The following is a 144179-nucleotide window of genomic DNA, read 5'->3' as shown; positions in this document are numbered from 1 at the left end:
TATAGAGACCTGTATAATCGGTTTGCTCGGGCACCACCAGATGAGCTATGGAAACATGGAGCTCCACTCAAGCAGGTTTACCTTATCAAGGGCTTCTCTAACTGGGAGATTTTCGGTGGTTGAGCTGTACTTAGGACACCCCATGATCTCTCACTCGTTTACTGTGCCATGAACCACACCTTTTTCTTCATGCTTATAAAAGTGGTGGTATTATCCCATTATAAAATGGGATTATCCTGTGAGCTCAGAGTTTGCAGAACCTCTAAGTCCATCTGCTGGTTTGGTGCCACTGTGTGTATCTCTGTGGACCTTTGTGTGAGCGGTATTCCAGGCACAGCTGGCTGAAACACTGCTGTATAATCTGTTTTGGAAGGAAAATTGGGTTTTCAGCTAAACATTTATTTTTTTTTCATGGATTGCTCGCTTTCCATGCTAAATTCCAGCTTCTGGCTGAAAACCCAAAACATTTGTAATAAAATGCCCCGTGCATTTTTATGAGATGATGCATGGCACGGGAAGGTAGGCGAGCGTTTTCTGACAAGTACTGCTGATATAAACTCATTTATGTTGATGCTTTTTCATGCAGTAAGTTGTTAGTGGAGCCACTGGAAATTACAGACAGATGGAAGATACAGGTTGTTGCATGAAGCTTGTTCCGCATGCTGAACAACACCACAAATATGTTTTTATATGCACTCTTCTTTGAAGTGTGATGGATGTAGCATGTGTGAGTTGCTGTCTCATTTTTCTATTGAATTATAAAAAAAAGCTACTCACAGATCTAGCTGGGTGGTAGCTCCATTTTTCCCAGTAGCTTCTGACAGTAGTTACATTTCATTTAAAACATACGCTCACTTTTCCTGCATTCCCCAATGTAAACATGTAAGAGATGCTGGAATTTACTGAAGAAAAAGAACTTTGCAGTCCTGTACTGCAGAGGGTGGCACAGGAGGGCCAGAGAAAACACATCTGTGGGTGAAAGCATCACACTCTGCCTTTCACAGCCAGAAAGCTATAGGTTTTGCCTCAGCTGCCCATGGAAGCATTGAGCTCAGCGTTTGCTTTCTCCGAAGGGAATGGGGCTGTGCCTAGTCCCCGTGTATGACTTGTAGGGGTGTGTGGGGAATGGAGCTGTGCCCTGCTTGGAGGGCTAAGAGGTGAAGGCAGTTCCACTGGCCCTGACTTGCTCCTCTCCCTTGGTTAGCCCATTATCCAGGACCAGCTGTAATTATGCCTCTACATTCCCTCCTGTGCGTACACCGCACTTGGACATACTTTTAGCTTTTAAGGATATACAAACAGACCACTCAGTGATTTTCTCACTAAAAAATACATTCAACAGCCAACACCTGAATGTTTTCAGCATCTTCTGCTACCAGAGAAAATTAAGGTTTTATTTTAAAAAAAAAATTGTGAGCTCTGTGTCTCTGGGTTAATTTGTTCTGGCTGCAGTTTGAAAGAATGCCATTTGCAGAAACCACAAGAGGTTTAAAGAGTGGAGGAATTACTGCATCCACATTCTTGGAAAAGTCTGATAACAGCAGAGACCATTCCTACAGCTCAGTGGCAGGCCTGAGTATGCTGTGAGAGAGTAGAGCGTGAAAATGACTCATGGGCCAGCGCGGCGTCCTCAGTGCTTGCACATTGACATCAAAGCCTAGGAACTCAAGGCCTCCTTTGAATGAGCCTGCGTTTAAGGAGATTCTGGTAATCAGTCTAAAAAAGTACATTAAACATGTATAGGGAAGCAAAGTGCACAATTCCTTTGTTATCTCTGGCATCAGTGGAACTTTAGAGAAGAGGTGTATTTTCCCAGGGTGTCCATCACCAGGGTGTCCATCAGAGAAGAGCCCTGCAGGGTTTTTCAGATGCCCACCAATGAAATTAGCATATATCAGGGAAAGGTACACACTGTGATCCTATTTGAAAGCAGAATATCTTGTATGATTTTTAAATGGTGAATTAGGTTCTTACAAGGTGTTGGCTTTGTCAGATCCCAAAAGTTTGCCAAACAGATTATTTGTTTTGTGATACTGACATCTTCATATGCGTAGAATTGATCCTTACCATTTTGTTTATTCCGTAAACATTTACTGATTATCACCACACTTTTCATCTACTTGTAACAAAACTAAAGTTAACTTCCTCCAGCAACAATAATAATTTGCTCTGGACAGCTCTGATGGCACTGTGTTGAGCCCTTTTGTTTTCAAAGTCCTACACACCATTATCCTCTCATTTCTAGCCCAGTAATTTTAAAACTAAGCAAATTTAATTTTATTTTCCAGTGAAAGATAATGATCTTATTTTCTTATCACATCTGCATTTAACTTCTCAGTAATTAACCTTAGATACTAGCAGTTCCAATTCAGTTTCGCAGTGGGTAGCTGTATGACAAAAGTTCATTAACTGGTAGTGGTGCATAGAAGATTCTCTGTAGGTTTCTTAAAGGTCTTGGAGCTCAGGCAAAATATATTCAATCCTGTCTCTGCCCCAGACTACCTTCATGTACATGGGTAACCTTCTCTTCTCAATGCCTAGAGTAGGTCAGATTTCTCTTAGGTGGGACAGCTCTCCCAGAGCTACCTTTTTCCATACTTATAAGAACAATAGTGTTTCCAGGTTTCCACATAGCAGTGATTTGCAGTTGGGTCTTAATTTCTGACAGCAGGTATTAGCCAGTGTTAACACAGCGGTACTCTAATCCTGGATGAGATCTCTTTGTAACGACCATTAGTGATTCTGTAAATAGACACGAACAACAAAGAACAAAAGCACTACAGGTTCACTCTCTAAAAAACATTACATCTTAGAGACAAAAGACCTTGTAACACCATCTGCTAAGAAACCTCTGCTGAGAACATTGTTCAGGTTATTCTTTCTTTAAATTGGCCAAATTCTTCAAGTTTAAATGGACTCTGACTTTTTTAAGAGTGTGGGGTGAGCAAAAAGAAAGTGGCTCAATAGCATATTGACAATACAATGGAGTCATTATAAAATGCACAGGAGAACAAGTAGGAGGAATAGTGACAAGAACAGGCAGGAGGAAAAGTGGATTTGAAAAGAAAGGAATTTCTTGTAAACATTTCACAAAACAGCAGAATGATAATTTTTTGAGTGATGAAATCCATTGTTTTATTGCTAAATTTATGATGAACACCTGCTGTGGCATACGGCAAGTACTGTCATGATATTGTGGCTAGCAGCAGCATAATTCTTCACACTATACAGGCTTATAGTCCTGCTTTATTATTCCCTTGCAATACTGGGGACATTCCCACAAGTTTCAGATAAGCCCACATAAGTACTCATTTTAGAAAAGAATAGTAGAACTGATTCAGGCTAAGTAGAGGAAATCTCATTTCTTCAGAATGGGACAATTAGTGAAACAACAGATGTGAGTAACATTGGTGCATCTTTCAATAGCAGCTCTTTGGCACATATATGCATTTGTTTGAAGAATACCAAATGTCCATTTGTAACTAGACTAAAAAATCCCATCTGTGTTTTACTCTTTTCTAGCTGGTGACCTGTAAATTTCCACCTCTAAGGGAATGCCACTTTACCTAAGCCGTATATTTTTTTAAATGGTCAAAGTTCTCATTGAATCATATTTTATATTCTTCTTCCTATTGCAGCAGTTGTCAATTCAGGGTTTGTTTTTTGGGGGTGAGGGTGTGTTTATTCAGGGGGCAGAGGAGGAAGAGCAGGCAAGGGTGCCATTAATAATTCAGGGCCCTTCCTCAAATAAATTTCAGGCTATGAGTTTAAAAATGTTTCTGAAATCTTTAGCATCTTAAAAACAAGAATCTAGGCAAAGCTGTGGAAATGTCTCCTCTCATCCCACCATTCACTCATCCACCATCTATGTTAAAGCATAAGCTCTATCTGCTTTCACACAAATTGAGGGAAGGATCGAGGAGAAATAATTTCCCTTTTCAGATATCATTTCCTTAACTTACAGTGACCAGCTCTCACAGAAAAGTCAGAAACTGAAAAATCAGTTACTCCTTTTGTAATTCTTTTAGGACCAGGCACGAGTTCAACCCTAGCAAGACCTTTTGGCCCTCCCAGGAAGGGAAAGAGACAGAGGAAAAACAAACGTGGAGAAAAACATCAGACTGTGGAGCACAACAAATACAAAAGACAAGGGCTGTGGGGAGTTACAGGATCAGAAATGGATGAATATGGAAGCAGAGGAGGGACATGGAGAAGATCACCCATGTCAGTGCCCTGTGCTTCCAGGAGGGACACAAGGATCTGGTGGCGGCTGCCTGGGGGGTGCTCTGCCCTGGGGACTGGGGCAGCAGGGGAGTGGGGACAGGACCACTGGCTGCAGGGCTCTCCCCACCCACTTTTACTTCTTCTTCTTCTTCCTCCTGGTGATGGGAATGGTCAGTTCAGCTGGAGTCAGAAGAAAGCTAATGGAGAGGTTCTGGTAACTTGCAGGGCTTTATTCTGAAAGGTTAGACACACCGCCATAGTCTGGTTATCAAAGGGAGTGCTCCAAACCGGACTGGGAGAGTAGCTTAGAAATAGCTTGAACTGTAGTGTCAGACTAGCTTGTAACACCACCAGCAGAATAGTGAGAGACTTTCACCATGAGAAAACAAACAAACAAACAAAAAGTCAGAGAAAAGAAGCTGGTTTACGTATTTTGCTTGGAGGCAACAGACGTTTATCATACCTCTTTTGGCAGGACTAACTCTTGGCTCAGAGCAAAGCAAAACTTTCCATGGAGAGTGAATGGTGCTACTGACCCAGACACAGAGGTGTGGGAATATACGGGCTAATCCAAGCTGTCTCCAGTAAGGATGCTTTACTAAGGAGGCAGCTGCTACTTTGTAAGGTCTTTGTAGCAAGAGGATTTTTTTTTTTTTTAATTTCTTGTACAGAGGGGTTTTCCTCCATGCCTGGGTCTCAAAGGCATAGCCGCCACACGATTTATAAATGACAACACTGATAGCTCTTGAAAGCAGAGCCACAGCCTGGCCGTAGAGCCTCTGCCAGCACTCTGAGCCATGGAAGGCCAAAGGATAATGTTGGCTGAGTCAAATGGCTCTTGTGGGATTTGCAGAGTGCATTATACTTGAAAAGGGAATCCTCTTTTATGTCTATTCTTGGGAAATAAATGCTAGGCACTGTTCAAGGTTGTTCTGAGTTGGACAAGTTCTCTGAAACTGAAAGCAGAATCAAATTCTTACCATTCCCTCAAAGTACTCCAGCAAAGTCCCAAACACCTGACAGAAGTGAAATAAACCCTGTCTGTTTATCTAGTGTAATGGCACAGAATGGAACCAAGTCTGAGTTAAATGGAGAATATTCTGTTCTTGCCCACACTCATTTTACTACATTACTTGCTGCTGAAGTAACTGCCTGGCTTTCAGCAGCATATCTATGTTTGTCCTGTCATTGTTTTCTACTTTATCCTTCTCTTAAAGGGAAGAGATATGTAGAGTAATAGTTTTGACAGAAGTTTAGTTTGAGGACAGCAAGGAGGAGGCAGGGGAAAAAGGGTTCAATTTGCTTTTTTAATATACTTTCTTCCCTGTGTTTGTTTCAGACAATAAAAGGGCAAAATCCCCCTATTTTGTATTTAATACAAAGCATACACACAGATTTATTTTATCTGAAGAGTACAGCAGAAGAAATAATTGACAATGGCCTGTGTGTTTAAGAGGTCTTTTAGATACCTGGATCCTAGATATATGAACATCATCAATAAAATTATGTATTTGGATGCCACAGAACAGTGACATAACTGAAAAACACCTAAAATGAAGTGAAGTGAGCTGCTGATTCTGAAATATTAAAAATTTTCATTAGTACTCACTAAAAATAATTTTCTGTTTTAAGCCCATCACTTTCTCTTTTTCTTTTATCTAAGTTTACACGATAGTTTAAAAAAATCTTCAAAGTTTATTATGGATTTTAAGAAATGTTTCTATAAAAGTCATGTTCAAATCTTTAAATTGCTTCAGGTTTTCTGTTTTCCTATGTTGCTGCTTTATACACTTTTGGCAACCTTGAATAAAGTTTTCATAATCTCTGCTTCCAGGAAATTCTGCATCCTTTCAAGTCAATGAAATCCAATGATAGAAAACTTAACCAGTCCTGACATAGCTGGTTTGCCTGCCTACCAATAGTCACTTGAATATGTCAGGACTAAGCTCAAGAATCATGTACTTCATCCAGTTTTGGTGATTTATTTGGCATTTTTGCTCTTACATGACACCTAACTATATGACTTTAACTGTATAAAGGGTCTGCCAAAGACATTAGAGATACTCCTGAAGTTAAGATCACACCTGTGTGCAAATATCCTTCGGATACAGTGTGCAAGTGACTGCTCAGTTGCATGAAGAAAGTCTGTGCATCTGAGAATAAACCTTTTAAGCCACAATCACGTTTTGTTCCCACACTGCTATACTACCACCCCTACAGAGGTTGTTATTTTATGTTAAATATTTATGTTGTAGCGTCACACACTTAGGGTGTAACTCTGATACCTAATATGCAAGCACTCCCTGAAAAACTCTATATCCTGTACAATATTAAACGTCTGTATTTTGTTTGGTTCAGGTTCTCACACAAGTGTGAAAAGGAATTTGAAGCTATAAATCACTGTCGGTCAGTCTTTACCTTAAGTGCTAACCACATCCCTGAATCAACAATATGTTTTCCTTCCTTTCCACAGATGGGTTGACCCTGTGGGTTCACCATGCGTTATTACACCTAGAAATTCCAGCCACTCTCTCTGATTGCATCACTAACCACTATTCATTGCTGAGCTGAGGAACATCTTCTCAGATGATTTGCAATCACACAGCTGAGAGCTTTTACTCTCCTAGCAGAGCTTGCTTTCAAACAGAAAACCCCAACCCTGTTAATATAATCCTAATAGTTAAGGTAAAATATTAAAACACTTTCTAATTACTTCCTTCCCATTTCCTATGGCTTTTCTTTTAATAACATGGATTTTTATTATTATTGCTTGGTTTCAGACCCATTTATTTTCTGTAATAGGTCTGCTCCATTTCCTTGAACTTTGAGCATGAGAGACCTGCACATGCAGCTCAGCTGATGACTTGAGACAATAAGAAAATGAGATGACAGACAAAAATCTTGAAAATGTCACTTGCTTGTGCAATGTTGCTACATGGGTTCCCAGGATAGCCTGTTCTCCCTTACAGAGCAACTAGCCTCCAAATAATTTTAAATTGCAGTTAAAATCACTGCAGTAAGTTTGTGCTTCAGAGGGAATATTGACTCAGCTGATGGTTTCATGCAACATACAGATATCCCTCAGAGGCATCCCAAATTAGTACTGGTTCTCGGCAATACAGTCTCCTCAAGAAAAGCTCAGTTTAGAGGGGCAGGTTGAACAGGATGATGGTAAAACATACAGAAACAAGAATATCTCAGGAAAATTACTTTCCATGGGAATAATACTGGTTTGCAAGCCACTCAAAAGTCTCAGGATTCCCCTTCCTAAGCAGAGCAGAAACAGCCACCAGAGACTTTATCTGAGGACAAACAGGCAGGCAGACAATAAGCAACTTTTCTCCCACCATCCTAACAGAGGTGAGTCAGTTGTTTCCTTCCTTAGAGCTTTTGTGGACAATTAGTATGAAACATAAGTTCCTTTTATCACTGTTTTATGCTCTTCCTCTGTAGATGATTGGATAAACCCTATATTTAGCTGGTGAAATTCTGTCTCATTGATTTCAGCTGAGCTGAGCATCTGATCTTTGAATCGGTGAAGTTTCTTTTCTTTTATGGCTATGCTTGATTTAGTTATTTAACTCTTGCATCGTAATTTTAAGTTTATACGTGTAGTTTTGGAGTTCTTTACAAGAAGGTATTTTATGTTTCTGATTATTCAGGCTCTCCCTTTCTTAACATCCATCACTTTCATTAAGCCACTTGGTAGCTCCTTTCACTAAGACTCTCTAGCCCTAACTTTTCCTTGCATTCTTCGTACCTGCTCTCGTCATCCCCCTGTTCCTTGGCAGAAGTATCTTTCCTACAATACAATCACCAACAATCTGTACAGGCTCTTGCAAACGGCTAACACAGAAAACACACTGCCTGTCTTTACCCCCCTATCCTTTTTTTTTTTTTTTTTTTTTTTTTTTTTTTTTTTTTTTTTTTTGTCATCATCTTCTTAGCACATCTGTGCAGCTGGCTGCTGGCTTCAATTATTTTTCCACAATAACTCCCAGGTCTTTTTCCAGAGAACGGTGCTGGATGACTGTTTAATTCAGCACATACAATAGTTCTTGCATCAGTTTCTTGCTTGCAGACAAATTACTTGATGTGTGCTAATATTGAACTACATTTACCACCTGCTGGCTCAGATCATCACAAATGATCCAAAGACTCTTGACTTCAGTTCCATTGTTCCTTCTATTCTGTCCCCTTCTAATGCTAGTATTATATTCCACTCCAAAGGTTTATTTTTAGGACACCTCTGCCAAATTGTTTACACGTGTTAGTTTCCTTAACATTTCCTCATTTCCAACAGCTTTTGACCCTGAGGACAAACTGAAGGCCTCTGTATGTTAATTCAGAATGGTATATAACTATGACAAGGTAAAACTTTGAATATGGAATAGGCCATACACTGGTTCTCCCCTTTGAAAAATTAAAAATGGAGAGGGCACGATTTTCAAAAGGGCTTAAAGCCAGATAAGATGAGTTAGAGCAACTGTGAAGAACTGCTGAGAGCATGATGCTTAGCAGCCTCAATGGGAATCCACTTTGTCTAAGTCATTAGGACTAAATGATTCTGGAAGTGTTGGTACATAAAGACAATTCACTTCTAATGTGTAAATCTACTTTGGAATTATATCAGTCTCTTTAAGTACTCTGAGAACTGTAACATCACTTAAATGTTTTTGCATGCCAGTCAAATGTTTTTGAGGTGCCTACCACTTCTTGCAACTGTTTACAGTGAAATCAGATCTTATCAGGTTGGGTCTGTGAAGAAAATGACAGTGGGTCAAAACAGAAGTCCTCTCAGATAAAACAGTAGTGATCCTTATTCCCTAAGGCACTTTGAAGTGAGGCAGATGATTTCAGGACTACATGTACAATCCCTTTGCATGGGATTTGGCCCTTGATCAAAACCTAATAGCCTTTTTTTTTTTTAAAAAAAAAAAAAAAAAACACAAAAGAAAACAACCCAGCATAAGGTTATCAAAAAGTCTGAAGTGTGAGGGAAGAATCATAAAGACTGGAGATATGAAACTTTCAGTTAGAAGCAGAGGTTTTTTTCTAGAGCTACCTGGCTATCTGAAAATAAAGCCATCATTTCAGTCAAGAGACAGTGTTTTAAAGGGTTATGAAGAAATAGCAATCTGTGACTTTAATATCCCAGTCCATATTAGACCTTTTCTGGCAGTGCAGCAAAAACATTTCCTACATACTTTCAGCCTTATCATGGAAAGTCAGACAGCTCAGGATCACATGGGTTGATAAATTTTCAACCAAATAAGAGTCAGAAATGTAAAAGAAAAATACCCTGGGAAAGTTTCCTTCGGCTCATATGTATGAGAGAATATAGTACATTCCCCTGTCCAGCCTATAATTAAGATGAAAGGCATATTTCCATATAATTTGCCATTCAGTGGCATGGTTTGCATTCCATGTGGACTTCATCATCTTGATCCTTATAATGCAATGAAACAAAACAAAAAATGAAATCAGACTTAGTAGTTGAATAGGATGTGTTATAACAGTTCAGACTATTTTTAACTCTCAAGAAACAAAGCCATTTTAACTGCTAGCTTTCATAAGAGTTGGAATGTACAGGTTCTGCAAAAGTGTGATTTATTTTTACAAAACCAAAAACCCTGCAAACCCTACAAAAACAAAACCCTGGCTTGAAAAATTAGCCTATATCACATTCTTTCCCTACTACCAGATGGCCAGAGGAAGACAGAAAGAAAAGCAGTAAAAATATCCTTAACCTACTTTGTCTTCAGCTACGTTTTTAGCCCTCCATGGCTGTCTGTGGGTCATCACATAGATCTGTGGGATTGTCTTGCTGAGCTCTAAAGCACCTTTACATTCATACACACAAACACACACGTTCAACCTTTAGCTCTCTGCAGGTCTGACTTACCATGCCTAGTTTCATCAAAGTGATTAGAGTCTTTTTTTCTGAGGTCAGAAATATGTTATAAGTCATAAACACTTTGTAGCCCTGACCAACTGGAAAAGGTTTAAAAATTGGTTCTGCTTCTGCTGCAGTTCCTGTGATTTTGCTAGAGTTCAGGAAAACCTGAACACTTAAATAAATCTTAAGTAATTTAGGAACTCTTGAGAAGTTCTTCCCTTGTGAGATCGCTAGTACTTCCTAATTCCATCTGTTCTAGAAATGGCATAAGAACAGTCTTTCTCATGGTAAATCAGTATATCCGTATTTTGTCTAAACTGGGATGAATTACAGCAAAAGACACACACATGTAAACAGCTTAAAGGAGAAAATAAGTTGAGAACTTTTTTTTCACCCAAACACTGTTCAGATCAAGTTTTATGCTAGGGCCTGTGCTGATTCTTCTCTTATATAAACCTGCTTGTCCATCATGATTAGAGTCTGAATCCCAAGGAGTTATATGCTTAAAGTCAGATGTCTGGCCATAGATTTATGGGAAATACAAATGTCAAGACATATCTGGAGAAACCACAGAGCCCTTCGAATATGGATTCTTCTGTCCAGATCTACCATTTATACCAGGGTCCCAGTGAAGCCACTGGAAAATTGCCAGTGCAGTGAGGACCAGGCCCCTGACGATGAGGCTTTGCCCCAGTGTCCTTAGCTGGGCTTAAAGCAGAGTTGAGAGTGGTAAGAAAGGAGAGGACCTCTCTCCAGGCTCCCTCTTGCACAAACAGAGCAAGAGCTCAGTGTGCTTTTCCTTGCCTGCACAGCAGCTGTTCTGGAGTTTTAACACTCCATTTTGGCTTGGCAGCATCCCCAGCCGAAGAGATTCTCATAGTTTAGCTCTTTACTTGATAGTTATATGTAATTTCCAGAATTTCCTTATGTAGCCCCCCATTATTCCTTCTCCTAGAGCTTCTGCATCAGTGGTAGGCTATCATGACCAGAAGAAAATATCCACTCAGTATACAGAAAAACAAGAGTGTTTATTAATAAATAATGCATCACTTTCTGTTGGGTGTATACTGAGTGGACATTTTATTTTGGTGGTGATATCCCACCAGTGGCACTGAAGCACTAGGAAAAGAGGCATTGGGGGTATGCACAATGCTCTGAAAATTAGGTATAACTGACACATCACCACCTGTTGGGTCCCAGATAAGGGTCAACATCTGTCTGCACAGCTGCAAGACCAGGCCAAAGAATTAAAAAGTGTATCAACCTCCTCTCCTCTGTCTTCCTGCTGAGAAAGACCAAATTATTGCACTTCTCCCCTCTTGACAGCTATTGTCGGCAGCAAGGGTACTCTCATTCCTCACATCTTTCCTCTCCTGCCCTTCTCACATTTGGCAGGACCAGAGGGGTTCAGGCAAATGGTTCCTGCATGTGGTGGACTTGGGAAGGAGAGAGCAGACAGGGATATGGAAAACTGGTTTCCCATGTGAGACCATAAAGGGCACTGATAATGCAAGCCGGGGAGCCTGAGTCTTACTAGACACCCTCTGTATATTAGAACAACACCTCTTGTCTCATAGGACTTACTTCTGATGAAGAATGGTGTAAAGGAAGAATAAATGCACAAGTAGAGGGCAGGAGGAGCAACACTTCCATGCCAGTTGGCACATTGGTTTGTTTTGGTCAGATTTTACACCATGTCATTGTCTGTGACAGATAAACCTGAGAGATTTCGGAGTTCAGATTTGGCTTGTGTAAGTAGTCAAAAGTTTAGATGTTTATCTGAACCGCATCTGAACTATGCAAAGTAACTTCTTAAGACTGCTTTGTTGGGCTGGAAATCTTGTAAGAACAGGCTTTCTTGTGACATTTCCAACACTCCTGCTTCCTGTCATGGCAGTGAAAACAGCCGTCCTCATGGTATTTCAACAATCCTTCTTCTAAATGGAAACCAGAAGTGGAGGGGGGCTGGAAATATATGAGACGTCTCCAGACTTTGGAAATCTGCTGCTTGAGTTTCATTCTAAAAAATTTAGGGTGCAGAAGCTTTCAGATTTTTTTCCAAACCTGTTCTACAGAAGAGAGAACACAGAAGAGGAACTGAAAGAGTTACTGGCATAAAGGGGTGAATCAAGCCATGCCCCTTTTGTATTTAAAAAACCCCAGAGATGTTTGATAGAGCTGAAAGATAACATAATTAAAACAAATGAAAGTAAACATTTTTACACATAGCTTATACTGAACTTCTGTAGCACATGGCCACAGGATATCACTGAGGCCAAAAGCTTAACAGGATTTAAGAAGTGATGGGTCATTTATATGGATAATAAAAATATTCACTGTCACTTTGGATACAGTTATATTAAAATATTTGCAAGGGATATAAACTCATCTGCCTCATGGTATAAGCCAGATCCTAAAGTGAATGGCATTAGGGAAAAATTTGTGTTCTTACATGCCTTTTAATTATTGTTCTTTTATTGCACATTAATGTGACATGTCTAGTATTAGAGAAGAGAGGATATTGGAATAAAAGAAACAATTGTATGATTTTCTATTGCTTACCATAACATTCCTCTAAAAGTGTTGCATTAGAGGACCAAGGTATGGAAACTGCATGTGCTGATACGGGACTCATTTCCTCTAGCAGACATGGGGTAAGACATAAGCCCTTGTTTACGATCAGTATAATACTTATCACAACAACTTAGTAAGAACTGTGAATTCTTACATCTTTAACACAGATTTTTTTATAAAACACATGTATTTTAGTTCAACCTAACTCAGTGTTTTATAGGAGATCAGTTAAAATTATCATAGATATCTTTTCGAGCCTATGATACTTCACTCCTTCAAGGGTCACTGCAAAAGGTAGCATTTTAACCTTCACAATAGCCAGTGAGTAAAAATATATTATCCCAGCTACGCTTGAGGGAAATGAAACAGAAAGATTAGTAGGTTTGTAGAGAACTGTGTGACAAATGAATAGGAAAGCAGAATTACAACTGTGGTATTCAGGATTTCTATACCTATTAGTAATACATTGAATCATAGTATGTCTTTTCTGTATATGTAGATGCATATAGGTGTGAACAATTGTAACAATGATTCTCAAAGGGCTAATATATTTGACAACAAGAACTGGTCAGAAAAACAGAATTTCTATCCCCAGTGGAAATTTCAGTATTTAAAAACTGGTTTTCATTTAAATCAGAAACAAGCCCAAAAATATTCATGTTTCCCCATGAACAAAAGTTTGCTTCAAAATCACTGAAGTGTTTCATTTTGATAACATCAACTTCAAGTGACATTAATTCCCTTGTTAATATATTTTAAATTGACCATGTTGAAACACTATAGTATATTACATTTTAATAACTCGTGTATTGTAAGTTATAGTATATAATTCACTGAACACATTCTGTATCTTTAATATTAAAGTTACAATCCTAATACAATTTGAAAGTCAGAACATAATCAAAGTATTTTTCCTTATCTAAATGAAACATTTCAATATGATGTTCAAAATGATACATTATCAGACTCCTCAACAACATTGCTAATACTTCATGTTTCCTTAAAAAAAATCCAGTTAAAAAACACCCAACTTGTATTTTTCCATCAGAAAGCATTTCTACTGAAAAATTTTCATCCCGCCTTCTGAAAATTCTAAGCCACGTTCCTTATGCAATCACAACTGATATAATTCAGTGGTGAGGAAAGCTACTACTCTTGTAGTAGAAGCAGTAATGGAGAAGCATTGTTAAAGCAAAAGAAAAATGGAAATGATGATTGCAGATACCCTCAGGTTACTGTCTGGTACAATAACACAGTTCCTCTTTGCGCAGTAATGAGCAAACCAGATGTATCCTGTAATGAGGGGAGTAGGAATACAGTTAGCTTCGTAAGGTATAAAGCTGTATTTCAGTTATCTAGAAAGATCCTGAACAAAAATATCTTTTCTCTAGATTTAGCTGACTGAAGAAACCTCTCTAGATTACATATTAACATTTGCAGCAATAGTAAAAATCTAATAACAATTTGGGGTGGAATCATGCTCTCATGCCTCCCAACTGCTATCTCACTCACAGCTAGACCTGTCTGGGGGCTGAAAAAGCTGTAGCTGGTGCAAATCTTTAACTTTTCTCCTCTCTTTTCTGTATCTATATATCTCTATCTATATCCCTATCTACATCTATCTATCTGTATCTATGTATGTCTGTGTTTTTACCTCCATCTGTGGTAAATCTGTGTGGGCAAGAGGCATTTGTACCAATCTCCTATTTCCTGTGAAAGGATGCTTGGCAGAGACAGACTGGGAAAGCAGCAAATCATTTTGAAGACTACTTCCTAAAACCTGGTTGCTGAGAGGTCCTCCTGAGGCAAGGCACACTTGATTTTGGTCCTGAGCAGCGGGCAGCAAAGGTGCTATCCTCATGGCTAACTGTGAAGCAGCTGCTGATGCTCTGTGACTCTTCAGTCCTTTCGGAGTAGCATGAAGGTCCTCTCTGCAGGGAGTGCTGCAGAAGCCCACCCATCCCTGCAGACCCTGAGGTAGTGTGGGTGGTCTGAACAGAGAGAATCTGAGCTCGAACTAAGAGAGGAAGGAGGTGGGGGCTATCAGCAGAATGATATCTATCAACCCCTGCTGTCCTTCACATTCATTTTTTCATTTGATTTCTACTGGTGGTCCATCTAAAAGAAGTTGTTATACACTCTCCTGCATCTACATTTAAACATTTTGCCTTCTCTTAAACAACTGTGTTCTCATGATGACATTTAAAGAGATAGATGATGTGCAAAAGTAAATGCCACTATATGTTTCTGTATCTTGTATTGCACAGTAAGACTAATGTGTATCTGAAAACAGCAAAATCCAAATTGGATGAGGGAAGTGACATATATGAATGCATATACATACAGATGTGTTTCTTTGCATATAAACTGAGTTTTGAAAGTAGTCTGATGGAATTAAGTGCAATAATGTCAATACACACAAGGAAAAAAATCTACAACTCTTTAAATCTTCTGTAGTTTAGCAATACTAAGGAGAAAACAATTTATGGAAATCAAGGTAGTTATAGCAGGAATGGTCTTGTCTTTTGTGGCAATGATATTCTTTGTTTAAACATTTCAGTGTGATCACTCCATAAATTAAAAGACAAAGTAGTTGCACCAATTTTCAAGTCTTCAAGGAGTGAGAGCAGTTCAAGGCTGATCTTTGTTATGGCACTGAATAGAACCTTCACAGTTAAGGTTGAACTAAGATTTGCAGTCATAGCAGGAACTAAATCTTCCCAAGGAGCATAAAAGCACAAAATTGATTGAATGTGTTCCCTGAGAATTTTCTGTCATATCTGTTCATTTTTCATTAGTTAGAAATATTTTTAAGATTTTCCATGAAAAGTATGTTAGTTCTTCTAATAGCTTCTCAAAAAAAAAGTTATGCATCTTTAAAAATAAAACAGCTTCTAAAATGGAACAAAATCTAGAGCACAGCTTATCTTTTCGTTTACTCAAGCAGACAAGACAATCCATGTTCTCGAGAAGAACTAGATTTTATTCTTGGCTCATTGGAGACCAGCATCCCAATGCGTAAACCAGACGGATTGATCCATCCTTTCTCTCTTGAAGTGCTAAGAATACATACAGTTTTCAAATGTAGTTACTGGAACAGGGGTTTCCTATTCACCCAACCTATTTTTTTTCCATTTGTAGATATGCTACTTGTCTAAATCTGTAGCCATCACTTATGAGATATGTGAGGCACCAGTGGCATCTCTTGCATGCCCACAGATAAACCTTTCAGTTTAGTTCATCCAACCACTGTTTCGAAGTACATCTTTTATGCTATGCATCTGAACCCTGCTCAGCCTCTCTGGATACCTTAATTGCTTGACAGCCCATTCATTCTGTCTGGCTCATTCAGATGCATCCCAACCAGGAAACCAAGACCAGCACTGAGCCTTCCCCACAATGCTAAAACCGAAGTCAGCACTAGAGTTTAGTCCTTACTTGGTGTAGTTCTCTTTTTGGAGGCAGGTAGTAAATGGCCTCTTTTCCAAAACTGGATCAGGATCAACAGGATATGTGTGCTATTCCTGAAATAATGTTGGGTATGAAATAGGATAATGAATTATCCTATGATCCTATGGTAGTACAACAAAGCCTTTTCTATTTCAGAACCATTTCTTCTGTTCTTTGAGAAAATAAATTTTGTAAACCCAATTTAATATAAATCTCTTTGGATGATAAGAGACACAGGAAAATATTAATTTTGCCAAAATAATATTGCCTGATAATGGACTACACTTAGGCACAATGGGGGGAAGTTGTTTTGGATCCTTTGCAAGGGCTGTTACCTTGCCACCTAGAAACTTGCAGTACAGCTCATCTAGTTGATTGACTATGCAACAAAACAAGATGGCAGAATGTATAATGTATATATAGCAACATACAGCTGAAAGGCAGTGTACAACTGTGCCATATCATGCTTCAGTGTGTGTTGTCAAATGGCCACATGACTGTATAAGACCAACAAAGTCAATCTCCTTTAAGTGTCCTTTTCCTTCCTCTTTTAGCTGCTCTGTATTATTTTCATCTAACAGACTTCCCTGCACCTTCAGCTTAGTAAGATTATACTGGTTTTAAGGAACAGTAGGCTTAGTTTCATGCATGCTATTTGGCAGCTAGTCTCAAGGATGTCACACTAGGCAAAACCAAAATACACTATTGTTCACTCAAAACACAAATCCTGGATCTGAAAACCTCTTAGAAAGGAAATTTTTGTAATTTTTGTGCTATTTTGACTCTGTTCGTAACTTTTTCTAAGCATTCATTTATCTAAAAGCCAAAAAAGTGTTGAAACTCCTCGAAGAAAAGTATATCTTTTACTCTTGGTATGTTGTACTCATATTTCATTTTAGATTAATATTTTTCCCCTAAACCAGGTAGCTTCCCTGCTTTCAGATTCCTTTCATGGATTCACATAGAGGTTGTGCACGCATTTTATACAGGCTTATGCAAAAAAAGGAATTGCATAAAAAAGATGAAGTCATGTTCTGGTTTTGTAGCCATTTTCTTTAAATTCTAGCAAGATCGCCTAATCTTTGTCTGGAACATCAACCTGAGAAGTCCTAAAGCAGAGCTTTACAGGAAAATAGAATACTCTGATGGAGAGAAGATGGACACAGAAAAAAAAAGAACGTGCAAACCAAACTGTAGGGTTTTTGAGCTTGCAGAGAACAGAGGAGCATTCAGAAATCACAATTTGTTTTCAGTCACTAATATCTTGCAAAACTCACAAGGTGTGCTATCTACAAGCACATGAAGATAATGGTTTTCTAGTGGCCCTTCTCAGCAATGGAATATTGCAAAAACTAAAATAAGAAATAATGGAGCATGTTACAAGGAGAAGAATAGAGTATTGAAATTTATTCATTCTAGCTGATAGCTTTCCTCTCTATGATCAAGAAAAATTTATTTCTTAGGACTTTCCCTAGAGTGCTGCTGTAGGCATCCTTTCAGCTAAAATAACCTAAATCTCCAAAAGTCATTTAGAGCATAATTTGCACAGACTGCTTTGTAATGTTGTAGTTTATTTATTTAACTCTAATTTAATGAGAATTTATTAGGAAAAAAAAATGCTTTATTGTCATTTTTCAACTGGGAAAAAATGAGGTCCAATTCATCCTAGATTTTTGGTGTGGCCTTGTGAAACTACACAGATGTCTTAAAGGTGACCTACCGAATACTGCAGTAAGTGAGAATTTTTCCATTAGGAATGACAGACATTTGATGCCTTCTCCATACATGCAACACCAGGATGAAGAGAAGCTCTCCAGGTTCTTAAAAAAGTATTGCAGCACTCTTTTTCTATGCTTTATAGTTCAGAGAGGGAGTATATCCCACAGAAATACCATCCATCATCCCTAAGTTCCTGGGGAGCTGTGCTACCCTACCATATACTCAGAGTTGTGGTTATAAGAAACAGTGGAGGCTAAGAAATTTAAAGCCTGACCTTCACCTGGTATAAATTGACAGATTCTATTGAAATCAGTGCCAATTTCTTGCTTATGATTTATTTTTTTGATGCAGAATGTTTAAGTTTAAATGGGGCATTTGAAATTCAGTGTTAAGTTTCAGGGGCACCTACCCATATGAAAATGTTTGTGTAAATTAGAAATAAAAACTATGCAAACTTGCGTATGTTCTCATCTGTTTGCCTTTCCATCTGTACATTTTCAAATAAACTCTTTGGGATTTGAGGATTCATTACCAGCTGAGAAAAACTGACACCCTGAAGACTGACCTATTTAATCCAAAATCCATTATCCCAAGGAGATTTTTTTCTTTGCTTGCATCTCTGCTAAAAAATTGAGTCTACATGTCAGAATAGGTACAAAGATTTTGTTGGTGCTGATTAGAGGGTTTCAGTTTACAGAGGGATTTTCTAGGGAAATACTGCCCTGTATGCTCACCAACAGTCTCATTTGGCTCATCTAGCAGCAATTCATTTAGTTTATATGTACAAGATTACAGCAGGGGGTAGCAGCAGAATTTAGAGAAGCACGGGAAAGGAGAAGCCGCAGCAGAAACGACTTGGTACCCTAAGCAACACAAACAACAACAACCGAAGAAGCAGAGCCAGGCAGGAATTGGATTGTCCAGGATACTGTCCTGATGCTGCGCATAGCGATCTTGAGCACTCAGGCAGCACAACGGTCCTCGTGCAACCAGGGGAAAAAAAATAACAACCACTTCTGGAAACTGCAGGGATGTGGAGAACTCTCTTTCCCAGGGTGAGGGCTTCTGCCTACCACACCCAGCATCAAGTGTTTTGAAACCAACAACAAAGCACTGCACAACAAAAGAAGAACAGTAATAACACTAATAATGCTAAAATAAGAAGAGTTTGGCACCTTCCACTGAGAATCTATACAACATGCATCGATGCCAAGCAACCAGTCATCTTGGCCAAGATAATTGATGGCAAGAGCTGAGTGAATCATTTCACAGCAGAACACCTTCTGCTTACATTGAGCTCTTTTCTTTGTATGCCAGTGGGACATCCAACAACACATCACAGGTTTCTCAAACACTTTTGCTGCTTGAATGTATTTTTTTTACTCTTTCTATATTAATCAGTTTTACTTGAAATTAGAGCTCTGATGCTATTAGGCTACTGGGAGACACTGCATTTTTCAGTTCCCAAAGTGTGCTGCATAAACGTATTCACCATTATTAACATATTAAAAAAACTAGCAGATGCAAATATCCACTTGTATAACTTTGGAAGCATTTTTAGTCAGCTTGCATGGCTAGAGATTCATTTGTGTGCATGTGCATTGCAAGCAAGCCCAGAGAGAGATGTTACTGAGGTTCAAGTGGATTAATTAATAATTCAGATGAATATGTCTAGCACAGCAAAACACATATATTGTTATTTAAGTTTAATCAAGTGCTTAAATTCTTTGTAGAATTGGGGTGGAATTGTACTTAAAACTAAGCCTATAATTATTTTATTGAATCAAGGCCCATTTGCAGGAGCATTTGGGGGGGGGCCTTTTTGCTTTTTAGCCAACTCTACTTCTAAATTTCAGTTTCTGCATGGCCATATTTTTGTTTTCTTTATTTTGGGTTCATTTTACAATGACAGGCCATAAAAAATTCCATTTTTTTTTCAGAAAACTCTAAACCCAGCAGCTCTCAGGAGCTGTTGATTTATGGTGTCCTGCCTTCATGATCTTGCAATAAGCATTTGTTCTGATGATGTGATGTTTGTGATTTCATATCCTGCTGTGGAGCTTCAGTGTGAGAAGGCGTATTTTGGAACTAAGATGAACTGGAATGTTGCCTCACCTACTCATGCAGTTTCAGGTCCAATGAATTGATTTAATCTCTCACTCTTAATAAAAAACAGTTGTTATTTTTCTTACTCTCCACTGGATTCCTAGACCACATCTACAGTGGTGTCAAGAAAACAAATATGAAAATCAATGTTTAAGTGTAGATTTAAGTTCTTTGTGGCCAAACTGACTTTCAACAATGTTTAAATATCAGAATATAAAATAATTTTAAGATCTAGTCATATCTATTTATTGATGAACTACACCAAGTGTTATTGTAACTATCAATGACTACTACAGCTATCTGGTCAGAAGTTCCATTGTTGCAGTTTGTGACCATCGTCTCTCAAGATGTTACTATGATCCTCTCAGAAGAGTTGACTTCCACTTTGTCTATATCCTCCCATTTCGTAGTTGAAGAGCACAGTAAGATATTCAAACACTGTCTTCCTAATAAGACTGAATGAACGCAGTTCTCAACCTCTTCTCATATATCATGTGTTCCAGACCCCTTGTCATCTTGATAGCCCTCCCTTTGATAGTACATCCTCATCTTGTAGGATAGCAACAGAGATTATATTTGACAATGTCACTGAAAAGTGGAAAATTCAAATGAAACAAACTGGGCAATTTGAAGAATTTGGTAGGTTTGATTAAAGAGTACTGGCTCTGGAAGCTTCTTGCATCTTGTCCACCCCTCTTTGTATCACAGTTTATTTGCTTAAAATAACACAGTTGTAAATTATCCTCCTCTTTACTCACCACCATTAAAACAAACCAGTCAAGAAAGAATAAAACTAGTAGATAGCAGTGCTGTGTGGAGACCTTCTTGAATGGGTGATTCAAGAATGGTCAGCCTCTAATCTCAGATAAACTCATCAAATGAGAAGTAACGCTTCTACTGTCCCTGTATTTGCCTTGTTCAACACCTGTACATATGACACCGTAAATCATTGCCTGACCCCTGACAGTCTGGTTTCAGGGATGTGTTGCCAAATAAATTATGGTGCCAGAGGTACAAGTCAGGAAACAAGAAGATGAGTCTGGTGATCCACCAGGGATCGGGCAGACTAAAACCCCTGCATACAGGTGAATACAGCTGGGTCTGACTCTGAGTGAACAACGGGAGGGAAAGGAGCATCCTACTGAGTCAAGAACTGCAGAAAGTTCATCTGAGGAGCAGCAAAGGATGGAGACAAAGCACCTGGAGGCAGGTTTTCGAAGTCAGCTCAGAGTTTTTCTGAGTCACGTCTTGCTGAGCCACCACTGTAGATTGTAGTACAATTCCTTACTCTTGCAGTGGAATACTATTCACTTACTGCAGATTCTCCTGCATCAGATATTATCTTTAGTGCATCCGTCTCACCCTCTTTGGTATGTTTAGAAGAGAAATAATAGAAATTCTGCAGGTGCAGGATCTGGCACCAGTAAGGGACGAAGATGCTGTTCTGAATACCATCGTACTCACAGACATGCTGATGGCTGATGGAAACAGCTATGAAATCAGGTACTATGCAGTGGGATAAGAAAAATCTAACAAAAATAATATCTACACCTTGACACTTTCTGAGGCTATTTAAGACAGAACTGAATTCAGAATAGGCCAGTGTCAACCATCCAGTAACTGATACTTTCCCACTCTGGAATCTGCCAGTCCTTCTCTCACTCTCTGATTCACACCCAATGTATCACACTTTGCCTTCTCTTCATTCACACTTTTTCCAAAAATGCACTTGGCTGCATCTGGCCATCAAAACTTTGGCTTTCCTCACATACTAAATGACATTTAGAGTACAGAAAAAAGCAACATCTGATTGAAAATGGTAAGTGGTGGAATAAGTTCACTGCAAATGCATGCCTTACTTGCAGCATGGCTCCTTTTGTTACAGGCAGGACCAGTGCTACTATACAGATTGCAGCAGGGACTGCTTAGTGCAGGGGCTGGCAAAGGACAGAAAGTGTGTCCATTAGTAGTTCGTGCCTGTTGCACAAATTTGTAGCAGGTTTTTTTGTTCTCTCAGGCCTCTGTTCTGGGAGTATGACCCTCTGACAGAACACAGGGTATGTCTCCAGACTGCAGAGAGTAGCCAGAGTTCAAACACTGTGCCGCTCTGTCACAATTCTTTCTTCTCTGCACTTTGCTGTGGGGACATTTGGTGAAGGGTGGGCACCCCTGCGGAGATAAACTTGTGTCATCTCGACTGGTGTGGAATCACAAAAGAACATGTCAGGGACACACATTGCCCTCAGTCATGGCTCAGTCATGATTTACTTTCAAAGTACTTTTGTATTCCTAGCATTCTAGAAATAATAAAGTTATTGTTCCCGTTGTTACTGTAATGTTATTATTGCTGTAAAGGAGAATCCTGAATGGGTATAGTGTGTGACCTGAGAGAGTTTTCTGTTAACAGCATCTATGGATTCCTTACCGTGCTGAAATACTTCTACTTGACCTATCTGTGTAGAAAGTAGCCAGAAATCTCTCCTGCTTTTCAAGTATCACAGGTTTTATCCCTCAGGTTTTCTATCCATATTCTCTACTGTTGAAATCATTAGTTTGTGTAGGATTACGTCTGTACAGAATCAGGAGCAGAAACTGCATTTGCATATCAGAAAGCCATAATGCTCTAATGTATCCTGCAAGAGGACCTGATGAAGACTGCAAAGAAAAAAAAGCAGCATGCAATGTGCTTCATTAATCACAGGACTGTACATTTATATTCAATTTGATGTTAAGCTTAAAAACAGTTGTTGGTGTACCTTATTATTTAAACTCTGTGTAGGCAATGTGAGCTAAAACCAATGATGGAGACTTGGCACCAAATAAACTTTACCAGCAAATAAAGCATTAATCATAAGCTATAAATATCAAATAGTTTCCATAGCATACTGCAAACTTTTTAGGAATAATCAGAGCACAGCCTATAGGAGGGAAACTGCAAACAAGAAGTTGCAGTAACATTCACTATGTACTTTTCTCAACACTTAAGGAGACTATACAAGGCCTTTCTAATACCATCTTTAGAACATTTGTTTTAAATGTTTTTTAGGCCAATTTTTAATGTTGTGAATTTAGTATACATGAATATTGAGGTAAAGAATGACTTTTTAAAAGATTTTAGATTTGTAAACAACTGTAGGTTTAAGGCACATTTATACCTGTGTTTATTGCATTGCTTATCCCTTTGGATGAGTTAAACACTGCTTTGTTTTATTCTTGTGTAGAGTATAAAGAATAAAGAAAATAGAACAGTTATATCTTCCTAGCCTCCTCTTCCAACTATGCAATCATTGCTCTTTTCTTCTTATAGTCCTCTGTCACATTGAAAGTCTCCTTAAGACCTTGTTTGCTCCATCAGAGAACTGATAAGAAAAACAAATGTTTACATTGTAATTGGATGCTGGGAAAGCAGAACTGCAGAAAGCACAGGGAAGATAATGGCATCCTTTCTTTGAGCAAGTCCTACCTTATCATTGGAGAAATACCTTTGATTTCAATGGGAGAAGCAGCTGCTGATTTCATTTATATTAGATACGATATAATACTTTTAAATACGGCTGCCAATAGAGAAGATTTTCATTATAGTTTGAGCTTACAGCTTGATACACTGCCCAGTTTTTAATTTGTCATGAAACACAATGAAATTGCAATTAATGCTCTCTTTATTTTAGCCACAAGGTCAGTTTGACACCATGAATAGTTAAATCATCCTTGGCAAGAGTCTTATTCTGGCATAAATTCTATAATGAGAAATCCAGATTACTAGCATCATTTGAAATATGAGTGCCCAGCACTTAATCTAGTACCATTTGTTTTTACACTGAAAGGCAATGCCTTTAACACAGTCATTAGGGATGCCTATAAGTTTAATTCGCTTGACATTAGATATCTTCCTTTTAATTGTGCCTTTTGATATCTTTCTTTCCAATAAACAATTACAAAGTCTTTCCAATTGCAAAGTCTTCCCAGCTCTACTTCTTCAGCTTCTTCAGCTCTACTGCTACACAGGTGGGAGGGATTCAGTTCAGTTGGCTTTGCACACCAATCAATAAAAATGCATGAATTGTCCCTAAAGGCCTTAAACCACATTTCATTGAAGAAAACAGAAACACAAGATCTGGTCCTATCCCCCTTAACAGTCCTTGAATTTTCAGTGATTGCCTAATTTAAGTCTTCAACACTAAGATCGTACTCTGATACTCTGACTTAATAAAACCTTCCTCTGAGAATCAAAATAGAAGTGTCACAAGGGACAGCTTATGAAGCAGAATGCTACTGACTGTGAGTAAGGGTATTGGTATCTGGCATTATGCTGTTTGGGCCACTTTCTCATCTGTGACTTGTACTGCTCTCTTCCTATACCTGCAGTGTTCACCTCAGTCATGGCTGTTACAGTGCTAGGGAAAGTGAGTTTCTCTACTTCCTCTGGAGCATCCTTAAAGACAGAAGCATCCTCGAGTCAGTTACGGTACACCCAGCATGCTAGGAAAGAGGTTTACTGGGCCAAGAATAGCCCCATCTCGGCATACGCTTGCCCCAAGTGACCGCTGCTGCCACAGTGCAACTGGTTTCTTGATCTTCCCTGTCCCTTCTGCCCACCTGCCGCAGGGAGGAGGTGAGACAGCTCTGCAGAAGCTGTGTTACACTTGCATAGGGGAAGATGGTACTGAGAAACCAAAGGCCAGATGTTTCCCCTTATAACGCAACAGCTTTGTGTGGTCTGGCTTCATTGCCATATGTGCTAAACATTAAGAATATGTGGCTGGTATACTTAAAGCATTTAGTCTGAATAAAAAATAGGGTCCTCCAAAGCCTTTTTAGCTGTACTAGTTCCTTTATAAAATGTCGACATGCTTTAAAGTTTTGTCAAGGAGACAGTGAAAGAATCAGAAGGGTTTATGTCCAGAAAGCAACTTTAACTTAGCTGTTATCTGCATCGCACACATGTAATATCTTGAAATAATTTGTGCTACTTACTTCATTCTGTATTTCAAAACAATTCTGTGCATATTGTTTGGGTTAAGGAAGAAAATAATTAAATGTATTTAGACACTAATAAAAGATTCGCATTTTTAATTTGACTCTCACAAAACAGATGTGATTCTTTTCCATTCCCATGAACCATCAGTGTCTAGCCAATGAATTCATTCCATAGTAATATGTTTTTAAGTATACATCTAAAAGTGTTTGCAAAGTGAAGGTAACTGCTGTCTAGGTCAGTCCAATATTAAAATGGTTATGTTTCCCAAAGGTATGGGATTATACTATCTTTCAAAAGGTATTGACATTAGGAATATGAGTGTCTTATCTAGCAATGCCCTGCTTGTGGTAACTGTTACTATTGCCATTAAAAATAATGATATTTTGTCAACTCTAGAGGCCCCTGAAGAGGCTAGAAATTGTAGGGTGCAAGAGAATTCAGCAAAAATGGATGTGAATAGAAACAGCAATGACATTTTTTTGGAAAGCTGAAAATGACATTTATGGGTTTTTTCAGTGGAAGTTTTCAATTTTTCATTCATCTGGAAGATGGTGAGGATACCCTCACCTGGCACCTGCCATAAGCTAATCTTCTCAAGGCAATTGCAGCTGTTTGGCTGCTGTCAGTGGAAGATCAGGGGTAACAGTGTGACATGGATCTGGCTCTTCTCCTTACCTGCCCTCCAATTCAATGCAGTAAATACCCTCTGACAGAATCTGGGGACAGGGGAAGGAAGAACAGCTGGAACAGCACCCAGAAACCATTGGAAGTTTATTTTACCCCAGACTATTGTGATTTCAGAGGGAATTATTTTTTGTTACTAGCTTGGTCCTTAACAAGCTGTGATATAAACCTATGGGAAAGGCAATGTGGTTTTCAAAGTGACTATGCCATACACCAAATGTTCTTGATGAGACAGATGGTCTTGGGATAGATAGTCCAAAAGTGTTGGAAGCATGTAAAAGGTCTGTACATGTGTTTTATGGACCCTGAGCACACATACAACGAAATGTAAAGAGATGGTGTCAGTGAGTTATTGACCTCTGTGGAGCAGCTCGGAGTAATCACACAGCAAAAGCAGATGTTCCATGCCTGTAAGTTCTTAGGCTGAACTATGACATTTCTCAAATTCTCTGATTTGTCTTGTGCAGGTTTTTTACTGTTTCTGTAACAGTATCTTATGGAAAATTTTCTGCTTGACATCTAAATAAATGTCTTTGTTTTTCTGCTTTTTGTTGTTACTAAAATTGTGAGCTAAAAAGCTCTTGATTTCAAAACTCTTCATGCTCATGGGTGTATGTGTAGCAAAGCTGAAAGACTGTGGTAGTACAGTGAATCTTATGAAGATCCCCCATTAAATGTGTCTCCTATTTCTGTTGACTTTTACATATTTTAACATGTTATCATTAAATAAGTTATTTTGCTCAAAACATCTGACAGTGAATCAAGCAGTAAAATTTAAATGAGGGGATGTTTAAAGTATAAATGGATGGTGTCTGGGGTTTTAGCATCTTGGCCTTACAAATGCTAGTGATCCCTAGATTAAAAGACAGGAAGGAAAAGATTAAAAGACAAGATTTTCTTGAAAAACAACTTTGGAAATTTTGCTTGGGATAAAAAAATCTCTGTATCTCCTTTTGTGAAGATCAAGATTTTCTCACAATTCTCTTCATGGTCACGTCACAATAGAAAAAAATGGTGGAAGAGGTCAGTGATCGGTAATAAAAACAACCACCCTTTGGCCAGCACACAGAGAAGTGCAGAGAGAGAGTCTCTAGGACTAAAGTACACACTGCAGCAGGTGCTAAAGAGCTCTGTTTTTTAAGGATCAGCAGGTCATTCACATCCCTCTGTGGGTATCAGCACAGCCGGGGAGGTCTCCAAAATATACTCAGCTGTATAATGAAAGAGAAATGTCTTGACACATTTCCTGGTAGGCACTGGTAAATGGAGCTTACAGTTCCAGCCCAGTCCTGCCCTGCTCCTCAGCTGGGGACGGTGGCACAGCCCTGGCTGTAAGACTCTGCCCTTTGGGAAGACCCCTCAGTCCTCATGCCCTGGCCCCAGGGAGCCACCGGCCCACACTGTGCCCTGACATCTTTAATCATACATGATGCTTTTTTAATTCAATCTTATCTAAACCAGGATGTCTCCACCCTTTCAGGGACCACACATGCAGAGTGATCTGCCTTTGCCTCCTCTTTTCCCATCCCCAGAGAGTTCCTCCACCTCCCCATCAGCTGCTCACTCTGAAATGTCCATGTGGAAAATGTATGGAAAAGGCAATACTGAAAGTACCTGTGTTAATTTAACCCATCACGTATTGTGATTTCACAGGTGGAAGTCAGCATTCCGCAATCAAATATCTTCAGGCACTTTTTAAGCTGTAGGTGCTTGTCAATCATTTAGGGAACAATTGCTGTCAAGCAGCGGGAGGCAAGTTTGGGTTTACTAAGCGGTGCAATGTGTGTTCCTTGTTGGACGATCTCACAGCACGACAGCAAAAATATGAATATGTTTTAAGTATGATCATGTAATTGATGCTACACATATATTATGTATGACAGCCGTGGTGTATAATGCTACTTAAGATCCATCCTAAGGTGGATTTTGAAGCCATCTCAAAGTATTTGAAGGTCATAAACACCACGCAGGGAGACAAATTACATAGGTTAATGTAATACACTTACAACAAGTAGAACTAGGATGCAATGGAACAAAGTAAAATTCAGACTGCATATCAGGAAAATTTTCCTAACAGTAAAGTCTATTAGCCTGTGGAATAGCCTCCCCGTGGAAGCCCCACAGCCTGAGTCATTTAAAGCTAGACTAGAAAACATTCGAGAATAATCCTGAATTGGCAGAGACTAATCCTACATTGGCAGGGAGGTGGAAAAGATGACCTAATAGGTCTTTTCCATCTCTAGCTTCTATGATTCAACCAAGGTATGTTGCTGTGTGTTATGTATCAGGGCATGCCCAGCCCATTAACTCCAAATTCCACTTCAAAGTGGAAATCTTGAAATTTTACTTTGGCTGCAACTAACTTTGCCATTTCAGCAGACAGTGAGACCTTTGTGTTCCTAAAGCATTTGTTCATTTTTAATGCCTGTATGGAGAATGAGAATATTAACAATAAATTTAGAACAAGTTGTGCTTTCTTTTAAATGAGAAGGATATTTTCTGTTTCTTGATTATTTTTTTTTCTCTTTTCCGGCATTGCATTGTGAGAGGCAGACCTCTGACCAGGTTCCAGTTCTATCTGTATATTTCCACATCTGTTCCCATCATTATCGTGTTCGAGTATCTGATGCATATAGTGTTGCGGGGAGCAGCACTTGGTTCACAAGCAGGCCTGAATCTTGCAAATGGATGAGCATTTACAGGCATATGAGTCCACATATAACATTGCTGTTCCCACAGCTGTGCCAGTTAAATATATTGACTCACTGGACCGGACTCTCAAATTGGTGTAAATCACTGCAGCTTTACCCACTGAGGAGCCAACTGGCATGTTTTTATTGTAACAGTGTGACTTTTGATGTGCTGCTGCTAAAATGTACTGGAACAGATCCTCTAACTGGCCAGGTTTACCTTGCATCACTCGCACAGCAAAATGCTAATGTGATCTGCCCGGAAATGGCTCGTAGGACATGACCCCTGCCAGGAAAGCTCTGCACTTCCAGAAAACTGGCAGATGCATCAGAGCTGCTTCCCGAGCCCTTTCCAGAGTCGAGGAAGGACCAGGGCCAGGGCTGGCATCAGCAAGCAGAACTTCTCTTTGGTAACACTCATGCAGTGGCAAGGCTCTCCATTGCAGAGCAGTGGGGTAGGGAGGGGGCAGAGCACCTGGCCCATGAAGCCCTGTAGTTGAATGTACTCTGATATTGTAAGAAGTAACCCCTTTAACATCTCTTCCTAAGGAGATGCATCCAATGTTAAACCCTGATTTCAGCTACCTTTCACTACTGGAAGGTGACAGGAGAGATCCAGTGCCCGATAGACCTGACTGTATCAAAGTCTTCTGCCTGGCGAAGAAAGAAGAGTAAACTATGATACAAATGTTCTGTGCTGGCCTTATTTGTCTCAATATAGGGCACTCATTTTTCTTGGTGAGGCAGATTTACCATGGGAAACACTTATCCAAGTGCTGTGGGTATTACTAAAATTTCCTGACATCAAAACTGCACAGCTTCCTAGTTCAAAACAGTTACCTCAAAAGTGTGTCTGCAAGGCTGCCTTATGCTCTCACCCCTGTGGAATCCATGAGCTGTGTGAGTGTGAGGACACTTAGCAATTATTTACAAGACTGAGTGTGTCGTGCTGGAGGAGTGAATATGCTGATACTTCTCTAAGCATCCAGATCTTCATTTCACTCTTCTCAACCCATATGCTTAACAAGTGACATCTGGCTTTTCTTGAATTTATAGCACACATTTCTCTCCATCCTTTTCCAAGGAGGCCCTTAATTTTTGGAATAGCTTTACTGAAATCGCAGCATTTATAGAACCAGAAAGTTCTGATATCACATGAGAGAAAAAAAAAAAAAAAGGATGAAAGGGAGGATAGGGAGGATAGACTAAAATCTCAGGAAAAATATGTATCAGTTCAGAGGTGTACTTAGCCAAATTACAGTATGAACTTCCTCTTTGCTCTTTCCCTGCTTCTTTCTTCTGTCACCATCCCTTCTACTTGCCTGTCAGCTTATACCAAATTCAGACTGCATTTCTTTTTGTGGTGGAGGCCTTCCTTGTTTATAGGATGACTGATAAAGTGCCAGATACTCTGTATCTAGAGGAGAAAGAGGGAAATAACAGGCATCCCAGGAGTCTTCAGTTGAAAATGTGTATTTTGCACCTGCTATTGTGAGCTGATTTCGACAGGGAGCCAGGTGAGGAGTCCAAGCTCATAAATAAAATTTTAAAAGTCAGTGCATTTTCCAGGTAGCGGCATAAACATTACATCTGGCTCCCTGTTTCTTCACCAGATATTTCAATGGCTAGTAAGGGTGGGATTTTTTTCAACCTATTCTAGTTTTGGCAGCGACTTCAGTGCGAGAGGGGTTATTCGCCCATTTGGAAAATCTCACCTTAAATAATCAAATATAAATTAGATATCCAGGATATTATCTGCCACATTCAACATCAGCTGCAAGTGGATCAAATTTAAGTCCAAAATAGGAAATAGTAATCTGGAACACTGCTTACTCTCAAAGCAAGCTTCAGTGCCAGGCCTTGCCTCAACTCTAATTGCCAGGTCAGGAGTGGTAACACAATATCATTTAGGTCTCTGTGCTACAGAATAAAAGCTTCTCCATGTGTTAAACTTTTACTGTTTAACCTACTGATGCTGAAAATGAGCACTTGTTAATGTTAGAACGACAACTTGCAGTTTTTGCATGCAAGAAAATTTAACAACACTGGCATTTAAACTTTAAACCATTTCTATGAACCAATGATACTTTTGGGTGTGAAAGAACTGCTTAAGTTAATGCAATAACATATACTTTCAATGTGTGTAAGGGAAAATTCTACATAGGGCAAGCATCTTCCCTGAGCTGGGATTAGTTGCAATTACAGTGTTATGGCACCAGATCAGACTGATCACTCACACATAGGCTAACATCAATTACTCTTAAAAAACTCTTAAGAAACAAAATCAGAACGAGTGTCATACATTCCTGCTGAAATTGTTATCTGACAAGAGAACTTAAAGAAGGGTGTAGAGTCTCCTCATTTTTAATTGCAATTCTTACTGCTAATTAAAAACTGTGAATGGTGGTTTCCATAATACTAACTTATGATAGCAAGCCTTTATTAACATAAATATTTCATTGTTCAATGAGGCCATAAAAAAATAAATTGACATTTTGGCAGTCATTCAATGTTTTTGGGATCTATTTTATAAGATATTTTACTGATGAAAATGTGACTTAAAGCCTTAGCAATATGTTTGGCTTTGGTCTTTGGCAGCAGAAAAGCAAGAATCTGAAAGCCAGAAATGTCCCCAGAGCATGCATCTATATTCCTGCTGTAGGTCTTTAGAGTTCTCCTTTTACAGACAATTGGAAAAATATTTCAGTGGCTGTTTTCTGATACATTTTCATTTGTATATGAGCAAATCTCACGTTTCTACTGTCAAACATTCCCATGTTTTATCACATTTTTCTTAAATGATTTTCAAGAAATTGCATTAACTCTTCAAGTTGACAGGAGTAAATATTGGCACGATAAAAGTTTAACACTGATTTCACAGATATTACTATCTATTAGCTTCCTGGGGAATTTTGTGTTGAGTAATGAAAAAACAGAAGAGGAGAATCACTTATACCCAAAGTACATTTTACTCTGAAGTGATGTTTATGGCAGACATCATGTACACTTGCAGAGAATATTTGAAGATATGTGTACATACTAAACTTTCTTGAAACTTTCTCCATCTGAATATACCTAAAATTAAGAACACATTAGATAGTATCCTGATTAAGCACATTATGAGTAGATCTTAGTGTTTTCTTAAAAGTTTAATATAATACAGTGCTAACACTGAATAACAAAAGATTAATTCTGTGCACTGAATGTATATCAGAAATTTTCTTCTCTGAAACACTTTTCCAGTACCTACTTAGAAGAAAAGCTTTGTGTACTGCTGGTAAAAACTTGTCCAAAAGTTGAAGTACATTTACCATAGTATAAAAATCAAGAAAGGGAACTAGTACTCAAGAGTCATCAAAGCAAGTGTAGAAAGGGCAATGAGTCAAAAGTCAGGAGAGTTCATCGTGAGTTTAACTCTGCATTGATGTAGATATTTGGATTCTCCATCACCCATATTAAAACTTGGTAGGCAGGTCCACAAACATGAGGTATTTCTGTTCCCAGTCTGGTAAGGCCTGCTATATTTTCCTGAACTATTCTTTTTGTTTGCTTATTAGTTTAATTGATATATTTTGTGACAGAAACTCTCTTCCACCATAACATTCATTTCTAACATCTAATTGCCTAATATACTTAGGCACTGTTATTCAAAATTCTAAAACATTTTTTTCATAATTCATTTTTTCCTTTTTTTTTTTTTTTTTTTTTTTTTTTTTTTTTTTTTTTTTTTTTTTTTCCTAAATAAAAATCTAACTAGCTAATGGTTTGAATGAAATTGTCTGGCTTTCTGATTCCTGCTCTCTGACTTCTGCTCTTTTAGGGACAGTAGTGCTGCAAGACCACCTTTCCAATCTTTTTTCCATACAGTCACCCAGAACCTTAAAGCTTGTTCTACAACAGGAAAGGAGATTAGTGACATCTCTTTAATTAACAGCCATCAATATTCTAACTAATAAAGCATGTGTTTACTCTTGCCACTCTGTTTCCATGTTACACTCTTTCCTCTCACAGTTCTGTTTGTTTCTTGGTCAGTATACTCTCTGCAGCACTGTCTCTTCTTGTGTTTTGAGAGCATCTATGCCATTTTTTTTCCCACTCCTCTAATGTAAAGAATTAATACTTCCTTTTCAGAAGTAAGTAAAAAGAAGAGTGTTGAGAAGACAGGGATGTGGAAGGCTATTTCTGTGTGCTGGGGTGGCTTGCAGCCTGTAACAGATGTTCTTGCAGCAGCTGAGAAGAAACTAATAGCTAAACAAAGAGGTATTTAACTTCACACTACATATGCTTGGACAATAGGGCCTTAGGCTTCAAGTCTCCAGAGACTTACATGCATTTAAGCAAAACATTCCAAAGGGTGCATTACATATAATTTGAATGCCAGGCAGAATGATATACAACCTCAGGCTCTCCTTTTCTAAAAGCTAAAGTATTAATACTCAGGTGTTCATGCCAACAGTGCAAAGGTGAGAAATAGCAGGTGACTGGATAGGCTGCCTAGCAAAATAAAGCCCATTCTGAGGAGGAAAAAATATGCCCCCTGGAAAACACAAACTGGCTAAAATCTGCTCAGCCAGCCTATCTATTGTTTGTTATAGTGAGTAGCTCATGCAGGACATTAAGATTTTCTTTCTGTTCTGGTGGTAGCTTGGGACAGGAGAGATTGAGCAGCATTCAAGTGGGCACAATCTATCCTCTACTTTTTCTAAACAGGTTGCAAAACTCTTGATGGAGACCTCCCTATACAATAGGCAAGTATGAAACTTCTCCTCAACTCCAAAGCAGACAGTGCCTGGGGTCCATGATGTCTGTTTTAGTAGGTGTCTGCACCAAATCTCACTCAAAAGTACTTTGTTCCCTGATAACATAGTCAAGCTGGTCTTTCAGAGTTGATGTTTATCAGGTATTGGATCTCCTTGGCTCAGAAAAGGTTGTCTTATCTAAGAACTGTGCTGATTCTGAATCAGGCAACACATTTTTACAACAAGCTGAAAAGATGAGGAGACTAAGTCTGAGAACTGCAAGAAACATTGCTTACACTATTCTGTGGTGTTAAGCACATTGTTAAGACAGTTTCTGTTTTACACAGTCATGGAGCAGAAACGAGGGTGAAAATGAAGGAGCAGAGTTGTGAGCCAAAAAAACCTTTAATACTCTTCAAACATGTATGATCTGAAATATGACATCATCATCTGTGTCATTAAGTGCTTGTGGGTGATTGCAGATCTTCAGGCGAGTGCTAAATGCTGTTTTCTATTTTCCTCTAAGTCTGTTATAAGAATTCTCTGAATTGTGGAAAATCTAAATCTCATTTACATGTGGTAGGAGAATTTGTATTGGCTTTTGTTTCAGAGAACGACAGAATTGCTGAGGCTGAGAGGAACCTCCTAGATCATCTAACTCAGCCCCAGTTCCAGCAGGGTCAGCTGGAGCAGGTGGCCCAGGAGCACGTCCACTCAGGTTTTGAATATCTCCATGGAGATACTCACTTAAATAGGCTCAGCCATAAAATAAAACAAGCTTAAACCTGTGGAAAGCGAGACACCTGGCAGGAAGTATGGTGAACTAACAAAAAGAGGGTAAACTACTGTGTGCAGAAAAAAAAATACATATCCTATTGTCATCTGTAAGGACAAGGGCAGGCAAGTGCCTGAGAACCACATCTATTTTTGTACAGAAAATCTGCCAGAGAGATAGCCCTCATCTCTTATGTGCTCTTGAGATCCTGGTGGAATGAGGTATGGCATTCGAATGTAAGTCCCCTGATGCAAAGCCTGGAAAGGCCTGAGATCATGGTGGAGGTAGGAATATGCTCAGTGGTGTTCCTCATTAGGTTGGCACGATGGTCCCAAGAGAGCTTGCGTTGTGTCCACCCTCTCCCAGAAAATGCTCTCTTTCGATTGTCTTTTATCAGCAGTGTGGGCTTTTCACAAACACAGAGCGTGGTTGTGGGCAGAGGAATGGACTGCAGCTGTGCAGAAGATAGGGTGGTGTTGACAAATTCTGCAAGGTCTGTGCCACGGCACAGGGCTGTGACATTGTCCAACCATCCCTGCATGAGGATTTGGCTGTGTAGGAGACTAGCGGTGGAAATGTGCATGTGTGCAATGCCCCTTGTAAGCAGCAATCACAGAAATCACACTGTACCCTGAACAGGCTTTTCAAACAGCAGTGATCATGTGTTTGGGTGTTGTGGGTTTTTTCTTACTCTGAATATAAAACCCTTTTAGAAGCAATACCTTGTGAAGGGCATTTTCTTGGGAGAAAAGCCTTCTTGTATTTTACTCTAATAGAAAACATACAAAAGTACATGATTTCACATTTCTGCAGAAAGTACAATATAATGTTACAAATAACATTATGGAATCAATGTGTCTGAGAGCAAAGTTTGCATGAGGGCACACAAAGGGTTACAAGCACAGGTCACTGAATACCTTGCAACATTTGACTGCAAAAATGTGAGCTGACTAAATACCTAGATAACTTTACTGACTGAAGTAAATAAAATTATTAACTTTCAAAGTGTACAGGCTGGAAGATGACATCTAAAGAGAACCTCATTATGTCTGAAAAATATCTTCCAGCTGAAGTGAGTGATGGCATCCATGACATGATGCTTTCTATCTGAAAGCAAATAAAGAACTAAGAAATGGGAAATAAGAAGGTCCTCTCTGTCAAAGCATGAAAGAAGGGTAGTGTTACAGTGGAAAATAATATCAAAATGGTTAAAAAAGCACTAAATTTTTTCCATCACACAGATTTCAGTAATCATGAATCATACTGTTGTGCAAACATACATCTGGCATTATTTCCTTCAGTACTGAATGCCCACATATGTCTGAGTATATGACACTCCGTGCTTGTCAAAGGTCCTCAGATTTCTTCTAACGCGTCAGTTCAGTGACAGCACAATTGGCTAAAGAATAAGCATAATTAACAATGGCATGTTTAATATTGTTTTATGATTGCCTTCTATTAAAATAGGATCTTAAGAAAGCATGACAACACTAACAATCGTAATTACCAGCTTAGCTGGACATACTACAAATGTTGGACCAGAAAGATCACTTCCAGGTGCAATGGGGGATTGCATTTCTTATTGATTCTGGGTGAAGAAATCTGAGGTTGCATGCATTTCAGAGAAGCTGCATACAAAACTACAGTGAATTTTCTGAAATAATGCTGAAACCAAACGTCTTTGCGAGTCTATGTATTTAACGAGTCGGGAAAGACAGCAATGGTAATTTCTGTAAGCATATTGGGTTACTTATTCTTGACAAAACGACACAATAGAAAGTTGAACAGCTTCAGCTTTAGTGGAGGTAATCTGCAATATTTCACTCGACTTGTTCCCTGGAAGTATTCCGGAAACTTCTTAACTCTGGACAGTGGCAAGGGTAAATAAAGGACTCACATACAGACCATTTAAAAGATAATACCCAATTCCTATATGCTAACATCTAGTACAAGAATTCTGGCGATGAGGGACTATGGAGAAAATGTAAACCTCATGGCCACGTGTCATAGCATATAAAAGTGGCGCAGAGGTGAAGGAGCAGGATGGAAATGCTAAAGTCCTATTCATTATATTTTTTATTTATGTATGTTTATCAAATACAAATTATGAAACCAGTAAGGATGTCTGGAGGTTTCTCAGTTGCATGGAAGCGTTCAGGTTTCTGTTGGTGGCCCAAGGAGTAGATGGGTGGGAATGAGGACACTGAGGAGACAGCTGAGGTCCACAAAGGCATGTGGGGAAGTGGGTAGTGGGAGAGTTCTTTTTCCATGGATTTCCTCTTTTTTCTCCTTGAATCTGCAGCACAGGCCCTTCAATCTCAGCCTCCCTCTGTGCATGGCCTCTACCTTATCTGTTGGCCTACCACCATCCCTGCCATACTGTCCCTTCGTATGTATTACCTTCTTGCTTGGGCTTCCAATCCAGACCACAGGGCAAAGACGGAAGGGGGAGAGGAAAGGGAAGAGAAATGGTGTCATACTGCCATGATGCCTGAACACTGTTTGGATGGAGAAGAGGTGGAAGAAGTGTGGGTACAGAGAAAAAATGGGGGGGAAGAGGAAGCAGCAGTCCTGTGGGAGTTCAGCCACAGGAGGTAGAAGCAGTGAGTGCCAAGCCACATTCCCTACCCTCTTGCAGCAGCCCCTGCTGCCCCCTGTCTGTGTCACTGTTCCTCCTCGTCTGCAGAAGCAGCAGAGTTTGAGGGAAACACACACACAGATGCACTCGGTTCAGCATAACCCTGTCTTCTGGGCAGGCTACGTCAAGGCTACATCAAGGAAGGCAACATCAAGGTGCCACTCTTGGCAGCTACCTCCAGTGGTATGCAACACCGCCTAGTGAAGTTTCCTGCTCTCTGAAAGCCTTTCGGGAGTATTGCACCACCCTGTAGCCAAGGAACAGCAATCCAAAGACCAGGTCCCTGTACCTGTGGAGGAGACTGGATATGAGCTGTGGCTTGTCTGCTGGGCAAGTCCCTTCAGTCTTCTGTTTCCTGCCTTAGATTTCATCTGCCAAGTCTGTTCAGACTGCTGTGCTTCTGAGTCAGGGACTGCAAGCTAGCACAGTCATCTTGGTTCAGGCTGGGTTAGCATGAAAAAAAAAAAAAAAGGCATTATCCAGCCTGAATAAAATACATACGTAACAAGTAGATGTGGTGACCCCCACCTTGCCACCACTCAGAACTGGGGTCCATCAGAAGGAGTCCTTACCAAGTTTAGCAGATGTAGGTATTAGTCACAGAGATAACAGGGATTAGCCCATGCAGAGCTTTGTAGGAGCAGAAAAAGACCCTCGAAGTGGACCCTGATTGCCATGGCAGGCAACATGGCATGGCGAGAACACTTGTGTGATGATTTCCCATCAGGTGCTCTGCTTTGTCCCTCACAGCTGCACTTACAAGGCAAGATTGATTGGGGGGTGGGGGGGTTGGGGGTGTATTTTATACATTAATACAATGCAAGAACAGCCTGTGTCTTGTTCCAATACCTCAGGAGATAAAAGATTACTGCTGCCAGATAATCAGATAAACCAGGATGCCGTAGGTAACAAAAGACAATTTTGTTAGGCAGTAAATCATACATAGACAAATCAGGTAAAATTAGATTCCCATTAACAAGTGTATTTGGCATCAATTAGCCTATTTCACTTTTAAGATATATTTTATCTTAGATATATATTATCTTTAATTTACAGCCATAAAGTGTTATTTTCTTATCCACTGTTTGTATGCTCTCTGAAGTTTACTGACTGTTGACCAAGGAGATGAATACAAAAACTCGTGCATGTTAGGCTACAGGATTTGTTCTGTGCATTGTCCCAAGAATGTTTTAATCCCTTTTCTGTTCCTTTTTCTTTAAAAAGCTGTCACAAATTGCCAAAACTCTGTTCATTGCTGGAAATTTCTCACTTGGAAAACTTTCAAAAGTACACCCACTCCCACTGAAAATTCTTCTGGGCTGAAGAGGATGGATTTCCCCAGACGTAATCAATGCTGAGTCAAAGCGTAATTATACCAAAGACAGGTTGCATTAACATAACTCTTTCAGAAATTTTAAATTAAGAAATGTACCTGATGTGTTTATGTTGAGAAATTTGTGGTTTTGTGTTTTTTTTGTTTTTTTTTTTTTTAAAAGATTGAATTTGAAAATTTTTAAAACCCTATAAAAAGAAATTTCCAAAGAGCAAATTATAGTGTTGCAGGAAGGAGTATATCTGTACATCAGCTCCATTCCGCAGGACACAGCCAGGAAAACTCCACAGAGTGTGGTGAGGTCCATATTATCAGCAGTTCCTGAAGGTTCCCAGTTAGTTAAAGCCCATCATTTTTGGGGCATAAGAATTCCAATTCTGTTGCACATACTACAGTGAAATTTCTCGTGTACAGTGCAGTAATCATAGTTCCTGCAGCGCCACAGCTTTATTAATGGGCTGCAGACTTAGATTTTACTTGAAGAGTTTTGTAAATGTTTTTAATAAGCCTTAATGTCTGATTCTCATTGCTGTAACAGCTCCAGAATTAAGCAGACACAAGGCATGTCTGCGTACCTTCTACAGAGCCAGGAGCAATGACCCTGGTAATCAAGCTCTGAGTTCTGACCATGCTAGTGTATCAGTGCATATATCTATACACATACATCTACATTTATTTCTACCTCTACCTCTATCAGCTACATATCTACCTTTATCTGTGTCTGTCCCTATATCTATCTGTATCATCTGTATCTATATTTAACCTACACATACATATGAGTACATCCCCACTACAAGGTTTGCAAAAGTAAGTGTGGCTGTATAACTACTGAGTGCTGAGCTCGGGCTCATTATGTCTTTGGAAAGGTCTAGACAAAGAGGATGAGCAAAAATGTGTAATTCCACTGACTTCTTAGATGCCTCTATCCCTGAACCATTAATGTTGTTTCACAGCCCAAAGCAGTGGTCTCTGGTTTTGGACAAGGAGAAGTATTGTGCCTGCAGGCTAATTTTAGTTAGACAAACGTAAATACATGAAATGTAGCACAGCCAGGACACTAGGGCTACTGGCCTTATTTTTCTGAAAAAGGCAAGGGGCACATATTAATGGTTAATGGTCAGGACCAAGTTTTCCATGCATAATGTCCCTAGCCCTGTGCTGTATGCCCCAGTACGGCTCTGGCACTCAGTGTCTGCGGAAGGTGAATGCTGCTTCATGAATCACCGTCAGACACGGCTTCCTGCAGCACCTTCCTCACAGCCTCCCAACCAAGCCCCGACCCAGCCACTCTGCCCCGGCTCACCAGCTGGCCTGGCTGCTGGCCACCCCGCTCCCTACAAAATGCAGTTTTGTTTTATGGGAGGTAGACAACTGTCAGTCACTTCCTGACTTTGAATAGCCTCTTTAATACCTAAAATCGTCTGATAATGTGCAAAATAAATCGAGGACATCAATCTTTATGACAAGAAACACTTACATTACCATTTAGAGAAAACTATGAATTAACTTACCTAGTTGAAACAACAAAGAAAGGGTTAATAGAACAAGCTAATAATTTACTAAATGTTATTTGCAAATTTTTTTCTATGACTTTAGTAAGAATTCCAATTCTTCAGTTGCCTGGCAGAGACCAGAGTTCCTTGTGTATATTGTTTTGTACTCTGAATATATTACAAATTAACTGTTAGGTGCTTAGAACTTGCAAAAGAATCTATTTGAAAGAAAGCCTGGCAACATGATATTAGATGGGGGGAAGGGAGGGAGGGGGGGGAGTTCTTAATATTGTATTTTTAAACTGGAATCTTGTTGGCTTTCCTTTAAAGTCAGATAGTCATAAATGACTTGACTGAAAGGATAAATAATGTTTGTGCTGCATGTTTGGATACAGAATGCCACCCACAGATCAAAGATTACACTCACACAGATTTGCAAGCCTAAATATGAAGTTATATTATGGACCAAGAAGCCAATCTACTCACACGTGTGCAATCCATATTTTGTAGATATCTAACATTAGTTAGATGAGAAAAAAATTTGGATGAAACCTTAATAAAACAGCTAAAAGTCTTTGACTGCCATGAGTACTGATGCTGAGTTCTGGCTATTGTTCAGAGACAAGACATTACAAGACCTTAAACTTACAGGACAAAAGAGTCCCTGTGCTGGGAGACATTTAGCCTCTGGCAAACTTTGTGTGTATGAGCAGATCGTGCTGTCCACCACTGGGATGCAACTGAGCTGGAAATAAAGATGGGATGACGACTTGCTGTCGGAGGGTCTATAATCGGAGGGTCTAAAACTTAGCCGTACGTATTATTCACAAATTAGTTAAATGCATTTGTACTGGATGTTGAATTCTCACCACATATTCTTCCAATGTGGAAACATAATATAAGTGCCAATGAATGATGAAACCTAGAGATACACAAATACAAAAAGTAAGAGGAGATGATGTCCCAAAGACTAGACAGTGATGACTGGGGAAAAAGAAAAAAAAAAAAAAAATTAAAAGCAAGGGTATGGGATTCCCTTTCACATACAATATGGATTCTTGAAATACTCCCAAGCTGCCCAACTGGCTGAAGATTAAAGAAGACTGGATGGAAGCTCAGGCTCTGAAGAGTTTGCCTTGGGTATTGTTTACTTCTATCTGTGGGAGCTAAAGCCACAGCAGACACAGACACAACAGTGTCCAGTTCACTGGCGCCCATTAAATGGAATGTAATATGAAGGTGAATACTGCTGCTTGTCAGTTTTAGATTTGGATAAACCACATGATATGTGATGGCAGCAGGGAGTCTGTGTGTATTTAACACACACACACACACACACACACATATATATATATATCTTTAGAGCATTACTACCAGAACCAAAGCTCCTTTTGGAATTGGCAGGAGAACAGTGTAAAATGATTCACCTAAAACCCAAAATTCATTGAATCTTTTTTTTTTTTTTTTCCTCTTTTTCTTTGGCAACACTTCTCAAAACTAGAGGAAAAATTTTTCCAGTCATTTGAAAGCTGGGGGTATTTTAAGTAAAAACCTTCAAAATTCTCAACATGGATAAAACTCCAACATTCCTTGGACTTGCAAAACTAAGGTGGAATTTTCTTAAGAAGTGTAAAAAAAAATATTTCCAGGCTAGCTTTTCTTTTGAAATTTCAGTAATTCTGTTCAATACGACTGTTAACTTTAGCTAGAAACAGATTACAGAGTTAGATGATTCAGAACAGAATGACAAATAATTTCAGGGAAAAGTATTCAAGCATGCTTTGAATTTCTTGGAGGATAAAGGTGTGACATATTAATTAAGGACAGGAATGATCTACATAGCCTTCCATAATATCTATGCATTAAAAATCAATGCAAGACTCTGCTGAGGACCACCACATAGCCAACATTATTTCTGCATCTCTGCACAGAAAAATCTACACAAAAGTCTAAGTTCCTTTCATGTAAAAATTGAAGTATGTGTATACTTAGTGCACAGTGGATAAATTACTATGGATAATATTTACTACTTATTTGAGGTCCTGGTATACTTTTATTTATCAAATATAAAAATACTATTCTCCAGTCTTTTTTTTTAGTGAACAATTTCCTGATTATCTATTACCTTTGCAAAGGTTTGCACCATAATCAAGTCACCGTACCTAACAGCTGTTGTTCTGCATTTTTTTCATCTTGTCTTTTGGCTCTTGGGCAGAAAGAGTGGTCCAGCAACAAGCCATTCAAATAATGACTTTAGTTTATTTTGAACATAGCTAGCTGCTTCCCCAGGTAGATCTTAGGTTTCTTCACTGGAACTAAAGAGCCCAAACAAGTCTCATTGTTTCATGTTGATGAGAGTTGCAACATATGAGGCGTGATGGCAAAAGAAAAATAGCTTTCCTTTTGGAGATACTACAAGGTCCAAATAGCAGCACAAAATAGCAGACCAGGGACTTTTCTATCACATTAGTTCAGTTCCACAGACCTAAACCCATTTCATTTCTTTTGGTGCATAGCCTCTCCAAATGCTACCCCAGAGCAAGGACAAGCCAGCATGGAACTACTTATGAGTTACTTAACTAGATCATTGCAGAGTGCTTTTGTTCTTGAGTACTTATTTCTTAATTACTGGATCCAGAGCAGCCTGGGACAAAAGCCACTAATACATGAAGTACCATGGAATTCTATTTCCCTTGGGTCTGATTTTAACTCTCTCTTTTAAATATGCAATGGATAGTAAACAACTAGGAGCAATATGTTTTACTTAGGTGAACAATGAGTGTAATAAAGGCTTTCAGGGGGCGCAAAGGCCTTGGTCTTCAGATACACACTTCAGTAACTGCAGATATGTAGCCTAGCATATGGATTACCTGTTGCGAGACAGGAATGGAGATGTTTGCCCATGTATGAAAGAAAACACACTTGCGTGTTCATGGCCACTGCAAACACTGAGATGTTCATGCGCATACACACACATATATGGCACTGATATTGAGTTCAAAACTTTACTTAAACATTACCAAAATGTAATACTTTAATGAACCGTGAAGTACAACATTACATCAATATGGGGATATTAAAAATAAGTAGTGAATGAAGATGATGATGGTTTACGTGCACAGTAAATTCCAGAGTTTTACATATACATTGTAAGAGCTCTGGAAAAGTGGAGCCCTAAACATTTTCCTTGTTGTTGCTAAGAAAGGGATAGAAATTATGCTGCGCACAACCAAATAAATATGTAAGTCTATAGCTTTTCACTGTGGTTCCTGACAAAATTAATTGCTACTCCTATTTGCTCTGACAATCTGGTGTAGTGCCTCTAATGAGTCATTGGTATTAGCTCCACATTTAGAGAGTATCCATGCTGTCTACACCAGGGGACCGATCCTGCAATAGCACTGCACATCTGTGAGACGTAACATGCCTTCCATTATCATGGTTTTAATTGGCAGTTGAACGTACACAGTTCCTCACAGAACCAGACCCGAACAAGTGTTTATAATATAGAACATGGGAAAGCAATTTGCCTCCAAAACATTAGTATGAATTGCTAAGTAATCTATTGCAGAAAAAAACACAGAACATTAACGCATGTTGGAGAAACAAGTCAGCTACACAATACCTTTTAAATCAAAGCAATAGTTTCCCAAGGAATGGTGTACACATGCAACAAGACTCATCACTTAAACCTGTCATCTCCCCAGACATATGACTATCTAAGGATTACGTGGTTCAGGCTGTATCTTGTTAGATAGTAGTACTTTGTGTGACTTTTTTTTTTTTTTTTTTTTTTTTTTTTTTAATTTTTTTTAGGATACTGGACATACTAAGCCACTGGGGTCAAGCTGTAATACAATAAGGGGTAAAAAAGTTCAGGAAAAGTATGGTGCTCATAAGCTGCTGACAGACAGTATGGATAGAAGAGTCCAACTTTTTGTTGTTGTTATTGCCTCTTCTAACCATTGGCTAGGAATAAAGTGTTGCTCTATCAGTAGGCATATGTCCAGAACTTGCTTGGTAGACTAGTATAATTTCTCCACCCCTGATCCAATTGTGACCCTGAAGAAGAGATGCTCAAATGTAAGGGCTGTGAAAAGTGTTAATCAAGTTGGTAATAAAGGGTAGAGAGAGGAATTCATACTCTCACTACCTCCTCTTTCCCTCTCTCTTTTCTGTTCTATGTTTGAAAACTTGTATTGTAATCAGCATATTGGATTTGTTCTTGTACAAGCACCCAGAGGAATAACCCAGGAGAGAAAATGTCTGAGTACATAGTGAAAGAATATATACTGTCAACTTTAAAAAACCTGAAAATTATGAGTTGATCCCAAAAAGTCATGAGATCAGTGTGGAAATTACATGGGCTTTTTTGTCTGTATGTTAATGATATGTTTGGGTTCATTGCATTTGATGCCTCGGGTTTGAGATTTTAAAATTACTTTTTCAGACAAATCCTCTCCCCATGCTTCCCAAAAATACTCAGCTCAATGTGTTTTTCTGCATATAATGTAATATGCATGAAGCAGAGCTCAAGATAAAAAGGAAGCTGGTAAGGGACCAAGGCTATTGTTACAGCAAATCTTCACCCAAGCAGACTGCTCAGACATGCATTTCATCACAGCAGCCTCTACTTTCCATCCATGTTTCCTGCAGCACCATCACTGGAGAGCAGACACCCCTTCCACGCTCTTCTCCTTAGCAGGTACTGAGTTTGCCAGGATGCTGGGAAGTGGGATTTCAAAGCATAGATGAGAAGGCAGATTCCTGTCTGCTTCAGCAGCTGGGCGTGTGTGTGTAGAAGGGCTCCCAAAGAAGATGAGAGAAACTGAGGCTCATTCCAGAAGTTGTAGTTCTAACAGTCTCTCCTTAAGGTACTTCATGTTTGTGATGCACACTCTTATGCAGTGGCACAGTGTTTTTGTATAGCCTGTGGGTTAGGCAAATGGACATAGTACTGTCCTTGAATGAAAGCAAAGGTTTTCGTGCAACAGCATGACTCCAGCACCTGCAAGAGTCAATACCATGAGACTCCAGATAAAACTGAGAGTAGGAAGCAAAGGAATACAGGTGGGGGTTGCTCTTCATCAATATTCTGCCAGGGACAGAACAAATTCTTTAGGTCTGCATTGTGACAGCTAGGACTGCCTCAATAGTGTAGGTGAACTGCAGTCCTAGGCTTATATGCAAAGAGGATATTTCTCTGAGGTGGCTCTGGCATGCGCTGTTCTTTTCCTCCTCTCTAAGGGTGACCCTTTAAAATCAACATATACTGGTAGTTCTTGACCTTTCTAGGATCAGCCACTATGGCCAGAGGTTTGGAGGGAGCCAAACCTACACTCACTCCCTGACCTTCTTGCACAGCTGCTGTGAGAAGTCCGCTCCCAGCAATCAGGGTCCAAGGCCTGTTGAACACACACAGTATAATAAGGAGATTTACTATTTTTTTTTTAATCCTGCAGTTTTTTAGTCTAAGTCACAACCAAGTCCCAAGAGTTGTTATAGAAAGCTGAACTTATTACTGACATTCCTTTAACTTTAAAATTTTAATTCAAATAATTCTCTGCTAACCACAAGTTTTCTCCCTTTAGTGTAAAAGTGATACAATGTGCTGCAGAACAAAAGTAATTTTATAAAATTAAACATAAGCAAAGACACATGCATGTGACTTCTGCATAATCCAGCACATCAGCATGTCCAGATAAGCAGAGCTGCAATCTGCAATCTCAGATTTTAGACCCATTCATTTTAAAGACTAAGCATTTGATTTTTCTCGCTGAGCTCTGTGAGGAGATAACTGACAGCAGTTTTCTCTGTGTCTTTGCAGTTGCTGTAACCTCATTATTCTTTGAATTATCTTGGCAGTTAGTCATTTTGTAGGTTTAGTTGGTGCCATCTTGTCTGTAGAGCTCCATGGTTGAAAGTAAAACACAAAGAAAGGTCACAGCACAAATGCAAGTCAGCCTCCATCTTTTAGCACTTGTAGGGCTCCTTTTATTTCGTAATTGTTCATTTTCTACTACTTGCTTTTGTTTCTTGGGGATTGCATGATTTCATCCTGCCCATGGAACTCATGTGAATGTCCCGTGAATGCTAGAACAGTTCCCTTTCTTCCTTCATGGTGCCTGTTTTTACCATTTCTACTGGAGCTCTGTAATTGGGGTGAGGTAACACACCCTCATGACTCAAAACAGCTAATCTCCAAAAGCACAACAACCAAGAAGCCTAGCATACATTGGCGTGTCCCTAGAAGTTGATCTTCAGCAATGAACTATGAGAGGATTTAAGTAAAAGATTTTGCCCTCCTCCCCCCCATCCCTGTCTCTCTTTAGAAAATAAATGTCTGATTCATGCAAAAATAATGTATGAACCATTTGCACTGTATTAAAAAAATCTGCTTGTTATTCTGAGACAATTCTGCCTTCTTCTGCCTGGAATCACACTGCTTTTCTTCAGATAACTTAGGGGTGAGCCAAAAATATAAGGCGGTATTTGCCAAAATATAGAAGCTAAAATTACACAAATGTCGGGATAAAAATGGGAAAATGCAGTTTCTAATAGGCTTTAGAGCAACTGTGAGAGCAGGAGCAACATTCCTACAACAACTGCTTCCCAGTGGCAAGAATCATTTCTATACATGCAGTAATTGCCATTAAATGTTATGCTATCACTTGCCAACAGCGTCTACGAAGCAGTATCAGCGTGACCGCAGCATTCCACTGCACTTAAAATAGAAATTAGCAGCAGTAGGTTCATTCTTATGGTCTAAGGGTAGGTAACAATTACTGGCCATTGCAAGGTCATTTGATGTGAGATGGCTTCTTTGTTCCATGTCATCTGTAACAGGGAGGAGATAGCTGCACTTACATGCTATCTCAGAAATTTGCACCCCTGCTTTGCCCTTTGTAATTCTGCTGGCTGTCAGATGGAAACTGTAATTATCAGAGGCTGGTTAGTCATCAGTATTTGTAAGCACTTTTTTTCTCATGCTGCACAAGAAACTCAAGGCCAAGTTGGACGGGGCTTGGAGCAACCTGGTCTAGTGGAAGGTGTCCCTGCCCGTGGCAGGGGGGTTGGAACTAGATGATCTTTAAGGTCCCTTCCCACCCAAACCATTTTAGGATTCCGTGATTCTACAAAACTCCAGAAATATAAGTGTTAGTAATGCAAATCACCGAGTAGACATGGTCAATCTTCTATTGTTTGCTGTGTTTGATTTCCATCTCCAGCTGAATTCAGTGGGTTTTCAACATATGCTTAAGGTTAAACAGGCTTAAAGAATATTTCTGAATTGTGATACTTTCTAAATTAGGAGCTCCATTAATTGATCATCTTGCAGAATGGAATTTAACTTATTTGGCATATTCTAAATCACTTTCCAGGAATAAGTTAAATTCTGATTACATGTATTCCCCACTTCTATAAAACTCTTTTTGCACATAATGCTTTCTTCTTCATAAATCCTTATTGGATTAATGAGTTCTTACTTCATTTCACTTCCCATCATATATTTTTAAGCCTCTGAGGTCTAAATTAATTTCTGAAGTCAAATGGGTGAAATGCTGTTGACTTTCTGGCAATTCTGAAAGTGATCGTTTTCTCTATCACATAAATTATTGTATTTCCTGTTACTTATTTTATGATACTGGTATTTCACTCACACAATTTTTTCTCTACACATAAAATGTTCCATTTGACATATAATTTTCTAATCATCCTGTAAGCCCATGTATTTTATTTCACCTCTTAAAGAAATTTAATATCATCAATCTGCAGTGTTCTCTCTTGGAGACAGATGATCTGAAGTTTACTTCTCAGTAAAGAAATCATTGACATATAACCTGCCTGCACACATACCACCTGAGAAAGAGGAAGGCGCTATAGTTATTCTCATATGAAATCATCATCATATGCATGAACTTCTCGCAGTTGAAAATAAGAGTCTTTTTTTCCATGCAAAAGTGCGGCTATCCCTGGAGTTCTTCTGCATGGTTAAGAACAGAAGGCAGTCATGGCCTGACTGAGCAAAAAAAGAAAAGTCGAGTAGCTTTTTTAATAGCTGTAAAAAGTACAAAGCTTGTGCTTTTGCTGTTTTGTCCCAGAGGAACAGTGAACTCTATAGTCAGAGACCATGCAAGAACAAAAGCAGAGACATCATGTGGATAAAGTTACATGCTGATAATAACTCATGTGATGCTATTTTATTATTGACAGAACAAAATGGGAACTGTTTCTCTTTGTTGGGTCAGTATTTCCAGTGGCTTTATGATACAGGCCTTATTTTTCCCTGAAACAACTTTGCACCTCAAGTTGTTCTGCATATAGTAGGAGTCTATTTAAAATTTCCCTTTTTTATTTTTCCTAACAACAGATTTCTTAATTTCTCTTTCTTTTTCTTCCTTTAGAACATACTAGTTATTTTGCTACTAATCCTCAAGACTTTTATGTCATCCTGAGAAATGTTTGTTTGGAAAAGTCTTTTAGTGGTGGTAAATTTATTAGCCTGATATTACAAAACTGTTTGAAAGCATTCAGCTAACAATGATCCAAACATGCTCTTTGTCGAGGCTACAACTCACGCAAACAGCTGAGGCAATGGAGAAGGAAGGCAGGGAGAGTTAGGATTAGGGATGAAATGTGTTCTTGAAAGGGCTGCCTGCCTGCACTGCCTCCTGGCATATTATTATAGGGAACTGTGATCGAAGTGCTGAGTGTCACAGCAGTGATATATTTGCATTTCACCAAATAATATTAGATACATATGGTGCCCCTCACTTTGAAACTTTACCCAAAGACTTCTGAAACCTTGGAAAACCTTGGACCAGGTTGGTTGGGTTTTTTTTTTTTTCCTCATAGAAGATACTACACACTAGTTTTACTGTACTATTTTCAGTGGAAGAATTTCCAAATTGTTACAGCAGTAAGAGAAGAGGACTAAGTCTCAGCCTGCTCCTCAAATATTTTTGCTTGATGGACTATGAAAATACTTGAGGTAGCTTTAATTGAATTATCTCAGGTACCAGTAGTTTAGCCGAAACAGCATGCAGCATAGTGCAGGTTAATTCCCATTTACAGGAATCTAAGGTTATTAACTTTTCTTTATTATTTGGCATCTGGTACTACAAAACATTTTGCAATCCCAATTAAATTAAGCATTTTAATATTATGCTAAACGTTTTTCTCACTTAGAACCTTGAAAATATCTTCCAGCTTTCAGCAGCTTATCTAAAGACAATGGTGTGCCAAACAGAAAGGTAATAAACTATTGAGTTTCAGCTGATTCAAAATCACCTTCGAATGCATGTACCTGTTGGTAAACATCTTTAAGAAAATAAACTGGAAGGGAGAATGTTGAATCAAAAATACTTCATTCTGGATTATTTTAATCAATCTCTTTTTTTACATGTATTTATTTATTTACATTTTTAGAATCTGAAAATTCATTTAACATTTAATTTCAAGTTACATAAAACATTTTCAATGGACACAGAAAAAAATTATTTTTTCTTATTTTTGTGTGTGATTCACACATCATCAAAATACATCATCAGTAACAATGAATTCTTATCGTGGAGACGTCCAGCTCCATTCAAAGCCTTTCTCACCTCAAGCAGCTCTTTGAAGCCAGACAAAATGCAGAGGGATTTTATTGAGGGAGGGAAGCACATGGGACAGTAGAGGGTAGACATTCTGTAAGAGGAAGGTCAGGAAAAGGAGGACAATGAGGGTATTATAATATTTCACTAGGTGCATATGAGGAGTATCATGCTTCTCTCACTAATTCCTTAAAGCAAGTGTTATGTACATAGTACCGAACATTAAAAAATAAATAACAATAGTCACTGCTCTCTTAAACTGCTCAGAAGAGTTACAGAGTCAATTCAGTTGAGAAATGAAAAAAGGTTTCTGAACCTGCAGCAAAGAAGTTACATTCAGGAAATCTTCCCAAATTCTGTTCTTTATGGCAGGACTGTAGAAATATATATTTTTTCCTCTGAGGCTTTAAATTGTCTTCTGAAGAATATTGTTAACAGAAGGAAATCATCTGTTGAATGACATAACAAAGCAGTATTTGGCTTGTGTAGTATCCTCAAAGACATGTAGAGTTTTCACTGTAGTCAGAATATTAATATATGAAATTGTAATAATGATTTATTAATTAGCTGAGACTGTCATCACACTTTTCTATAGCTAATTTAAATGGCAACCACACTGGAGTCTGTTTTGTCTCATGTTCTCCCTTTCAGTAAAATCAAGCAGAGACACTTTGTTGGCCATCCGAGATACTTTTATCTTTGCCTTCAAGGACCCTGGGGAAATGGAAACAGGGAAAGAATATGGAAAGAGGATTTGTACCTCATGACTTTGGGACTTTCTTTCAAGCCCTGCATTTTTTCCCCCTCCCTTTTCCTGTTCAATAAGATATAAAGAGAGAAAGTGAGCAAGGGGGTTGGGAGAGGAGACAGAGGAATGAACATTGGTTTAAACTTTTTCCAATGTCTAAACACTGAAAACAAAAGCATATCTTTCAAGTTTTTCTGACCTAAGGTTAGAGATGGATTTTTTCAAACTATAAAATGAAGAAAGTGAGTCTGGTTTTCATGTATTTGCAGCAATCATGTCCAAACAGTAATTAAAATAAAACAGGGGAAGGAAAGAGTTTCAGTACACAGTGAAGCAGTGTCCCTAAAAACACCCAACTGTAGAGCAAAAAGTATTTGCAGAAACAGATGCTAAGTCAATTAATTCAATTTCCTTCAAAATACCTACCATGCTTGCCAAAGTAGGAGACAGGGAGAGAGCTTATCATGTCACAGCTCATACCTAAAATATATTCTTAAAATTTTCAAAGTGTTCTTTGGAGACTTAATAGTGACTCTTGTTCATAGGTCGTTACTGAAGATATATGGAGGCAGTGAATGCTGCATTTCAAGTAGGATCCACTAAAAGCTAGTCTATCTTGAAACAACCTAATAGTCTTTAGATAAGTCCAAATGCTCCTTTAATTTAACTCTGACAAGGTTTAGCAGAGAACTGGAGCATGAAGCAAGTAGATGAGAGTAGAGAGTAGGATGAACAGGGAGAACACGCATACATTCATGAGTCACATCCATAAACTCCTGCCTGCAAAGAAGGCAGCAGCTGGAGTACTGGAACTCTGTTTCAGTGCTTCATCTAACCAAGGAGCAGAAAGGCAAATATTCATTTTGGAGGAAGGTACCCAGAGTATTTTTTCCCCATAGTCACAACAACATTGAAAACTATGCTTACTTCTAATTAAAATTAGGAACTCCACAAAGCAAATGAGATCACCAAAGGCTTTAAAAAATATGTATGTTGTTACTCTGCATTAATGAAATATCTTGAAGTATCAGGAAATGAATGGCACTGCACTGTTGCATCTTCCCCCTGTTAGGAGCTATGGCCCTTGGGACTGGCTCTTTTCTATTACACAGTCTAACAGACACAATCATAGATGGTTAAAGCATCCCACAGATTTGTATTTTGTCCATAACCTCTTCCCACATTGTAACGATTTGTTACTCACGTGTAAATCTGATACTTTTGGCTTGAAAACAAAGTGTTAGACAATCTGCAAACATGAGCTCATCACTTTGGGCAAGGTGAAGAGGGTCTCTGATGTGGTATACTCATTGTTGGCCCCCAGATATTAGTCAAAACTCTGAAAGGAAACCAGTTTTTAACATGGTGTCTATTTTCCTTTTTGTTAGTCTTTTTTCCATCTCTGACTCCTTCACACTTTGGTATGTAGCCACTCTTTTCTTTCTCTTTCTTTTTTTTTTTTTATGTGTGTGTTATGATTCAGACTTCTAGTATGTATTATCAAGCAGCTGTGTCTTGTAGAGAGTCTGTGGTAAACTTGAGTGAGGAGAGATTTTATTTCACCATTTCCTCTACTCTACCCTTGCTTTTCCTCAGCTTGAGTAGTCTTCTCTGGGAGCAAACATTTACAGATACTAAGGAAAAGAAAATATATATATATGGGAGAGTATTTGACAGCAGGAATTCCTACCTGTTCCTATACTCACAGCAACTACTTCATGCATTTTGTTGCATCAACCAGTTTATGCAATCACTTTATATAGTGCTATGTTAGATGTTTGCACTACTAGATGGAAGGGGCAAGGGGAGGGGCAGTACTGAACATCCTGTATCTGTATGTAGGCAAATTGTGAGTGTGGGGGACTCCTAGCCCTTGTGGCTGTCTAGTGCAGCTCTCAACATGGTGGGAAGACAACCCACAGTCCTTCTGGAACGAGGCTTTCTCTTTGGCAGGCACAAAGCCTTAGCGCTCAGTTATACGTGTAGTCTGTGCACCTCCTGCTTCCTGCTCTCTATATGGCTTTGATCAGTTAGCAAAGAGCTCATGGTGTGCTGGTAGGAGAGAGCTGGTATCTCAGTGCTTCGCTTTTGCACACATATTTTAACTTAGAAATCTTGTAGTTTCTCACCACCAAACTTCTCCTGAAAAGAATGACAAACTCACTCATAAGACCTTAAAAAAAAAAAAAAAAAGAGAGAGACACATTTTCTGAACACAAGAATTTTGATGAAAAATGGCTTTTTTTTTTTTTTTTTTTTTTTTTTTTTTTTTTTTTCACACATCAGACAGTGCAAAGTGCAATATATGGTGTAGGGGAGAACTTTGTAGAATAGGGCTGATGGGTGGACTTGATGATCCCAACAGTCTTTTCCAACCTGAATGATTCTATGATTCTATGATTCTGTGATATTTCATTTCCAAGTACAAACAGTACGAGCTTTCTTAAATTATCCTAAGGAGACACACAGATGCTCAAAATTCAGGTATCCAGACATACCTTATGGATTTTAATCAAAATTCTAGAGCAAAGAAACCTCTTCTTTATTCATGGTTTCACCAGGCTCTCAGTTTTCCTTTTTTTTAAAAAAACAACAAACAATCAAGCATGCAAACAAACAAAACATTGACATGAATGTTGAGTTGGAAAATATTTTTTTTCATTTTTTTTCTTTTTTTTTTTTGTTTAACTCAACTGTTTCATTTTTCCCTCTGTTGTACCTTTTTCCAACCAGGCCTACAAACTAAGACTTGTGAGGTTATCTCTTTTTTCTCACAATATAACTGGGAGAAGAAAGTCTAAACTCATTATTGGAATCCTATTAAACAGGACTAATGCCTCTCTGCAGACTTGTTACACTCGGTTCTTCTTCACTAGATCCCAGGCATATCAGGTGGGTACAGCCATAGCTGGCCAGCCTTAGGTAAACCAGTTAGCAACATACCTTTCTGAGTGACTTCCAAGTTCTTCAGGATCACAATGAAATCATCGTTCTGGCAAACTGGGAGAGATGACCCTAGTTGCAACAAAGTTCAGCTCTTGCTAAGATTGGAAAAGTCTGAGACGAGCTGAAAGTCAGCAAAACATCAGATGTCTTCAGTGGAGAGCTCTCAGTAAGATGGCTGAGACAGAAGTACAGCAAGAGTCATGAGTTCTCCTAACTGCATTACTGAAAGCCAATGAACTTGGATCAGAAGCTGGCAGTAGACACCCTTATACATTAATCATTTTCCAGCACCTTAAAGCACAATAGCATGTCACTAATAGCACACATGCCCAATGTTTCAAATAGAAGAAATAGGAAACACCTGTGGTAACTCTGTGGGTCTTGGCTCCTCTATGTGGGCTAGTGCAATAAAAAACATTGCAAGTATGGGGGTTCCCTTTAAAGCCTGTGGGATACAGAGATCCGCTCAGGGTCCAGACTGGGAATGGCACGGGGTCCTGCTAAAAACTGGGGAAACAGAAAGAGAAACAGAATTTAAATGAAGCCCTAAATCTAGGAAAAACTGTAAATTATAGAAAGTAGTCATCGAAGAGATGGTCTTTTTTTTTTTTTTTTTAATCTTTATGAAAGTACATTGTTTTACAGCTGCTGTATCTGCAGAGGAGGAACTGAAGGATAATCGCAGTGCAGCACCACACCACAAGATGGCAAGAACCAGAAGCCGACCTCAAACCAGAATTCAGCTAGAACAATGCAATTACATTAAAATTTGAAGATCCAAACTACCAAAAATATAACGTTAATGAAACTGGAGGTTGTTTCAGAAGATTTCTGTTTTTTTCTTTGCTCTTTAGACTGTGGTTCTTCGGATAAAATTTGATCTTCATAACTTATCACACGTGGAAATGAAAAATACACTCTGCAATAAAATCTCCTCTATGTCCTTGTAATTATCCGTTTCTTTGTTTGAAATAACATGATGAAAATCTTGTTTTCTCTGTTGCCACTTCTTAATTTTTTTTACCTTAGTTTCTTTCACCTCCACTTTTCCTCTTAAAAAAAAAAAATAATGCCATACTTTTTCTAGCTCTCTACTGAACTTTGAATTTAATAAATTCTCATTCTTTTTAATAGCCTTCTCAAGTCCCTGAGCACATTTACTTGCTGTGTCCCAATATTTTCCTTTTTCTCTCCAAGACCAAGTGGAAGACCACTTCTTTGGTCTTTAGGGATTGCTGAGTCCAAGCTAAGGGCAATCACTTTTTGTTAGATTAGAATCTATGCTATGAAAGTTATGGGAACATTATAAAAAGCCACAGCTCCATTCATGGTTTCAGTTTAGGCCTTTGGGGACAAATGTCTACATTGCAAACACAGCAAGCCCACATAGCATTAAGATTCTTGGTCCTGCCTCAATACAGTGGTTGCATTAGATCATCTCTTGCAGTCTTCTTCCAGTGGTATGGTTCCCTGATAATTAGCAACTGTGTTGATAGAGTCAACACGGAGGCCAAGCACCACAGAGGAGCTGCTTTCCTCCCCAGGTGCTGGATTGTGGCTGAAATGAATTGACAGGTCAGTGTTAGACAGTTTGCACAGTTCTATGAATAAACAAAGACAAGAGATACTTTGCAGCTGGCAGGTTTTGCCAGCTCCACATTTACATGCAAAACACAGTTCTTAATGAGGTTGGACTATATGACTTCCTGAGGTGTTTTCCAGCCTCATTTATTCTGAGTCTATGAAAATGACATTAAAATTACATTTAAAAGGATTCCATGGAAACCTTTCACTTTGTTCAAATGTCTTGATTTCTTCTTAATGGCCTCACTGGGGAATTTCTGAAAATGTTGAGAATGAAACTTTCCCCACCTTTGCTTCAGCAGGTGACAAAGGCTGGTGAAATAACCCTCGAGCAGGAACAGGCTGCAGCTCTCACCGTGCCTGACTTTGCAACCCTGACCTCACGCTGAGCAGTGCTTGCTCCTTGGAGTCGTTTCGTTGAAGCCAGCGCGAGTCCAAAGTACACTGCCCACGCTGTGGGTCAGGTCTGCGTGTGCTGTGTGTAAGGGCTGAGGAATCTGGCACCCAGCACACGCAATCCGCTGTACGGTCGGTCCCAAGCCCAAAACAAATACAATTGGTGCACTTTAAACATCTTGCCCCCTTTGTGAGCATCTAGCGACTACAGCCTTTATTTGTGTGCCAGCCTTTTCACATGGCCTGAAAATTTCAAACAATTTCATAGCCATGGGAGTGCTAATTAAAACATTCAGCAGTTTTACTGTCCGAGCAGTGTAAATATGATGTAAAAAGAAAATTAAAGAGCATTTACACAGATGCATACTTGTTCATTGTAGCTATAAAATCTAGCTGCAGGGACCTGGCAAGAGCAAGAGTCTCTTATTCCTCAAAACAAGTTATTCAGCAAAAAATTAGACACCAAGCTTTAGCTTGGAAAAGTTATTCTTTGTTAGGTTCATTTTTTATTCATTCCTCCAAAGCCACACTTTGCTACTTCTTTCCTGGTTTATAATCTGGTCACTCAATTTACTGCTGAAATGGGTTAAGAGATGATTCGAAAGAAAATATTTGTTTCACACCCTTGAGGTCACAGTCCACACACAAAACTGTTTTCCCTTTTACTCATGAAACAGTCTCTTTTGGACAGTGCATGCCAGTCACAGGGAACAAAATCCCCTGAAATATCAGTGACAGGCTATGCCTAGGATAGAGAAGGCATTCTGGGCAATCTTATTTTCCAGTGCCGGTTGATGTTTGAGTCTGGGATTTCAACAACACCGACTACAGTTGTTTACACTGCAAAGAAAGGAGCTTTTTGATCAGGGGAAGCTGAGTCACTACTCCCTGTTAGTTTTATCATTTTGCAGAGAGCGAGAGCTGATGCCTGATCTTTCTCTGACCTTTTATTCAACTTTTTTTCTACATTCCCAGGCTGCTATGTTCTATTTAATCATGTCTCTTTGATATTCAGAAGAATCAGATACTTTTTTTGTTTGGTGTTACATGATGTCATAGGCAAAAGCAGCATATATCCCATGAGGTTACCCTCTGGTCAAAACGGTTTGTTGAGAGGATGAGACTCAGTCCTAGAGATTTTTTCTGGGTCCTGAGCTATTTTCAGGGCTGGGGGAGGGTGAAGGGGGGAGCTGGTTTTTTGTTTTGTTTTGTTTTCCCACAGACATCGTAAGACAAACAGACCATGGGTCAGGTAATGTAAGCAACAGACTGCAAAAACATTGCCAGAAAATTGTAACCACCCAATCGTCTCTGAAGGAAAAAATTCATTTAAGTGACACATGTTAATAGTATTGAATTCAAAACACTTGTTTTGACATCCAGATGTTGGAAAGTGCCATATCCTGATTAACAAAAATATTTTCTGGTCTTTCAGATCTTTATTCCTTATTTTGATCACAATTCAAGTTTTGGAGAAATTCTTTCCCACTACTGTCCACTGATCACATCACTGAAGTATTCCAAAATTTTAACTTGTTTCCTATAAGGAAAAAATGGAAAGCATAACCACAAATATTTATGTTAGTGTCAGTGCTTATTATTGGAAGCTTAGTTCAGTCTGCTGCAGTGCCATTGCAAGAGCATACCATCAGATATGGCATCCCGCTCCTTCAGGCATTTAAGAACAACATCAACACACACAATCTTTATAACCTGGGAAAGACAGAGTACCCCAAATGGAAAGGTGTAAGAGACATGCAGAAATGTCCCCATGCAATTGCTTCTAATTGGAAAGCTTTGAAAAGTTATGGCAGTATTATCACAGGAATGAACTCTAGGCATAAGTTGGCTTTGGAGTGACTTGCTCATGGAAAAAATGAGAGAGCAAGATTTTGATGTTAACTCCTTCAGAGCAGGCACTGCCACTAGTGATGCTCTGTAGCAAGGTGGATGCTTAGCTCTCTGTTGTCTGCTACTATATCAGGACCCAGAATTTTCATGTAAGATGGTGGTGAGGGAGGGGGGAATTTCAGGGAGAGGGCAATAACGCCTCCATACAGTAAAGCCTGTTTTGGCTTCCAGTACTTTTTAAGGATAGAGCAGGTAAGTGATGAAATTCCCAAGTTTATAAAATTTTATTGACAGATAAGATGGGGACATCTGAAGAGGAAAAAGTCACCAGTGATTATGATGCCAATGTAGAGTTCCCTTTCCACAGCAGGCAGCCCGTGTTTCCCTAGCTGAGTGCTGGGTGCTCTTGTGGTTGTCCAGCCGTGCAAGGATGGCATTACTCAATGGTGATAAGAGATGGAAGACTGTTACAATACTGAATTCTACAGTAATAATGGGGAATATCATTATCTCAAAGAAATAGGTTTCGGATGAAAGACTCTGTAATGTTTCTACCAGACCACCTACTTTTCTCTTTTTCTTTAAATATGGTAGCTTACATCCCAGTGTTATCCCTGTGACAAAAGATCCTCATTGCAGTCTTACTGCTAACTATATTTGATAAATAAAGCCGTACAACAACAGTAAGGGTTTAGGCAATGTTCTAGCTTGCCTTTTATTCACTGTCTCAGACTGCTTTACAACAAAGGCACATAACACTTCCCCACTGCAGGAAAGTCTTCTCCCATTCCTCCTTTCCAGGTGGATCATCTCTTTACAGCTGGGAAAATAAAGGCCCTTCTTTTGTCAGAGATTTTCAAATCTACCAACAAAAGGAGCTAACTGCCAGGAAGTTATTGAAATACAAGGGCAGTAACAGCAACAAAGACAGACAGAATCTCAGTAGCCTAATCAAAAGCCAAAAGAAATTTGGGGCATGGTCAAGAACAGAATTCGAGTTCCCCCCATCCTCTGATGAGAGCCATAACCACAACTATATTTAATTTCCCTATTTAATATATTTTGGTACATTTTCACCTATCAACCAAGTGGCCTCATTTCACAGAATTTTAAGGTTTGTGGTTTATTTCAGTTTCTTTCTTTGTTTTATGGGAAAGACACATTGCAAATATTGGGCAACATCTTGCAAAGTCTTGTCCTAACCTAACACGACTGAGCAGTGTGGGAGGAGGAAGTAATGACTTCCCCCTGACCTGTGTAGCTGACATGAAGCCTGCCAAGAATCACAGCCTCTTTGCTCAAGGGAACACAGGAGCAACTTTGCAGAGGAGGCAGGGGAGGGGCGGGGAGGGGGGACAGAAGTATGTCTCTACCCCCTCCTGTGCTCCCTGTGGCAGAAGAGAGTGGCTGCACCACTTAAAAAGAAGTAATAAATTCCTCTCCACCTTTCCCCCCATCAGTAGTTCACTTGTGAAGGGTGGAGCAGCGTAGCTTTGCGCTGCCGCTTCCAGGATTGGTGCAGCTTTGCAGTGCCCACAACATGGGGTAATGTATAGAACAGAGTCTAGCCCATTTGGAAAAGAAAATGGTTTTCCTGCATGGCCAGAAAGACAGAACTGTGCTGTAAGGATGGAATTTCACAACAGAACAAAAATAAAGCACAGCACTGTTCCAGAATTTCTCGATTCTTATTCTAAACAGTAATAAACCCACCTCCCAAACCCCAGTCCGGACGAAATATTAGCATTCCCTCCACTCTGGTTACAGCTCACATCCCTCTTAATACCTTTTGCTCTGCCACGAACTATTTGTATAAGAAAGGCTTATGTTTGAACTGGAATTGGCACAAATAGTTACCCATTGGATATTCCTTTTCTGCAGAAATCTGATCTCTTTCAGTGCTTCACAAATCACAAAATCCACTGAGGACAGAAGCCTGTGTTTTCTTCTTCTCCAAAGAGAATAAAAAATCGTCAGTAACCCTGACAGCTTCCTGTAGTGTGGCTCTCACAGCTTATTCCAGATGAGCCGAACATTAAACTTGCCATAAAAATGTTATGATGGGAGGATGTATCTCCCACAGTACTCAGAAATTATTTAGTGAGTTTTACCATCATCACCCCCAGGCTGTAACCATTTCCCAGCTCTACTGAGAAGTGAAAACAGTAAGAATAAACTTAAAATTGAACCATAACAATGACAAATAATAGCAACAGTTATAATAGACAGCAAAAATGACCCAAACTGAATGCAGAAATGACCATTGTTTCTGTGGGCTTTGTGAACAATTTGACCTCACCTACTTGGGCACAGGGAAGCCACCGAGACCAGTTTGCAAGGATTCACCCAGTTCTGTGTGCTGGCAGGACTAGAAGCGGTGGCAGGGAGGCTGGCCCCATGCTTTTAGCTGGAGGATGTGTTTTGTCCCTGCCTCCACCACATACTCGCTGTGAGATGTTAGTGACTCAGCTGGCCTGGATGGAGTTCCTTGCTGCATAAAGTGAGGCACACTCTCTTTACCTGCTCTCACTTCACTTTACAATGCTGTGTACTAAATGCCCAGCAGAAAAATGAGTATTCGTAGCCATTATTGATTGCTGTGAACGATCAGCCACTGACATCTGTCAGGCTGCCTCTGATTTCACCAGTGATTGCCAGCTGAGGATCTGCCCCCTATGGTTTTCTTCTCACTGAGCAGCTGCTGCTCCTTTATAGTCTATTTGATTATGTCATCATTAGCTTTTTAAATATGGGTAAGGAACCTTAAAAATGCTTTATGCTCTCAAGAGATCTGGAATTTCTCAAAAAAAAAAAATGTTCTGATGTTTCTCAAGCCTCCCTCCCTTTCCCCTTCTGAAAAGGCTTTAAAAATGTGGAATGTTGTGGGAAATTACTCAGAATGTAATAAAAATGTACATGTAAAAAAAAAAAAAATCTAACTCACAGCTTCCTTGGCTGGGGTGATGTCCCAGGGCTGGATCCAGCTCAGCAATGCTCTTTGGCCTTTCTATAGTTTTCTCTTTCCAGGACCACATCCCTCATTTTGTCTCTGCTTCCAGGACCCTCTCTCTCACCCCCACACACCACATAAATATACAGTCACATACAGCTCTGACACACATTTCTTTCTGTGGCACGGGATACCCCCAAAGCTTATCTTTTACAGAGTTCAAGCAGCCCCTGTGCAGAGCACCTCCCTTCTCTGCTCTCCAGTCTCCAGCTAGATACAAACAGTCCAAAAGACAGTTTATTTACTGGATCTGCTTTTTTTAACCATTTAATCACTGCATCATTCATTTTCCCTCCAAACATATCTTAAAAAGGAGCAAAAATACTTCTGCAAAGTACCCGCTGTTGAGGATTTTTTGTATTTTACGATGTGATTTTATGACTGTTCATTTTACATACACACTTACAGCTCACCAAAATTTGTCTGACATATAACAATTGAAAATAAAAAATGTGGATGTTAACTTTACAAAAGGTCTTACTAAAGATTAAAAAATATTTAAATATATAAAAGGGAATTACTTCAGAGTTTTGCAAAATTAAAACAGGCCCAGATTTTATTGTTTTGGTAATAATTTTAACTTTCTTATCCAGAAGTCACTTCAAAAAGTAGGGTGTTCAGAGCTATACATACATGAGTCAGTCTCTCCACCTCTTATATACCCCTAAATATTTCTACCATTACCATTTACCAAATTACATGCTGTTTACGCCTTTTCCATAAAAAAAAAAAAAGGCTGAACATTTTTGTAATTGAAAGATCTATTGAAGCCGAAAATTACTATTCAAATGAATATTACAGACTTAAGCTTGCTGTCTCGAGGCTCAGGCTGAACTACATGACTCACATGAAATTCAGCGGTGTAGAGATGGGCTTTTCAAAGCCAGTTAAAAGCATGAATTGAGGAAAGCATTTCATGGTGAGACTCAATTCTGAGCATGTAATAGGAAGTTGATTAGAGTGCTTGCATGCTTAAATACAGGCTTTAGTACCTCACTCGGTCATGCCATAAATGAGTATAGCTTAGATACGTAAATAGTTTAGAAAACACTGTGTGCTTAAAATAACGTTTTACCCTTTAAAAGCTCTTGTCCATTTCAAACTTTCCATCTCTTAGGCGATATTGCCATTGAAGGACACAGAGCTGAGGACGTTAAGTCCCTGGGGCTGCCCAGCTGGGTAACTTCATCTCCTGCAGTAACCCACCTTAAACTGGCTGATGTGCCCCTTCCCACCACAGTACGTGGACTGGACTTGCTCTTAATGAGCAACATTTTCTCACTGCTAAATTCTCACTCAGATCTGTTCTGGGAGATTTAAGGTGGTGGGTTAAGGAGGGACCTCCACAAAGGATGAGTTTCACTCACTAAGTGCTTCTGTTTTGCCATTGCTTCTTGCAAAAGGCCCTTGCCACCACACATGGCCCACAGCCCAGGAAAGGCAGCTCCACACCTGAATGCACTAGCAAAGGCAGAATGTCTCCCTGTCTTGTAAGTCTTAGCTTTTGCAGTCATTTATTCAAATTTTGGAGGCACTGCTTTAGGGAACACAAACACTTTTGGACATCTTCATAAGTCCTCTCAATTCAACTGAACTGACAGGAACTGAAAAGGGGTCATGCTTTCTCTGCACTGTGCTAGCTTTTCCAGCTTGACAGCCGACACTGACACTACCCGGTTTTCCATGTTAGGTATTGTTCAGATGAACATCTCCCCAATAATGCTACAAAAGCAGTCACAAAGAGAAAAAGCTGTAGTATGTCTCTGCTATTCTATCACATTATGATGCTGATGTATTTACAAAAGTATGGTGTTAGACGCACACCCAAAGTGCTGCTAGTCATGCTACCAGGCTGAAGCAAACTATCTGTAGACAAGAAGGAGCCAATCACTGTCTTGTATGGTGTGCTGTCAGCAGAAACCCTCTCCTTGGCACATGAGAGCTGTCTGGGGTCTAGAGCTGGGGACAAGGTGGGAGCTAGGGTGGTCCAGATTCACTTCATCCTCTGCCTCTCCTGCCCTTCACAGCATGATGAGCTCTGTGCACAGAGAGATGGTAATGAGGAAAATCCATGCGTCACTAATATGTAATCCACAGCTTCTACAGAGATTGTGGTTTTGTTGTGAAATGTAACAGGACCACACTCAAAGCACATCGATACTGTTTACCCTCACTTTTGAATTGTCCATGTAACTAGGTGCATTTAGAGTCTCACTGGACACTTATAGGCAGGGCATTTTCACACAGGAACTTTACTTCATGACTGCATTGATGGTGCAAGTGTTCATACAAGGTACCAAATGCTTCCTGGCAGGGAAGAGTGACCTTTCTCTGTAGTGTGGCAATAAGTCTTTTACAGATGCTGACGTGGCCACAGTGGATTCAAAGTAGCTACACATGGACACCTTGTCAGTTCTGACCAAAGAAGCACTTGCCAGAGCTCAACAAAGAGAGGTGTAAATGGATATTTCTAGTCCCCAGTTTTTGAACCACCCCTGATAAGCCTGGATGAGTGCTGCAGCAGTGGAAGATCACTAAGGTGATTAGAAACCCTCTACTTTTGCATCTGCTTTTAAAAAATTCCTCTAGCAGAAGAGATCTTACTCAGACCAGAACCACACAGGCTGTAGCAGACGTGCAAAATGGAAAGAGTACAAGATCAGGTGTCCCAATACCAGAAGAGGAATTTCAGATCTACCCAAAGGTCTGAGAATAGCATTTCACCCACTGGCTTCCTGATTAAAAATGCTTCCATCATTTTCTGGAAAGCCACTGTTCCCTCAAAAGCTTTGGCCACAGAAGTCCTTTGCTTATTCCTGTTACCAGATCTGGTCTAGAGTTTGCAAAGCAGGTTTTAGACACCCAGCTCCTACTGACTTCTAGGGACCCTTGGAAGTCGAATTTCTTCAGGTGTTTCTTCTCTAAGACACCATGGAGTAACTCAGCAGGGTTTGTATCCTGAGTAGGAGTGGAACAAACACTGACATCTCTTCTACCTGTTGTAACAGTCCCTTCCTTCCTATGTGCTGTTGAGTACTCTGACATCTAGAGTACTAGATGACTTACTAGTGCCATCGCTAAGAAGATGTTTTTTCTAACAACTCTTTCTGAAGTTCCTTGCAGGCTGAGTGTGCGCTCTAGGGCCTCATCTGCACTAGATGCAGTTTGCTAATATACCAGGTGTTGACTACGCATAGTAAAAATATAGGCCCAAAATGATTACCGTCTGAGTGAGAGGTGCTTTACAAAACCTATTTGAACTGATAAGCTTTCATGGTTGTGCAGCAAAATAGTTTCTCAGAAAACTGTGTTGAGGTTTGACTGCAGCTGATAATTTAAATTTATTCTAAATCCATTTGCACATGAGAAAACATGAAAGTATGCAAAGGAGTACCAACAGCCCACTACAGAGAGTTTTCAGAGCAGCGACCCAAAACTATTATGGTTTTCTGGTAATGCCACGCATGCTTTGGTGAAGCAAATCTAAATATAATATTGGTGGGCATTGGTGGGCATTATTCATCTGCCACAGCTTGTCACTACCACGATATATGACACAGAAATCAAAACAACAACTCTGTACTAACATTCAAAATTCTGTGCTTTCTACAAATACCAGCTACATCTCAGCTACATAAAATGCTCAAAGGCTCCTGGAGAAGAGCTGGGAGTGGAAAACAGCTGTGCTTGTATTTTTTAAAATTCCAAGTTCAGGTTTTGGAGTTCGCCTGAAGGAATGACAGTAAGCAATCAAAGAAAAAGATGGGTAATTCTATAGCTGATTGTACTGGAATGTCTTGGAAAAAGAAACTCATGGAATCACTGAAATGTCATTTTAGTGCCAGTGTGAAAATTACATCCAGATTACTTCACTTGAGCATTAATGACACTGGAGAGACAGGCAACGTTAATTGCAGTTTGTGCTATAACCTAAGAAATTAGTGAATGCACCTGCCTTGCATAAATGGCAGCGCTCTGCCTGCTATGAAATTACCTCTAAAACAAACATAGGCAAAATTTACTGAGGCTGCTTGCATGTCAGAGAGATCTGCTCCACATGGCACTGGGAACTGAACTGCGCAAGGTGGCTAGTACTACAGTGTTTGAACTTTATAGTGGATGGCAGACAAACTAACGGGTAATTAAGTAAAGGGCTGTTCTACTACTCAGCTTTAACGAGGACCTTATTCCAAGGGTTGAAAATATGGAAAAGTATTTAGATACGATTTGCTGAGAGAATTACAAGGAATCTCAGTGCACACATAAGGACAATGCTGAGATGGAAGAATAGCTGACCATTTCTTCTGAGTAAACTATTACATAACAGCTAAGCTATAATAAAACCCCAATTCCAAATCAAATAAGTCTCCCAGACTGCTTAAAATGAGTCACCAACAGCTTTATAAACATACAAAATACTTGACAAGGAAGTCTCTGATAATTTTTTAGTAATTATGTCTGTGAATTGTTCTCTGTTGACATCACTATTAGAAATGGTTTCCCATAAGTTTGCACTGCCTGTTAACATCTGCTCATTAATCACTGAGGCTTTGAATATTTCTTTCGTTACAAGTTTATTAGAGAGTTTACATGATCCTGAATCTGTTTGTTCAGAGATAAGTTCAATTACCACAGAAACAATAGCTGAAGACCATACAGTTCTGTTTGGTATGGATTTTCATAGCTTCAAAAAACTCTTAGCAAGACATGATTTCACAAGATAGTCAGAGATGATGAAATATCTGTGCATCTCAGAAATTTGTAAAGAAGAGAAAACTGTTTTTCATGGGCTTCAAGGACACTTTCAAGCCTTATCTGTGGTCTGACCAAAACAATAAAAGTTTTGCACTGAAGTATGATTTGGAAGTAAATGCAAAGCCAAATCTAGGAGGTCAAGCAGTGTTTTCTTAAGACAGTCCTACAGGGCTGATACACTGAACAGATAAAATTGGCCTAAAAATGAACATGAAAAAGGAAGGATATAATCAGGGCCTGAGGAAAGAATATCATCCGCAGGAATATGATTTTTGAGGAAAGAGGAGAGTTTTTAGCAGTTACAACACAGTGTTTTGGAGGCAGGAAGGTCCTAAGTTCAATGGCAGCTAAAGTATCACCACAGGCAGTTCACTTGACCTCTGTGGTACCTCAGTCAGCTAAGCTGTAAGACTGGCTTCCATGGAAATCCAGATGTTGCCTCTGAATTAAACTGTCCTGAGTAAATAAGTTACCAGAAGAACCGCATATCTGAAAAATGCCTTAGCCAGAGGTTACTAAAGGATATTAGTAATGACAGACAAATGAGGAACATCAGAGACTGCCATATTTGTAGATACTTCAGCCAGGGATGCTACTTTATGTAACGCTTGGAGGAAAATAAATAATGAGTTTCATTATACTTTTAAGAAAAAAAAAAAAAAAAGCCACAGTGCAAAGACAGATGCTGCTGTTAAATGAAAGCTAAAATGCTTTCAGAAACAGCAACCCTATAGTGGTAACTCTCAGTTGTTTTAACAGGCTATAAAGGTGAAAATTAAATCCCACGCAGTCTATCTTGTAAGACCAAAACTAGGGCCACTCATGTGCAATGCTTATGGAAAGAAAATACTTCAGATGGTCAGTAAACTCTTGTCCTGCACTACCTATGAAGAGGCAGATGCCAGCCAGTTCTCACACAGACAGAGAAAAGGAATCGGTGGAAAGAGCCCATGAGGAGCCAGACGGGAAATGATGGTAACTGTCCTAAGCCAAGGCTGCGAGGGTGTATGTGAAGCCTTCTAACAGGCAGGTCAGGTTATGTGCAGATAACCCCACTCAGGTTTGCATTTCATAGCCCACCTAGCATTTTAGCCCAGAAATTACAGGATGACAGCAGCTATCTTTTGTCTAGTCCTGCAGGAATACACAAAGAAGGTTTAAGCGAGTGGGAAATTGGAGCTCTGTTTTCTTTCATTATCTGTAACCTGCTGGGTGGAACCAAACCTCAATCATGGCACAGTGGCTGCACTGTTCTCCTCATTACCACAATTAAGTACAAAGCAGAAATAAATTCCTAAATAAAAAAACCCCACAAACTACAGGATAGCAACCAAGGCTGTCAGAAAGAAATGTTCCTATTGGCAAGCTCTTTGTCCTGATGTGGATGCACTGGTTTGTGGCTCTGGTAAGGGGATGGGGAGTGGGGCTACCTGCTGTTCACTTCCTCTGAAGAACAGCCTTGGAGGAAGACTGGCAACAGAGGGTAATAGATGATGATAGCTGGACGCAAGGGACAGGCTATGATGTTACTTTTGTCTTCACCAGGACCAAAATCCTTAGTACAGTACTTTGCAGAAATAACTCCTGTGACAGTCATATTTATTTATGCACTGCTCACAACTGAGGACTATATGTAGTGTCATAGGATGACCACACGTAGGACCTGCATCACGAACTAAACCACAGAAGGAAGAAATGCAGTTGATGATGATCATAAGCCCAAAGACAAAATACAGATCTCTGGATCTAATGATCATGTTTTTCAAGTCCTTATGCTTGTTTAATTTTTATTGTCTTTTTTTGTTTGTTTGTTTGTTTTTTTTCTGTTTCTCCTTCTTTCAACAAGCAGAGTGGCAAGAGCTCCACCTAGGATGGGTTACTACACCGGTGGAGGATGGATTTCAGTGTTTATACCTTTCTTCGACACAAGCAGCTTTGGTTTGAAAAGAGTGTCTAGAAATGAACAGGGATTTTGCCATTTTTTTTATTACGTGCAAAATGCTAGGAATGTTTAAAAGTAACAGTAACCAAAGTAACAGGGAATAGGAAATAGGAGAGACATTTATCCCCTTAGAAACAGCTTTATTCCCCTTGCATTTCTACAGGAGCATAGATGTTTTCTGTCTGCTTTGGCACCAAAAGCAACTTTTTCAAACATCAGGAATTTTTCTGCTTTTTACAAGGGCTGCATATACTGGATGAAGCAAGAAAATGGACTTCAGTTTTAAAACACTTTATCACTGCTACCAGCAGGACAGTGTAACAAATACGACATTCTCTTGAATGAGACAGGCTGCTGAAGAAATATATAATTTCACAGCACTCCCAAGTCTTTTTTTTTCACCTTGCAACTAGTTCCTGCTTTGTCAGATCCTCTCATCTAAAGACATCAAAGCAGCTGAAAAATGTGAACTAGGTTAAGATGAATGTATGTGTCACTTGTACTCCCCTGGTTGGGAGGCAAGTACAGTTCAGCATTAGAAAATAGGCATTTTTATTGCAACAGTGATCCAGCAAAATCAGTCACAAGGGACCTGATCCAGAGTCCATTAACATCTACAGAAGATGGAAGGTTTTCCACTGATTTAACAGGCTTTTAATCAGACCTACTGCCTCTTCTACAGTACCCATCTACTCTGATCTTTCAAAGAGAAGATTAGTACAAAGCAAAAGATGTACACGCTGCCGTGAAGGTCATATTCATTGATCAGCTATAGCATATGCCATAGACAGAATATCATGTACCTTGAGTTGACATCAGGAGCAATTTAGAGGAGAGTATTGAATAACAGCCTTTTAAATACAGTAATTATAAGGCCGTTGAAACAAATACTAGCGTTGTGATTTGGGAAGCCTGAGGAATTTAATCAGTCATTCTTGATCTAATTGCCAGTGTGATTTTCACTCTATCAGATGTGACTTGTAATCAGTTTTGAAAGTTTGACATACGATAGGCTTCTGGGTTCTCCTTACTTAAATGCTTTTTTAATTTTATCAGACAACTTTCTAAGCACAATAGGTAACCTGGTCTGAAACTCTCACCCTTTTTCCTTAGGACACACTGGAATAGGTGCTGAAATGACCAGAATAATGGCTCTGAAAAGCTATCATGACTAGCAGGGGCTGAGGTTTTGATAGTTAGAAAGGGACAGAAATCACTTTCTGCTAACATGCAGTATTTTAATTTTAGTGGAAAGAAAAATGAACCCTTGTCTGAAATCCCACAGTACAGGACAACTTCAGGAAAATGAAAGGAAATGCTTCTTCCCAGAGTGGAATTCATTGCTGCAGGAAACACTGGAGTCAAATACTGTGTCTGGATTTCTACAGGACTGAAGTGGCACTACTAATAACAACTGTAATTTCAATTTCTGGTCTCAATCATACACAAATAGAGTCTTTGCGGGATCTCAGCTTAGATCTGTAGATTCTCCAAGGCAGGAACCTGTGTTCAGAATTATCTGTGCAGACAATGGAATGGGATAAGAAAGGCTGAGCTGGCACAAGTGTTGTGGGAGGCTCCAGCAAATGTTGATGTCCCCCTTCAAAATATCAAGGGTTTTTGCTACCTGGCTCAGGTAGAAACTCCTTTTGCAGGTGTGGAAATTGCGATTCAGGGGCAATGCATCTCACAGTCTTCTCTCTCTCTTAAATTCAGTATGACACAAGGACTTTGGAAAGAGCAGCACACCGGTCCCATTATTTGGGTCTGATTATGTGGCTGTGCCTCTTCCTATATAGTAGAAACTGGGTAGGTGATTTCTGTCACTGGAGGACTGCAGAGAGGGGAACGTAAGGAGGCTGTAAAGAAATGTGATGCAACACGACCTGGGCCTGATCCAGAGCTCAGCAGAGCTGATGGAAAGACTCATAATGAGCCTTGGATCCTGCTCCAGAGGGATTGTAACAATGCTCCACAGGGAACCTCGGACCCACCTTCACCAGCTGCACAGTGTGCCCTTGTCTTCACACCAGGCGGAGCTGAACCCACCAAAATGTTGTTTGTTATTGTTATTGTTATTGTTATTATTGAAAGAAGTATTTTCACAGCAGTGAAGGTCAGCTACGAATGATGACTCACTTGCACCGCAGATCTACACAAATAGCATGTGCTAAGATTACCATCTGGTATAACAATCTACATCACAAGACTCCACATTTCCTGTTACCCAGGGTAAGTAAATTTCAAGCATGAGGGAAAATTTTAGCAAGTTTCCCCAAGTACCTTTGCAGAAAGAATAATGTGGCTTACACAGAGGGGGGAAGAGAAAGGGAAATTATGAGGTAAACGCTATTCCCCTCCCTCCTGCCCCCTCATCTCCCAAGAAGAAAAACATATTAAGTTTGCAGTTCTCATTTCTATCGTATTTAAAAAGTCAAATTTATGTAATGAATACCTGCCTGGAGGGAGTCCAGCGGGATGCTGACAGCCAGGCTTTCTGGACACTGTGTGAAATGGAGGGTGTACGTTTCACTCGCTCCCTCTCTCTCCTTTTCTCTGTCTCTCTTTTTTTTTTTTAAATTATTATTTATTTAATGTCAGGGCAGTGCCGTGCATGCTGCTGCTGTGAAGGGCACTGGACCTCAGAGGTGCTGACGGTGCTGTCCTCTGCGCCCTGTGGGGCTGAGCCTTGTGACAGGAGTGCAGCTTGGCCCCGTGCCAAGCTGAGACACCCCCAAAATGGAGGAAGGGCCCGCTCCTTCCACCCTGCCGCAGCCTGGCTCAGGGGATGTGCACACAGGCAGCTCGTCTCACTGGGGACATTAGTCGGGCAGATTCCTAAGCAAGGTACAGAAAAAAAACAGAGGAGCAAGCTGGCATATCTCCATGACACCAGTGGCCTGGCTGTGGCAGCAGCTGAGTCTCGTCTCAGCCAGAATGGCACCTGCTAGTGTTGAGTTCGCCCAAGTGAGCAAGGGGGAAAGAGGCTTTCTGTGGCAGTGCTTAGTTTACACATGCAAGGTGCTGGGAGTCATATTTATTGTCTGGTAAAGTTTCCCAGTGCCACTGAACATTGCTTTTCCATCTTCCTCTGCCCTATCTGCCTTTCCCATCATGCCCACATCAAAGGAAGCTGCATTTCTGCTGGAAGCCCAGTCCGGGGCTGAAGCCACGTCCCAGAGTGAAGCTTCAACCCCATGGCCTTTGCGTATTGCCAAACACCGCAGCTCTGACCTGCCATCTCGCCCTCCAGCCATGGCACCGCATCCCTCTCCTTGTGGGTCCTGGTCACCTCCCATGAGCTGGCTGCTGGCCAGCCAGCCAAGGCACATGGGCCAGCTCCTCCTCCAAAGAGGCTCCTAAAACACGTGGCTCTGGGATTTGGCAGGAGCTGAAAGAAAGAGCTGAGCCGCAGGAGGAGAAATAGATAAGTCTTTTCCAGACAAAACAGAGGTGAATAAAACAAATAAATAAATAAAGTTGGGCAAGCCACCGGATGCCAGAGGCGCTGTGCATGAGTGAGGTGGCTGGGAATCCCCCTTGGGATGCTGGCAAGGGTTTCTTTGGCCTCCGGGAGTTAATGATGTCTTTCACCATGACTCAGTGCCATTCAACATCAGCTGCAAAAAAACAGGCCTCTGCAAGGATGAGACAGATTTCATCTCTTGCTCACATTTCAGCCAAAATCTAGCACTTGGGAGAAGCCTTCTTTCTGCTTGCTTGTTTGCATGCTAAGGGCTGCAGCCTGTGCTGTGGTGGAAATACCAGGAGACAGAGAGGCAGCAGGGCAAGAAACACAGAAATAAAATTCAGAATCATAAGTGTCCTTCTTTCCCAGCCATGGGCACCCTTCCTGCCTGCCCTGCCTTGCCCTGCCCTGCCCTACCCTACCCTACCCTACGCTACCCTACCCTACCCTACCCTGCCCTGCCCTGGCATAGCCCTTCCAAATTTCCCATCCAAAACTCCTTTCCGTGACTCACACATGTTTTAAGCCATCTCAGGGTCAGTGCAGATGCCTAGTCACAAGCAGATCTTCAGCCAGGATAAACTGTTACAGTTCTGTCAAAGAAGCCTGACATCTGGAGATAGAACTCTTCTAAGTGAGGAACTTTGTCTCAATTTTCTCCACAGCTTTAGCTATCTATCTTTCAGTGAAAGGGCAAAGATCAGGTCCTCCTCTATGCTCTGTGTAAGTCTAGGACTACTGTCAATGTCTGCATAATAACTGCTGCTTTCTGAATTAAAAAGGCAGTAAATAATGTAAAGATTATGAGTTGAAACCACACAGCCTGCTTGCTCACTATTTTAATCCATGGCATCGACATAACTCTTAACAAAATTGGGATCTATATATGATGTAAGCTGGCAGTATATCAGCTTCTGAATCTCCCTGCTGCCCAGTGGTGCTGAAAGGAGAGATCTCCCATTGTGCACTGGCCATTCAGTCCAAACACTCTGCAAATGGAAGGACAGCACCTCAAACCAAGTAAGAAATCAGCCAGCAAACATGAGAAGACTCAGTTGTTATATGTCGGATTAGAGACAGCCATGATTTTTCAACTCTGGGTTCTAAGGAACCTTTAGATAAACTTCAGAGAGTGAGATGCTCCCATGAGCTAGTAAAGCAAGATAGTGTGCCCTGTGACATGCAATGCCTATTGAATATATGATGAAATAGTCTGGTGCCCCAACACTACTACCACCCAAAGTCAGGCCAACAACACTTTTGTTTCTCATTCTGGTTTATTGCGGCCCAGCTCAGACTTGCATTAACGTAAATCAGACCTCCCTTGAAACCACTGGACTGAACTAATGCAGCAAATGGAGACCCAGCATGAAGGCTCAGCATGCATCGAGACAGTTTGAGATGTGATGTGTGGAACTTCACACAAATTAGTGAACTGAAGCAAAATCTCCCAAACCTCCAATTAGTTTTATAACATTTCTTTAAGAGATGAAGCACTGGACACCACAGATGGGAAAATTTTTAAAGCAGGGAAACTGTAGGGACGTTACACTTGCCTTGAGGCTGAAAATTGAGGGCAGGGACTGCATTTTTAAAGGTATTTTCTTAGTTTGTAAAAACATTGCCTAAACCCATCTCTGAAACCTCTGTACCAAGAGTACAGATTTCATTAGCAACCCTGCAAGAATAAAACTGTGACTTCAGCACTTCTGAGTTATTCTTAACATATGAGCCATTCTCTGGAGAATCCAAACCTTTGATCAACTTTATTAGAAATACCTGTGACAGAAAGAAAACATTTAATGAGCCAGAGATGTCAATTACGAGCTTTCAAGCAATTTTATACCCTATATAATGCATATAAACCGATATAGTTTAAAGGGTTTTTTATCGTTCTATAAATGTCCTAAACTATCCTTTTTAATATTTCAACTTTTTTAATTCATTTGTTCAAAGCATCAAAGATAAACCCTCTTCACATGTTCATGGTCTTTCATGGCATAAGGCAAAACAAATTGGGAACAAACCAGCAGAACTGCACAGAGATTGTAAATTTCAAACAAATGAAACACTTCTGTATTTTTTATTTTAATCAAAATGTGTTCAGATGGGTAAGTAGCTGATGTTGGTTTTGTGCTTTTTATGATTTGCTGCTTTTGTTATATTCTCCTTTTTTGACCATTGCGCTTCAGGACCTGACCCTACATCACCAGTATTAAGGAGGAACTTACTGACTTTGGAAAAAACATGTTCACTGGTCAACATCTTTGAAAGATCATTTTAGACATTTGTGTGTCTATTTTTATGTGTCTTACAGCGCCTTGGTTTTTAGAAAATGCTGAATTCCAGTCTCCTGAACTGCACAACCATTATGTGACTCAAAGACAGACTTCCCAAATATCTGCCTGCTTTGGTAAATATTGCTCTTTAGACCTGGAGTTTTGCAAAGCTGTGCATCAACATGCCAAGAATCTCTCATTGTCAGTATAGTAAGGAGTGATAAAATAATTCCACTTTAGCGCTTCAGAGCTCCTGTAGACCAAATTCTACCTTTTATCACTATCAGTACACTTTGACTGAGAAATAACAGGATGTTTCCCTTATGCAACTAGAAAAATGTCCTGGACAGAGAAAATGTTAAAACTTCCAAATTAACTTAGGTACTCAACGAGCAGACAAGGCTAAATCCAGCTGCTTTAAAGTGCTTTCATTCCTTCAGTCTCTGGGCCTATCTGTAATACCTTATGCTTCCATTTTGTAAGGTTACTTGCAAAACATATTAGCCTCAGTAAGAAATCTTCAATTCCCACGGAGAATTACATTTCAAAATGATGCTCCGTGCTAGTAAGTAATATTTTTCCTGGGCTTCCACATATGGCAATATTTATCTTCAAAGTTTTCCTCTTTGGCTCGTAGGCTGGTTTGTAAACCAGATGGTCTTGTGTGGCCTAATTGTAAGATGATTTGTTGTGTGATTCAGTAGCATTGTTTATTTGTACAGTGGTTTGATGGAATTTGTAAACTGCATAATATTGTTTTACTGTGTTTTCTTTTATGAAAGAGCCACATCTTGCTCTGGCATTTGTGGCGGTGATTATAATTAAATGTAGTTCTCAAGATACTTTGATCTCTGTTTGCTTGCTGCATGAAACTTGTAACATAAAAACACAGTATTTCTCATTTAAGCAGGGAACCAGTGTTAGATTTGAAGTATGAGTGAATAAACAAAATTTTATCTTAAAAAAACAGAAATATAATAATCAAACAAATAAGATGCTAATTGAATGGTGAAAATCCGATGGCTTTTCAGCAGTGTCAACTTTATGATTTACTTGAAGGTAATGTTTTTGTCCCCTTGTTAAAAGACAAGTCTCTTTCATATGGTTTCTGCAGAGATGTCTTTTTTGCTTTTTTGAGACAAGAATAGTTTTGCCCTACTTGACCACTACATATGGTTACTTGTATTCATATAAGTATTCCTTAGCTGTGAATATATTTAGGCTGCCAAGTCTATAAAAAGATCTAAGAGCTTTCTGGCCTTCCCACTCTGTTTCCATCATGAAAGGTGCCTTCAGCAGCCTGTTTGGTTTCTGGTAGGCAGACTTGTGGAGGAGTGACTGTGACTGGGAACCCAACAAATACTTTGGAGAATGGGGCTCCAAGCTTAGGGGATTGGGAGGCTTCTTTGACTTTGAGGAACCCAGCTTCCAGCCAACCCACTTTACTCAAAGTCACATATATGTCTCTTAGCTATCAATGATCTATATGGCAAACTGACAGACACAGTTCAATGCCGTACTCTTTTTCAAGAGATGTCCACATCAGATACAAGAAAATCAACACCACACACTCGTGGCATTGATACAGACAAACATCAGAAGACAGACTGTAGAGAGATACAAGAATCAGACTTATCCTTTAGCCTCTGGAAGCCGTTCCCTTAAAGCAAATTGAAATTTTTTTATATGAATTAGGAACAAAGATGCTGAGTATGCAACCTCTAGTATGTAATTTACAACAGATTTGGAATAAAGCAGAAGAATCACAGTCTTCTAAACAAATTCTGTAATTTTTCCAGCAGGAAATATGGGTGCAATCATGATTCACACAGAAACAGTCTGATTGACCTTTATTTTTTATTTGGACATTTGCTACTTTTCATCCCTTTATACAAACACATTCTGTGGCAGATTACTCTTGAATAGATTTCAAAGGAATAGATCAAGATTCAGAGACAGTCGCATACCATCAAGTAACCCAAGTTCATGATGAAACTAGACTGTGATGAAGCTACTCCCACACAGTGCCTGGCCAGCCTAGGGATGCGTCATCATTTTTTTAGTGCCTTGACAAAGATAGTCACTGCTCTTGCACTTTCCTAAGCAGGTCTTTGGTATAAAAACTTCTCATTCTGCCTGTTTGTCTCTGGAGATGCAGCTTACAGTTCTTGTTCTTTGTGGTCACTTTTTGCTGAATGAGAATCCTTTACACTTAAATTTTCTCTCAGGTTAGGCAGTGGTTTCTGAACACAGATTGTCTTCTGCTGAGATCTATCTCATCATAGCTTTATTCTCTTGTCAGGGTGCCACTACCCAGCAGTGAATAAAAGCACAACCAGCCAAAATCTCCTGCCTTCCCTTCCCATTAGCTGGGAGAATATGGTGGAGAGTATTGGCACTGAGGTGCTTTGCCCTCTTATCACAGACAGGAGTGGACTGGGCTGTTTCTGGAGAGGCTTCGCATTAGGACACTTACACAGGTGGACCAGTTCATGCTACAAATACATCTTTTTAAATTTCTGGAGAGGATATTGTCAAGATTGAAAACAGTTTAGATGATTGGCTATTTCTTTCCTCAGACTTTTTTTCTTCAACATGAACCTGAAAACTCAACATTTTCATTCTTGTTTCTTAAGTACCAATAAAAGAAGATGGCTGTTTCATTTGGGAGATGTTTTTGCTGTATGGCAAAGGCATGGGTGAGAGGCCATTCCTCTGAAGAGAGCATATTCTCCATTGAAAACCTGCAAAGAGCACAACCTCACCCAGTAATTTCTTTCAGTTTTTCTGCAGACTCAAGTAGATGTCGCCATGTTAATTCAACACAGCTCACAGTTTAAAGCATTTCTTTACAGTCAGGAACTCTGGAAACTTGCTTTCATGTTTGAAATGAAAACTGATATACTAATCTGACTATATGACCCCAACAACCTAGAGTGCAAATAACTGAATTCTTCTCTCAAGCTGAGCTATGAGTGTGTAGCATTTCTGATTGGAAGTATAAGGCAAATATACTTACCTGTTCTCTCACAAGTCAAAGAGATCTCAAAAAAAGTCTGATAAAACTTTGCAGATAAATTTATCTCTGGGCAGAATTCCAATATCAAAAGTTAAGCCGGAAAACCTATTTGAGAAAGCTATAAGCAACAGAAAGGGATAGTTTCCCCTAGCTATAGCCATATATAATAAATCCATGTAATAAATACAGCACAAGAATTGAATCCATCATTAAAGAATGTTATTTTCAGTACTGTTGGATGAGATAAAATGGACAGCAACACCTTGTAAAATATAGCAGTTTAAGTGATAAGATTCTTCTCCAGAAAATTGTCATATTCTTAATTTTTCTAGATTTCAAATATAAACTCAAATGTGCAATATAGATGTTTTCATATAGGCTGCTGTGGCAATCAATTTTCAAACAATTTACAAACACACATGCTTTGTGTGAAGCCACGGTTAAAATGGCAAAGTGAGCCTGCTTGTTCTTAGTCAAATGACTTTAAAGCCCAGTTCATTCCCTGTTGTAACAGTTGCGCTGGAGTAAAACTAGAGTAAGAGAGCTGGGAATAAGACCATTCAGTTCAACCCAGTTGCCTCCAAAAGTAATTTCCTGCATCCAGCAACACAAGTTGCAAAACCAACCTGCTATGACTGGAGTAACCTATAGAAGTGAAACAGTCTCTGAAATTTCCTTTTCTCCTCCTGGGGCCCATACAGTAAGACTGCTAAGAATATAACTAGTGAAGCTGTCCAGAAGTACAAAGATATTTAGCAAATAGAAGGAGAGGCTTACAAATGCAGGGAAAAAGTATATAAACATTGCAGTCCAATGCAAATTTTAAAGAGGCCTTTATGTGCACCACTTTAATCTGTGCCTCCACAGAAATAGATCAAGCATTAATTGATTCTTTCCTTTCTTGCTATGTGCATTCTTCCTGGTAGGTGTGCAGATGGGGTTTTTGTATCTGCAACTCATGACACATATTTTTGCATATATGTTCACCAGCTACTGAGGATGGATTTCCCCTGGCATGGATGAGAGTCACTGATTCCGCCTGCACTGCTTAGAAGGAGGGAGAAGGTCTGATCAGTGAGATAGTTGTTTGACTGAGTTCGTGAGGGATTTGTGGAGACCAAGACACAATATTTGCGTTTGAGGTCCCGCTTTGTGTCCAGCCTGCAGAGCACCTGGTGGGTTACAGCACTGCCTTAAGGGACCTGACACTAGAGAAGCCCACAGGTTTAATGCCTGAGATCTCTTCCTCAGTCCCTGGGATACTTGCTGAGATATCAACTACCTGATAGACACCATCTGTTATCACAAAGCAGAGCAGGAACTTTTAATATAAAAAGAAGAGATAGAGGCCAGGAGAGCAGTTGGGGTGCTTAGCTATGGGAAAATTTAATTAAGGTCGTGTTAACAGCTCACTGAAATTATGTCTCCTGACTGATAATGATCTTAAAATGTACGAGTGGCTTTCAGTTATTTCTAGGTAAATTCCTACCTTCCTAAAGACACCCCTATTCCAAGACAAAGGATGAGAAATGGGAACAGCCCTTTGTGTTACAGAAGCACATCCAAGACCAAAGCAAAAAGTACAACAAAAACCAGTCCAGCTTTCCTGTGGCTTTACATAGGGCCTATACTTTATGCTGACATAAACCTTCTGTTGTGTTCATCTTTCCTGCTCTACTTTCTGTGACCCAAGTTTGCGTACATCAATTGGCTGTATTTGATGCTCAAGATCCGCAGTGATTCACCTCCTGTGTTATCCATCATCGCTGGATATCAATGTGAAAAAAAATAAAGTCAGGTCATATTCTTATTTACAGTCTTTTGGATTTTTTGTAGTTGAGTGTTTCAAAGAAGAAGCAGAGGAAACAATATATTTCAGAATATCTCCAAATCCAGCTTTCCCTCCCTGAAGTTCAGAAATTGATCCAGACCTCCTCTTTGAGAACAGGTTACACACTGTAGAGGAATGCATAACTTGACCATGAACTGCTGCATATTTTGTCCTTTGTATTTACATTTTTCCAAAGGAAAAAAAAAAAAACCCAACCGAAAACCAAAACCAAACAAACAAACAAAAAACCCACAAGCAGGTTTTTCCGGATAAAGATATTTTCTGCTTTTTATGGATTAGTCTGCATGTCCTTGGAGACTGCCAACAAGTTTACACTAGGAACTGGAATGAAGCCATCAATTCATTTCACATGGGTTCCATCAGATGGCAAAAACCCCATCACATAGTCCCATAATATTGGTCTTTTAATCACTGAAGAATGAGGTGACCTAAGGTGCAGTGTCCCATTACCAGTTCTCTGGAAACCACCTTGATATATAGGGACACTCTGACTGTCCCTGACTGCCATTACTATGAATGGCAATTAGATTTATAGATCTTTGTTCTTGGGAAAAAAAAAAATACAAGACTATTCTGTGAGATTTGCATCTGGCATGCTCAGAGCTATTCAAATGTAAGAACTTCTGGCATCTTCAGCTAAAAGCCTTACACACCCCAGCAGTGAGTTTGGTGATTAAAGTTTGGTTACAAACCAGTTGCAGGGATTGGACCTAACTGAATTTTGTAAAAGTGATTCAGGCTTGAACACTACATCAGAGTCTCAAACACTTGATTTTGACTTTAGTAAAAAGTGTACTCACACATTAATATTTGATCAATCAAAATTAACTGGATCAAATAGTATGGAAGAACTCTTTTCTGAGCTTCATGGTGTACTTCACTGAACAAAAAGAGACTCAGGTCCCATTTGCCATTTGTATCTTCCTTGTTCCCTTTCTTGTGGCAAATGTTTTTGGCATGAATTGCGTGGATCTTTTAATTGGAACCTGCCTACAGTATGTGCAAACAGTGCTGAGACCCAGAGATCAGTGACCACTGACCCTTCCTCCATTCCTGCCATCATCTTGGTTTGGCACTAAAACAATCCATTCAAAGGAAATATTTGTTTCTTGGGCCACCATATGTTTTAAGAAAGGTTTATACCCCAGGGGTTCTGTATTAGATTCCAGCAGGTTACTTCATTAAATGAGCATATCAAATTTGATTGGAAGTTCTCATCAGCTTTCTGTTCCATTTAATTTTATTTTTATACAGATGAAGAAATTACTGTTACACCCATACCCACTGACAAGCCAACTACATTACTTCACATCTACTTTATAACCACATATAATTACATAACCTCTTGGTTTATTTTCTTCCAGAACTCATGGCTCCTCATAGAATCTGTTCTGTCTGATCTAAGAGGCAGATTTTGGCCTAAAAAATGGTTTTCAAGACATTTACATGGTTTGGGTTTTTTCCTATATTGAATATTCCACATTTATTAACCACAATTTGATTCAAGCAGAGCAGCAAGGGTTTCACTGATACAGTCTGGAGAGGCTGTGTTATAGAAAGGAAAAGACAAGCCCAGCATCAAAATATTCTGCATAAATCTCATTATCCATCTTTTCAGCCCCACACTATAAAATCTCTCTTAGCACACTGTGTTCCCTCCACTTGTTCCTCTTTAGTAACAGGCACCACAACCACTTTCCCATGTAAAATTTCCAGTCAACCCTCCTGCTCTTCACTGATTTCAGAAATAAAACAGACAGTACTGTAAAGTATTCTCACCTCACTGTGTGAGGGCTACCTTAGGTAAGAATGGGGCTGGCAGATTACATTCCTGTCAAAGCACATAGCTGGGTAACTAAAAATAGAATGAAAATTGGTTATCTGGCTTTTTTTTTTTTTTTTGTAGGACCATAGCTTTATGCTAGTATAAACTCACTGAAATCAATTAAGACAGGTCACTGTAAGGCTGAAGCGTAATTGTGGTGAAATATCCCCTAAGATTGTTTTAATGCTCGTCCCAAGTTGCATTCTTAAACACATATTCACAGACCACAGGGTCCATTTGTTATAATTTATCACAACAACACTAAACAATCTGGCATAAACATATTCTTTCATTCATGCCAAGAAATGCTTTTCACCCCTTAGATCCCACAGAAGACACCCGGAACAGCAGATGTTCACCCCTTCTCATCATCAGTCTCTGGTCTGGAAGCATTTTCATATATGATTTTATCAACTTTAAAAGTAATGATTCAATCCTGCAGCCCCTCCTCCCATCAGTTTTATTTATTTGACTAGAGCTGCAGAAAATCTGATAAAGCTGCAATACCAGACTCCTTAATTCTTATTTGCTGAGATAATGCAATTGCATATTGCAGAGTGCATGGAGAGAGACTTAGAAAAAACTAGGGAATCCTATTTTCTGTCAAAAAACCCACATCCATGTGGCTACATGGCTGCTGCTGGCAAACCGAAATAGCTGAGGCAGTTGAGCACCAGGGTTTCTTGTGCTGTTAGCCAGTGACTGAAATAGTGGTTGGGCTGGACCATGACTGTAGATTCCTGGGGGTGGGCAGGGGTCTGCAGGGTCTCCATCCCAACCTCCTGCTCAGAGCAGGCACAGTGGGAGCAGGCTGCCTGGAGTCTCACCCAGACAGTTTTGGGCATCTCCAGGGATGGAGAAGTCAAGCCCTCTCTGGGCAACCTTTTACCATGGCATGGCCACCTCCACTGTAAGACTAGTTTCCTTTCACGAAGCCTGCATTTGCCATGTGCCAACTTGCATCTGTTGCCTCTCCTCCAATACCCCATCTCATCGTATTGTAGACTATTTTATATAGCATACAAACCCAACAGTTGCATTGAGCTCTACTGAAGGATGCAATCGTGAGGGACCATTCAATGTATGGACATCATGAAACGGATCATCTTCTTACCTCCAACAGCACTACAGAAACAAGGAAGAAACTACTTTGGGATACTCTACCAGAGAGGAAAGCCTCCAGAACTGGTGCCTGCGGTAACAGGACTGCCAGGGCATGGTTCTGGTGAGAGATCAGGGACAGTGGGGCTGTGGGGTAACACCGCTCCTGCTCGGGCGGTACCTGTCCTGCACACACATGGGACAGCACTGCTGCCTAGAGCACTCAACCAGAAGCTACTTCTTGCCTACAGATGAAGAAATACACAGCAGTAGCTGAGGTGAAAGCAATCCTTAGAGAAGATGTGATTCATGCTCACCATGGATGACTGCTTTTCACCTCAGCCTCTGCTGGACCGCGTCAAGGTCACACACACTAAAATCACACACCTAATCAGGCTTTGCAGGGATTAAGCTGAGCCAGAGCTGAGGAATCACCTTTGCCAGAAGAACACTGCCATACGAAAGCAACACCAGCATATAATTGAAATAATTTATTTACCACTAGAGCACCACAAAAACAGACATACAATGTGTTAAAATACAGAGTAATCGATCACCAAAGTACAACACAGCTGTCCTTTAAGTTCCTTTTATTTTCTCCTTTAAACCATGCCAACCATACAATTGTATTGATGCTAAACGCATAAAAAATGCTGTCCTACCCCACCCAGCTAAGTGCTAAGATTCCCCCTCAGCCCCAGTCAGCCCCTTGGGTCTGATCTGTCAAGGTGCTGAACGTTTCCCACCAGTTCTCAGGGACTTTGCTCAGACAGTGGCAATTACCTCGTCATGATAAGGCCTCTGGCACAAAGTCCTTGAGCTGTTGCAGACCCATCTAAACATCATTCAAGGGGGATTTACATCAGACCTGAGCGGTGCTTAGGACTCACATTACCCCACTCTGTAGAGGGGAGTTTCACCCATGAGTTCTGTACATTGTAGGATCAGGCTTAACATCCTCGGTAATTAAAGGGAAACCAAATAAACAAACAAACAAAAAATTTTAGGAGCTTTTTATTTCAAATACTATCAGTGCACTTTGAGGAAAAAAAAAGTTTAAAAAAAGTATTTGACCTTGGGGTAATGACTCATAGAAATAAGGTTTTATACTTAAATTTAGAGAAAAATTCCAAATCCAAACTGAAATTTTCAGCTGCGTCCAGCGCATAGTGAGTATAGTTGGACAACTATGCTATCTCCTATTCTGCTTTTTCAAAGCTTCAAAACTGGTTTTGAGCTGCATTCCCATAGCAGAGAACTGCAAAAACATTTTTAAGTTTTGTGAAATGTGTTCATCCTTGTCTCCTTTCCTGTCCAACAAAAATACAGTTCTCATACTGAACCTGATAAAACTAATTTTGCTGCCGTATACAGCAAAATCCAGAGTATTTACTACCCTGAGGAGTTTCACTGAGTTCAGTGCATCTTCTCACTGGAGTAAGTCTGGCTCAAGCAAGTGTTAGCAGGACAGATTTTTCACTTGTTCATCTCAGCTCACTAAATAAATCAGAAGTCTAACATACCTCCTCCTCTGCGCTGAGTCAACGGGTGGGATTAGATCATCTGTGGGGCTAGGTTTCCATCTAGGCAATAAGCACAGGCTCTACCGAAGTCCTGAGGAGCTGCATGTGCAAGCCGCTGTGGCACTTCGGTTTTGCATCAGTGTTCTGCTGAAGCCAAAGAAATTGCACTTCTTAGAACTGGAGCTGACAACATCAAGCTCAGGAGCGTCCTCCCGACACCACTCGGGTCAATGACAGAAAACATCGTTCTCATCCAAGTAATATGCTTCTAACGCAGTTTTCCAGCTCTGCTGTGCAAAACCATTCATCATGTGAAATGAACTGAATGCGTCTTCCTCGTGATTTTTTTGCTCATTTAGGTTGGGGCTCTCTTTAAATGAAGTATGTGACGTGGAATTTTTTCTTTTTACTCCCTCTACAACATTTATTACAACAAAATCCTAGGAACCCCATGTTCCTTTTTCCTTTCCTATTTTTAAAAAAGAAGCTTTAATGCAAACTCAATTGAAAAAAAAATGGCAAAATCGCAAAAATCAAGGGTCTGTCTGATCCTGCAAATCCTTACACACACACTAACAGTCTAAAGGGGTGTGCCATGCTGCTGCAGAAGTTAAAGGCAAAGCTCTGTTAGCTGCAGCAGGAGCAGGATCAGTCCCACGGACTAACTGCGGGGGCAAGACCCCACTGTGTGCGAGGCCAACACACGGCCTCTGACGGCAAACTGATCCTGCTCATGCCCCACTTGGGTATCGCCGTGGCAGATGCTTCCTACCAGCTTTCTGCACAGTGGTGAATGTCATTCTCTGCAAGGGTTTGCCTCGCCTCAGCCAGGCTGGGACATCTCTTCTTGCAACACCTTGCTCCCTGCCCATCTGTTTGAATGTCTATAGCCGAAAGGAAATAAAAAGGTCTAGGAATCCGAACCACATTGTGTTCAAGTGTTACAAACTGGGACGACTGAGGAGGGAGGGGAGGAGGGGCAGAGAGATTGCTTTAATCCATCCTTTTTATAAAACAGAAAAACAAATGGAGTCAGGTAGCTTATGTCATAATGATGAACAATATACAAAGCACATGTATAGCAATTATTATAAAACATGTATTTGTAGTGCAAGTCAAAATACAGGGACTCTACTCATACTGGCCAGCTAGAGGGAAACACATGATTCTGAGTGATCAAAAAGAGCCCCAAATTCAAATTCAAACTCATGAGAGCTGACAGTATTACAGAGTACAAAAATATGGTGAAAATTTACACATTACACATAAAGTACTTAATTTTTTAATAGTTTACAAATAGAGATCTACAGATATGTTTCCAATTAAGCTGGCTTTTACTACCCACCTATTGTAATACTCTAGGTATGGTTACATATACCAAAAGAACAAAAAAATCCCATAGCATAGCTATACAGCAACATATTAAGGTCTGAAGATTAGACCAGTACATGTTAAATATTTCACTGGTTTACTAAACTGACATTTTAAATCATTTACAGTAAAAAAAAAAAAAATCTTATAGACTTGTCTTTGAGACTGAAACAGAGTGTCCTTTATTAGTAAATTATTCAGTATTTAAAACAAGGGTTTGAGACCTTACAAGAAGCCTCTCTAGACAGCTGGCATGAAAAATAAGGTATTTTAAAGGCAGAGTTTCTCAATAATGTAATAACTGATTTCTATTTTAGTTGAACTAAACTAACCATTACTTTTCTGATTCTTTTGAGCTTGTGTTCCTTTAGGCTTTATATATATTTCTGGCAGCTTATTTGGTCTCCACTTTGTCCACATTGGCTGGTTTTCTTTTTTCCAATGGTGATACAGAAATGTTCATTTGATAGTTTTTACACACAAATAAATAATGCACTGTTAACTCTACAACTAAGAGGAATGGGTAGGATGCCTATTGCGTAACAATACAGAGAGATCAAGTAAGGCACGGGACAGATACAGCAACTCCACTTCATGGGATTTTCCTGTTTTTTTCCTTTCACATAGTAACACTAACAAATTTCTTCCAGTGTTTATTTTTTAAAAGGTTTTTTTTTCTTTAACTTTGCTTCTTGTCTATCTCACACTATGTGTAGGTGAAATGTAGGATAAAGGCCTTCAATGTTTTGCTTCAGATGCCAGTTTAAAAAAAATAAAACAAACTTTCAAACAGTTCAGACTAGTACCGCTTTTTTTTTCTTCTTTTTTTTTTTTTCTTTTAACACTGATGAACCTGGGTTTTCATTTTTCTTTCTTTCCTTCTCGCTCTCTTTCTTTTTTTCCTTGGTTATTTTTTTTAATACACACACATCATGCTGTTTCAGGGGTATCCTTTAGCTGCACTTGCAAGACTTTACGATCATGTTGGACAGCTGTTCAATTTTGGGTGTTTTGCCAATGTAGTAGAGGATGGTGAGGGGTTCCAAATCTTGGGACACACAGCATGGAGAGGCAGAAGCTTCTGGATTTATGGTGTTATACAAACTGAGTACCTAGAAGGAGAAAGGAAAGAAGAGATTAAGACAGCTACCTCTGCCGTCCTGCCACTGCTGAGCAAATTCCTTTCTGCATCGCCTCCTCCCACCGTGCCTGAGAGAAAGCTCACTGAAAGCAGAATGAAGATTCCTGGATTTTAATACTTTTTTATGCTTCTCCAGTTCAATCTGGTGTCACAATCTGCTTCAGTTACCTAAGCTTTTATCCACACAGTCTTAAACCTCAAAATGGGGATATGGCTGGGGCCTGCCTTGCAAGTGTAGCCCTTTGAATCAACATGCACACTGTATTGATATGGAAAGAAGAAACTGAAAGGTTTTTATCTGTATCTTCAGGACTGCCATTTGCTGTTACAGGATTTTGGCTTTACAAGTGCACCAAAGGGAGAAGAGAGCCCTTCAGAGCATAACCACTCCTCTGCTTTTCCTCTGGCTACATTTTATGAAATCCATTAATGCCACCCTGTAAGCACCAGGATTGAAGCTGCAGTTACTCCTGTAAAGAATCAGCTGCGGTGAAGTTAGTAGCACTACTGCTTTATGTCACATCAGATTCATATGCACGGTTCTCTGCAAGGGAAGTATGTAGGGTTACCAGCCGATGATGCATAGGTATTTCTGAGGATGCCATTAATGTGTTAGCCAAACACCAAGTGACCTTTTCCTAGAACTTCAGCACAACATTTTCAGCTTAGAGAGACAGAAGATCTGTTCAGGATAGCAACACTAACTACTTTATTAAGCAACTTCTGACTCCTTGGGCAACTATCCAAACCACATATTTGTGACCATGACAGTTATTCTTCCTCTTTCCTTTAAAAACAAGGGTTGCTCCAAAACGTGTACACTACTACTCCACACCAGCATGGAAACATACTTACCTTATTTATACCTCTGCCTGCTGACACTGCTAATAGCACAATGCCACAGCCAGTGACAGCTACAAAGGATATCTATACCTGGGTCTGTAAATTCAGGAAAAACATGCTATCATGGCTTTACAGACCAAAGGGAAAGCAAGATGCCCCTTGGACATGCAGAGTTCTCCCTGCTGGCTGACACTGATCTAGTATTTTAAGGGAAGCTTGAAAAAGGGGAGACATCATTCTTAGCATGGACATGAGGGTGAAATTCTTACTTTATGACAACTGCGATGCAAATGTCTGCTTCTTGCATTTACTGTCCAGACATCCCTATCGACAGTTGAGAGAAATAAGCTCTTCACAGCAGAATACTACTCATCCTAAGGCAGCTGGTTAATCTAATCCCTAAAATAAGAAGTCCCATCTCAAACAACTATTGATTCTTTGGCATCCCAGACACAAGGCTCCTCCTTCACATATAAATCTTCAAAGTACAAGAACGAATACATATTTTGAATTAAAAGAAGTACATCCATCAGTACATTTGCATGAAATTCAGCATGGTAGTATATCAGAAACAATAAAAAATGGCAGGTCATAAAAGTAGGTGATAAACAGGTGATACAACTCAGCCCTTTTGTTACTCTCTTAGTGTCTCCCTTAGTGCTTTTGCTGACCAAACTCACTGTGCCATCTTCCACTCATGTGCACTTCCCAAAGCTACACCAAGCTCATACTCACAAAAAACATTCAATCTATCCATATGTCATGTGGATGAACATATTTTAGAAAAAAATCTCTGGGCCAATACAGTCCTACTGCTTCCACACTAGCTTGAGGCCATGTGCAAGTCCCTCTATAGGGCCACATTTCCTCATCCTTAGTTACTGAGGTAATAAATACAAGCTTTGGGCACTGCTGCTGATGTCAGTCCTAGAAACATATTTCACCCTGCATTTATAAAATAGAAGCTGAAAATTAGCAAAATCATTACTTACTCTGCTGTGCTGAGTATCTGAGCTCCATAAATACGGGCAGGCTCCTGCACAGAAATTAGCATGATATCCTTTAGGTTCATGAATCCATTTCCAGCCAAGATCCCTCTTGAAGTCAATATAAAGTGGACGCAGACAGCAATTATCCTGCACATTCCTGGGGAATAAAAACACAGACAAACACATCAGTCATAAAAAAGACAACACAAGGACTTAAAATAATCCAGTTGCTTGCTCTCTGAATGATGCTTTACAGGTGGGCAAATCCCAAATATTCACAACCAAATCACATCAATAGTAGTGTATACTGCAGCTGAAATCAGATGCTTAGTCATGGCAGGGCTTGCTTATACAGCCAGAGCTAATGATTTCCCTGGAGGACTAGTAAGCATTTTTCTTCAGGTCCTACCAAGTGGCATCTGACTACATGAGCACAGTGGAGGTGATAATTCGCCTGTACTTATGAGGCTGATGGGTCTGGGAATCATCCCAGATGGAACTCAGCTTCTGCTTCCTAAGGCCACAACCCTCCTTCCTCATCTGCCACTGTCTCTGCAGGACTGGAGACCACTGGGCAGATACCTGCTGCACACAGACCCTGTGGGTCTGCAAATGAGAGTCTGCGCTCTGTGTAAATGCCAACCGCAAAGAAACATGGTAAGAAACTGCATTACACCTCACAGGCTGGTATTACTATGTAATTATACTGAATATGGATGCATAGTTACCTAAAACAATAGGCAGCATCTAGAGCACGCTTCTTCCGCCGACTGGGCTGTTGCGACTCAAGTCTGTAGGAGGGTAATAACATTAGCAGGAGATGTGGGGTCTTCCCACTGTATTTTTTCCTATTGGACTTTAAAGCTTTCACATCACCACTGGAATATGTGTAGTCATCAATACCTTCAAAAAATACATTTTGGTGATAAACATTGTGTTGCTTTTTCTTCACAAATTAAATAAACCATCTCTTTAAAAAAATTCTCTCAGAAACTGGGACAATGACGGTGGCAGCTGAGCATGTTTAATGGGGAAGTGGGGGCAAATTTCAACCCAGGACCCCTAAGATATTCACAGTCCTCATGTTATCTATGGTAACAGCCCTCCCACATCTACAGCCATTTAATGGCATTTCAGTACATTCACCAGAACTGTTGAAATGAGTAACATTACTTCAGTAATGCTTACTTCCACCCCGTTAGTTTTCTCTATCATGTTTACCTCTTCCTAATGCTTGTAAATACTGTCTCCCATTGCAGTTTATTTATAAATCTGCTAATTTTTCCCATAAAGTCAATTATTGTAGCCTCTCCTTTTGTATGGGCATGACAAGGACATTGATCAAAATATTTCTCCTTGAAGTGGCAATCAATCACCTCACATTTTGTATTTTCTCTTGAAACACTAACTCTATTACTAGCTTCTTATCATGACAATAACACAGGCAAAAGACTCAAGGTATTAGCCTTTCCTAGGAGTCCAATCAGCTCATGTTATGCCTGTTGCTAAGACCCTTTTGAAAATTAACCTCCTGAACCAGATAATACTATCTAAAAAGATACATTTTTCTTTTTGCAACATTTGCAATTACAGTAACCAAACAGCATATTAACAATTTTTTAAATACATACAATGGCTTTAATCATATGTACAATACATGGACTTAGAGAAAAAATTCCAATGCAGTGAAACAATGGTTAGAAAACTTAACACAGCCAAATCCTTGGAATACTAATAAACCAAATCATGATATACTTTAAGAAATCAGAACTGTCTAAACAGAATTTGGGTTGGTTCTAATATAGCCATAGTTTTATATGTAATGGTGGATTATAACTATAGCATGGTCAATTAAATAACATTTCCCTCTCTGAAACGGAAACTTTAATGGCTTAAAAACACAAGGGAGCTTATGTGACCTTGATCTGTTGTCCATAAGAAGCACATACATCCATAACCCTAACTACACACTGTTGTTTATTTTTAAATGCCCACCCGATTCAATCTTTTGTTACCAAGTTAACTGCAAGCATCGAAAGTACTTTGTGTAACTAATATACAAATAAGTTAGACTAAATTCTAAGTGCCAGTGTAGATATATAATCAATGGTAACTAATGTAGTTCTGTTGACTTCACCTGAGAATCAAACTTCCACTGCTGGAAGTAGGAGCACATAGGCTGGCACACCACTGTTGTTTCTTCAATCCACAACACACTGCCAGTAAAACACTGTTGGACACTGATACATGTCTGGCACCTGTTGTGTAGCTCTTCCCAAAGCAACTAATGCCATTGCTCAGAGTAATTTAAAATACTACTGGTATGACCAGAAAAAAAAAAAAAAAAAAGAAGAGTATTGGCAGATATTTACTGTGCCTGAAGAGCTGGAAGTATGTGTGCAGGTACCTACAAAGACTGGGACCCTCTGTACTTGGTAAGGACAAAGGAAGGTGCTTCTGTAAGCAAAGAAGCTGACTGTTGTCTTGCCTGTACTTTGGAAAATTGCCAGAACAAATATTGATTAGCACTCATAAAACGCACCATGCTCACACACATATCTATTGCGAGCAGCTTATATGTGTGCCAGGCACCACCCTAATTCTACTTTCCAGCAGTAGCCTTTTCTAGTAAGCCTGAACCATTACAGTGCTAGGATGGACAGCAGTCAAAGGGTTTATTGTGAAAATATTCAGTAATTTTTCTCATGACTATGTAACAGTGGATGGTCTACTGTGCAACAGTCTTCCCTACATCCAGAACCGTATGTGTATCTGGTACACGTGCTGCCAACTGTAACACAGACACTTAAGGACATCGAAGCTGCATACATGGAATGAGATGGTTTATTCACGCCATCTGGTTTTAGAATAGTTCAACTGGTAACAGTTTTACCCTTGTGCCTTCAATACCATTTCCTACCAGCTGAGAATCGAGCCTCAAATGAGCAAGTTTTCAATCAGCTGAATGCCATTTAGCGGCAGTAATGGCCTCTTTGTTTCCCTCCTCAATTAGTAAGCACCACAACATTTTAAAAAGGTTGGTTTTTTTTTTCATTACCTGCAAATCTTGCTTCAAGCTCCTCACTTTTATTTGGGATGATATAATTATTGGAAGGCACGAAGGTGCAGCATGGACAATGTAAGCTTATCTTAAATCCAAGGTTCCTGTCTGCAAAACATAAAAATAAGTGGAGTTGCTTTTTACACATGGAATCACCCTGAAATATTGCTGAGTTAATGGAGCAGCAGTTGGGGCAGGAGTGAAGGCAAAGAACACTTGTCACCTCTGTGATGGAGCCACTCATGTACAGCCTCAGTGACATCAAAAGATAACCATTCTCCTTCAGCTCTTGTTTTAACTACTTTGCTGTCAATGTAGCGCTGTCCTGGTGATGATAATTCTTTAGATTTTAGAACCTGCAAAAAACAAAAATATGATTGCCTACAGGTTAACATTTGCCTGGTTTTTATTAAAATGGACCACCAACATTATAAAATAGCAGAAGAAACTATTACAGCTCAAACCTCTATGAAGCAGATGTACATTCAGGCACATTTTCAGAAAGAATTTTCTTAGGATGCATGGGGAGAGGAAGGTGATATGAAAACATCATAATGAAATCGGCTTATGCTCCCAGCAAAACATGCCATCGCATATTCCTTCCTAAGAGAAATCACCCAGCAAGACTGCCCTGAAAACTTGTCTCACAGCACAAGCAGTCAAGAGATCATATTAACTGGAACATCAAAAGAGGCTATTCTTCAGTAATATTTACACTGGTTAGAGCACAATATCAGATGCTAAAGTAAAGCAAAATATGTAGTCTGTACACTGAAGATATTATATTGCTCACCCATAACTAATCTGTGTGATATTGCCTTATTCATGCTTCCAGTCTTCTCTCTGACTTCAGGTACTAGTCATACATTAAACAGAAAAAATTTGTCCATGGAGATAACCTAGGGGCATGCAGAGACAGCCTGGTGTGAATCATGGCCACACATGGATTCGTGCAATAGGCAATGCTGCTTCCATCCAAACTTTGATACCAGCTGTATTTGTATTTGTGTCAAAAGTTTCAGCAAAGCTTGCTACCAAGCACGTAATAAAAAAATACCTGTACAAAAGAAACCCAGCCCCCCTCTTTCAAGATACAGCACTGAATGCCTAAAATTTCAAGTGCCCACAGCCCTTCTCCTACCTAAACAATTCAGTGAGTGCCTTCCCACATACAAGCATAGCCTGCTATTATTTACCCTAACTCTAGGATGAAAACAACTGGACTTTTGGCAGCTAACAGGTTTCCTGGTTATTACTATGTTGACAGTTTTGTGATGCAGGAAGCTGGAATGCCATGCAACATTAAGTCAACTTCAATCAAGACACCACACAATAATACCACTTTGTAACTTTTGGCATGCCAGCTGTGCAGCTTCATATATTTTTTTCGGGTTCTTCCTCTTTTATGTCCAAGTTCATCTCTAAATGAATAACTGACAATGTCTCACAGGTTGCTCATATTTTCTCAGCCCAGACCAACCTGACATCTAGCAAACACTGCTGGAATAAAACAATGGTGAAACTGAGTAATACATGTAAAGAAAAAGATTTCGAAAGAGGTGTGAAATTATGCCATCATGATAAAGTTAGGCTTTTCACAATTAAACAGAAAAATCAGGCTTGAAAAGGCCATATTCTGTCCAACACATAGAATCTCCCTATTTATTTAAAGGGAGTGCTGGACCTCTCAAAGGCCAACAGTGCATCTCCCACAATAACATTTGTCTTATGAAAAGAACAGCAGCATGACAAGCTCTTTGCCTTCTTTCTGATCAACACATTTAGCTACAAGACATGAAATGCTGGTCTAAGTCCAAAAAATTACTAAGTGCCCCTAGTAGGCGATGCTGAGTTCCCCAGTACAAACTGAGGGCACTCAAACATTGAACACTGGGACTCCTTTTTATGAGGCAATCTTCAAACAAAGTGTTTGAACAACTGTTTACAGAGACTCTGGCAGCAGCAAGGGGACTACCATTGCTCAGAAATGCCAGAGGCCAGAGGGATGAGAGAATCAGTAATCAATGCTGGGAAAGTCCCAGAGAAGTACAAATATAACTTTGCCTTGCCTTTGGTCTTTATCAGGTCAACTCAAGTGTTTCTGAGGATGTAATGCAGCTGTCATTCTGCAAAGATGTGTTGGGGTGGGGGGGTGTGTTAGGCAAATGGGACACAAGACCTTGGCTCATTTCTCTTCCTTTCTGCATAGTCATATCTTTCCAAAGACTGCAGAAACTGCATACCCCAGTTTTGGCAGTGATGTAAGGAGCTAAAAGTAATGTGCCAAAAGCAATCTCCTGATGTTAACTAGAATTGGTCTTAGATATGTTCTGAAGACTCAGCTGTGCCTTGGTATCCAAAATAAAGTGTCTTTATCCCAATCCCATTGCTATCAAAAGACCAAGTCAAGGGCTGGCAGTGTGTACCTGGCATGAAAGGCATTTGTAAAAGTACACGAAACCATCACAATGGTAGAGAGAACATCCATCCTCACCGATGAACTGAATGACATGAAAAGTGTTTGCAGGTTTCAAAACTGTAGGGCACTGTGTGACAGGATGGACACTGAATTAAAAGAGCTAAATATTTTCCATACTATGGTACCTACAATATATGAAAGTAAGGCTTTTCTCCATGTTGTTTATGCTGCATGTTCAGGAAGAAAATTATGAAGAATGAGCTAAAAAGCAACAAACTAAGTTTGGCATGATTTCCACAATTGACATAATGGGTTAAAGAGGCACTAGGTGTTCTTAAGCAAAAGGGTCTTAAGTGCATGAGTGCCCTACCTAGTGAAATTAGCATGTCTACTTTAATCTCCCTCTACTGGGCTAAGTGTTAAGGTGATGTATGACCTTAATAACCTGATTGCTTGTAAGCAAGAATGATCTTCTAGAATCACCATTTCAATATTTTCTTTTTTTTTTTTTTTTTTCTGTTACGTCATTGCAAGTGTAAAAAACTAATGGATGATAAAATCCTAGGCTGGATCCTCAGAGTCAATTTCCTCCCACAAAATAACCTGATGAAGGCTCGTCTTCTTCACTTTTTTTCCTACACTGTGTTCCATGTTTCCATCCACACTGAAGCAACTGCACTCAACACAGTGGTAAACAAAGTGGCCTCTTTGTAGGAACCTATCAGAAATTTTTACAGCTACAATACATTTCTTCAAACAAGTCTTCCAGAGATTATCACATGATAAGCATTTTAGGTTTTCTCTGCCATTTCCCCCCTTTGGCTCGCTTCTTTGTACTTTGCACTACATTTCTGGTCTTATCTTTAGCAACACATCTTTTTCTTTCCATACACCCTCAAGCCTACATTCCCACTGAAAAACTTATCTTTCAGTATTTCCTTTACTGTCTTCCTATTAGATCAACTAATGTAGTTGCAAAAAAGGAGAAAAGTCCTTTCTATGCCTTGAAGCTTCTGTGCTTGGGAGCTTGTTTACTTCTTCCAACTGTACTGATTAGTCTTAGAAAAGATACTAGCATTACCTATAAACATTGCCTTGCCTTGCCTATAAACACTGCCTTACCTTTATGCTTACTTAGCCCATTGCAACCACATCAAACTGTTACCAGAAACACTGCTGCACTACTTGTATCTGTAGGAGCTAAATGAAGGCTTAAAAAGTAGGCCTTCATGCAAAAGAGTTTCCAGTGCACTAAACATATTAACATAAGACAAGGGGGGAAAAAAGACCCACAGGAGAGAAGGAAGACTGAGTTAAACTTCCCCTTTCTTCCTTTCTCATTTCTTCTGGCACCTTGTCTGAGCACTCCCTTCCGAAAGAGGTAGAGTTTGGTGTGTCTGTGGGTCATGACATGGATGGCTAAGGCTTTCGAGGTGAGGGGAGTATTGTGCATCACCACCTGCACATAGAAATGATAGATTCAATCACTTGCATGAGTAGGAGACAGTTTCCACATGCACAACCTCATCTCCCATGGTTACGAGTGACACGTTTAAACACCTGCATGCACAAGTAGCCGATGATGCACAGCAACTGCATGCGTGCAGGTGCGAGCATGCACCCCTTCTCACATGTGTGAGTGAAAGCTCAAAATCAGCAAACTCAAAATTCAGGATGTTCTGCAGCTTCTGAACATGGGGATGTTCTTCCAGGTATATCTGTTTATTTAGTCTTGCTTTCAAGAGAGTAATAATGCAACGCTGCCTTTTCTAATAAAAGGATTCTTCAGGGAACATACGCATATGATCACATTGTGTGGGGATGAGCTGAATAGGTAGAACTGTTACCAGAAGGTTATCCAGTAGACTTCTACCCCGTATGCAGAGTAATTTTCATTCAGTAGCATTGCTCTAAATTCTAAGAACAATTTGGTTTTGTCTACCTTCTTTCTGTACAGGATTCCTTCCTTTCACAGGAAATCAAACAGTTTGCCAAAATGCTTGTTAACCTCTTCTTGACAAAGTATCTTAAACACTTAAGCCCTGTCTTCTAGCTATCTTTTTCTACAGGCCCTGCTAACCTTCTCTTCATCAATTTTTCTTCTACTCTGATCCTTCTTAAAACACCTGGGGAAAAAATTCTCTTGCAAATATCCATGAAGGATCTCTAGATATCACATACATGCGGCTATTGCCAGCAGATCAAGGCAAAACAAACGTGAATATATGAATAATACAGTTAATTGCTTGAAAGGGCTCATGGAGCAGCCAGATGCAAACAAAGCATTGCTGTTGCTTGTACAGCTACACATGTTTAGGAAGCCCAGTCGGGGATCATGGTGATGACAGCACTCACATGCCACCCTCATCAGGCCTGCCAGATTTCTGGTATTTTATAAATCCCATTGAAATCTACTCTTCATGGGTTCTGCAAAGGCATTCTGCTCTGTCTTCAGGGGGCGACCCTCTGCTCTGCTGACAGGGATTTGTCTGCGCTCCTCCTCCATTAGAGTAGGCTGGATCATGATGCTATCTTGGAAGCATATCCCAAGTCACCATGACCAGGGCATTCAGCAGTGAAAAGCTTTAGTTTTGTCGCAAACTCATTTCAGAAGAATGACAAGTGAGTTTCCAGAAAATACTGATCTCTAAATTACTTCTGTCACTTGCTATGCTTATTTTTCAGATCAAATGCAGAGTATTAACTGATATATGTTTTTTTAAATTTAAGTATCAAGTAACTGAAATCTTCTTTAAAATACTGGAGGATGAAACTGTTTATATGCACACATTTATACTTTCAAGTAACTATCACACAGTTCTGAATATGAAAATAAGTACAAGGATTGTCTTAATCTGTATTTCATAAACTGTAAAGTACACTGAGAATACTATATAATTCATGATAAAAACCAAAGCAGAATATTTGCAAAATTAGCAGAAACATGGCTTCTTTTAAAAAAGGGGTATATCAGAAGCTGATCGAAATAGAACAGCAGTGTTTGGTGTCAGTGTAATTATACTGGTTCAAAAACAAACCCCCAGAACCTCCAAAACACGATACTCTGTTAATAGAACACCATTATTTTGTTCAAATTTTCCTTTGCCTACTCCCCTTCTCATATATATATACAGCTAAAGCAGGGGATAACCAAATGAACACATTAGTGTATGTATTCTAGACAATAACCACTGAGAGCAGACGCCAGAACAGCCTGTCTTCATGACTCATTACACACATAAAAGGAAAAAATTCTACAGAAAGACATGCTGGTTCTTTCAAATAACTAGAGCTCCAAAACAGCAACTTGCTTAGTTTATTTCCAATAACTACTGGCCAATAACTATTTCTAGTCTTCTATAGTTACCACAATCAGATGCAGAAGAATAGGAAAATTACAATTAAGTATAATTTACAGTGGAATAGTTTTGGTTAATAAATTCATCACCACCCCAGCAAGCAAGCAAACAAACAAAAAACGGAATGTGGTTCAGCAGTGATGATACACAGGACGATGCATCAATGACATCCATCTGCTGCAGCCAAGAAAACCCTAGGCACACATCAAAGGCCAAGCTTTAGCAACAACAAGGGCATTTTATAGCTAGTTTTGAGAATTATGGTCACCAACTGTTAAGAAATATTTTTGGCGACTTACAGTTTCTTAAAACAAGTTGACGAACTTTCAAAACATACTAGTAAGATCATATGGCCACTTAAAAATATCTATCCTGTCTGCTGCATTGTGCTGAAACTTGGGAGGGTCATTGCTGTGATCCAGTGTGGATTCTGCAATCGCTGAATTGCCGTAAATATGGCATTATCTTGTAAAAACCTGCTATTAATCTGTTTTCCTCTCCATGCATTCTGGACTGTCTGATCTCCTCCCTCCAGATGCAGTTGGCTCCCTGATAACTTCCTTCCCTTCTCTTCTCTGTCATTTCAGACTCCTGCGATGTTCTTGTGTATTACATCTTGGCAGGCTCACTAATCTTGCTCTTACTTATCAGTCATTATCCATGGTTTCCATTGGAAATTCAAGGGCCTTTTAAAATAATGGAAATAACCTGACATGTACTTGAAAGCTCAAAGTAAATAAACCCAAACAATGAGATCCAGTGGTAAATGATGTGCTAATGCTAGTTAACATCAGAGCAGAGATAAGTCCAGCTATGCACAACATCATGGCTGAAAAATGCCATTTAGGATAACCTCTTCTGAACTAGAAGAAACCTGCAGAGGACTCCGTCCTAACACTCTGCAGCAGAATAACCAGATCCCCAAGGTCTGCATATGCAGCTGCTTGTGGTTTCCAAATTCTTACGTACTATTAACCCTACTGAAAGATTCACTCGCTGCCTAGTTCCAGATTCCAAAAGTGTCCTCAGACAGCTCTCAGGGACTTCATCCAGCCCTTTCTGAAGCTTAAAGTTAAAAAATAACCACGCTAATTCTCAATCCTTTCTCACTCCCTGGTTGAGTTTGAGGTCTTTGATCCTATCTTGGACACAAGGACAAGCAAAGCCCTAATTCTGTTGCAAACCTCTCCAGTTTCTTACTCATTATACGTGGAAACATATGTTGTAAAGTGCAAGCCTCCATGCAGTAACTTTTGCCAGATAACTGGGAATCTGCTGGCTACCAAAATCTTAGCTTCTTCTTATCACCAGTAGTGCAAGAGACTGACTGTGTATTTTTTAAAAAATTCTCAGTGCGAATTTTTAAGCTCTTCTTGTAAGCACTTCTGCAAAAGAGTAATTCAGACTGACTTCAGTGCTGTCGAGGTAAAAGGACTTTACAGCCCCCCTGGTTATCAATGGAAGTCTCTCCAATATTTGCAAAGGTCTCCGAATCAGGCTCAAACCAAGGGCAGAATCTTTAGAGACTAGTATATGAGATGCAGAGTTCCTGCCAAAATACAAAGGTATGGAGTACTTGCCAAAGTTTTAAAAAAACCCATAGCTCTCTGATCCATCTGCTCAGAACTTGCCAGACACGTTCTTCATGAAAACTTGCAAATAAAAAGAACATATTGCACGCACAACCCAAACCCTTTTATATCTGGATGGGCTACAGCTGCAGTAGGATTCTCACAGTGTTGGCCGCTACTTGCTTAAAGGTAAAAGAAGGTGAAGTGCAAGGGGAGTAAAGAGATGAGCAGCTACAGCAGGTCAAAAAAAGAAGTCGTCAAATGTTATGGAATCAGTGTGGCTCACTCACTGCATCACCCTGTGGTGAGGGGACAAGCTCTGGGAAGAGAATGGATCCTAAGAAGGGATTTCCTCCCCATTTGTTCCCCAAGCAGGACCTTCCTCTTGTCACTGGAGATGCATGTGCAGTGTAAGCTGGGGATACAGCCCTGAGGCCCTTCAGTCTGATTTATGCTTAAGCAGGCAGGAAGACTTTGCATTGTATAAGCAATAAACAAGAACGGAGGGTCTGGGGTCCTTCTTCTGGAAGATTCTGAAATATTGAGTGCAATTTCCTGCTGTTTAGGAGATTTTAAGATAGCTCCAAAGAAAGATTTTATATAAAATGAAGCAAAACAAAAAAAAAATCCTGTAAACTTATCTGGCATTTAGCTTTAACTTGCCAGAGGCACATTATGTTTTATTAAAATATCAACAAAGAGGAGCCAAAGTCAACAAAAACAGAGTGGGTTCTCCTGTCTTCTAGCCAAATCCCCTAGACCCTGCAAGATACTCCTGTGTTCATCTCCCCTTTATGGACAGGTCTCCCAAGCCCTTCCTCTTCCTCGGTCCTGTCCCTGACAGCCATATATCATGTTCACATGCATTTTACTGTAACATTTTGGCATGCAACTTTCTTTGCTATCTGAATATTTGGACTTGCTGCTTCTTTTCAGACGCTGCCTTTACTTCTGCAAATCACTCCTCTTTCTTCCCTTCCGCTTGCCTGCATTGTTCTCCGTAAGTCATGATCCTCTTTGTGGTTTTCTCTTCCCACCACCTACAGGCTTCCACCCAAACCACTCCCGTCCTCCTCCATTTTATTCCATCATCTATTCTTCACACAGGCTTCTCTCCAACAAAGCTTCACATTGTTTCCTACACCTCCCCAAACCAGCAATATTTACCTTCCCCCCTTCAACAGGCTCCCTAGCACGGGGCCAGCAAGCCAACCTGATGTTCCTCAGCCCAGTAACTACCACAATGCGGTGCTTGGTTAGAACTTGATTGTGTCTCAGTGTAGCATGGGCTTGCTACCCTACCAGACTGCAGCCCAAAAAGCAGGAACACAAACTTAGTGGCTGGTTTGTCCCCTGTGTCCTGCACTCCTAATCTCCCTATAATGTACATGGATTGCAAACGGCAGTAAATCTATCAGCTCAGTGCCCCATATTTATACACATGGCATTTTTGAGCTGGGAGTACATGATGGCTTGTGCCAGTAGCTAATGGGGATATTATATACTTCTTCAAGTTGACTTCAGTAACTGTTCTGTTCCTGACGAGATGTGGCTGCATCTGGGATAAGCTCTCAAATCACAGTGAATATGACGCAGTGATAAATACCTACCCTCACCCACACTCACAGATGATTTACCAAAGGTACTCTATACCTGGTCTTCAGTATGCTGACTTTTTTTTGTAGGTGATACAGTATTTTGAACCAAAAAACCTGATTCTGGAACAAGGAGAAAGCATCAGTTTGACTGAAATATACTGCAAATTAACTTGCTCTAGTCCTGAGCTGTTGCTGAGGGGGCAGGGCAAGGAGGAGGAGGTTGGTAAAGTAGAAAGTTATTAGATCCACACTTAATATCAAGTTTGGCACTTCAAAGAGCACTGTACATTTGCCATTTAACATAACCTTGTAACCTTTCAAAGTCTGGTTTCAGGACAGCAATACATAAATTCTGAGATGCAAATATACTACTTTGGATGTGGGTCAAAGAGATGGCAGTCAATTAATATCAAATGCCCCAGGTGATATCTGTAATGCAGACATCCTGCGCCAGCTCACAGCCACAAATCCTGCTTCCTGGCATTTTCTTCTGTGGCATTAGAGACGGTACTTTTTGGCAGGAAAAGAGAGCAAGGCCCCTCTGCTCCTGATTATAAGGAGATCAGTCTGGAGCAGCTCTTCTGCAGTCAGTGTAAATTGCCTCAGATTTGCACTGTGGAGATTTGGCCCAAACCTATAGTAGCTAGCTCTAAACGTATTCCCTAACTGAAAAACAAGACAAAACACTGTCTGAATTGAAAGTATTTGAACAACTGACTGTGGTTTAAATTTAAATCTGACTCATAATGGAGTAATATGTTCCACAGCATCTTCCTCCTTCTACCTCCAAGCAGGGAGAGAGGCCCTTAAAGAAACGGGGGTTATCACTGTCTGGAGGGCAGATGGTTCTTCCTAGACCCCAAGCAAGCTCCACAGGAGCCCTCAGCATGGACCAGGCCCTCCCCGACATGGAAAGACCAAAGTTCTGCTCCTGCTTGCTTCAAATTATTCATCGCAATCCAATGTGTTCCACCAGACTTCAACCTGGTGCCATTCCTTTGCTCCAACCCTGCACTCTGATACGTCCCATGGTACATCCCCCGTCATCCACAGTTTCTCAAGTACCCCCACCCACAGCAGCCACAGATAATGACAATAAAAAATGGTGCTTTGGCTGCATTTCTTGCGATGCTTTATGATGCGTTAACAAGACATGGCACTGCTTCTATAAGAAGTAATTATTACTTGTTATTGTTTGACCATCTGTATGTAATAAAAATACCTTAAAAACAATACTGCAATGCTGTCTGAACGACAGCTTTTCACCCTGCAAGGGTTTCGACTCACTCAGCTTTGCGGTGGTACCTATTTGTTTTTTGGAATGCTTATTCATAAGAGACAAGCTTTTTTTTTTTTTTGAGGGGTGCAGGGACTTTATTCATAAATACAGAAGCACCTTAATAAAAGAAAGATGCAATGAAGTCTTCAAAGCAGGCAAGAAAACTGATGAACAAAGACATTCCCATAACAACTGAGCTTTATCTGATCAAATTCCAATAAAGCCTGCATTTGGCATAAATCTTTAAAAACATAGCAAGAGCCACTGGAGGATGCTAAAACTTGTTTATTTAATATTACTCCTCCTCCCTCCCCCAAAAGTACTTTATCCCCTTAATATTTTCTGAAGGCTCCATGCACACTGAGAAGCGCTTCAAGCAAACACAGCACAGGGAGGAGAAGTGCGGGAGAGCACTCGCGTGAGGTCACACCGCTTCCTCCCTTCCTTCCTTCCCTCCAGCTTCCCACTCTCCAATGTGCTGATGATCAGCAGCACCACCAGCAGATTAACCCTCACTTACAGGCAGAAGAAACAACAGGAAAGATAGTACTTTTAAAGAATTTAATTCTCTGTGGCTTCACTTAACCAGAGCCAAGAAGAGACAGCAGCTTTTATACCAGCTGCTCTCTCTATATATAGAGAGAAAGAAACTTAATTTCTACTTCTATGAATTTTATTATTTTCCATCCTCAGACTAATACGTGCTTCCCATTTGTATGGGAACACACAGATGTTGTCTGACTAATCCTTAAATACCAAGAGAAGTATTCTGGATGAAAACAAACATTAAAAGAAACTGTTTCTGCTCTCGGGGATTACCACTCACCCACTGGCTTCATGGATGTGTCCAGGGCACCTCCATGAGAGTTAATCTCCAGGACCTACTACTCAGAGAAACCCGGGGGGCAGCAGACTTGGCAAACAGATCTACAACCACTCGCTCCCAGCATAACTAATACTGGGTGCTCTCTGCTCCAGCCCTGCCTCTGAGGTGGGAACAGGGTCCTCCTGCTGCTGCACTGGGGGCCGGGAGCGAGGGGCACGGCCCTGGCTCGCCACACCAAGCAGCCCCAGACTGCCTTCCCAGAGTCAGTGCAAACAAGGGCTGCAGGAAAACACAAAGTCCTTTTCTGATGTGGTTTGGTAAAGGGTGCCAAGTATAGCCTGAGGAAAGCTTAGCCGAAAAGGTGCAGCCTTGCATTTCTTTTCTCATTTTAAGGGGTAGATCTGTAAGGTTAGAGGACCACACAAAGAAAGAATCAGGAGAAGAAACAAAATATTTATATTCTGCTTGCTGATTTTTTCCATTTACCCAGCACATCTGTCTCTAGCTGTTCCTAAAATAGCCCTTCAGAGTAATATTGTCCCTTCTGCACCAGTGGTATATGTACTACTATTAAACAGCCACTGGACTAAAGCAGAGAGCTCTTAGAGAGCAGTTAGAAGACTTGCACATGTTCAGGGACGGCTACCTTCCCAGTGAACCACAAGAGAGCTCCGACTCTCTCCAGAAGACTTCTGCCCCTCTCTTCCTGCCTGCCTGAGAAAGATGAGGGGACATAGGAACAATTATGCCCTGCAACTGCAGGTATGAGAGGAATTTCAAAAACCCTCATCAAGATCTCCCCAACAAAGCAAAGTGCTAGGCAACTTGAAACTTGGTGGGAGGAAAAAAAAAACAAAAAACAACACCCTAATAATTAAATGTTGCTTATGCAAGACTAAAAACCACATTGTTCCTTCTGGGCACAACAGCCCTGGCAAGCCCAGCACGTATCTCACAAGACAGGAAGCAGTGCTTATGCACAGAGGAGCCGTGGTGGCTGCACATGTCAACTGCACCAGCACCTCCTCTGTGAGGCTCGCTCTCCACATGTAGCTTCTCATACTGGAAACAAAGACACCTGAGTAAGTCTTCAGCCCTTAGAGAATGTATTTGCCTCTCCCACTTACTCCAAAATGAGCATCTTCCTCATTGTCCCTTTTTATCTTCCATGTTTGTACCTTCCTCCACTGCTTGACACCCCCATCTGCACTATCAATCTATCATTACACAGCCCTGAAGCTCCTCTAGCACCACTGTGTCACCAGTGCTTCCTACCCATCCTTCCACACCTTCAGCTCCCTAGATTTTCTTCCTTCTAATCTCTAAAATTCACATACTAAGTTTTAGGATGCTTTCTATAGCACTGTCCTACAATATATCATAGAATATAATATCTCAAGTTGGAAGGAACCCATAAGGATCATGGGTCCCTCCTCTTCAGTTCCTCCCTGCTTTTCCTTTTCCTGTTAAACGCTGCCTGCTAACCTCAGGTGTTGTGATGGAGGTTAGATGCAGCAGTATTTAGGGTCTCTGATGTTCCTGCAGTAGAGCTGTTAGCAGGGAACCCATGCAGTTCAGACTGGCCATCACAGAGCTAAGACAGTATCTTCATACAAGGTTTTGGGAAGAGCTACATACAAGATTGCAAGAAATAAATATGACCAAAGTGGGGAAAAAGCAACCAGCAGAAGAGGTTACAGGAGCTTGTAAGAAGTAAAGCAGAGGGAGCAACTAACAAGCAGCTTCTCACATTTTAATAGGTGCTCTGCAAGGGAAATGCTTCAGAGGCAGCTTGCTTTTCTACAGGCAAAGGAGCAAAGTAGCATGCCTAAAATATGCCTGGCACAAACACACACTCAGCGCTTGCTGCCTTTGGCTTGCCTGTTACTATGTGGAGAAAAGACCTAATTCTACAATAACCTGCACTCATTACTCGCCTAACACTTCACTCAGTATACCCCACCCAGCCTAAAAAAGAAACTGCCTTACTCCCCAGCTATATATTTATCTAAAGGACCCAAGTACCTGCCCTGGATGCAGGTGTCAGTCATTTCCATGGGCACAGGCTTGCTGGAGTCAGGCTCTCTCAAATAAGCTCCAGCTGTTTCTCATCACAAGGCGAAATCTCAGCCAAGCAAAGGCCCTTTCTTCCCTACCTCTGCTGAACCCTTTGCGTCCCACGTTCCTCAAACACGGAAAAGCAATGAACCGCGCTCAGTCAACCGCAGCTGTACTCCTTTCAGGTGGCTGACTAACAGCTCTCAAAAGTAGAACAACAGAAAGCCCAGAGATGCCATCAACTCCTTTTAGGATGTCTGAACAGTGAGGTCAAGCCAGAACATACAATTGTTTCAACAGGCTGGTGTGGCAGCAACACAGGGACTTGTAGTGTAATTCTCTGTGACGGCTGTTCTTATACAGACGACACCAGCGATGATCATTAAAGATTCCTAGGTTTCTCTTTTAATGAATTACATGTTGCTTACTCAACTTTTCTGCCAGCCTGTCCTTGGGAAGGAAGGCAGTCAGGTTGTAGTCATGAAGCCAAGCACCCAGTCACCACCTGTGGACCTGAACCACATTCAACTGGGAATCACACTTCTCCTATGTCTAAACAGTCCAGTGCATCTTTTCCTGCTGTCAGCCTCTAAGGCTGGCTTATACTGTCACTTCAGCAAGCATGTGAACGCAAATTCCACCCTCTCTTCTCCAAGTTTGGCTTGCACTTGACCAGACCAGGCAGGAAAAGGTGAATGTTGAAAGTGAGAGAGAAGACTAACTCTTAATTTGCACCCACTGGATCTGAACTGGACTCCACAGTGCTGCATACCTAGGGCAGTGCTCAGGCATAGCTAATGAGAGCATCAAGAACAGAACCAAAAAGGGTCTAATACACTTTTACAAGGTGATATCCTATCTGGCAGGGTTTTCAGCAGAACAAGTCCCGGGTTGCTGGAACAACCATGAGTTTTACTCAGTATAAAACTGCTAGGAGCTGAGCCCCTTCTGGTGGCTGTGTTTCTCAGAAAAGTGACCTATACTTTAGGTGAAAGATGTTCTAGACAGTATTTGCACAAACACACAGACTCTATATAAGTGACTTCAATGTCTTTAAGGTCTTTAAAGATTAAATTACATCAATCTTATCAACTCTCAGGAGTGAGAGAGTCATGGGGTCATTTTCTTCCTCACTCCTCAATCGTCCACTCACTCCCCTGCCTCAACCCCTGGGCTACTATACAGAAGCCAGGTCTGAAAATGTTAAGCTTTGAAACTCAATTATTAGGAATGACGTTTCTGCGAGGAACAGGTAACAGTCCTGAACAGAGGCCAGAGAAAGGAACTTGACTTCTATGTAAACTAGTACAGGCCAGGTGTTGGGAGACAGAGATCCTGGGGATGACTTGCCTGATGTCTTGTTCTGTCACTTATTGTTCTATGCTTAAACTTTGGAGTTGAGGCACAACTGCTAGAAAAAGTCTGCACATTTGAGCTTTCTAGGAAAGATATGGGAAATAAGAAGCTACTTTGGAAAAACAGGACTCAACTGCTTCTCCCCGTGGTTTGTTCCACCTGCTCAACAGCTACCAGGTGGGTTCGCTGCAGAAAGACGGTGAGCTGACGTGTGCAAGGTGTCACCATACCTGGTACAGCTCTATCCGCTGCTCTGAGACTCGTGCCTTTGAATTCTGCAGCCGGAAGACCCTGAATTCAGCCTTCACCAAGTTGGAGGCATTCTTCTCCATCGCCGAGACATCAAATCTGACGATTCGGAAGTAAAGGCTGTAATAGCTCGGTGGGATGGCATCTGCAAGAAGGCAGTGTGATTTTATTATTTTTTTAAATGATAAAATACATTGTTCCTTCTAACAGTGTAATAAGAGACAGCCTCAGTAAGGGAAATATCTGCAGCATGATTCAGTTTCCAATGGCCAATTTAATATTATTAACAATTTAATAAAAAAAACCCAAACCAACCCCACATGTGTTTGATTATAGGAATACCATATTAATAGAGATTAACAACTATTTCCAACTCTATTTCAGGTCATGCATTTAAACCTCCTCTCTTTCAACATACTAGTGGAAAATCCCAGATGCTTATAAATTGGGAAAAAGTCGTAGCAGTTGGTATCTGGCAAATGCCTTCAGACTTGCACAGAGTTCACAGGGATCCACTAAGACGACAAATAATGGCAAATCATCTGATCTGTGTGTTCTCTAAAGCCCTAGTCCCCCCAGAATATGAAGCACAAATCACCCAGCTTCAGAATTTGTTTCATATTTAGTTATTAAAGGATTTTATTGGAAAAAAATATTCATTCTGATTATAGTGACAAGGGCAGAAAGAGAAGAGGAAGAAGAAAGGGAGGGAAAAGGCAATCAGACAGTAGACACTATAAACAGAATTACATGAATTTTGACCACTTGGAAGCAGTAAAAGTCAAAAACATAACGACCCCTCACTACATATCGGAGGAGAAGGCAAAAAAACAGTTAGAAAAATGGACTCAAGTCTTCAATAACAGTGTTAAACATATCAGTTTAGGTTTCAGAACAGTCTCTTCCTCCTTTTCAGCTCTAAACCCTGACTGAGGCTAGGCAGTAAAGCACTTCTGCACAACCCAGATTACCCTGACGGGTTCAGTGATCATCTGAGGCCTCTCCATCCCATCCTGGTCAGGAGGATGAAGAGAAATGCAGGTGTGGTGGCACCCCTGACCACCCTCCCCATGTGTGTGACCCCCCCCCTCGCCCTGCTGCCCTGCAAGGCTCCATTCAAACTGCAGAGCCAAACTCAGAGAGGAGTCGAAACGACCCAAAGGCCCTGATTAAAAATCTCTGTGTGAAAACTGAAGTGGATAAAGAAAAAAAAAAAAGAAAGAGGAAAACTGTATTTGGGGGCAGGGAGGGATTTTTAGCTGAGGAAGCAAAGCTTATTGGCTTCCCTGGGGCCACAGCAGCAGGAAGGCATCAGATAATAATTACAAAACACCAAATTTTCCCACTAGTCATGTAGCTCAGGATTTGTCATGCAGTGGCATGAGATGTTAGGGAGGGGAGCAGTTCAGCACCTGTGAAAGACCCAGGCCTCGTCCGAAATCCCAGCGAGGCCTCCTGCCCCTCTGTCTCCCTCGGCTATCCAGGCATCTATCAATCGAATAAAGTGCCTTTTTCTGGAATATACCAAATTCTTAATAGATAAAATACCCACAAGTTATCGCGTCACTGTAAAGACATGGGAGAAGCCAAGTCCAATACATTTACCTTTATGTCTAACCACTAACAGTGGAAGGTAATTGGAATAAATCCTTAATAATATTTATTGGTGTCAAAAAGACATACTAATAAATTAAAGACCTTCTTCCAAATATTTAGTGTTTTTAGACTGGCTGCTATTACCAGAACTTCTGAGCAACACAGTAGCTCCTGGCTACACAAGGCACCACCACTGGCAGTTACACATTTAATAACAGATTTGTTGTAGCTCTTTGAATAATTCTAAATTCAAACTGACTACAGAATAAATACCAAGTACAAGTCAGTCCTACAAGGAATAAAGCAAATTTATTCTGTCTTCACAAAATTCACAAACATCCTTCCTCTACGTAATTGAGCCCAAACCTCTTTTTTAAATGATCAGAGGTAGAAACTCCTAAAACTAACTCTAGCCATGAGAAAATCTTTGATGATAAATAAATAATCTTGGCCTCAACCACAGACGCATTATAAATGAGAGATGACAAGAAATCAAAATACTTCTAAAAAAAGTCCTCTGAAAGAATACTTCCCAATGCAGATCCTCAGTTTGGTCAAATGAGTAAGAGGTATAAATACAAACTGGAAGCCTCAGGCTTCCTTATGATCCCATTTAATTAAAGAAACAAAAAAAAACGTTTTCAGATTTTCACATTTGCAGTGCTCAAAAATAAATCCCAAAGCATCATAATCAGTATGTTCTTGCCTACCAGGCTTATTGGCAGAAAACTGCTACAACATTATAGTAAGAACACAAAGAAAAATGGATGAAAATTACTCCTGCACCTGAACTGGTGAACACTCCTCTCTCCCATGAGCTGTGCTGGTCTCTCTCAAGACACCAGATTAAGGTTTTCTGAGAAAAGCTTAATTTTATGCAGTGATGAACTTAATTTCAATACAGTTTGTAAATTCTTATAAAAGCTACTTGGTTCAGAGATTATATCCTCACTTAAGAGAGAAACAAACTCTTCAATTTATTCTTCTGCTATAGGAAACTCCAAGACTACTACTTGTTCTTCAGCCAAACCTAATCCTACCAGGAATATAATTTGGCATAATAATATGTATATATAAGATTGATGCTTCCAGGATGAGTTGTAAGTTGTCCTTCTCTGTCATTTATTTGAGGCATCAACCTACCATTTCATTCCCTGTGGACAAGCCAAACTAGCAACCCGCCACTTGCCCTGGCACAGACAAACTCTGTCCATCTAGACTTTACTTCAGATTGAAAAGTCCTATTTAACTGTCAGTTTGATTTATGTTTATCTTCTATTTTATTTCTAGAACTTTTTTGTGCTATATTTGGAGTCTTTCTTTTCAGTTTCTTTATTTTAAATACTGTACATTATAAATCTGTGAATATGTATCTGAATGGATTTTCCTGAACCACCTCTGCATTCACAATTGTTCTCTCTTTCATGTATACAGAAGATAGATAAGGAATACTCTTTCAGTGTGCAAGGTTTTGTGCTTGGATATGTGCATTCATATAGACAGCAAACGAGTATTTACTTTCCACTGGAAGGCAGGCATGGGGCACCCACCATGAATAAGAATGAATTCTTGCCTTATAAAGTTTCATCTCTCTTATAAGATAGTTTTATAACTTGCAAAAACCCACATAAGAAATTTGATTTCTTTATCATTCATGACAGTACCCACAGGAAGTAAATTTAGGAGAAAGCATTATTCATGGACAGCTGATAAAAAAATAGGTCTTTCTACTAGCTGGAACCCTTTCTCTGAAAAAGAATGGCTGACTGCAGAGTTGGGGTTTATATGAAAATTAATCAACACTAAGACTGAGAATCAAGACTTGCAACTCTCTTTAAGGGAATGGAAAGAACCCTATGGAGTCTACAAGGTTTTGGATTAGCCTTTAAGTGATCTCAGCTGCTGCAATTTATCTCTCTTTGTGACTCCACCTTAACCTGACAGTTGTATCAATTCAGACTCAGTTGGATGCCTCTGGACTCCCTTCTGGTTTTGGCTCAGTGACTCCAGTAGATGCCAGGATGACTCTAACCAAGTTAGTCTGCAAACAGAGTTACCCCGCTGCAGACTAGACTCCTTAAGTATTCTCTGAACCATTATCATTAATGAGCGGAATTAAATCAATATGTTTCCTGTAGCTAGGAAAACACAGATTTCTTTTGTTTTGGAGAGAGGGAACAGTAAATGAAATGAAAGATTCCATTTTTATCATCTTTAAATTATTCATTAATTCAACCCTCAAAAAACTGAAGACTTCCAGCTGTAATAATCATAATCACAATCACAGTACAGTTGATACAAGAATTATAAAATACAGTTGGCGAAGGTGAAGGCAGCATCCCTCCTCCTCCCTTTAGCCTGATGAACATTGAGCATCACAAGTTTAGCTTTTTTGTTCTTTTTGTTTGTTTTTCATCTTGAACGAGCTGAAACTTCATCAGCTGCTTTACGCAGGACAGTCCAAACTGCCAGGCTAAAATGCATTCTGGTATGAGTTTAAGTGCATAAGGACACTGTGGTTTCTGTGCTTCTCACTGACTTTGTTCAATGTCCAGCATTCTCTCAGCTCCTGTGCCAGCAACTAGGACAGAAAGCAGCCTTGCTCTGACAGAGTAGAAAAGCACTGATGGGAAGAGTACAGGACACCTATCCCAAAATACAGTCTTCAGTGTTGCTCTAGGTAGGAGCATCGTCAACGGGAGAGACTAAACACATCCTCTGACCGACCATGCAAACCAGCATGTAGACCCCCAGGCATTGCTCATGGGAGGAGAGTGAGATGGAGTTAAGCTCCCTTAAACCAAAAGTGGGAACGGAACGAGTTTGTTTCATGGTGGAGATATTCCCCAAACCAGGAATCTCCTGCAGAAAAGGATGACACTTTTGCTTTCCACAGTTATGTTTAAGGAACTAAGCCTTATGCTGCATTTCCACAGCTTTCCTCACAAGTACTGCATGTACTGACATTTCAGGAGAAACAAAACACTCCATTTGACACAGCTCTTCTGAGAGTTGGGTTTTCGTTCTGGCAAGGAAAAAGACCTAAATTCAATTGTATCCAAATGAGGCTTTTTTCCCCCTCTGAATTTTCATTTCTGCTATTGCAACAACAAAAAAATCAATTATATGCACAGCCCACATTAGGAAATGTAAACAACTCTTCTTTTCTTGTTGGAAGAGGCCAGACAGGCCGACTTCACACATACACCCACACTGGAAAGCCTGAGAGCTTCAATCTAATCCTTCCATCAAGGGCTTGTAATAAATGCTCCAAAGATTTATTTTTATTCCCTTTTGTGTTTATTAAACTTTGGAGGGTTTCTTTTCCTTTCTCTTTTCTTTCTGGTGCTTTGCCCATTCTTTATTACGGCAGCTGCAAAACATGGAGTGCCCTATTCTTCTAGCCCTCTTTTTTTTTTTTTTTTTTTTTTTTTTCGTCTTTCTAACTGCAATACATGAATGACCATGTAGTAGGCTTTGAAGCAGCACATGCAAATATTTATAAGAGTAGCTTGATTGTTATGAAATGCAGTTGTTATGCTTTCCATGCTCTGGCAAGCTTCCCTAACCCCTCTAACTATTAGGACCATTTAGGCTGTTTAGATTTCAGCTCACTGATAGCAAATCCTACTTTTCTTTGGTAACAAGCAGCATAATGTGACATCGTTTATCCCCTTGTGTGAATTTTACTCTCTGCTCAACATACAGGTCCCTGCCATGAGCCAGGTCAGGCTGCTTTTAAGGACATCCAGACATAGTAAGTGAAGCAGCACGTGCAAGGCTGCTGGAAGGATGGGCAGCTCGTTAGCTGTAACGGCACATCTTTCCAGCAGGATCCCGTCATTCCTGTCAGGCACACTCAGGTCACAAATCCTGTCCTCTTTTCCAGGGAAAATCTCTCCAAGAAATCAGAAACTTGTTTAATGCATCTGGGCTCCCAAAGCCCACAGATAATTACTCTGTTCACCCCTCCTGACCCTGGCGTGACTTCAGAGTCCTGCTGGAAAACGTCTCTCTGCAATGAAAGGGGATATATAAATGCAGTGAACCAAATTATGGAGGCCTACAGGTTGTATTTGGAAACAGGGATTGGCCCTCAGAGGTAAATCAGCGTACATCAGCTTTCCATTAGCCCTGAAACTCTATCCTGCTGTGACATTAAGTTATGAGCACATCCATTAACTAATCAGTGCTCTTGGACAGAAACACTTGTGCCGCTCTCCACTCAGACATCGCTTCCAGCCTCTTGCAGCGAGGCTTCAAAGTTGGATAGTACAAAAGCAGTGTAACAGACTTACTCCAATATTCCAGTTTTTACCTATAAAGCTGCCAGTGACCTTTATCTGCCATTGACCATTTGCTATTGAGGAGGGACACTGCAGTGAAAGTCAGAAAAAACCTGCTAGGAACACAGTGGTTAAGACTTTCAGAGCCAATGGCTCTGGAGCAGCTCACAGAAAAAGGTATGTATGTACCTACAGCACAATGTAAGACATGATGTCTCCTATTTAACCTATATTTGGTGAAGAACCCATGCCAGAATGCCAGCTAGGAATCTTCCACTGAATGATCCCTAGATACACAATTTATCCATAGCAAAGCAGCATGGATGGTTCACAGTTCCACACTCCCTGACTAACCTCAGTCTTGGTATTTACCACACATAGATATGCCAACACTTAACTAGAGAAACAGACAGGCATACATAAAGGAAGACAGGGCTTTCTTCATCAGACACACAGACAGAAAGAGAACAGGTTGGGGATCCAATTGCTGGATGACCCTTTTGAGCATCAGAACAACAGAAGACCGAAACCACCTCCCTCTTCTACCACCAATACTGACACCTGGACCCAACACTGAAGTCACACAGGGAAGCCTCAATACAGCTTCACTAAGACAGTGGATTTTAGAGTCCTGAAGTGATTCCCCTTGGAGAAAAAACAAAGAATCAAAACCTTACTCCTACAGGGACTCCTGCAGCAGTTCTTCAAACATTACTTTCTTTCAATAGCTACACTAACAGAAGTCAGTCCTGAAGATTTCAGTAACTACTTCTTAAACTAACTTTTTCTTTCTTTGTAATGATGATACACTGAGCTCCTGATATAGAGCAGGGAATCCATACATGTAATTATTATGCCATGAACTGGCTACAAAGACTCACTAAATGTCACTAGCAGACTCCAGAGTACTCAGAGCAAAGACAGTGCTCACATAGCACAAATGCATGGTTTATTTTTTCTGCCTACACAGTCACTGTCAATCTCAACACATCCAGAAAAATATACACCAATAGAAGTCTAGGTAGGCATGAGTTTAGAAAAGAATTATCAGATTTTGTGACATTTTACACCGTTGAACCACTTGCTATTCCTCTTTTAAAAAACACTAAGGTCTATGACAACATATGAAAAGTAAACAACCCCAGGTTGTACTCCAAACTGAAGAGATAGGTACAATGAGGCAAAGATGGAATTTTCTGAAGATATGTTTATGAAATTATGTGTTCCTTACTCAAACTCTGACAAGGGCCTTCTGATTCTGCTGCTACTTCCTCATTTCTTCACAGGCCTGAATTAAAAAACGACTAGCCAAAGCTATGACCTCAATAGCCCAGCGATCTGGTAGTCTGGTTTTCAGTTACCCAAATAATTAATTTCTTCAAAGTACAACTATTGCTCTGGAGTTTGATGGACTCTGACACTCTTACATAATTGTCTTTTGTATTCTTGATTTCTGTAATGGTGGAAAACATCCTGCAGTTGTCTTTGGGTCAAAATGCAACTGGCATAGTAAGGACACTAAGGCAGTACAATTGGCCACTGGAGAATCACAGAGTTAAGTTAAAGTTTAGGTTAAGTTCTCAGAAAGACAAGTAGTAAAATAAAACTGAAATAATTGGTGGCGGTGTAGCAAAGTTGCTGCATGGAATTCCTGGTACAAAACAGGTTAAGTTCTGGCTCTGTGGGTCACATTAAAGATGCAAAGAGAACAGCATCTTATTACATATGCTCTAATATGTGTCACTTTATCTCTACTAGCCGACTGGAGCTGGATATGAGTCCTACAGTGGGCATCAAACCCTGCCAAGAAAAGCTATCATTGGTGTTTTAAAGCTGTAACAATACAACCCATTTAAAACCTTTTTTTAAAATTGTTCTCCCCAGGCTGGACAAAATCATGTTGCAAGTTCAACCTCAATTGTATTTACATGCTGCAGCTGAAACTGAATTTGGATGTTCCTTAATTTGGTCTGAAGACCAATTGTAAGAAGGTCTGTAATTTTCCCATATCACTGAACTATCTGATTTAAGTGCACCTTATCAGCCAGAAAGCCCTCATTTAAAACCTTTTTTTCCACTGGACTTCGCCTCTCTGGCACCTTTTTCACAATTATTCTCATGAAGCTACTAGTTTGTATGCACATTCTGAAACACTGTTTAGCCTGAAAAAATCCATACTACCCTCACTAGCTAGAAAGAAGAAAGACAAAATACCTACTTTGAACAATCATCTATGGCTTCTTTTATCATCCCTCTCCTACAAGTACCATATGAGTAAAACTGCTGACCCAACATCACATATATTTGTTCATCTCCTATGAGGTGAAACACCAACACCTGAGAAGTCTGAGCTATGACAGATCCCCCAAATGAACCCTTCTTGAAAAACATTCACAGCTATTCTGTCACCCAAAAGGCAAAAGGAAGTCAAATATAATACTAAAGAGAAAAACTGCAGGAGCATTCTGCCTTATCTGGGAAGATGACCAAAAGCCTCAGACGAAGTCCACACGTTCATTCTCCTGCGATGTTGGTGCCTCACGCACTCCTGATGCAAGGGTATGGAGAATTAACGTGGGTGCACGCTCTCACAGAAAGACAAAGCTTCCCTTCCCAGGCCATGCTATGATCACTAATGTGCAGCAAGCAGAAAGGGATTAACCTCTTTTTCCAAATGTCCCTAGAATGAAGTCTTCCAACTGGATGTTTCTGGCCTGATTTTCAAAGGGCCTAACTATTCATGTGATCTTTTGAAAATCAGTTTTGTGTTTAGGCACTGAAACGCAGATGGATCTCTCTTCACCAGATAACTACAGCCATGGGTGCTGACACCTACAGAAAACCTTAGATCTTACCCCCTCCTTATCTAACCTTGGCCAAAAACCTACATCAAAAATTCTGTCAGTCTCTGTGAGCTGCAATGTAGTCACATATGAAGAAAATATCAATGAATTAAAAAATTCAAATATCTGCAGGATTAGAGGTTAAGCCACTGGGCTGCCCAGAAAAAAAAAAAAAATCTACCAGAAAAATCAGAAAAATCCCCTGTGTATCTTTCCTTTCCCTCCCTTGCTTTGATATCACGTAACATCTCCAGCCTTCATCTAACTGATCCACACAGTACCGCTCCACTTGTGTCAGTGTGATCAGCTTCTGTGTTTTCCTTGACAGGACCATTAAAGAACAAATACCCCATAACAATGATGTGCTGTGAGACCAGAGGCAGCAAGAACTAACTAGTGTGTGTGATCATAACCCAGTACTCATAGAATAATCCTCTTCAGGGACAGGCTGCAAGCACTGTGGTGTATTGGCTGGGAGATGCTAGCCTAACCTCTCTCTGCCTCCCCTGCTCCATCACCGCTCATTTGCAAAATTGTTTAAAAAATCTGAAAGTGCTTTGTGAATGGGAGGAAAATTTTTAAGAAAAAATATACATAGCCCTTCCAGACAAGCTATAAAATGTATTTTGGAGGAGATCAGTTGCCTGTAAAGGCTGTCCTGAACAAAAAGAAAACACTTGTGGAATGTATAGGAAGATAGCAAGGACTGCAGACTGAATGTATGAATTTACATCTTCAAATGTATGCTAAGGTAAATCGGCACAGAGACTGCAAAAACTCATGTTATTACTACTGTATAGCCACAGGGCAGTCCTGAGGCAATTACGAGCCACAATTCTGGTTCTTTACAAACTTGCTTGTCCTGAGAGTGTGTTCCATTCAATAAGACTGAATTCCTCTAAGAAAGTGTAGTTTTCTTCTGCAACTCTGAAGAAAATGAGGACTGCTCAGAAGAACATTTCTGCTGTAAAACAAAGCTCCCAAGTATTAATTTATAGAAGAATCAGACTGAATACTGAGCCTTGAATCAACTGCCTGGATCCAAACCTCTGAAGCTGGAGGACGATCAAAAGCCAGCTGAAATCGCTGAAACCTCTGGCTCAAATTAAAGGGGAAACTGCCCGGTCCCTTTCAGGAAAACAAAAACAAAACTCCAACCCCGGCAGACTTGGTGCGACCACTGCCAAATACTCCTATTTCTTAAAAAGGAGCATGGAGTCTTTCCTAGAGGATGGCCCATCTCAGGACACGTAGCACAGCCCCATGCCTGATCTTTTTCTCCCAGCAAGAAAGGCTACTTGCCTATTTGCAAAAGCTAGAGTAGCTGGAAATGGGGGTAAACTAGCTCCTCTCACGGCAACACCTGTGAGTCCCCTTCAGGTGCACGGTGCCCAGTGGACACTTTTTACCCCTGCCTTTATGGTTGCTTGAAAGTAAATCTTCTGAAGAAAAATTCCCTTACGTAAACTCACCAGACCCTCCTGCTCTCTGCTTGCCTTTAAAGCTTTCCAGGCTGTTGGCTTGTTTCCCCTCATCCATGCTGAAATGCAGAGGCTGGGTAATGCAAACAACACTGATGCATCACGAGAGCTATTTTCAGGTCTAAATTTTGAGCCACCGAGCAATGCTTAATTGGGGTAACCTAGTTACTTGGGAGTATTCTGAAGAGCAGTAAATGCTACTTTTTCTATTTGGGACCATCTTTCAGCACATACAAATCTCCACACATCTTAGAAAGTCTGAAAGGTTTGACCTCAATTCTCCTCAAAGTCCTTTTTGCACATCACCTGTCATGCACAGGAGCCAAGAGAGAATGTAAACACAAACCATACTGCTATCTTTTTTTCTCAACAAAGAAACATTAATCTTGTGGCAGGTTAAAACATATGGGGAAAGAAAGAGCACAACAGCTCACTGTCTCAAACATAACCCTGCTATAATCTCACTGATGCTAATACAACAGTACAGTTTTAATAGTGAGAGAGAAAAAACATATCTTCAGATGTGTCCCTTGCTCCTGGCTCAGATGCCATTGTAGCAAGCCCATGACCACGCATTCCTGACAGATCTTTTTCTGCTGGGAAGATGTAGGACAAGCAAACAGGAAAGCTGCTATATCTGTCAACAGGTGTTAGAACAAGTTATAGAGTTACCAAAGCCTCTCTGAAACATGAGTGAAGTTTTGGTCCCATTGAAGTCACCGACAAAACAGTCCCATCACTTTCAAAAGGTCCAGGAATTCACCCCTACGCTTGTAAGCACAGAGAGGACTTTCAGCACAAGAAAACTATCTCCATCCTCTCTGCCTCCTGTTCTCTGTGAATTTAGTTTGCCAACAAAAGGTCCTTCAGCTTTCAGCAGTTATTTTGTGAATGTTCAGGGAAGAAGAACTCCTTTCAAATCCCCATCAGGATCATTTGAATGAAATCCCAGGTTATCATGTATCACCAGTGAAATCAAATATGTAAATAGATGTGTGTTGTGTTTGGAAACTTCTCAGGTATGTACTTTGCTATTCTGCTTACACTGGAATGTAAGAAAAATACTCCTAGTGTCTTTCATCTCTCTCCATGAAGGGCTGCTCCTCTTTCGGCTAGGAATCGTAAGCAAGAATTGCAAGTACAATTGTCCATCTCCTCTTAAAGAAAAAAAAAAAAAAAGGGGGGGGGGGGCTAAAAATTAAAAACTTATCAGGGAACACACACCCTTCTCAATGGCAAAGAAAGACCTGATTTGCTGGTACTGTTCAGATGAGTTTCTAGTTGCAATGGCCTCAGTGACTTAAAAGAGATCAGATCAACCTTCTACCATTTACAAGACTGACCAACAGTTTTCCTCCTGAGACCCTTTTTCTCTTTCATTTCCCAACCTTCTTTTGATTGCATGCTACTGAAGTGATCTCTTCAGAAGCAATGTGCAACAGGAGACTTCTCTATCATCAAGCTGAAAAGGCAGACATCATCAAAGTTCTAGCTGCACTACTTGTACATCGTACTGCTTTACACAGACATCGGGATACTAACTGCAGTGCCTAAAAACCACCAAGCAGTCATCGTACTCCCAAACCGTAAGTAACCTTGAATAATTTTTATCTAAGAAAACACTTTACCTTCTCAACAGCAGATTAGGTGTAAGGTTAGATGTATGTGTGTGTTTAAAAAAATAACAAACATACGTAGACTTTCTCAATATCCTTCCTCTTCCTGGCACCTTTCTCATAAATTACAGTTGCACTGACAGCCCAGCCAGCAGGATTAAAACTGGCTTCATGGTGTTATCTCAGTGCCAATTTACTAATGAGCTATATTTAAAAAATATATACTGTGCAGACACACTTTTATTGAATCCATCAGAGCCACCAAAAAAAAATTACTTCTGTTATAAATCTATTCTCCCCATCAGCATACAAGAGGAGCTTGGCACGCCTGCACGCAGCTGCGCATGCTCTGCATCTCTCCCTCCTCCAAGCTCCAGGGTTTCCCCGAAGCGGGGCGGCAGGTGGGACAAAGGCATCCTGAAGCCCTGCCGGGACCTGCTGCCCATGGGCAGGACACCCCCGCGCCCATGGGTGAAAGTTCGGCCAAGTAAGCAGCGCTCCTCCAGCAACACTGAGGGCAAAGAAGGCACCAGCCCACAGGGTCAGGCCACTCGTGAGAGCCACAGGACAGTGGTCCTGCAGGGACAACCCAGGTCAGGTCCTCCCAGATCTGGGAACCAGGGTGGTCTTTCTGAGATCCCAGAAGGCAGCTCTGGTAAGGAGGATCACGATTAAGCCTGATACTTGGACAGAAGCACAGGCATACACTCACAAGGCTAGAAATCAAGCTAGTATGTTTATAAGGCTAAGCTCTCCAAGGAAACAGACATAATACTTCTTTTAAGATAACCTGTGGTTACCCATCGTATGTCTATGTCTGTAAAAATAGGCCATTCACTAAATGTCAGTTCGGTACAGCTTGCACTCTGACAGCAAACACGCTCATCACAGGCTCTGACTTGTGCCTTTAGTGCTGGATGACTTGAGCTGGTTTTTAAGCCGGTAAATATGCCTCTGCATTTTAATTTTCTGGGTAGAAGGGCTTCTAATCACAAGTATTGTTATGAAATCCAAGAGGATGGCTGGAAATCCCTTGGATATATCCTGAGGATTATACACTGCTCTGGCGATGCAACACTATACAAAAATCTACTTCACAAAAAATGTACCACTGCAGAACAAAGCTGCACTGGAGAGAAAAAAAAACACAACTGGAAAACATTTTGAATTATTTAAAGAACTAAGAAAACTTTCCCCAAATCCAATTTTCTCCAACAGTGTCACAACAACCACAAAGCCGTCATACATGACAAACTCACTAGTGTTGAAATCAAGGAAATGGCAGCAAAAAGACATTCTCAGGCTATTTCACAATTCAGTTTAAGCTGTTCATACCGCTGTGTTTATATGTCTCTCTACCTTAGCACAGAATAATCCAAATATCATTTCTCTTGTTTTCAAGTCAAGCGTTTCATTTCCCCACTTATTCATCTGCATGGTGGTTCAACCAACTGAAAGTGAATATGTGCGAGGTAAGTGGCAAAGTCAGTCTGAATATTTAGTAGAACAACAGGGCAATAAGCCTACTACTCTGCTTCACAGAAGGAGCATAGGAATTGGCTTCATGCTAAACACAGTCCTCCTGAAGTCATCCTATGAGCTTTCCTACACAACCATGTACCTTCCTGCCTCAGAACCCCTAGCAGTGAGGGAGAACAGGGTGAATCCAGCCCTTGTAAAGCTTCTCAGAGTGAGGAGAACTCACAGAACCAAACTTTTCATGCACCACACACTAGCAATGTGATTTTTGTTACTGTTTTCCCAATTGACCCAACCTGTATTTTGGAGAATGCTCCTTTGCGCAGGAGCAATAGTGGGTGATAGCTTTCATACCTATGCTGTCAGTGGCCTTCCAGTTCAAACTTCTGGGGAGAGAGATGAAAAAGAGCGTCAACTTTCTGTGAACATGCAGAGTTCACAGGTTGTGACATTCACAGTTCACAACCTGCTAGGCTGAGCTCATCCCATTCATCTCAAGCTAGCCAATGGACAGGCAACTGCTACTAATGCTCTCCAGGCCTCACAGGCCTGGATTAAATTCCAATCTAGGTAGATCCATCCAGTCTCCCGCAAAACGGGAAGAGTACAGTTTTAACTGACAGAGGTTGGTTAACATAGACCCCTTGCACAGAGAGCAAATTAAACAGTGCATCCCACAGAACCCAGTAGGCCAGCGGTCTTAGCTCCGTCACGGATGACTGTACTGAGTATACTATAAACCGTGTCCTAAATTGCTTTTCCTGTGAACGTGGACCTAGAAGGGGTAGTGTCCTACTGCAATAGGTCTGGAGCACAAAGTACTCCCTGTTACCTAAGGCTGCAGAGTACTGCACATAAGGCAATGTATCTTTGAACTGCTGTTTCCTGAACAAACCATCAACTATCCTTTTCCTCCCTCTATCTGCATACTTATACAGCCCCACGACCACAGTTTTTAAGTGCACATCTAACATTCATTGCAGTCGGTGGTAGCTCTTTTACTTTTGCTGCCTCATCTCACTTGGAGCTCTCCCATCATTTCATTCCTTTAAACCACTCAGACATTTCCCCTCTTCAATTAGGCCCTTAAAACTTTCCTTCCTCTTAAGCTTATGATTATTCTTTCATTAGAGAATTTTATGGTGCCCTCTAAGGAGAACAAAATGAAATATTCCCCCCAATTACACTGTCATGTTCCGTACAGCAAAATAATGTTCAACTTGTAAGAAATGAGCCAATGCACAGACTGATAATGAAGGTAACACCATCAAGTTTCACTCTCTTCCGGAAGGGTAAAAGAGCAAAATTGAATATACAGTCATAAAATATACGAAATTAAATAGGCCTCTGCAAATGAAAGTTGCCTGTGAAAATAGTTTCCAGGTCTATGGTTTTAATTACTACATAAATGAATGGAAAACAGGATTAAGGAATTTGCACAATTGTTACACATCATATTTGGAATCGCAGCATTTTTTGCAGTTACAATAGCATGAAGGCATAATTCAATAAAGGCCAACTGAACTAGATCCAGCTTCTCCCTAATATTTTGGTTTGGTAGACAAGAATCTGAAATCATTCTCCAGCAGCATTCACATGGGACTGAAACATGCAATATTGGGGTGATCTTGCAAAGCTTCCTCATTTCTCCTCAGGCTTTGGATTTAGATTTGTACGGATGAAAAATGTTTATGAGTTCTAGTCATTCGGCTTTGCTCATTTACCAGCTCTGTTTGTAAACAAGATTTCAAGCACTGACTGAACCCTGGACCTCTATCTCCTCTAAAGAAGTCCTTTCAGTAGACAAAGCCACCGGGTACAAAAGCAAAGTCTGCACAGGAGTTACAGTGTTAAAACTGCTCTTGTGCTCTTGTAAGAATCCATTCATGTTTGAAACCATTCATGTTTGCAAACACAAAAGCTTGAGACTTTTCATCCATGGCTAGAGTAGACTTTTAATTCCCCCTGCCCCTTCCTTTTCCTGTTTTTCTTTTACTGCCATGCACATTGATTTTAGCCTGAATAAACTGCTCATGAGTGGTTGTTCTTTACATGTCTTCATGTAAGTCAATTACCTGGGAAGAATTTAGCATGCTGCACCAGCTCATTCAAGCTTTTCTTCCTCAAGCTTAAAATCTCCCTAACTCCCCTCTCATTCACAGGTCTGCTCTTCATCTCCAGCTGGACTGAAATCCAGTAAATATTACACTTACAAGGTAACAGGTCTGGAATGTGAGGCATCTAAATCTCAGCAGAGTCTCTTCCTGGCATCTCAACACATGTACTTTGTTGCCTAGTGCCAAGCAGTATTCAACTGGCTTTATTCAATTCAAATGAAGCCATTAAATCCCAGCACTGTATAAACGTTGTTTACCGATCAAAACCATAGTTAAGAGAAATGCCTTCCTAAGGGAAGAGACAAGTGCTACTTAACTTTCTTTTTAGAGTCCCCAAAAAGTGCAGTGTCTCAAATAAACCTTTAAATCTTGAATATATGTTTACATTTTTACCATTCTTCATAAACGAAAGACAAGAGAAAGAAGCTAAAGGCTGTTTTGTGATGCTCTGTCCACCTACAGGAGACTTCTCTGTGACATTATCATCTGCACAATAACAAGGATCAAAGCATGAAAACCTCTGACATTTTATAACAAGGTTTACAGAATAGCACTGAGATCCAGCTGAAGGCCTTTCCTGGATGGAGAGTCTGGCAGACATCTGATCATTGCCCTGCTTATACATAATTATCCCTACCGCTGAATGAAATAGGGAAGCCAGACTGAAGGCATCTGCTCAGAGCTATCTTCCACAGCTAAGAAGGCAGAAGAGGATGCATTTACCTGGCCTTTTCCTTACATGCAAAAGATACTGCTGATGATGAACAATAAGAACAGAGTCATAAAGCAACCATTAAGTTCAAATCCTGTTTATAATAAAGTGTTATTGAATGGCATCACACAGCATGGCTTGGGAAGGAAAACTCCAAGCACTTCTCGCCTGCTAATCTAGGGTTGTGTCTGTACAGGTTCAGTCTTGACAAACGCTAACTTCCGAGTGCTCTGTTCAAAACTGCATGACCCCCTAAGGGTGGAAGAGCTTTTCTGAATTTAATGTTTGCTTCTACTAACTTAACTGCATGGATTAGATGCTTCACGTCTAGCACAACAAGTTAGGAAGAGACAGGATTCTCAGCTTAGAAACTTCTCTCCCATGTGAACGCAGTGGTTGGCCATGCCTACATATTAATCCGTATTTAGCTCTGAATGGTTTAGCTGGCTACATTGTAAAGACTCATTTAAGTGAGATGCACTGACTTGTCTAAGAACATTTATAGATGGGGAAAAATAGGGAAAACAACATGGGGAAAAATGATTATACAGTGTGTAGAATTCAAAACACAGGTAAGAAATAAACACATCTTTCTCCTCCTTCCAGAGCATTCAGTGGTCTCAGATCTTTCTCAGTGGCACTGTAACTAAATGTAAATGGATCTTCCTCTTACTGCAAATTACAGAACTCTTCACCTCAATGGTTCACCTGACTGAAGCTGTAACACTGTTGAATTAGTAGTGTCTGTGAAAGAAGCAAAGAAGATCCAACTGAAACATCTACACAATATGCTGAAAGTAGAGGTGTCCAATATTTCCTCTGAGAGGTAGCGTTAACAAGAAGACATCTTACTCAGCAATAGAAAATGTACCTCAAATATAACTTTACTAATCCAATATAGGCTATATGGTGCTCACATACCTTGAGGCAGAAAGTTATGCCTTGCTAACCTAATCCCCAGAAGCATGAAAGCTCACTATCCTCCTCATGTGAGGAGTGCATTTCTCTACTGAAGCTAAGGAAAGAGGACTACTCCATAATGACATGCCTGTTACGACAGCCTGCAGTAAGGCTAAACAGAATACTAAACCACCACCACCCCACCCCCCCTACATTAAACCACCAGCTAAAGAATCCTTCTACCATTAAGCCTGACCACTAAACTGCTCACAGGTAACGAGACCCTACTGGCAAGTAAAGAGAGATTGCCATGTGTGCAGAGGGCAGTGTCTTGCCATGGTTTGCCACAGCCACCTGCTGGGAAGGACAAAAAGATTCCCACCTTGTCCTTTTGTGAAGGAGAGATGGCCAAGGCAATAGATATATCTCAGCTCAATATTAGACATGAGAGAAGCATAGAATATTGTTAACTAATGGCTTCACTTCAGACTCTCTTTGTTGATACCAGGTCCAGAACTGCATTGCCCTGGACAGAAATTCAGGTTTTACCTCTCAAAATACAAAGTAGAAACAAACAAAAACTCTTTGAATCTGAAAAGACAACAATACTTGGCACAGACATTTACGCAAGAACCTCTGGCTAGTGGCAAGATGTGGGAAGACCATTGCTTCTCAGACTCTCTTGTTCCATTTGAACATTTTTTTAACTCAATGCTAGAAATGTTCTAGATATTGATGACTAGAAGTGATGTATTCCAACAGTCTGTTTTTTTACTCAAAACCACCCTTTTCCAATCTGATCTAAATTGTGGTTTCCAACCTTCATTGGTCCAAGCACATTAAGAGTGAGTAAATAATGCTGTTTCGAGCAAGTGAGAACCTCCTCAGCTCACTCCAGAACAGCAATATGATTTAAAAAAAAAAAAAAAAAAGTGGATTGCCAAAAACTACAGTCAAGAGTTTGAGCTTTTCAAGCTCTAATATTTGTTATTGCTATCACAAATCTTTGCTATTTCTGATAGTCTAAAAAAAAAGAAAAAAAAAAGAAAAAAGAAAAAAAAAAAAAAGATAATTTCTCTGAAACCTTTCAGGCTAACATAGTAAGATGTCCTAGACAGCTTTCCGAGTTTCAAAAACATCCCATTTCAAATACTGGTTAATGTAAAACTGGAAAGTTGCCTTGTCTGGAGTAAAATCATATACAGATTGAAAAAGGATTAAGTTTTTTAGCTACAATATATGCAATTTTTATATTTTAACCTTCTAGTGTCTGGAACGGAAGAGGAGAGTTGGGGAATAAGGAGAACAGAGAATGGTACAGTTCACTGTGACGGCTGCTGCTGCAGGTAGGTACTCTCTTTTCACAATACACAAGGTAACACGGGCCATTATAGACACCTGACTGTTATTTTATAGTGTGGCCCCTCCTTGTGACAGGTTAACACATGAGGAAATGGCACAACTTCATATCATAGTGGGCACTTAGTTCTCGTCTGTGCTATTCATAGCTGACTGTTCCAGTTTACAAGGCTAGACTAGTTTTCCTGTGTCCAAATAAAACAGCTCGATGGATCCAGTTGGATTTTCCAAAGATAAATGTCTTTTCCTGAGATGTTACGAATATCAGTCACTCAGAGTGTGGCCACCTGCTTCAGATTCACCTGCAGAGGACTAGGGTATAGATACACATTACCAAGACTGAGTTTCTGATTCTTTTATTATTGGTGAGTTTTATCAGACACTGAAGGAGACATCATGATAAGAAAAGTGTAGAACAGCTCTACACTAGAGGTATCTGAGTGACAAGGGTATGGACACACACGATGAGCGGGCTCACAGTATCACCAAGACAATGGAACTACACCCAAGCTTAACAACAGATTACTTTTTTGCCTGCTATTTTTAATGGAGATTTTTGGTCAATTAATTTTAATCCTTTACCTCTACCTGAAGTTTCATCTATTTTATTTTACAATTTTTGCAGTAATTGCCAAATAAATTCGCTTCACATTTGCAAGCAACTTACTTTCTCCTTTTTTAAGCACACATAGATGTTTGAGACAAAATTCACTAGAAAGAGGCATGCATACAAACATACACACACATATATGCACACAAGGAAACCAAAAATATAAAAGAATAAATATTTCAGACTAACAAGATGATATCCAACTAAATATTAGAAAAAGATGTTCTGACCATTTATGATTCAGAAGGATCCAAAACTAACGCAGACTCCAGACAGAGATCACATTCAATGAAAGAGCTCCACAAATTGCATCATACAACACCATGACTGCGATAATGAATATGGATAGCAATTACAGAGTCAACGTCTGCATTTCTTAAAGATCAAAACAGACTAAGAATGCATCAGTGGCTTCTCGGAATAACCTAAAGAATGATCTGAAAAGACATTAGTTCAACGGAGCATGAAAACTATGGTGGCTCTTCACAGCAAGTTTTAAATTTTCTGCTCTACATGTGTTATTAGTCATACTTCCTACTGGTGGGGCTCTACAGGTATTCTGCTGACCTGTGCCTACAGAAGTAGGGCTCCAGAAATAGTCTTTACTGCTTTAGTCATATGACGCTTGCACAAATTACTCAGGATTCTCAAGCTTCTTAAGAACATATTCAGAGGGACACTGGAAAGTAAGTTGTGAAACAGGGAACTGTTCAGAGAGTTTGCTATTGAGTAGGGTGTTCTGTCTGAAGTACTGGCTGCATACCCTGGTGGCAGAGTCCTTCTAAACACTGATACAAAAGAACACGTGACAGTGAAATATTGTACATATTTACACAAAACACAATATGCTTCAGGACTACTGTAGCTCCACCTAACTGAAGGCTGACTTCCTATTGAAAGGAAAAGCTCCACATTTCAGAGGTGGAACCTCAGAATTCACAATGAAGGTGTCTTCAAAATACACACACAAATTACATCTGTAATGAGGAGGTGATGCCTTTTTTCCTGGCTTTGTATATATGATACACAAATACTATAACACTACAGGATCACACATTCAAATGAGAAGAATGAGACACCAGCTAACCATCCTATAGTCATGCCAAGTAACAAAGAACAAATATTTGCCATTTTCAAATTTACAGAATAGGTTATTTTACATACAAAAAAAGCATTACTAGAACCTAGAAGATGCAGACCCATAACAAAAAGTAATCACAAATATTAAAATGACTGAGAAAATAGCCAACAAAAATGGTTCAACTTCAAGCACATGGCAAGACGAGGGTTGATAGTGTATGGCAGATAAATGAGTTCTCACTGCAATGCTGCAGCAAAAATAGTGTTCTCAGACTACAAGGAAAGGTGAAAATAAGTCTTTTACTACAGAAATTCACTGGGATCACACACGCAAAAATAATCTTCCTTTCAGTGCTGGACATCTCTTTCCATTAGGATAGTGTAAAAATGGAGAAAAGTCAGAGCTAAGCAAGGAGATCTAGTGGCTCCAGAGTCTGACGAACGCCAACAAAGACTGAATACCTATATGAAAAGCAATGCAGTAGGTCAAAACTCAACCATGCAGACACATTTGAAGTGTGTAATCATCAAAACATGCCAGTTTTTGGGACAGTGATATCATAACCTTGGAGTCCACCTTGCTCACTAAGAGAAGTTATGGAGCTGCTGCATTTTATTTTAGGCAGTTCTCGCCTCTGGATGATAAAAACTGAGAAGACAATTGAGTGGACCAGAAAGAAAAAGGTGAAGAACTGACACCCCCACCCCCCCAAAAAAAAAAAAAAAAAGTTTTTAGACTGTGATATTCAGTGTAGTTTTCTATTTGGTTTGATGTGATTCCATATTTCACCTAACTGTAGCTGGCAGTTAAGTGGCTATTTTAAATCAATAACCCAAGTGGTCTTTAAAAGTAGTGCAAGTGTCAACTTCCAAAAACTTGGCCTTTAAAAGTAGACTCAATGAAAAAGGACATGCCAGCAATGATGGGGAAACAAACTTGCCAAGCAGATCCTTTGTAACCTCACCATGTATATAGTTGAGTTCTTAACTATACTTTCTAGAAGGAGGAAGTAATTAGTGACTTCTCACATAGAAACAAGGTTTGGAGGAGATTAAATATGGCACACCTACTCTCCAGATTTGCCACTTATAAAAATCAAAACTTTGCAGTTGACTTCGAAAAGTAATTAAAAGAAATACAATGCAAGCACGTCAGAAGCAGACTCTGCTCTCAGATCAACTGGAATAAACCAGGGCAGTTCCCCCTGCAGTGGACACAACTGCTTGAAGTTTTGGCAGCTAAGGATCCAGTACATGAACATACAGTTCATTTTGAAAATAAGTTACCAAAATGCTAATCTAACGATTAGGTGAGCAGCACCTACTTAGGATAAACCACATCTCTGGTTAAACTGTGGCACCACTTGCCAAAAGCACTGCAAACACATAACGTTCCCCCCTCCCTTGCCAAGAGTACAGGGAAGGACACCTGGATACAGCAAGGGAGTCACCAAGACTTGAAACAAAAGGGAAGAGAAAAGAAAGGTAAAAAAGATGAGCTCATGTGCAAAGTAACATAATCCATAGATCAAATATAGGCCACTAAAAAAATGATGCTTGGAAGTCACTAATAATTGCAGGAGACAAAGCACCACTGTCCTAGAGACCTGAGCCAGGTACTGTGCTGGCATGAAACTCAAGTAGTCCCCATTCAAAGAAACAAAGCCCGAAGAACGAAGAATATTATGTTTCTCGCAAATATCAATTTTATGCTCTGGAATAGCAAATCTAGCCAATGTTGTACACTCAGTCAGAAAAATGATACAGCTTTGTTTTGATTTCTTGAAAAGAGTATGAAAAAGTTACTTCCTAAAGGGGGGAGAGGGAGGGGAATAAGAAATAGTGAGGAATTAAAGACAGAACAAGAGTGGAAAACTATTCAAACAAACTATTTGTTAGCACCTGGAAGAAAAAAAAGGAGTTGAGTAACAGCTCAGATGGACTTGTCAGAAGCAATTAGTGTCCATACAACTTGAAGTGCCTTCAGGACTGGATAATAAGCTTTGCAAGTAGAAGAGAAACCACAGATGGCATTTATCTTGACTTCAGTAAGCTTGGACACTGAACATTTGGACACGCCCATTAGCAAATGAGGGAGATATGGTCCAGACAAAAAAGTACAGTAGGTAGGCTGCAAGACTGGGAAACTTCCCTGAGAAAGCAGTTACCAGTGGTTCCTAGCTAAAACAGAAGCATCTACCCCACTAGGTGCCGCAGATGAATGAGATTACTACAGAGCTATAAAACATGGTGTAATGAGTAAACTGGGGTTGCTCAGCCAAAAGAGATGACTGAAGGTGTTACATAAAAACAGCCTTCAGGTATGTAAACAGCTGCCACAAAAAGCAGGGGAATAATCTATTTTCCATGTCCATGACAGATAAATTAGGACAGAACAGGTTGCAGAGGGAGGGTGTGGTGGTGACTGGAAGCCTTTAAGAAAAGGTTACATAAATATCTATCTCGAATATCATGGCTACAGTCTACACCCTCTTCTTACACAGGACCAATGGAGCAGCCTCTTGGAAGTCCCTCCAGCTCCATATTTCTTGTGTGATAACTGGCTGTTGGCAAACGACTCATGTTCCTGAACAGGCTTAACTGATTCCTATATGTGTCAGATATGCAAAGTAATTCTGGAATGTATGTCATTAGGTCAGGTCTCAGAGAGTGCAGATCAATGCAAGAACTCTACCAACATCAACAGACCCGCCCTGCAGCCAGCCTCAAACCATGCCCAATATGCAGTTGGGAGCACAGAGCTGAACCTCCCCTGCACAGAAGGCTCCCACTGCAGCCAGAGTGAGTGACAGGCTTCTAAAACCCTTCCTGTGGGAATGATTTCTACGTGGTATTAATGACAGACCTACGGGACAGATTAACTTAAAAACTTTAACAATGTTTCTTCTAAGCACTCAGTTTTCTGGGTAATGCACTTGGAAGTCTGCTGCAACTATCCTGCAACTAGCTAATAAACTGTAACAGCTCCTTAAGTTAAAGACGTAAGCCTTGTGCTAAAGGAATTTACACCAGAATATTTGAAATATATAATAATGCAAGTGTAATAAGTAAATTCTCTGTGGTATTAATATCAAGTTCATGCTTGAAACAACACAGTAAATAATTATAACTGACACTTCATCCCATGGTCTTGAATTCCCCAAACTAGGATGCTGTGTTGTACAATACTTTCCTCCATTGGTGATACATTATCTTTGGATTGCTTACTATATTGCTCGAAAAGTTATATTCAGTGTGAAGAGTGACGACAAAGTTTTAGTAAAATTACACCATTTTTTTCCCCTTAGTATTTGGCATTATTTCATGCTAAACTTTGAACTTGCTGCTTTCACTGACACGCATTTCAAGTTTAAAGCAGAACAGTCCAATAGCTGAAGCCAAAAGTTTGACCTCCATTACAACTGTTGTAATCTTCTGGGAAAATATCCTCTTGACTCTAATTTCTCTTTTCAGACTCACCATGCTGCTGATGAGAAATAATAGTTATTGGGGCTGTAAGGCCAAGATTAATGTCTGGCCCTGAAAAAAAAACCCCAAAACAAAACAAAAAAACCCACCAGTAGCACTGAATGACACATGAAGTGTCTCCATTTCTCATGTATGATCACTTCCTAGATAAGCTTGCTGGACTAGTGCAGCCGTGAGATGATGAACACTATCACATGAAGAAATATTTAAGATCACATGAAAGCCTCTGGTTTTGAGCACACATGGCTTTTGCAGTGTAACTGATTATACCATGGAGCATCATTATCTGACTTGTCAGTTTAGACAGGAAGGTCTGTAAGGCTGGGAGAAGTACTGTGAGATCAACAGTGCCTCACGCAACAGGGTCCCGATCTCTCACTGGGGCTTGAGTAACTACTGTAATACAAGTATTACGGCATTCTTCACTTTGTCTCAATTGGATAGTGTTGTTAGATGGATGCAGCATGTTTCTATCAAGAAATATTTGGCCACGCTTCTGCTGGAGTGAAATGATCCCTGTAAATATATGGACAAACTGTGGCTGGCCCTTGGCTCAACACATCAGAAAACCTCTGTCAGCAGCTGCAATATGGGGTGAAAGTTGGCTGATGCACTAGCAGGACCAGAATGGGAGCAAAGAAAAGGATCTCTGTTACAGGAGCTGTGGAGAGCCCTGACTCACCAAACATGGGCAGTTACAGCCTCCCCAGCTGGACTGTTCCTACCCATGGATGTTTTACTTAGCACCTCTCAATAAGACGAGGGGGGGAAGAAAAAAAAAAAAAAAAAGTTTTTTCAGTTTTCCCAGCATAGAAGAACAAGACTGCTTTCACATAGATTTTTTTCTATTGTGACATCAATGAAAGTTCAAAGTGCCTTGTCAAAAGTGATGAAAAAGTTACGAACAACACAGAATAGCAGCCAATGCCCTTGAACTAAGAGTGCTCCTGCCTACCTGCTTAGCTGTCAGTACCAAAATCAGTACCACTGTTTCGTAACAGTAAAAGTAAGATGGGCATTTTGGTATTTACTTGAGGTTAACAAAGTCTCTAAGGCAGAAGGATCCCAGGCTTTCACAGGCTTTCCAGCTTCCAGTCAGAAACATGAATTCTTACCAGAAAGACTCTGAAGGAGCAAATGCCATTTGTGCAGCACACATGATGTATTTGCTCTTGGTGGTATTGGCTGCTTTTAGCCAAGTCAGCCACTGGCAATTTTTGAGTCCAACCTGAGAAGCATGAGTTTCAAAAATCCAAACTAGAAGTTTGTAAAGCTCATCTCACCATACCTAGACTTTTACAAAAGCAGATAAGAAAAGGTCTCTTCCATAAGTTAAACAAAATGTTTCTTCCACCTTGGAAAACTGCATGGGAAGATGAGAGAAGTTTCATCATCTCACTGAGGCTTTGTACTACTTTGAGGCTTCCCATCACTGTGGTGCAACTGTAGCAATCAGCTCCTCGCGTTATCTTTAGTAACCAACGGTTCTGTCAGTTGTGACTTTAGGTAAAGTCAGGAACCCCTCATCATTTGCTGACTTCACTCAAGGTTCACAGCAAAAGCTGAACCAGTACAGATACAGAGAAATATATCACTTACAAAGGTGGCATGAGAATCCATGGCATCCTCAAGTATCTCCAAAATGCCTTAGGAAGAAGGCAAGAGAACACTGACAGATGTATGCATGTCAGACTTGGAGGCAAGTAATAGAAAGCCTTCTCCACGGGAGTCATTTTCACACTGGGACTTCTGAAACATGTCTGTGACAAAACCATGAAAGAGAATAGATGCTTCCAAACTTCTCAGAAGCTTAGCAGACAAGTCTCACTCTTGTATTTCTGATGAAGGCCCCAACAATGGAGACCGAGGAATTAAGTTTAACAAGGTTTTTACCAGGAAACCTGCAAAATGTCATATCAAATAACGCTTCATGAAATAAAGCATACGCAGTGTTGCTGACAATAACTTGTCTGTAGGTCCCCAAAGCCAGAATGCAATGCTGAAGCACTCCTCTTGCCCAACACTTCATCTCAGCAACAGGGCTCAGGTACTCTGCATTGCTTAGGGCTCCAAAATCAAACTCATAAATCTAAGCATAATCAGAACTTTGAAAAAGAAAAGAAAAAAAAAGATACAGAAATCAGAACATTGCAGTGTGCACCAAACCTAAATACACTAAATATAACGGAACAGGATAGACCATAGACCTAGATTCTTTTCTTACAGGAGAATCGTATGTGGATGATTACACAAAAAGGGGATTCATACAAAGTGACAGTGATGGTGACTAGGCATGTGGAAGCACTCATCTTCCCTTACTGGGTATTCAAAATTGGACACAGAGAAACTTGTGCTGGATTACCCAGCACAGATTAGTATTTTTAATCTATTGCTATTTATAAGAGCAAATTGCTCTCTCCTCTTTTTTTCTTTAAAAAAAAAAAAAAAAGTGAGTGGGCCTCACTGCTCAGCTATTCTAACTGGAAGATTCGAAAGCAGTCAGGAAATTTCACGACTGCCTTGCAGAGAGCGGAGGAGATGAAAGCGAGTCCCACGGCACAGGCTCTGTTCCTCTCGCCCCACCTCTGCCAGGAAGCGCTCCTGTTCCGCTGGCAAGCGGCGCAGCTGGCTGCCTTCTCCTGCTCAGCCAAGGGTCCAGAGAACAGCCTTTCCAAACTATTCCCTGGCTGGAGGAGGAAATGAAAGCAAGTCATTTTCAAGAAAAGCAGGTTGGATTGTCCAACCCTTTCACTCTGGGGAGAAAAAAAGAAGAAAAAGGAATTATACAAGAAGTGTAACGGAGAAGGAAAGGCAAAAGAAAACTATATTTTTTTTGTGTTGCAGAGAAGTCAAGACTCACAGACTCAAAGCACAGGCAACACATCTTTAAATGATTAAGATAAAGACAGTGGGTAATAGATGAATGTTAGAGACAGAGGCAAGTGAAAGTTTTGAACCACATTAAATATCACACAATCTCTCCTGCCTCGTTACAGTAATTACAATTAAAATGATTTACACCCTGGTCCAGTGTAAATCAGGAACGGAAAAGCAGAGAGATTGCAAACCTCTCTTAGTGAAAACTCTCTAGGCAGCAGAAGACAGTGCTACTAGCTGCCTACAAGCAGGAAATGCACAGCACACCTGCCTGCCCATGTGGAGGTGCTCAGCTTTCAGCTCCTTCCCCTCCTTTTACCTCAACTGGCCTAGGAAGCTCCCAGGCAGCTTGCTTCTGAAGATCCCTAAAATGCTTCAAGGACTGCATGGAAAATGTGGCTGCTCACTGAGCCCAGAGACTACTAATGAAATGGACACGGAAGGATTAGGAGTTGCAGAATGAACAGTACAGGACCACAAAGCCTGGAGGAGCTCATCTGCAGAGCTTCACATACAACTAGCCCCAAATCATGCTATCAAATCACAGCTATCAGAAAGAAGATTCATGCTCAATACCTGGTCATTCTCTTTTATGCAGTAACTTGTCAAAACCAAATTGTTCCCTGAAGATACTTGTTAGGGTTTGTTCCAATTCAGTGTTAAGAGCATGGACTCAATGAGAGTATCAACTCCTACTATTTAAGTACAGATATTCCTAATTCCAAGGTGTTTTTACTAAGTCCCAATCACTAGGATGAGTTATGCTCTATAAAGCCCTCTACACTATTTTTAACACAAGTGAAATTTCTTTATGGGTTAAGGGCTCAGACCTCTGGGTGTGGTAGGAAGAACACCTCCACTAACTACTTTGCAACATCGAGTCACCAACTGAGTCAGTGACTTGTAGGTGTCCCATGTCTTGTGTTACTGAATGTGGAAAAGAAACCCAAAACCATTATTTACCTTCCAAAATTATGGTTTCTGGCAACAGAACTAATCTCACAGCTGGAGTGTCTGGCCCCTTGCTTCTCTGAGGAAAGAGTCACCAATTGTATGAGCACTAGATAACCCATTACCACCTACCTCCTCCTTCGTAGTGAGGAGCTGTGGGTGGTACCACTCCCACCAGCACAAGGGCAACCAACTCTGTCAGACCACACCTTTGTATCTGGTTTCTGCTGAGATACGATCATTCTCTGATCAGCTGGTTTCTAGAGACCCTTTCTTTTAGGCTGCTGGCACCTCAACAATTAAGCAGTTTCAAGGAGCCAGATGTAGGTCCTGTTTTACTTTGATGATGGAACTGAGGTGCTTTGGTTACCCAGATGTGACAGGAAAGATTCATAGCTTAGATGGAAGTGATCACCTCATGTTCTGCACAAAATCAAGAAGTCCCAAACTGCACACATTCAGGTTTAATATTATGAAGGAGACATTCCTACAAAGATGAATGTAACAATGAGCTGAATCGATTGGACAGCAGTGTTTACAGAGAAAACTGGAAAAGATAACAGACAAATGCTTAGTTTGCCAGACAGGTAGAAATGACAAATAAGATCAACCAGGTCAGAAAACTGTCTGTGATAGAAACTGAATGCAACCATAAGAAGATAAAATTTTAAAAATGCAATTATATATTACAAACAAAAGTAATAGCTGTTGAGAACTACTATATGTCAGAAAATAAGAACTGCAGATAACAGATGAGAAAAATCAAACAGGCGTACCAGCCAAGTAACTTAACAATGAGATTTACTTAAGTACAAAGGAAGCTTAATAGTGATATTCATCCATTACAAGATAAAAACTGTTGAAATAATAATACAGAAATATGAAATAGACTTTTGGAGGTAAAAAAGCCAAGAAATCATAAGATGAAAAGACACTTTTTTCATTCCAGCAGAAACTCAGAAGGTCTTGAAACAATCACTACTACAATCAGACACTGTAAAACAAGCAAGATCAGATAACTTACATCAAGACTTTTTAAAGACCTGTCCAAGGAACTATCTAAATTATTAAAACGAGCTTTCAATAAATCCCAAACACTGGAAAATATCTTAAGGATTCGAGGCAGAACATATTTGCTAATATACAATCTTAAACAGGGCAACCCATGTTATCTCATATGCACAGTCAGCCTTATACTGATCCCAGAAAAAATATGCAAAGTGCCAGGAATGAGAATCAGCTCAGATGAACTAAGAGAGCATAACCAACACCAGGTCAAGAAAAACAGATCCCACTGGTCCAGTATCTTAGTGAGTGATACTGATAGTCCTATTGGTAAGACAACTGTTTTAATATATGTACTTCGGTAGCTGCAAGACATTTAAGCTGGTGCTACACAGTGATTTCATTAGGAAATGAACAATAGGACACCAACATGGCCAGGCAGTAAAGGAATCAAAGCTTGTGTTTTTATGAGACTCAAAATACAATGGTAAACAGCTTAGACTAGATATCAGGAATCATTTCTTTCCAGAAGGGGTTGTTGGGCGTTGGAATGGGCTGCCCAGGGAGGTGGTGGAGTCCCCATCCCTGGAGGTGTTTAAGAGTCAAGTTGACATAGTGCTTAGGATATGGTGTAGTTGGGAACTGTCAATGTTAGGTTAATGGTTGGACTGGATGATCTTCAAGGTCTCTTCCAACCAAGGCGATTCTGTAAAACCATTATTGAGAGATATGCTTCCAACAAGGTACCGTAAGGCTCATTTTACTGTACTCTACTATCTAATGTTTTAATCCATCACCTGGAAGGAAACTAAACCATTATTAACCAACTGCACATGAAAATGATATGGATGTGACAAATTAATAAGATGCATCACAAATACAGTGACTTGAATCTCGAATTATCAAGATGTAAATGTCAGTAGAATCAATACGAAAATACAACTCCAGGACAGAGAAACAAGACCATACTTACAGAGTAGGGGACTGCATCCTGAGAGTCATCACCTCTGAAAATGTCTTAGGGAGGGGAGATGATGGTGGATGATTACCCAAGTATGAATTTTCACTTGTCCTTGTAGAGCTCCTGGCAAAGTTACTGCCAAAATTAGCTGCATAAATTGTGTAATATTGAATTACAGCAGAGTTTGCAACATGCATGTACTTGATAATGGCACAGCCACTGTTGAAATACTGTGTCCAATACTGTTGTCCACAATCTCAGTGGCATATGAAAAATGCAGGGGAGTTTCAGAGGGAAACCGTAAGAATAACTGAAAAGGTTAGGAAGTATCTCAAGAAGCACAGTGTATTAAACTTAAAATAGCTGAGGCTTGATCACAGTCTATGGATCTGAAAGATGCTCAAAGTTGGGTAAAGCAGTCCATGCTGAACTCCTGGCTGCCTCATTACAGGGTCTTCCAGCAGCCACACCAGCTCGCTCTCAGCCACATCAGTTCCTCCCTGCAAAACTTCCTTCTCCTGCAGGTACCTACACAGTGCCCACAAATCTGGTAACAGGTCTTCAAAATAGCAAGTGAAGGTGTAAACCTGATTCAAATGCTAGAACTTGAAATCAAACAACCTAAACCACAATGATGCTTGTTTCTAGTGAATGCAATTAATCACTGGAATAATTTACCAAGTGTGGTGTGAACTCTCTGTCAAAAAAAATGCAGGTAGGGGGACCAGAAGACCATCATGACGGCTTCCAGCTTTTTTAACCTGTAAATGTCCATTCTACCATAACTCAAAGCCTTCTGGAGCAACGCCAGTCTCATCTTTCTAAACTACAGTATGATATCAATTAGTCATTCGCTATGAGTGTGAACAGATCTGGAGCATTATACCCTGAGAAGAACATCTCACCCCTGCTGAGATTAGTATCTCCTTCAGTTGTATGGCAACATTCATGTTCAATCAGAAACCTGCTTGCAGGTCTGGCTGTCATTACATCAAGGCATTTCATACTCTGTGACATTGATATTGCCTTAGATTAAGCAAGAGCCGAGCCCTTTGGTTTGATATCCCACATCAAATGGCTTGAGATCAAATCTCATCTCAACAGGACATAGGAAGTACCACGCAGATAAAATATAAACTAATCTTTTTGCTTTTTTCTTTTATTTTTTTAAAAACAAACAAATAAAAACCAAATAACCTGTGGTAGATGCTGAGTCTTCCCGGGCTTTGAAAAGTATACAGCAGTAGTACAAGTATGATACGAAACAGCATTCAGGACATTTCTAATCAGCAAAGCAGATTTACCTGACTCAGGCTTCAGCCAAACAAAATGCTGGGACTCTCAAAGGCTACAAAGGAACCACTCCTTCAGGTGCTGCTTAAAACCCCAGCCACAATGACTGTTCTGCTTGCCTAAACAATCACTGCACAGACTCCAGTTTCAACACCACAAGAAAAAATCTGGAGTGCTTTACTGAAGCAAATTAAATTGCTCGAACTTTTCATCCATGCAAAAAACATACCTCAAAAGTTTTCTTGTGAGTCACTGTGAGACATTATCAAGTCAGAGAGGCTTTATGTAAAACCACATGCACCTTCATGCTATAAGCACACCTCCTGTTCCCAAACTACTTGGCTTTCCAGCTTGTAAACTCAGCATATATCATGCAGTAAACTGACTTTCAGAAGTTGTTCTCCTGGCTCCAGCTCTAGACTGAATTTTAAGATTTTATTGATAACATAAAAACACCTTGTTGACTTAGCCCTGACCTTTCTTTACAGTCCACTGCACAGGGATTTGCCACATTCTTATTCATAGCCTTTAGATTCTTCCCTGCTCTGGGCAACGAGATCTGATTTTGCACGTGTTTATAAGAAGCCTCTGGATGTGGAGTGATGAGCTTCTAGACAAAAACTCGCTGTAGGGAGAATGATGGAGATATATTACAGCATGTTTATTTGCCAAGACCTTTCCAGTCAGATGGCCATTTATTTTAGACAGGGGGAGGTGTGGAATACCTAAGAAGTACAGGACATGAACTCATGCCTCCTTTTCTGTGTTCTTCAATTCTTGCCATATTGCTGCCATATGCTGTTCCCAGATGACATCTGCCATCAAATGCTTCTATCAATAAGCTACTAAGGTGTTTATTTTTAAAAGTGATTTCTTTTTTTTCTGCAAAGGCTTATGCAGAAGAACATCTCTCTTGGTAACTTAGTCAAAGGGAAAGCACCACATTACAGAAATACGTCCCAATATATCTTGAAGATGTGGCCATTCCCTGAAACAAAGGAATGGCACTTAATACCTGATCCGACGACTTTTGCAGTCAATGGAAAGACTTCCAGTGTTTTCAGCAGGCTTTGCACCAGGGCCCTTAATCTGGAGAACATACTCTTAAAAGGCAGAAAAATTGAAAGGTTTGACTGTATCACATGTATAGCTGGCCTTGTGGCAAGTGTGCATGAGGCAGATTCCTTTCCAGACTCTACCTCAACAAATACACTTCCAGCCAGAGAAAATTAAGTCTCCCAGTAAAAATGGGTAAATAATAGGACTCCAACTTGGAAGGAGGTAAGTTCCTTCAGACACATGATATTGTTGTAACTCAGTCTCTGGCCACCTTTATAAAGATCTCTTTTTCTAGATCCTTTTGGGTCTCTCTTCTTCCCTGATTAGCAAGGGGAACATGACATTTCCAAATTCATGGCTCCTAGCATCAGGGAGAAATGCAAGCTGGGATGGAGGAATACAAATTCAAAGAGGGAGAGAAAGCTCAGACCCCCAGTAATCTGTTCCGAGTCCATCCTAACCGGGACGAAGCTGCTCGCTTAGCTCCCCTGCTTTCCAAACTGTATATCCTGGCAGGGAGCCTCTCAGTTCCTATCATACCACCAGATCAGAACAGCAGATTTATTTTTAGGAAAGCTGGAACTTGTATACGTCTGCTGCAATAGCCTGCCATCATATGCTAGGTAAACACGCAACAAGCACCACAAATGAAACGTAAAGGCATCTTTCAGTGTACCTCAATGTTGAAATGTGGCTACTTCACTTCCAAAGCGTGCATGAGGAAAAATTTGAGTATAGAGCAGTGATTGGCACAAGACATATACAGCCCTTGCTCTGCCAGGAAGGCCCAGAGCCAACTACAACAGCCAAGAAAACTGGGCTGGATCTCTCAGAGATTGGGCAAGAACGAGAACACCAAGGATCTGCATGGATCCAACATCTCCAGGCTGTTTAAAACATCCTATCATTTTGGAGAATACAATATATCACTTATCCTTCCCTGAGGACAAACATCCCCTACACACCTGTAGGCATGTGGATGAAGAAATGAACTGCCAGTACTGCATGTGTCTGTGGACTTGACACTTGGCATCCATAAATTTTGCTTACTAGGTATTTATGAAGTGCTCTGTTTTGGTATTATCCAGCCAACCATATTGATTCCTGCATCAAACCCTCAAAGCATGATGGCCAGGAACTGTGATGGAAAGGGCAGAGCTGCTCCTCCAGTGCCACATTCATGTGTGAGCAGAGAGGTCTCTCAGCTTTGCTCACCTGGGCCACCCCTGGGATCAAGCAGAGGTAGGACAAGGAGCAGCAGCCTGCCACAGGCTCTGGTGAAGGCTAGACCCCCACCACACCGTGCCTGCCAGCCACTTCTGCCATTATTTCAAACCACTGCTGCATCTGAAGAGGGTAAATTTGCTGCATCATTTTTACATGTCACTTTGAAGATGGGAAGTTCTGCAGGTGTTCTTCTTCCAAGCATACATCTTGGCAGTCCTGGAGAGGATCTTTATGACTGTTTGCCCAAAGTCCAAAAAAAGTCACTTCATTTTTATCAGACAATGCCCACTCAAATAAGCAAGGACTACTCTCTGTTCAATCTGGGCTATCGGAGACCATCTGTAAACACAGCTGTGGGCTGAGGATTAATAAGTATTATTGCACAGAAGCCTTCATCAAGTATGGGTTTGCTAGGTACTCTCCGACCACTTCAAAAGAGTCAGATCTATTATTTTTTCTGCCTCCTGAGTACAAAGTCCACCCACAGGACTGGGGTTTTTTGAGGGTTGTGATTTTTTTCCCATCCCAAGGAATGGAAACCAACATGTTCTGATTCCTATCTTTCAGTCATCACTATGGTAAAGATTAGTTACCATCACTATTTCAGCTGAGCTAGCTGCTGAATTGCAAATGCTATACGTAAACAAAAACAAGTAAGTGAAGGAACTTCAACAGGCTTAGCTCGCCTTTTAAAATTCAAGGCAGGGGTTTAAAAGAGATGAAGCCAGGGAAAACATTGGATACTAACACCAGCCAAATAGGGAAAAATAACGAAGTTGTAAGCCTGAAAAACTGAAATGGAAAGAATGACAGATTTACTGCTGCATTTGATGCACATAACCACTGATAGACTCTCCCCAGGAAGTGTTGAAATTACCATCACTGAAATGAATCCAGAAGCTAAAAATTAAATTATCTTTCCCAGAACATTCCAATTTGGGCTTTGGCAACAACAGATGTTTTAATGCTCTTAAATATATGCATGCGCGTGTGTGCACGCATGCACACACGCACACATATACTTAAGTACAGTATCCTCTTTCACGCAAGACCTCCCTCTTAGTTTTCACAAAGTCAGACTGAACTTATGGTCATTCTGCAAAGCCTTTTCTTCAAAGTCTCTGCTCAAATGCAAAACTGTCAGATTAAGCAACCCATAAGGAGTCTTACAGCAGCTCCAAGTTATGAATGAATGGTTATTTGTGAACTTGCCTGTCAAGACAGATGCGGTATTTGTCAGTGCAGTGTGAGTTAGATATGGTGGGAAGGAGCCAAACAAGCGAAGTGAAAGGTCAGGATCACAACATTTCCCCTTCCCCCCCCCACCTCAGTTCGCCTAAAATGATGCCACAGCTTTTGCTGAAGTGTAAAACAGTAGTCTATTTTCATACGACCTACCATGCTTATTTGAAAAGCAATACTCACACAAGAAAAGTAAAAGAAAAATGGGTGCAGAGGGAGAGGAGAACAGGAACGGTTTGGTGCAAGAAAGCTACAACTAAGAGACAAATCCAAGACGGAAAGAAAACAACACAGCTTTAGAAATTCGGTGATACTTGAATCGAGACCACTCTATGTAAGTTGAAACACAATGCGTTGTTTTTCTTGTATTAAAATGTAGTATTACGAGGATCACAAGTTAATTCATGTTGGAAGGGGCATCTAGTCCAACCTCCAGCTCAAAGCAGGGTCAGCTATCAGGTCAAATTACCATTTGCACTTTTTATACACTTATTTATAATAACCTGAAGTCAGCACCACAGTGCTAGGTCTTCTGTAAGGACAAAGAGGTTCCTGCCCTAAGGGAGTTTCAGTGGGAAAAAGCTCAGCTCCATAGTGAAGATCCTCAGCACGCCAATGAGCGTCACACATGAAATTAAAAAGAACCCTCACTCATTGTCCAAATTAAAACATGAATGAGGGAGAGATGTTCTAAGGATCCTCTCTGTACTCTCAGCCATAAATCTGCTTCAGGGATGCCTGTGAGGTCTAGCATCTCCTGGAAACCAAACGTGGATGCCAGAGAAACCAAACACCAATACAAGATATATTTCAGTGGAGCCTGTCTTTCCACAGTGAACGAGCAGTCTCTCTGTGTTGCTGCCTAAACTCATCCCACTTGACCTCCTCCTCAAGGAGCCAGGAGCTTTCCAAGCAGCATGCATGAACTGTTGTGCCATTCCCTTTGGAAAACCTGGCTGGTTTAGAGAACGCTATGCTACCCAAAGAGACAACTTCTCTACTCTGGATCAACTTGCAGAGCACCAAAAACATGTAAAAACCTGCTCACCAGACAGGTCTAATGAAGCCAGGTCTAACACTTCATTTCTCCAGGGCCGAGCCTGTGCCATTCGAGCTAAGAGAACCACAGCACTAAACAGGCTCATGAGTCATTCATAAATTCTAAAACAACTGGTCACACTAAAAGGAAATAGAACACAACCCTTCACACTAAGGTTTTTTGCAACTCCTCATCCTCTTGTCACAGACAAATCTTTGAGTTTCTCCTCTATATCTTGCAGCTGCATGTCTTATACAGTTGGGCACCCAGCTGCAATCACTTAAGAGCAGTTAAGGACAAGCATGGGAGAACTGTTTTAAGAAGAAACACAGCTCCTTCGGATAGACTACTACATAAAGCCACCCAACAGCGATGCTGGAGTTAGGCACCTACTAGTCCACATCAAAGATAGAAAGGGAAACAAGCAGCAGCCTGTGGTTGAAGGCAGGATGCAATCTTTCCCTAAACAAACGACCAAAACAAACTTTTTAGTCTAAACAAATCAGCAGAAACATCCTATTTAACATTAAATAATACCTGGGGAGTGTATCATCCTCAAGCTAAAAACTGCCTGCTTGAAAATGTGCAGCATATGGTTTCACAACAGGAATGGAAACATTTGTGTGTCCTCACTCGTGACTTGTTTTGTCACCATACCCTGGGGTTCCTCTCTTTATCTGTAATACAGGAGCAGCCTAGCATAGACACTGGAAAGGCAAAAGAAGACAGCTGCCCAGTAGGGTCAGCCTTCTTTGAGATCACAGGAGCACTGAAGAGCCTCTTCTTTCCTCTCTAAAAAACCCTGTAAAGCATTTCCTTCTCACTGGGCTCCAATGCCCAAATGACAGATTTCAATGCAGCGAGAGGGATTTGAACTGTCTAGCTTTGTTCATCCCTGCAAATGCACCATAAACTGGGCCCCAATTCAGGAAGCTAATTAGGCATACACAGAGCCTTAATGTTAATGAGTCCATTCGTGTGTGCGAATCACTGCACATGTTTTAGAACCGTGCTGAAGACGCTCGCCAAGTATGACAGCCAGGAGTTCTCATACACCTTTTTGCTCAGCTCTGGTGCAGGCAGGAATCTTAAACCAACAGCAAAATGCTGGAAGTAGTAACATCAAAGTATAACAGTCATGCTGGTTATTGCTACTGTTCTCATGCAGCGCACCAAGGGTGAACAAGGCTAAAACCAGCAGCTAACCAGGATGATGCAGATTTTTCTTCGCACAATCACATACTCGCACCCAGTCCTGCAATGACATGCAGCCAGCAAGAGTGGCATGAGCTCCGAGCACTCCCTGCACATCTCCAGCCATGAGCAGAAGACAAGGACACATCTCCAGATAAGTCTCTGGGACTGAAAAACATTCACACTGCCAAGGGGCTGGGGGGTGGCAGGGGTAGTGATGCTCATCCAACCTTTTCACTCATCAAATTAGAGTGGAAGTGCCTCTTTAACACAGACACCAGAAAGAAACTCAAGGAGAGTTACAGAAAGGACTTGGGACTACAGTTCTACATTTCTGTCCTGCAGGTCTTCTGACCTAGCAGCATTAAAGAGGGCATCATGGTTTGTTTTTTTTTCCTTTTCTGCAGGCTTCATCCTCTGGAAGAAACACAGGAACCTTGTACCATGCCAGAGTGGCTTGTGGACCTCCTCCTCTTCCAGCCTGATGCTCTGCTTACAGCAAGTTGCTGGTGATTCAAAAGGCAGGCAGGAAACACACGTGGTGCACCCCACCATCTGCTCCATACGAGTGGAAGAAGAGAGCTCTCTTTGATTTCAGCTGTTCTTGGTTAGTGCATCAGAGCATGTTATTTTATTATCCCTCTTAGTACGTAGAAGACTACTGTCCAGAAAATTACCCTGCCCCTTTTTAAACCCACTTGCAATTTACTGGGTTTTTTTATCACCACCTAGGAAGATTGCAGTAAGAGCCATTCATGAACAAGGAGCAAGGAACCGTTCCTCCCACGTCTCCCCTCAGGGAAGCCTTTGCATTCCTTCAGGTCCTCTCTGCAGACCAGAGTAAGACTGACAAACACCTCCTACAAGAGGTGCTCCAGAGCACAACCATAGGGCCGGCGTAGCTAGAATGTTTTAAAATAATGTATTCCTTCTGAGACTGTTTCCATATCATTAATAAAATAGAAAATCCTGAAAGTTCTGTGTTCTGCTAAATGCTAACATACGTGAGCCACGCAGCCGTAGCTGTTAACATCGTGGTTATGATGCAGTCAGTGCTGGCAGATGCGGAGCACAGCCACTCCTGCACAAGTAATTCTGGTACCCTGAAGACAAGGAGCCCACATATGTATAATTGCTGGTAAATCGAGTCCTTGTTGATAAAGTAGAAGCATGTCATTGTACCCAGCCAGTGTATAATGTTGTCTTTCATGAGGCAAACATTCAGCAGAATGACTGTCTATGTAAAGCAATATTCATGGTACTGAGCTCCTGAGAAGACTAGTCCTACCACCCAGTGCAGGCTGGAACCCACTAACGTAGTTTAAAATCTGTGCAAAACCAGGCCCAAACTCAGAAGAACTGTGATTTCTTCAGCTACTGAGTCCTTACAGACCTATGTCCAAGAATAAAGAAAACTTTAAAATTTACCTGCATTAGACTTAAAGCACCAGTATTGACCAGCTCATTGAATGTGACAGAAATTGCCATGAATCACGATGACAGAATTGGGCCCCAGCGCCCTCATACATGTGACGCCTGTTTTTCTCGAGTATCCCAGTTATGTATTATAGTATTACAATTTGCAATCCTTACCTGTGCTGGCCTTAAATTTCCATTTATTATCAGTGCAATGGTATTATCACCCAGACAAATAAATAACTAGCTTAAGTATCAGGCCGTAGATAACCAGTGAAGAACCGATAAGTAATAAACATCTAATGTGATCCAGCTTTCATAGGAATCAGTATTAAGCGTCTACTCAGGTAACTTCACCTTGGCACAGAATTCACAAGAACTGTCTCTGACGTTGTGCTCAGCTTCCACATCTCACCTCCCTCTTTAAACTGCCCGGTAAAACAACTCAATTTCTGACTGCCAGCTGGACTTAGGAGAGATTCAAACTTTCAGTACCTAATTCGTTCTGTCACAAGCACAACGCAGGCAGGCATGCTTGACAGACAAAAGCTTATTGGTTTTTCCAAACCCCTTTGTAGTATTTTTTTCCACCACTACTTTTCACATCTGTTGGTTTTAGGTCCGGCAGTCCCTGACTCCCTGAATTTCCACATATATTCCGACTTGATGTGTCTTTAACCTCAAGTGGACTGTCAAGCCAGATGCCAGATGCCCCCTTACTTCCTCAGTGCAAACTATCAGTAAACCTTAGCATAACTTTACTTTGAGCCTTAAACTAACAGCATGTGAAAAGATTAATATGAATAAATTCAAAACTAATCAGATCCCTTCTTTAAATGTTGACACAGTATTATTTATATCCCATAAATACCTTCTTGACTAAAATTCATCCCAGGAGATTGGCATCTTGCCAGTTCTATTCATATTTACTGTATTTATACAGTACAGTTGGCCAAGGATAATATTTAAGACAAAATATGCCTTAGGGTATATACAATATCTCTTATAGTTTTCCTTTTAAATCTCCTCATTGCTAAAAATATTTAGTCTGAACTTTACAAAATGCCCCACAAAGACCTATCAGCGATCTGTAGTGATATATTGCTGACTATGAGTATAATTAGAGCATATTTGTAATACTTGGGTTGTAGTCAGTTACTTGAACACTAACAACTTGTGGTAAAAACTGAACCACTGATCTTTCCCATGCCTTCCTCCCAGCAGTTTTTGACCTCCAGTGTGTTCACACTGATCCCCTTCTCCCTCCAACACAGCAGAAACCGTAGAGTTAAAAAAATTCACTCCGAGACGTCTAGGAGAAAGCACCCGTGGCCGCCAGAACTGCACTTTCAATTTCTTCCTTTAAAATATGGTGGAGCGATTTCTTCCCTTCTGTCTTTTTTGGAAAGGTTTGCTCCATCCAGCATAACTAGAGAGCAGTGGAAAAACAGTTAACCTACTTACTCTGATGTTAGCGACAACCCTCGCACAGTAGTACTGGATCTGCTGCTAACTGGCCCTCTGATCCCAAACGTCTGATGCACTCTGTTGGTAGATACCTGCAATCTCCTTTGCTCTTCCAAAACCTCTATCGATACCTCAGTACAAATCTGGCCTCTGACAACATTTTAAAAATAGATCCTCTTTTGTCAACACCATCCAAGTCACACACCACAGATATTTTAATTTTTTGGAAAGTATGCAGCTGCATTTTAGACTATCGGCTCTTTGTAGTTTGCTCATGTGGGGAAAAAGGACAGATGTGCTCAGGATGGACACATTCTACAGTTTTCAGAGACTCTGCTACAGACTCAACTCCACAAGCCAAGGCACTGCTATCGGTCTTCCTAACCTGTGCCCATAGGTTAATGCCCATTCCTCTGCTCTGGGCATGATCTGATAGGTCTCAAAACAAAGTGCTGACTTCCACCAACAAACTACTACAATATACCAATGTGGAAAACAGGAATGATTTCTGTGTTCTCGCTATGGCTATGAATTACACTGAACCTCTCTGCTCATACCCACCTGGCTCCAAATATACATTTTTTTATACAAAAAAAAAAGAAAAGAAAAGAAAGAAGTATTTCTTCCCTGAGGGTAACAAGGGTGGAGTGTATTTATCATGGCTATTATACATGGTGCCATAATTACAATAATAAAATGGCTCTGACTGCCAGGATGTCCTGTACCTGATGCTGTCATTTAAGAATAAAGGAAGAAAGGGAGGCAGCTGCACCGAGCGTGGGGTTCAGATAACTTGGCTGGCATCCTAGGACTATCACATGCAAGACGGAGCAAGCCCCAAAGCTACAACTTGCTAAACTAAAAATAAATAAGGGGAAAACGCAATTAGAAACTCTAGGATAAAGTTACCAAGATGGCTGCATTATCTGTTTAAGCAAGAGGTATGTGCTTTGCAAAAACAGACAGCAAGTATATAGGGCATCAAGTGACGGGGGAGGGAAGAGAGAGAAAGAGAGCTAAATGAAAAGAGTAGGGACTAGGTTTTGGATATGCGGACAGAGAAGTTATTTTCTGCTTCTGGTATTTCACTTTCCTCGGTATGATGATCTAGATTCTTTTTAAGGGAGTGCAGTGCTTTTCCTTTCCTTTTTCTCTATACACTTAAACTTCACTACCAAAACAAAAAGACATGTCATTATGATTATTAATTATTCTAAGTGGATCTGGTCAGCACAGACCATTTGTACCCTCTTTTTTTTTTTTTTTGGGGGGGTGCAAAACGTGGCGTGGATCACCAGAAGGTCGTTAAAACCAGCAAAAGGCAGACGGGCTGAGTCAGGTTCCAAGAACCGAGGCTACCCAGAAGGGAAAACTTTTTCTGTACCTGAAATGAGAGTGCCCATGAACTGAAACGGGAGGCTAGTTAAAGTGGGAAGAGGAGGGAGGATGTCGATGTCTCTGTCCTCTCCGAGCACCAATCTGAATAGCGGTCTGCAGGACGGAGGGGCTCAGACAGAAGAGGAGCCGGTGACTTTTTTTTTTTTTTTTTTTTTTTTTTTTTC

At 40.3% G+C, this 144179-nt stretch overlaps 1 protein-coding gene across 1 annotated transcript; it reads right to left on the bottom strand.

Annotated features, from left to right (window-relative positions):
- Positions 1-80151: 80151 nt before the first annotated feature.
- Positions 80152-142633, bottom strand: TGFB2 (transforming growth factor beta 2). Its single transcript, XM_026845798.1, has 7 exons — positions 142615-142633; positions 103300-103463; positions 88827-88959; positions 88601-88711; positions 86271-86445; positions 85546-85699; positions 80152-83681 (listed from the first exon to the last, which is right to left on the bottom strand). Exons 2-7 carry the CDS (start codon positions 103399-103401, stop codon positions 83523-83525), a joined length of 834 nt encoding a protein of 277 aa, XP_026701599.1. The 5' UTR covers positions 103402-103463; positions 142615-142633; the 3' UTR covers positions 80152-83522.
- Between the last annotated feature and the right edge of the window lie 1546 nt (positions 142634-144179).

Source organism: Athene cunicularia, assembly GCF_003259725.1.
Source record: "Athene cunicularia isolate RWA chromosome 3 unlocalized genomic scaffold, athCun1 chr3_part1, whole genome shotgun sequence".
Classification (NCBI taxonomy): Eukaryota; Metazoa; Chordata; class Aves; order Strigiformes; family Strigidae; genus Athene; species Athene cunicularia.
This window is presented reverse-complemented; position numbering and strand designations above follow the sequence as displayed.

Coding starts and splice junctions, on each gene's coding strand:
- TGFB2 (XM_026845798.1), bottom strand. CDS start 103,401: ATGGAGAAGAATGCCTCCAACTTGGTGAAGGCTGAATTCAGGGTCTTC. Junction 88,960..103,299: donor AGCGGATAGAGCTGTACCAG/GTATGGTGACAC, acceptor TGTTTTTTGCAG/GTTCTAAAATCTAAAGAATT. Junction 88,712..88,826: donor TGAGTGGCTCCATCACAGAG/GTGACAAGTGTT, acceptor TATGTTTTGCAG/ACAGGAACCTTGGATTTAAG.